A 109,352-nucleotide genomic window follows, 5' to 3' on the forward strand; every position below is an offset into this window, starting at 1 on the left:
AAAAAACTTGGACATATTGTATAGAAATTTGGGTGTTCATATAATCCAGTTGCGACCTTGCGGGGACAATTGAGACTATCCAAAATTATAGACCCTTGCGGAGCGGTCATAATGGGTTGCGACCAATTAGAAAACATTTAAGATTGATCAACACTTAATTATATATGGATCAGATTCTGTCTCAAAAATATATATATATATATTGAAGATATTGAAGATCAAGCAAATCACCAAGCAGATCCGATCCAATAAGAGGATCACTGACAATCCTCAACTTTACATATTTAACTGTGTACTTTAGGAATATATAGCTGTAGCATATTTGATTGAATTAGTGTTGTAATTAGAAGGGTAAACGGCTAATTAATTGTATGTTAGGAAATAGCAACGGCTAGCTTGTTGGCCTATATAAACAGATATATTTTACAATGTAAAAATAAAACAGAATCAATAAAGTAAATTCTTTTATCTACTGTTATTTTGAAATAATATATCTCCTCTATATTATGCATCTTAAATTGAGTAGGTTGTCCTGAAACTCCAACGATCGGGATTGATTTATGTAAAATCGCATCAGATCTGAACCCTTCAGTTAAATAATTTGCCAACTTTGATTAAATACATCATTTATATATGTAGAAGTCTACATTTAGTTCTAATTGAACCCGCTACATGGATAGCCATACGTATTACCACACTTATTTTCGCTCTGCACCATTGAATTTGAATCAAAGATCGTGCAGATTAAATTTCTTCGCTGAACGCTCAAGCGCTGCGCCTCTCTCCAGCAAATTACGTTTTTGTCCGTCTCCCTCAGTCCCTCACCCCGATCCCTTCTTCCAAAGAAAAAAAGAAAAAAAAAACTAATCGCCTCCTCAGACCCGCCGCCCGCGCCACCCCTCTCCGACACTGTCTCTCGCACCATCTCTCTCGCTCTCTCGCCTCAGAACCCGACCTACCACAGATGTGCCCCGTCGTTTCGCACAGACCCTCGCTCTCAGCCTTCTCCGCCATCTCTCTCTCGCTCTCTCGCCTCAGACCCACGACTACCTATCTCTCTCTCTCCCATCCCTAAAAGCTCTCCGCCATTTCTCTCTCGCTCTCGCCTCAGTTCCGCACCCCTCAGCATCATCTCGCTCTCGCCATTTCTAATCAAGAAGAAGAAGAAGAAGAGCCAAAATAAAATTAAGGAAAAATGATGTCGCCTAAGCCATCAATGTCTGAGGTATGTTTCACTAAGTATCTGCAGTTAGTATTATGAAATTAACTGTTGTTGGTGTTGGACAACATATCGGGACACTATGTTGGTTAGGTACAACAGTTTGCATGCATATATAAATCTTTGTTAAAAATTGACGGGATAGATAGTGCTTTTATCATGTTGTTTTAGCAAAAAGTAAAATTATGCATAAAAAGGTCAGGTCTGAAATGAAAAATCTGCATTCTGACTTAATCAACCACTAGATTAAGAAAGCCCAACAGACCCAGGACTGTGCGCGTTAATCAATCAGGTCAACCTGAAAAGGTAGAGTCAAGAACGGTCAGCCTCAATTACTGGAACTATCTATTTTTTTGGCTGTGCAATACCCACAACTTTATTGTTTTGCAATCATAATAGCACAATATGAGTGAGAAAGTATGACAACAACGTTCAAATTAGAGGAGGAATATAGCTAATGAAGGCAAGTACAATACAGTGGTGCTCAGTATTCACTTCAAAAAGTTGAAAAAAAAAGAAACTGAGTGACCAAACTTGAAAATAAATGGGCCGCTTCAATGAAGTTTTTACCTGGAAGGTGAGTATGTGTTTGCTTCCTTTATTTATGTGTCTGTGCTCATGTGGGTACGTGCATGTTTACCAATTACTAATTCGTTTATATTCTGTATTTCCTAACAGGATTGAAAATTTAATAAAATAGATAGTGGAACTGGCCTCTAAAGAAGAGAATAAATGCCCAGCAATGCGGAGAGCAGTTGGAAAAGGCAAAGCCAAGTAATTTCTATCTCTCACTCACAAGGCAAGATGGTAAATGACAGCAACAGTTTGGAGTTGGATATTGATACCTGGTTACAAGGTAATTCTGTTACTTTTTGTTTGGTTTGTGCATTTGAAATGACCTGACATGTACTGTCGGGTACCAATCCAACAATTGAGTTGCCTAGAATTATTTACTGATTTATTTATTTGTTAATTTGGCTTAATAAATCCAGATAAGCAAAATACATTGACCAGTACAAATATTAACTACCATGTGCAAGTAAGTGAAGTGGCCATGTTCATGGTATATAGTTTTTACTGGTCAACCCATTGACAATGATTATAGTATATCTTGTTTATGTTGTAGATAATCCAGATAGGGAAAATATCTCTCCAGATCTTGGAAGTGGTACCAACAGATCTTGGAAGTGGTACCAAAACCATTCCAATTAAGGAAGGAGCGATAGAGCAAAGTTTTGGCTGCTTCAAGTAGAGTAAGTAATAGCAATAGGATATCATGCACGGTTAGTGCTTTTGAACCCTGAATCCTCATTAATATTCTTTTGTACCCATTTAATTACAGTGTTATCTTTTCGTTTTGTGTTTTCGGGTTGGAGGGGAGAGGTGGGGGTCTTCCTTCTTGGCTTTGCATAGAAAATAAAAATGGTCTTCAATTGTTTTATGAAATCAACATATAGAAGGGGCAAGAAAAATAAAAAGTACTCTTGAACCATTTTCAAAAATTGGCATATTCATTGGCCACTGTTTTAAGAAAAAGTTTCAAAATTACATTTTCTGAGGAAACAGGAGGTAATTTTACCAGTGACAAGACAGTATATAAAAAAAAAACAAGAAAGTCTCAATGAAATCCTTCAACAAGTTAACTATTTGCAAAATAGCCCTTGTCAGTTTTTCTCTTATAATTTCTCCTATAGCTATTTGTTTATTTCTCGGATTTGGGATCTCTAGATGTAGATGACATAGTTTCTCCTATTGTAAGAAAGCCACTTCAGCAATCCCGTTTGGCCCCTGTCCGTGAGGAGATATTCTGTGTTGACTTTTTCTTTATTTCTTATTTGTTGCTTTATTTCAAGTTTTTCTTATGTTTTAATTAAAAAAACACAGAATTGTATCTTTGACATATCATCCGCATCTAAGCCTGATCAATTTTCAATATACTTTCGAAACTGACATATTTTCAATATGCATCCTTCACACCATGATTATACTTTGGTACCAGTATTATATCCACATAATTTTTCTCAATATATGAGCATATTTGCTACCATATTGGAGTGTTATACTTTCTGAACTCACATTTTTCTGACAAGCAATCTTTAGATTTAAGTCTGAGAGATTTATTGTACTATATTTTTGGTTCTTTTTATGAAAATGCAGAAAAAAACTATTCTAAATACCTGTCAAGTTTTAGAATTTTTGGGGTTCTGTAATTATGGCAAACAAATAATGTAATGCAGGGGTAGTATAGTAAAATAATGCAGTTATTTTTTCATGTTATAATTCTAAATACCAGCCACTTCTTGTTTCATGTTATATTTGATTTTTTTTTTAATTTGTTGTTATTTCTTTTAGTGTTATTTATTATTTGAATCTCTTTTTTTATTTTCATTTAAAATATTTTTTTAATTCCGTATGAATGTCAACAAAAAGATCTCTTCATATTCTTTTCAATCTTACAATATGTTCCTGTCGCAACGCACGGGCACGATACTAGTATATATATATATATGGATCAGATTTAACATTAGACAGGCCTTATCATGTTTTTTTTATCTAATCATGGGCCGGCCTAATAGAGCTTTCGTCTGACACCCCAAACGCAATCTCAAAATAGTTTGCAATTTTGCATCTTCTAAGACATATATAGGATTATGTTGCATTTGGTGCAGATTTAATATATATAAAGATGTACTTCGGATAGACTGACATGATATCCTTGTTACTGTTATATCAACCATTTTCTATTACATAAATGAAGACCAAAAGTAAATTTTCCAACTGAAATGACAATGTCACTTTGCCATGACTTCAAATTCTTCAAAGAATTGAAAATAATGGAGAGTGAAGAAATAAAGATAAAAATGAAAGAAAATAGCACTATTATAACACTATCATTAGCGAAAAACAGATTAAATTGAAAACCATATTGTATTACCATTTATCTCACAACCAAGACTGAAATGAATATAAGATATATAACAACTTCTATCCGGAACAATAAAATCGGAGCCGGTTGGGAATAACTTCGGATCCGGATAATTGCGGATATGGATACAGATATTCAACTTCATAAAATCATTTGTATATATATCCGTATCCGCCATTATTTCACCATATATAAAAAATATCCGTATTTGTATCCGTTTAATTCGAATTCGAATAATCTCCGAATATCCGTATCCGGAGTGAATACAGAGCGAATTATCCATATCCGTTTACACCCGTCCGCTAGCTCCTTTTTCATGTAATTTCCTGTTTTATTTTTAATTATTTTGTTGGGAACTTTTTGACTGAAAAGGTTTTGAATCCATTTTAAAATATTTGTAAAACAGATTTTATTAAAAATAATCTGAACCCTGTATTACTCTCTAGTTTTCATTTTAAAATGGTATCAAATTTCTCTTATAAACTATTATTTTATCTTTTAAAATTGTAATTTTTGCAATCTGTAATATTTAAGTATACATAAAATAAAATTACAAAACACTTATCCAATTCTTCAATCCATCTATTTCAATTTCCTACTTTCGCCTTAAACATTCGCTGACGACCCTTCATTTTTATTGGACTTTCACTCGACTGATCAAAAACCGTTACCTATGTATACCTGGCTGGACTTAGTCCTCCAGAAAATCTGGGCAGCTAGGCCGCTGACAAATGGAACCCACCATGTATTAAGTGATAATTATAACGTAATCCACTGCTATATATGCAGACATTGAAGAGTATTCGACTGCCTTACACAAAATCAATAAGAACAAAAATTAACAAAAAATTAAATCACACAAAAGCCCACAACTTAGGACACCGAAATTTACATTCGGTTCCCCTTCAGAACCAAAACAAACGCCCCGCTACATAATACATCTTGTATCATCAACAAGAAACAGCATAGACAAGACCCCTCATGATATTACGCATACATAATACATAATGCATCATCAACAAGAACAGCATAGATAGACCCCTCATGAGACTACGCATACATCATACATATATATAATACCACAGTACAAAATCTAAACTTTTGTGAAGCGGAGGTATTCCTTCTTCGACGGCAGGTCCTTGACCTCATATCCTTGCGGGAAGAGCTTCCGGGCCTCTTCATTTGACACACTTGGCGAGATGACGACCGGGTCCCCTGGCTTCCAGTTGGCTGGAGTCGCAACACGGTGCTTAGCTGCCATCTGGATTGAGTCAACCACGCGCAAGACCTCATCCATGTTACGACCCGTAGATGCCGGAAACAAGAAGCTCAATTTCACCTAAATTTTTATCAGGAATGAAAGTGTCGGTATGAATTAATTAATTGATCAAAATCAACAAGGACCAAGCAAAATTAAATAAGCACCTAAATTAACAAGGGTACCAATTTCTGCTTTTATTATGGTAATTATTTACTAACAAGGTTGATCAAAAGAAAAATAAACAGACAGCTGCATATAAACGAAAAATTGAGATATTACTATGGATGGTATCAAAGCATGAACACTATTTTAATACAGTGATACCAGTTGGTACCTAAAAATAAATTAGCTGCTTTAGACACTACCTTTTTATCAGGACCCACCAAATGGAGAGTGCGTGAGGGCAACTGCTGTCCGTCCTTGTCCTTCTCGTCAGGGTCGACCATGTTTAGCTGCTTGATCACTTCCTTGTTTGGATCGGCCGCTATCGGGAACGTGACACGGCTCCCCAGCTGCATCCAATATGATAATTAAAAACAGAGCAATATATCAATTGACTCGTAAATATATTTTTTTTGGTAAATTAAATACTAACCAAAATATGATATGTATATATGCATTAAAAAGTTGAATTAATGAAAGATTAAAAGAATTATGATGACTATATATTATTAAATGTATGAAGTGTGAAACCTTGTAAGCTTCAATGTCTTTAATCCACTCTTTATGAGAACTGACATCATCACAAGAGATGCCAAGAAGCTTCACACCTCTCTTCTCAAACTCACCAGCATAAGATGCCATGGCTGCCATTTCCGTGGTGCAAACGGGGGTGAAATCAGCTGAAATTATAAACACATCAAGATCATAATTAATTCCAGCGTCAGTCAGTATTACAGATCATTATCCTATCAGGAAAACACATTACTGAATTATGCTGCTCAGTGCACTAAATAATACCGACAATGGAGCGTATTTCTACACCGACAACAAACTAGCTATAATATCAGAAATGATTCTGAAATTAACCGTACCAGGGTGAGAGAAGACGATCGCGTAACCATTACCGACATAGTCATGGATGCGGATCTGACCATGAGTTGTGTCCAGCTCCAAATCCGGTATAGTGTCTCCAATCGTTAGGCCTGGCATCTCGATTTCTCTGTAGACAGTAAAAGAACCCTCTATAGACTGTAAGAGCAGGAAATGCTTACAAAAGAGCAGTGAAGTGGGTCGTTCCTGATTTGGGCAAGTATATATAATATATATAAAGTATTTAACAAAAGAAGTTTCGAGGATCAGTGCTCAGGAAATTTGTATCAATCTAAAGCGTGGAGAGACGCATGAATGCCACGTTTCTGGACAGGTGGCAACAAATAAACAAAATTGCCACTGGATACATCTGTCTAGAAAAGTGTAGATTCTGCTGGAAGCCGGAGGAAGATATTCTACAGTTTATAGGCTACAACAACTCTGAAAGATAGGAACCAAATTTCAAAGTGCTGCAACTTCTTCTTTGTAAGGAGGTCACTGAAATTGAATTTGATGTCAAAATCAGACAACTAAATGCTGTAACAAAACCCTTGCTTATTAAAACAAGCTAATGAAGAAATTAAATGCTGTAACTTCAGTGCGTTTTTTATTTGTTTGTTTACCTCATACAAACTAAATTTAGAAAATTATAGCGTTTTATGCGAAGAAAGAACAAAATTCACTTTCAATTCGTCTTTTAATTGTTAAAATTGTACGAACTTATATGTATCTATAATGAATTCATGACTAAAAAGAGAAATCGGATAACTCTGCAACTCTGTTTTTTTTTTATTTTTTTATTTTTTTATTATTATTATTATTATTATTATTATTATTATTATTATCAGAGATGATTATCTCGTTGTGAGACCCCAAGCATTCCTAGGCCCAAACCTTCGTAGATTGTGTCTCTCTTTCTCATTTTCCTTGTTTGTTTTATCAATTTTGGGGTTTTGTGATATCAAAGGCTACAATGTTTAGAATTGGGCTTCTAAGCCCACAATTTCATTAAAGAACAGGTCAAAGACAATTTTCTGTTACCTGCACGCAAACCTTTCTTACCAGAAAAAACCAGTTTTCGAAAGTTAATAATCGCTTTACGATTGGTGCAAGAGTAGTCTGGTTTCGTAGTAGCAGCGAAAGGCATTGTTATTTTGACTTTATGCAGCCTTTAAGAATTAAAATTAAAATTACAAATATTTAACTCTGTACGCTACATGAAATTAAAATAATATCGTTAAATTTTCATTTGTTTGTTTACCTCACTAGAATTTACAGAATTGTTAAAAATATTAAAAAAAAAAGATATACATCCGCCAAGTCTCTAAAACGCTGGAGCTACTTGAAAAATTCATCCAACGCTGGAGCTAATTGATCAAGCCTCTGCTTGAACTACTTGAAATATATGTTAGTTCATCTTTTGTTGTTTAGTTGGATTGCACATATTGTGATGTTTGAACTTAATTTGTTATATTGGCGTTTGCAAATCATTTTTTTTTCTAGTACCGATGTATATTAGGTGCATCCCTTGAATTATCCTCTTCCACACTAATTACATTTTGTGGTCGTCACCATGACGGACTAAATCTATCAAAGATCAAGAAGAAATACAAGATAGAATGCAAAAGTAAATCAAACTAAACAATATCAATTACAAATACCAAAAGATATAGATTAAAACAAGTAAGTATCAATGTTTACACCCATAAATCTAGCCTCTCGTGGACAGAGAAATAGCAATGAAGTACATGAGAAATTCCATCCCGAGTACTTTATTTTTATCTGTTTGGATCGTCAAAAATAGCATGAGGTTAGCATCGTTCTTAAGTTAGTGACTAATCTTCTTCACTATTCTACGTTTGAATCTCTCTAAGAATAGAGCTATTTCTGAAATTAGCGTTGTTCTTGCTACTCATCCAAACGATAGAATAGCATAGGAGTGTTCAAACGGTCGGTTTGATTTAAACTAAACTAAATTTGCCAAACCGAACTAAAACTGGACCGATTAAAATCCAACCGAACTGACCGAATTAAAATGTCAAACTGAACTAAAACTGAACCGATTAAACCGAACTAAACTTTGGTTTGTTCAGTTGAACCGAATAGAGGAATTCAATCTCAAAAAATCAAAATTCAATACATAAGCCAATACATTCATAATTTCATAGAAATGAAAATTAACACATATGATTCAATTTTATACAGATGTATTGATGTTCTAAAATATCTAAAGTTCTAGATCAATATTTATTCTTGATTTTTAAGTCCAAAATAAATAAAAGAATCAAAATAATACTTGAATTATTATATAACTGATCGGTTTGGTTTATTCAGTTTTGAGAAATGAAAATCAAACCGAATTACTTCATAAAATCAACCGAACCATTTGAACTGAACAACCAAATTATTTAAACTGAAATTCTCCAGTTCAGTTCAAAACCAAATAAACCAAACCATTTGAACACCCATAAAATAGCACTTCTTGTTATTTTCGGAATTGCATCCAAACGCATCCGTAAGAGCATCTACATCCCTGAAACTCTTGGAGTTTCTAATCTGATGTGGCAGTTTCTAAACCAGTTTCAGGGATGCAGATGGGTTTCTTATTTAGCAATTTTGCTCCAAAGTTTCTTAATAGGAAACTGTTTATAAACTCTGACGTGGCCAAATAATTCGCTGAAATTCTTTTCTCTTATAATTTGTTTGCTGATGTGACAATTAAGAAACTCTAATTTTAGTTTTAGGGATGTGGGGATTTAGAAACTTTCAGAGACAAAATTTCTAAAAATTAGTTAACAGTTATTTAGAAACTCCAAGAGTTTCACGAATGTAGATAGATGCTCTAACCAGGGGCGGATCCAAAGAGGTCCAGGGGTAGGCAAGTGCCTACCCCTGGATTATGAATTTTTTTAAAGATATACTATCATTATATGTTAGTGCCTATCCCTGAATAATGTTAGTGCCTACCCCTGATCCAGAAGAAAAGAAGAAACATGGTCCAGTTGAGATTTGCACCATGAATGGAGAAAAATCAGGGGGAAAAGGAAAGAATTTAGGGGAAAATGAAGAAGAATACGTTGTTTGTTCATAAAAAGAAAGAAGACAAAAGGAAAGGGAAAAATATGACATGTGGGATCAACATTTACAATTTAATTTAATGGGCCAGCTTTTTATTTTTATATTGGGCCTTATCTAATTTAGTGTTTATTTTAAGTGTTGTGTTTCAATTTTGATCTGGGGCGCAAGTCCTTATGGCTCAACAATCTAGAGGCATTGGAATTAGTTTTTATTCATTCAATATAAAATATTGTAGTTTACTTTTAATTCTATATTATTTATATTAGTAAATATTTGAGTCTTGTCCTTTGTATTATTAATTAAAATTATATAAAACATTTCTTATTTTTCTAAAACAAAACATATTTTTTTCAAAAAATTCGAGACAATCAATCAGTACAAGGGAACAACCACATGGCACTACCTCAGAAAATAGACCAATTTGTTGAGTGTAATAATTTGTCTTAACATTATTTTTGACAAATTATTTTTTTATAAATTTTTTTTATTTTTTTAGTTCAAAACAAGCTTCTACAAACCATAACCATGTCTGTAATATCTTGTGTGTTTAAAAGAAAAAAAATATAAAACTTATTTTAAATTATGAATTTTAAATAAATTTCAACATAAATAATCATGTCATGTTTTTAAAATTAAAGATAAATAACTGTATCTATTTTTTATGCATGTTTTGTATAGATAACTATTTCTTTATGTATAAATTTCAAATTTGAAAATGTGTACATTTTGTGCCTACTCCTGAGTGAAATTCTGAATCCGCCCGACTCTAACCTCTCAGGTTCCAAGATTATTCTCTCATGTTCTCTAGGGTTTAAATAGGCCTAGGCACTGTTAGAGACGTCCTCTCAATCATGTGTGCAGTTATGGAGCAGTTTCATGGTCTAGAAGCTTCAGAAAACTATCTTTGGAGTCGATTATAACCTCCCTCACGGATGTTGCCAGGCAATTCGGTCCGAATTAGGGTAATCCGGCTCAGTACTCGGTCGTTTTAGCAACCTTCAGCATTTAATTTGGTTCAGTTTAAATTGGCAGAATTAGTTCGGTCCGAAAACAAAAAGAATCTTCATTCTTCGTTTCGGCTCTATTTCTCCTGATTTTGCCTCAATTTGCTCAATTTCATCATTTCCTCAATTCTCACTAAAAAGTTTGGCAATAATCTTCTGTGAAGATTTTCAAAAAAAAAAAATTTGGCAAAAACGTTTTCCTCATTGATTTTACAAAGATAAACAAGATTTTTGACTTAATATCTAGCAAAACACTAGTCATTTTCACTATATAAAATGAGAAAAGGTTATGGTCCACAGACATTTGTTCATGGTCTGTCTACAACCTTATCTACTTTTGTCTTTAATTGTCCGCTTTCAAACTACTGTATTTAAAATTTTCACGTTCTCTCTCACCTCTCAAACTTTCTGATATCTCTCTTTACGAAAACTAAAACGAAAAACAAAAAAAAACGATATCCATCTTCTCCCTTCACCAAAACGAAACTTTTTTTTGTCAGATCCGAGCTCAAACTCATCTTGCTACAACAAAGGCAGCACCACCACACCTTCCTCCTGATCGCCTCCGTCGCCATAAGAGGCGCTGAGCAGGCCTCGTGGGAGCAGCTTCGCCTCGCTTTGTGACACGGCTTATGATATTGATCGGCTTAATCCTCAATAATAGAGCAAGAGATCGCTTCAACTGATTCAATCTCTACCTCAGAGTCCTCGCTGAATCAATATCTATTCCGGAGTTCCTTTTAAAAATAAGAATGAGAGGCTGATTTGGTGAATGGTAAAACGCTAGATCTGTTCTTCATTTTCACTCTTATTATTTCTCTTGTGAGACAGAATTGGGATATGCTTCAATCCAGGATTTAAACACACTAGCGAAGGGATTTGCTTAATTCAATTGGACCATAAACCTGCTTCAATTCATATTTTATGCATATCTTACAAAATCTAGTAATTCCGTCGATTAATGCAATCGTTTACAAAAATTTTGTTTGCAAATTTTGAAGGAAATTTATAATGAGGTTTGCATGCTCATTATAAAAAAAAGTTTCATTAACAGTGTTGATACGACAAGCTATATCGCTATCGATTCGTTGTTTCTGGCTTATCTTGATCCGATTTGGTAATACTTTGAGACAGATCTAGTTTGGTCTAATATGTCAGCTGTTGATATGGTCTGATTTTCTAATTTTTGATGGATCGACTATTCATTTTGTTGTTTTAGAATATTGACTTTGTTGTGTTACAGTATTCATCTTGCGACTTTACAATATTCATCTTGTGGCTTTACAGTATTCATCTATTTTGCTCCTCCACGCAAATCAACTTAATCCCAATGATGGCCATGATAGTCTCTCTCTCTACCGAGGTATCATGCTCAACTTCGCCGTGTGAGTAATATCGAATCTCACATTATTTCAATGTCTAATTTGAATTTTATTATTTTGAATTTGATATTTGAATTCAAAATTATATAAATTATTTTCGTAATGTCGACGATTTGAATTTTCTGATTTAAGAACTTACGAGATTCGATATTTTTTTTTACAGTATTCGATTTCACATTTGAAAGAAGAACATGATGAATCATCTATGATCTTCATCATTTGTGATTTGGATTAAAGAGCAGTGGCGAACATCATTTGCAATTCGACATATATATTTGTGTACTGAATATTATGGTTGTGTTGAATAGATGCTTTTGAACATCATTTGCAATGATGTATTATAGTTTGCAATTGTTATCTTTATAGTTAACATATGTCATTTTACAGCATTGAAGTGTTATAGTTTTTATTTTTGATGTTCTAGATGTTATATACATTCAATTGGTCTATAGTTTACGTCTACCAGGTTTACAATATTGGTATTTTGTAGTTTGTACGTTTTGTTTTTATAGTTTAAGCTGACAGTTTTACAGTATTGAAATTTTATATTTTTTACATTTTATTTTATCGTTTTTATCTGCTAATTTTACAATATTGAAATTTTATAGTTTGTACATTTTGTTTTTATAGTTTAAGTTAACAGTTTTATAGTATTGAAATTTTGTACTTTGTACATTTTGTTTTATCGTTTTCATCTGCTTATTTTACATTATTGAAATTTTATAGTTTGTACGCTTTGTTTTCACAGTTTAAGTTGACAATTTTACAATATTAAAAATTGATACTTTTTAAATTTTATCTGATAATTTTACATTGTTGGAAATTTATAGTTTTTACCTTTTATTTTTATAGTTTAACTTGATATTTCTATAGTATTGAAAATTGATAGTTTTCAACATTATATTTTATTGTTTTCATCTGTGAATTTTGCATGTATGTAATTTTATAGTTTGTACATTTTATTTTTATAGTTAAAGTGGTCAATTTTACAATATTCATTATTTTGATGATTTATTTGTGTGTTCATTAAATCAAGAAAAAAAAAATAATCGAAAAATTTAATTTTGCATTTTTATCACGTTTTTTTTCTTAAAATAACTGCTAATAACTAACACTAACTGTCAATAACTTTTTATAAGTGTAATTTTGGAAAGTACAGTTTGAAAGCACATTTCTTTTGTCATGTTGTGAAGTTGCCAACTGTTTTTAACTATCATAGGACCACTTCAAATAGTTACTGGATGTTTGTGATTAACTAATATATTTTATGTTATATATTGTATAATTATACAGCATGTAGAAGTAGTTTTACAGTATTTAAGTAAGTCAAATCTGTGGACAAAAGTCTGTGGACATTAGATGCTTCCATATAAAATGGTGTGATCATACTTAATTTTTTTAATCTCCTCTTGATTATTTTTGCTAAATATAATATAATCTACATATACTAAAACTATAGTTGTGGACCCACCATTATGTTTAATAATAAGAGTGATCGGAATTACTAATTTTAAAATTACAAGATATCAAATGGGAGCTTACTTTACCGTATCATTCTCTTAGAGATTGATTCTTATAGACTAAATTATGATCTTTATATTTTTTGTGACCGGGTGGTAGTGCATGTATATCTCTTTTTGAAGTGTTTGTTGAAGAAAGATATTTTTTTATATCTATTTGATATAAATTTCATTTTTAGTTTACCGAAATAGAAAATAAAATTTGAATGGTATTCATTTTGGTCACCAGTATAAAAGTTTTGTCGTAATCTATACCATAGATTTAAAGTATAATCTTTGGCAACCAATCATGCCTTGTACCGTTTTACGATACCATCGCTATTATACTTAATCTTGTAAATACATTTACAACCAATATGTTTTTTTTTATTTTTTTTTGTAATTATACGATTATCCAAATTTCATTTTTCTCTAGAGCTCTTAGTTCTTATTTCATGATTTTGCACCAAACCGGTATTCATCTACGTTTTCTTCTTCTTCCACAACTTGAGGAATTTCTTCTAATTCATTTTCATTTTTTTTATTGGAGATCTCTCTTCTTCCGATATATTAATGCGTGGAAAGATAAATTCACTTGATGCTTCTTGAATGTTAACTTCTTTATTCAAATTTTTAAGACTCATTTTTTAGGAAGGTTGTGGTTAATTGGATTCTAAGAAAATAACTTTAATTGAGATTTAATTCAATTTGTCTTGTTAATTTTTGTGTACATAACATGTGCACTAAAATATTTTTTAAATGGTTCGTATTAGTTTTTCTTTAATAAAGGATTTTCAATGGACTCTTATAATATAAGTTGACATTAAGTAATTTATTTATGAAATATATTCCAGTGAGGACGACATCTATTTACAAAAAAAATTGAAATATTATTTTGAAAGAGAAGTACCATTTCAAGAAGGTGTTGATTTTTAACTTTCCGATTTTTTATTTTCTATGAATCAATCCTAATTTCTGAAGGCATTCTTGTGCCATTTGACTAAATTTTAATTATTGTCTTTTATTCTTTAGGAAAGAAATGCATCTAGAGACAAATATTTTGATTTTGAAAATAAAATGAATCATAATCATTAAAATAAAGAAAGTATTGATTGCACAATCAAATAAGGCAAGCTATAGCAATAATAAAAGAGGGACAAAGTTGTCTATACAAATAAAAAATTTGAAATTATTGTGTTAATTAAAAAAATAATTGTGTTAAAATCAGCACCCGTAAAAAAGGTTGTTGTAGAGTCCTACCATTCTACTAAATAAATCATCCATCGTACCAATTTTCTAAAAGAATATTTTTGAATTACCAAAAATAAAAGAACTGCCAGATTTGAAGAATAGAGATCCAGTGCAATACCTGACCGTGTAGAATGAGATTTGAGTCGTCCGTTTTAATCTGGCACGCATCTCAAAACGGAATACCCTGTATTCCAAATTTTGACCTGGCTGGAGTATTCTATCACCTGCAGTACCGCAGGATACTCACCCAGATTTTAGTCTCCTTTAGGCTTCCTGTCCTCTTCCCTCACGACTTGCGCCTCCACCTAAACCCTTCTTCCTTCTCCGTTTCTTCTCTCCTCATCTCGCCGCCATGCCAACTGTCAGTGTGGGAAGAGATCGACTCATCGAAGCCCTTGGGAGAAATTACAGTAAGCAATCTGATCTAAATGCCCCCTCCCCCCCTCTCTCCCCTCTCAACTCGCTGAATCTTACAATCTTTAAACCCTCTCTGTTTCTCTGAATTTCAGCACAACAGGAGTTTGATGTGCTTTGTTTCGAGTTTGGCATTGAGCTAGATGATGTGGTCAGTTGCTCAATCTTCGACTCAATTATTTGTTATACATGTGTAACTCCATTCTGGTAGAAAAGTAATTCAATTCAATTCCCCTAGAACTCAATTCTCTCGAGGAACATTAAATTCCAAGACCTTCGGTACCTTTTTCACTTTTAAAGGGGTGTTTTTTTTTTATGGGTTAGTAGATTTTTTACATTAGTCATGGGTAGATAAGCTCAGACAACTCATCGTTTCTATAAACCAATCCAAACTTCTATTTGGCTCCTGTCAATTGTCACATTAAGATAGCAAATTGGAAGGAGTTTAGAGAAGTTCAGATTCTGCCATGGTACCACTTGAAGTGCTCAACTCTAATGTTGGGTTCCTACATTACCTAATCAGTTAATTTGTGTAGTTTATGTTGATTTGTTAATTAATCGAACTGTATTTTTCTTCAATTAGACAACCGAGAAAGCCATTATTAGGAAAGAAAAGCACCTAAATGATGAAACTTGCGAGGGGGATGATGAGGAAGTTATCTACAAAATTGAGGTTGCCGCTAATAGGTAAATAGAAAGGAAATGTTGTCCTATTGTAATTCAGATACATAGCATTAAGGAACATGTTTTATTTATTTCTCTAGATATGACTTGCTATGTCTGGAGGGAATAGCACGGGCACTCCGTATCTTCATAGGGAAAGAAACTACTCCTGTTTTCACTCTTTCTGATATTCCAGCAAAATCTATGCATAAGATGCATGTTAAACCTGGGGTAATATATCTTTTTCTTCTGCTCTAGTACAATTAATTACTTTTCAACTAGTTTTGAGTGCATCGAATCACACAGAAATTGTTAAGTGGTAACAATCTCGACTGCTCGGTATTAGCACTGCATTTTGTTAGGCATGCCATTACCGGTGGTGACACAGCCTACCTACTCTGTTATTTTTTCCATATCTCAATGTTTAACCCAGCTTGAAATGTATGTCATTTGCTTTTATCATATTTGACAGACTGCACAGATTAGACCATTTGTTGTGTGTGCGGTGCTACGTGGTGTTACCTTTGATGAAGCAAGATATAATAGCTTCATTGACCTTCAAGATAAGCTCCACCAAAATATTTGCAGGTATATTTATTTCCTTTTTTACTGCCTTGTACCTTGGGCATATGTTTTTGAATAATGAATGCTCATAATTATACAGGAAGAGAACTCTTGTTGCTATTGGCACTCATGATTTGGACACGCTTGAAGGTCCCTTCTCATATGAGGTTAAATTTACAGTAGAATAGCTGTGTATATAATCATAATACGATCTTGCTTTATGACATGGCCTAACTTTGTAATTTCTTCACGCAGGCCTTGACCCCTACTGAGATTACTTTTATTCCTTTAAAGCAAGTAAGCTACTTGCATCATTTTGCTAAATTTAGATTTAAGGACTTGAATTAGCCATTAGATTTTGAATTTTGTGATTCTGATCAATGCAGTGTTACTCTGCTTTGTTGTGTTTCAGGATAAGAGTTTCAGAGCTGATGAACTGATGGAGTTTTACAAGGTAATTAAATATTAGATATTTGAGCGTGATTTATTGGAAAACTCTTCTCAACTTGAGAGTATAAAAGATAATGTCCTTCCTTTCTTTGCTTTTGGCAGGGTGATTTGAAACTAAAGAAGTTTCTGCATATAATCGAAAACTCCCCTGTTTACCCAGTGATATATGACAGTAGAAGGTGACAATGGAGATCTCTTTGCATGCATTAATATTCTATGATTCTTACAAAAAAGATTTAATGATCCTACTGTGATCTTCTTGGTATATTTATTCCAGGACTGTTCTGTCACTGCCACCTATAATAAATGGTGCACATTCTGCCATTTCTCTGAAGACAAAAAATGTATTTATAGAGTGCACAGCCACGGATCTGACAAAGGCTATCATTGTGTTGAATACAATGGTATGGACTACAAAGGATACAAGATTTGTCATTTTGCAAATATTGTTGCATTTGCAATTAGAAGCAAGCCAAGTAGTACTAGTGACTGACTCAAACATTCATTGATATATCTGCCATAACCCAAAATCTGATACATTAGTGTGATATCTGCTTTGGATTGATTTTGTTGCTCCTAGCTGATACAATCTTTTTTTCAAATCCTAACCTGAAGTTAAATCAAGACCAAGGAACTTGTAGTAAAGCTCAAAAGATTGTATAAGCTACTTTTGAAAAGATATTCTTGAATGATATGATGAAGTTAAGGGATAGTTTAGTTAGTTGTGCTCCACCTGACTCTGGCCTTTTGACAGTTGATGTTATTTAAATAACATGAGAATGGTTAGTGTTGATTGCAAATATGAGAATTCTTTGGTACTATTACGCTATTAATAAATGCAGCCCATTAATGTGTTCTTGTTTGCCAAAACCAATATTACAATCATCTGATGTTAAAATATGTTTGCAACTGCTTTGGCAGGTTACAATGTTCTCAGAGTATTGTGAAAAGAAATTTGAGGTAGAACCAGTTGAGGTAATTTACCATGATGGCAAAACCATGGTTTATCCTGACCTTTCTGCAACTAAAATGGAGGTTCCTATAAAAGAGATAACAGGTCCCATTGGCATCTCATTGGACGAGACACAGGTTGTGTATCTGTACTTACAAGTGCATCTTGGCAAAATCATACTGTTTAGAATATAGTTTGAAGTGTGCTTCTTTTTTATCCTTTTTATCCTGGAAGGTTGTGTCTTTGCTGAACAAAATGCAACTGCAATCAGAAAAGGTGCTTGCTGATGGAGAGCCTACAATTGTGATCTCAGTGCCTCCAACTAGAAGTGACATTTTACATGCACGTGATGTGGTTGAGGTAAGAAGATTTATTGGTGAATTGTATATTTTTCTATCTTTTTTAAAATTACTTTATTAGAATTAAATTACAGAAATTACCCTCAATATATTCCTTATCATTAAAATCCTAAGTAAAAGGTTTTATTGTTGGTAACTTGTCATATAAAATTCCTTTTGACTGAAAGATTTATCTGGCATGATGGATCTTCATGTCTTTGTACTGACTAGGGTTTTTATCCATTTTTAAACAAAAGATAATGGGAACTTAGAAGTACTGGGAGCCAAAATGGGAACATGGAATCTTTCAGGGACCAAAATAGGAAATGAGTGATTCTCTTTACACGTTAGTGTAATTTACTCACATCTTTGTACTGACTAGTGTAATTTACTCCAGTTGGGTTTCATTTCTAGCCTACCCCAACTTGTTTGGGACTAAAGGCTTTCTTGTTGTTGTATTGTTCTTTTATTGATTTGTCTTCTATCTGAATGCTCCTAGCTAGGAAAAACTAATGTGGTTCAATTCTAAATCTTGTATAACATAAAGAAATGTATATATGGACCATGCTAATCTATTAAATTTTTTTAGAAAAAAGCTGTAAGCCGCAGATTAGTCAAACATTTTTTTTTTTTTATTGAAGAAGAAGAAAAGGCATGAATGCTTATTTCATTAAAAAAACACGAGTAACCTGACACTAGTTCAGCTTGCATTAACATCTAACCAGCAAAATATAAGTCAAAGCATGATTGATATGAAATTTTGGTTTACACTGAAGCTAAATTTTTTGTACAGAATTTAAAAGACAAGCAGCGGCTGATCTTAGTGTACTCTAAAGGGTGCTCAGCCACCCCCATAGTTTTTAAAAAAAATATATATATATATTGAAATTAATTGAATTTTCTTCTTCTTCAAGTTTTTATATACTTCAGCCCCCCTTATAAAATATCAACTGTTTGCTTGTGGCCATGGTTTTGTGACTCTGGTTGGGTTTCATTTCTAGCCTACCCCAACTTGTTTGGGACTAACAGCTTTGTTGTTGTGGTGGTGGTTGTGGGAGACTTGGTTTCAAATCCCACCTCCTGCAATATACATTCTTACATTTTATGTTTCAGCCCCCCTATCTAAATTTTCTAGTTCCGCCCCAGAAGACAAGTGTAGTAAGGTGTTGATTCAATAATTTCTGATTTTTTATCCATGAAGGATGTTGCTATTGCTTATGGCTACAACAATATACCGAAGACGAAGCCAAAATGCCACACCACTGGTGGGAGACAGCCCTTGAACCGCTTCTCTGATAAAATTCGAGCTGAGGTAATAAACCAATAGCATCAAGAAATCACGTAACTAAAAGTTGATCGTGTATTTTTTGTCTTTCTAAATAGTGCACCTTTTTATTGGGTTAGATTGCAAGGGCAGGGTACATGGAGGTTCTAACATGGATCTTAGGCTCAAAGGAGGAGAACTTCAAGAAGTTAAACAGACCTGATGATGAAAAGAAAGCTGTTATTATTGGAAATCCCCGTAGTGCCGAATTTGAGGTCTTTGCTTTGTTTTGTTTATAAATGTTTTTTTTATTTTTTTTCATATATGCCCTTCTGATGACAGTATTTGTTTATCTGTTTCTAAAATATTGTAGATTGTCAGAACAAGCCTTTTGTCAGGCTTGTTGAAAACATTGAAGCACAATATAGATCACCCAAGGCCAATCAAGGTAATTTACTATTTCTCAATTTGATTTCCGTGGGTGCTTATATTGATAAATTAGAGCTATATCTTGCCTTGCATTGATCTGACAATTTGTCGTCTTTCCTCTTCTTATATTAACCCAGAAAAGTACCCCTGTTTCTTTAGCTCCAATTGTGATAACACTCACTGAAAGTGTTTAGTGATTTTGGTTGGAATCTGAAAGCAGATATTTGAAGTTGGTGATGTGGTGACACTGGAGGAGACCCGAGATGTTGGTGCTGCTAATAATAGACGACTTGGTGTGTTATACTGCAGCGTCTCTTCAGGATTTGAGGTACCAAATGCATTTGATCAAGGATTGGCACTGAATTATAAGAACACTATTGTCATGTTAATCATAGCAGACAGAAAAGTGGAAAAAGAGGAAAATACAAATAAATTGGTAATACTATATAAATACCAAATTACTTCGTAGTCCTGTATCAGCTAATACTATATAAATACCAAATTACTTCAGGATTTTGCTACAAGAAAGCTCTGTTATAGACATTTGTTTAGTCAATTTGTTGGATTCTTGCAGGAAATTTTGGGTTTGGCTGAGAGAATCCTGAAAGTAGTGAAGAAACCTCATGTCCAAGTTGAGACAAAATTAGAGCTTTCACATGTAAGAATACTATTGTTTCTATATATGTGAGTTTCTTATAATGGGAAAATTTTGCCTTTGGATGCATGCAGTACATTTCTCATCTTGTTCTGAGGTTCCCCTGCAATTTCTCCTCGTATTACCCCCTGTTTGGAATGAGATGTTAGCAAGAATTCAATTGAATTCAATGAAATAGAGTTCGACAGAATAATTTTGGAATTGGATTTTGATGATCTGAGTGAAATTTGATAAAGAAGAAGTGTTCATTCTTATTGTTAAAAAAACACTCAAAATATTGACTCTATTTACTACAACTGCCATTCAAACCCTAACAAGCTGTTTAACGGGAGAAACCAAATTACTGCACAATAACAAAAAAAAAGATGAAGAATTCTATAGCTGAGTAGAAAAGTACCTTACTAGTTAGAGGTTTTAGACCGGACTATCTCTCAAGCTCAACACACCTTCGCGTCAGCTGGAGAAGAAGAGGAGGGTATAAAAGGCTTTTCATCATTGAAAATCATTTCTATCCAAATACCTACCCTTTGCGTGCGATTTCGTCTTGGGATTTTGAGCCTCACAAATCTCACTAATTCTTCTCTGCTCCTCCATTCCGGTCACCTTGCCAGCAAGAATTCCAATTTGTTGTTTCGTTTGGAATCTCTCTGATCAGGGGCTTAGTCTTTTTTATTAAGTTATACATAATAGTTAATATTTGATTCTGTGAAATTGCAGGAACCAGAATTCTTCCTAGACAGGCAGCGAAGGATTATGTTCAGTGGGAGATGTATTGGAAAGCTTGGTGTCATTCATCCTATGGTAATTTACTTCATATTTTTACTTTATTGGCAGATTTAGTTTTAAAGAATTTATAGAAGGATTCTAGTATCATATGCAAATAAAATAAACAGAAGAGAACTTGATTACTATACTGAAAATTTAGTTATGAAGCCCCACAAATTAACAAAAAGGGTGCCTTGCCACTATGGTCAGAGTTCTCTTATTTGTGTGTTTGTGTGTGTGAAGGCAAGTAGAAGAAGAGTCGGGAGGTTTTATTTTTTAAGGGATATTCTTGGCTGCATGTGTGTTTATGGGTTGGTGGGGGTGGCATGATGGGTTCATGTTGGACCAGATTTTTGGCATCTTGTAAATTTTAGTAAAAGAAAATCCAGACTGTTACACTTTGTTTTGATTAGGTCCTTGAAACTTCCTTTGCTTAAATTTGTTGCTGAACTTTCAGTATTGCTTTGTTGGGCTTGTCCATACTTGGTAATCCGCAGAATGACTGTAAGAATATTACAATATTTCAAATGTCCGCTTGGATTGCACACTAATAATCACTCATAAATGTCTCAGGTTTCATGGGAGGGGTTTGGCATTCCGGATCCGTGCTCGTTCCTTGAGATTGACATCGAAGCACTGTTGTAGTTCAATTTGTCCTCCAAGTGAAAAGAGCATTGTTTGGTTACACTATTTCGACAGAATTTTGTCACTATGGATTCAGGTTTTAACTCTTCTCGTCTTGTACTGCTATGGATTCAGGTTTTGATATTGGTAGAGCTGGTATTGGGATTCTTCAAACATCCTTCAAACATCTAGGATGTGTTATTTTTTACCATACTTCAAAAAAACAAAAACAAAAACAAAAAACAGGAAGTTCTCAAATGACATTGTGCGTGTTCTTATTCTTCATTTTGTGTTTTTATGCATGGGAACTAGACTAATGCTGTTGGTTAAAGTTATAAAAAAAAATTATGACATCAACCGATATAAGAACTGATTTTGCCCTCAGAATTGTGTTGTTGTTAAGAATTGGTTTGAAATTATGAAAATGCTCGGATGACATAGGAAAATCCGGTAAATATTTATCTGGGTGTTTAAGAATATTCCTAATTTCTTATTGATAATTCGAATATTTGAAAACGCCTAATTAGGATTCTAACTTGAAAAATTCAATTATGTTAACAAAATGTACAACCGGCGCATGTAAATTTTAAAATAATAAATTATGCTAATTGAGCATGGATGTAATTCAAAGTTTTACATTTATAAAACACTTAGCAGCTGCTGCCAAGTCTTTTGAAAAAAATAAATCCCTTTAAAAATAATAAAACCTCATCTGTTGTTTAATGAACCATTTTTTTTCTTATACACAGCCGTCCCATAATAACTCGAAGCAAATAAAAAAAATTCTTCTATGAACCATTTCTATCTATATATATTTCATAAAAGTAATTAGTTATTCAAGTTGAATGGAAAATATTTTGTGAAATGTAAAATACTTCGACGTTAGTTATACTTCAACCATGTCCCATTATGTCTATCTATACTTCAACATTTTTTTTTCCGTGACGCTGAACACAAATCCCACCAGCACAAACTTTTAGAACATCTGTATTCCAACAACTCAAATGAATTTCTAAATAAGTGTTAACCATCTTTTAGAAATTAAGATCTCTAAAGTTTTTAACTTTCACATCCCTGAAATTAATTTTAGAGTTTATATTAAGCTATGTCAGTAATAAATTTAAAAAAAATAATAATTTGAGCCAATTATTCAGCCAATGTGAAATTTATAAACAGTTAATTAATAAGAAACTTTTCTCAATAGTTTCTAAATAAGAAACTCTTTTACATCTCTAAAATTGAATTAAAAACTGCCACATCATATTAAAAACTCTCATAATAACATGATGTAGATGCTTTTAGTAAAAGTATTTTGTGAAATGTAAAATACCAAATCCTGCAAACTCGATGATGGTCTCCTAAACAAAAGGATTCCTAGTGTACAGCAAGAATCAATTGAATTAACCAGAAATTATATGATTCATTTATTGGATTCAATTTTTCAATAAAAAAATACGATCAACTAGGAGGTCTTCATGAACTTCCAGCGATAGTAATGATGTTTTAGTGTTCAATATGTGTGCTCTATTATTCATTTTAAATGTTTCATTGTTGGTCGAAGTTTAAACTACTTAGTTTGCGCCCTTTATTATATAAAATGCCTTACTACAGTTTGTTTGTTTTATTGTTTAGTTTAAATACTTTAGTGTTCAATATAAGCTATTTAGAATTCAATATGTTGTTTGTATTGTTCAGTTTAAATATTTAACTTTCAGTCTCTGTGCTTTATAATTTATTTTTAATATTTTAGTATTCGAGATATACGTGATTTATTGTTCAATCCAAACATTTTAGTTTTCAATTTATATATTTTGTTATTCGGTTTAAATGTTTTATTATTCAGCATGTGTATTTTTTTGTTCGATTTGAATACTTTAGTATTCATATTTTGTATGTTTTATTATTCGGATTACTTCTATGAAAACTTTGTCGCAGCCTAATGACGGTGAAATCAATCTCGAGCCTTTGAATAGAGCTAACATTGTGGTACCAAAAGAAGATGCGGTGATGAAAGATTTCAGACCAATTATTATTATCAGTTTGATTTTCAAGATAATCTCAAAGTTACTTGCTATCAGATTGTCACACTCTCTCAATTAATCTCGGTTAACCAAACGGCCTTTGTTAAAAATCGACAGATATCTGAAAACTTTGTGGCAGTACGTGAAATTTTGCATCACATTTCATATGCAAAAGAACAAACATTTTTTTTTTAAAATTGATTTCGCTAAAGCATTTGACTCGGTTAATTGAGAATTTTTATTCGGGTCATGTGGGCTAGGGGCTTCCCAGATAAATAGATGAGGTGGATCTGTGATTTGTTGTCAACTTCTTCATCCAGAATTGTACTAAATGGTAATGTGTCTGAATATTTCAGGCACAAACAGGAGCTGCGCCAAGGGGATCCCTTGTGTCTGTTGTTCATCATTGTTGTTGATGTTTTACAAAAAATAATTGATCTTACAAATAGGAGTTTGACAACACAGTCAGTAGCGGATCCAGGATTTTCGTAAGAGGGGGTCAAAAAAATATCGAATCAGGTTTAAATAACTTATTGAATTTAAACTCATTAACTAATTAGATACTCGATAAAAAAAAAAAAAACAATACTTTGACTTATATTTTCCAATGATCTGACTTATAATTTTATGATTCTTTAACTTATAATTCTAATTACCAATCATAATTCAAGAAATTTATTTTGATTTTAACACTAAATTTAACCCAAATTACAAATCAAACATCCAGAGAGGGGTAAAAAAATTTCCAAAGAAGAACAAAGTCGATCGATACTGATAGATCACCACTAAAACTCGAAATCTAAGGAGAAGAGCCCTCCCCTCTGGTTCTACTCTGAGTCCTCCCCTGAACACAGCTCTCTAGCATACTCAAGGAGCCGATCCTAACTCTGCAATATGCAGATGATACTGCAATAGTGGCCAAGGCAGATCTAAGATCTAACCATTGTGATTACACTCAAACTGCTTCTTCAGTTATTCACGGTCCACGGATGTGTCAGGTCTGCGTATTAATTTTGACAAAAGTTCTTTTATCCCTCGGAATCTGACCAGGAATGAAAGCCACAGGGTATCACTGGTTTTTGGGAATGCCTCTCTTTATTAAAAAAGCCAAGACGACAAGATTGTGTCATTGTTGGAAAAGATTAGAAGAAGAATTGGCAAGGAACAATTTTATCCAAAGGAGGTACATTGGCGTTGATTAAATCGGTGTTAGCTAGTGTCTCTATATATTTTATGACTTGTTTTTGCCTTACCTAAATGGGTGATTAACCAAATATGCGCTAATAGATCTGGGCCGTTCAATTGAGATCGGCACTAATATTAAAGAGCCTCGGACGTTATAGACGTGCCCCGAATTAACTCTGATCCTGATCAGACTGCAGAGATCCATTAAACTCGAAAGATTCTCTTCGAGTTAATGCAGAAGATGCGGTTTACGGACTTCCCGTGGTCGAAGTGAGCCAGAATTGTCTCTCTCGAATGCGTATCCTCTGCATTAACTCAAAAAGGAATCTTTTGAGTTAATGAATCTTAACCGTCTGGTTTAAAATGGAGCCAATCCGGATCTAGGGACCCTTTAATATTAGTGCGGATCTAGTTTGCACGAATCTTAAAACATATCGGATGGTCAGGATTCATTAACTCAAAAGATTCCCTTTTGTGTTAATGGAGAGGATACGAAGTCGTCTCTCAATGCCTCTTAAATTTGAAATCCACTAGATTTCCTTGGATGCTCTGGTCAAACCGAAATTTCTCCCTTGGGCGCGGACTGTCAGTAATTCACGATTTATACACCGTCTCCAAATATGATTTTATTTGTTTCCTCCTCGCTCTGCTAAAATCAGATATGAACGAGGTCTACAAAGCAACTACGAATGACAAACTGTAACGAATCATAGGGGAGGGAGTACAATGCCGGTCTATCCAACAAGTCTTTCAAATTCAAACAATAAAAATAATAAATTTGCCCCCCTCCTCCGCTCTCTCTCTCTCATACGCTCACACGCACGGATTGTCTATACACTCAGTCTCCGTCCCCTCCCATGGCCTCAGCGCGAACTCAGCGTCTAATGGAGCAGGCAAACGAAAACGAGCAGGAATCTCGAGATGCCACATCACCACTCCCGCCGCCACTCTCCCTCCCTCGATCGCCTCTCATTTCCATCCCAAACCCATCGCAAACCCCCAAATCAGCTCAAACTACCCCCAAGTCTGCGGGCTCCAGAGTTTCTTCTAGAAGATTATCGGAGTTCTCACCCTTGGAGGAGCCACGTGGCACCACAAGAGAGAGGGGATGCTCTAGAAGGCTTCTTGAAAGCTCGAAGATGTTCCATAATCCAACGAATTTAATCAATCAGCCAGATAATTTAGGTGCTACTATGAGTGAATCTCATGCTAATTCCAGTGAGAATTGTTCCAATTCCATTGTTGCAAACCTCCCAAACCAAAAGGTAGTTCCTTAAAAGTAATTTTCTTGTGTACCTCAAAGTACCTTTTTATACCTACCAAAAAGTTTGTAGAGGTAATAACAAACATTTCTCAACTTTTTTTCAGGGGTATCTAGATACTTGTTTTCCTTGTTTATGTTCATGTATTAGAGAGATCTTGTTTTATGTCGAAACATTTTTTATTTGTTAACATTAATTTCAGGTTCATGAGCTAGAAGCTGCTTTAGCGAGTAGTCTTAGGAGAGAAAGGATAACAGAGGCAGAAGTAAAGAGACTACAGGCTGAAATTAAGCACATGGACCGTTTGGTAATTTTATATCTCAATCTATTTTCAAATTAATTAACATCCCAATTTGGTGTCTTTTCCGGTAAGGTTTGTACTGTCATTTTATTTTTGTATTGAAATAAGGGCTACCTTAAACCACCACATCCCTTTTTTTTATTTAAGATGCTCTTTGCGGAAATTGAACCTGTATCTCTCCATTAAGAGATACAATATGGTAACAGTTTTTGTGGTAACCTGGATCTCTCCGTTAAGAGATACAGCATTTGTGGTAGGCCTATGGTAACAGTATGGTTTAATCATATATTTCACTGTGTTTCATTTTCTTGTGTTATTTCCTTTGGCCAATTTGGTACTGAATCGAATTGTACCTATCTGTCTTTATTCTCCTTTGCATTAACCCTTAATTCTGCACAATGTTCTATTCAAATTTCAGCTAAAAATTTGGTTTCACCCATCTTTGTTCTCAAAGTTACCTCATCTTTATAATAAATCAAAAGAAAATTAAGAAAAACAGAAAGGGCAAAAACAATGGTAAACGATGGGTACAAAAAAATCAGATTTCATAATCATATAACCTATTCTAACCTTATAACTTCCGTGTCATAGGTGCACCTTATAGAAAATGATGCACAAAGGTCACAAGAGAAGCTAAAAATGCGGGAAGAAAATATTCAACGACTGGAGTTGCTTGCTGATGACCTGATATCCTGTGATGGTTATCTCATGGAAGAGAATGTGATGCTGAGGAAAGAGGTTGATCTCTTGAAGGATCAGGCAGACATTAAACCTCAGTTGAATAAGTTTGCTTTGGAGAACATGCGGTTGCTTCAGCAGATTAAGATGTACCCCTCTCTCTCTCTCTCGACATGTTTTTTTTTTCATTGGGATAAATGGAGTTCAATTATTTATACAACCAATATCTTGCACAAATCTGAAATATCACAGTCTTGAAAACTACTACCAATTTGGAGAAAGGGAACTTCTGTTAGCAGATATATCACAGTTGCGTAATCAGGTTAGTTCTCCCCTCTTGTTCAACAATGCCCGTCACAAAATAATTAACCTTTTCTTATCCTTTTAGTATATCTGTTATTTTAAGCACTGTAGTTGATATCTTCCTTTCTGACTTGTAGTTGCTTACTGTCCTTGACTGGAAGCACTTGGTACAATCTCAGGTATTTCTCAGAATTACTGTCATGGTAATGTAGCTAGAACTAGATGCCTTATTTCCTCCAAAAAAGAAGCAAAAAATAATGGAATGTAATCAATAGAAAAGTAAGTACAAAAAAAATTAAAAAGTAAAAAACAGAAATGGTGAAGAAGGATGCCGTGAGTGCATTCACGAAATTAAATAAGGCAAAAAGTGTGAGAGGATTGTACTGATACAGTACGGTTTGGTGCCACATAATCATTCTTTCTTGAAATTAATTCTAACAAGGATTTCAAATGTTTCTTCTTTAGGATGAGAATTCATGCATTGAAATCGAGAAACTGACCTTGGCTGACACTAGCGAAAAATTTGCTCTTCTCAATGGGCTTGATGCACAGATAAAAGCATTGACCCTAGAGAATGAAAAACTTAAGGAGTCGATAGCTGATAGGGACACTGAATGGGAAACAGCAATTGTTGACCTGACGAGATTCCTCTCCAACAGTTGCGACTCTCTTGAAGACGCATCTGACAGCATAGATAGCTTAGTCAGTGCATTTCCTAAGAGGGAATCTCTCTCACTGGTTAACAGTCATGTGGAGAGGGCCATAAGAGCCAGTCTAGAGAGAGAAAGGCTGGTACATGACCTTAGAGAGAAGTTAAAAGAAACAAGGATGCTAGAGAGAGGATTGAAGGGGAAGTTAGATTGCTTGAGGGGAGCCACACTTGCCATGTCAGAGTTGCACCACAGAGAATTTTTGGAAGGGTTGCATGGTTCAGGTGCATCAGGAGCTGTGCATATGAGTCCACATGATGTGTTGTTGGATGATACTTCCTTTGACAAGGTATTCATAATCATACGGTATCTAATTTACAATTCTTTTGTTCTCTAACCCAGGACAACAGTTCCATAATTCAGTATCTTTTAGGTGCTTTTGGAACTGGTGAGTTCCAAGTTCATTTTGCATGGTGTCGTAGAAAAATGCATATCGTGTGTGCTAGTTCTAGTAAAAACCAGTCCCCGATGTAAAATTTAAGAAAAAAAATGTAAAACTTTGAATAAAGTATCCTTTTGAATTTAATAGATGGTGGAACTCCACCAGGGAGAACTCATGGATATGAGGAAGTCAGTATGTGACTTGAGTGGTATAGGTTTGTCACAATCTCTGCATGCTGGTGCGAACTTGGCATTAAACGAAAGCCCTTCTGAGGTTTGTTGGAGCATGTTTTGTAATTTTGAGGTTTTAATAACTTATTTTATTTTGTCAGATCAGAACTATGCTCCGTGTGCAAATCGGTAAGTATTACTTGCACCGCTAGAAAGCATGGAATCTATCACCAGTAGCCCTCCCAGGCTACCAGTTTCTGAAAGGGATTCCATACTAGCCCTCCTTTCTTGCCTATTCATTATTTTTTTTTAATTAAGAGCAGGCACCATGGTAGCTTGGGGAAATTTCAAGAAAAGGAAGGATTTTTTGTGTTTTGTTTGAACGGATATGGTATTTCTCATTTGCGAACAGAATTTAAGTCTTTTAGTTACCAGTTTACTCAGAATAAGTGATATGCTTATCATCCTAGCATTGTTTTTTTTCAAAATTAGGTTAACCATGCTGAGGCGACCAAAAAGCTCGAGACATGTGCGATAAGTGCTGCATCTCTTTTGTCAAAGTTCGAGAAGGCACAAGAAACAATGGCAGAGGCTGAGCTCATCCTCTCCTCCTTGCTTCAGGCAACCGAAACTGCTCGAGGCGAGAGAAATTCTTTAATGGAATCACAATTTCTCGCTATAGAGGACTTGGCCCATGCAATCTCCTCCATAGAAGAATCTTTTCATGAAATTAAACGCATTACAAGTGAGGAACTGGGTGGTGTCAGGTCTGACATTGCTTTCCTTATGAAGGAGCTGAAAGAATGGGTTGAGAAATCAAGGGCTATTTTCATGAATTTGCCTTTGAAAAGAGAGACTGAGAGAAAGGATGAGATTGTTGAAGGCTTGTTCTTTGATCTAAGACTATTGCAAGAGTCAACCTCAGGGAAAAGTAATATAAGAAAGAAATACAAGGAGACCATTGAGAAAATGCAGGAGCAGCAAGAGGTTCTAAAAATGGATATCTCCGGTTTGAGATCTCAATTGGAGAGGACACAAAATTTATGTTCGGCTTTTGAAAAGGAAAAAAATGAATTGCATCACCTCTTGGAAGAAGAGCTTATGATGAGGGCTGAAATTGAAGAGATGCTAAAAGAGAAGTCTTTGGTGATAAACGGGTTAGAGAAAGAAATCTTTTCCATGAATGGAAAGACGGTCAGAGAGCTAGACAAAGAAAAGGAAAATATAGATAGGGAGAGAGAAGAGTTAGAAAAGGAAGTGCTCCACTTGAAAGCTAGGTTTGAGATGGCTGTGGCATTAGCTGAAGAGAAAGAAGCTATTGCTGTAGAAGCGTGTCATGTATGTAATATAAGTTGTTTCCTATTATAAACCCTCAAAATATGTATAATTAGATCCAAGCCTCAATTATCAAGTCTATAAAGAACCCGCAAAAGCTTGACATTCAACCAGAACCTGCCTTCATAGGAGTTTTTGTTTGTCATATGTACCAGTATATATATACCTGACCTGTGGAGCAACCCTTGGATCTAAATTCCAACTTTCTAACCAAAAACTAACCATCAAAGCATATTTTAGGGGTTGATTTTGAAATGCATGGTTTTATGAGACTAGGCGGGATGTTTTACTCTATAATTTCTGGAAGAAAATGGTTTAACAATAAACATGAACATTTTGTAGGCAGAAAAAATGAGCAAAATGCATGCTGAAGAGAAAGAACAGGAGGTTAAGCTCTTAGAACATTCCATTGGAGAACTTGAAGCTACTATAGATGTTCTAGAAGGAAAGGTATATTAGGTTTGTAAGCGTCAGTTGCCATTACTTTAGGATTGCAGTACTGGATGGTGGTATCTAGGTAACAATGCATGACAGAGATGTAGATGTAGGGGTAATGATAAAGCCACTAACCTTCAAAAAAAGATATAGGGGTAATGATATAGTGGTGTTTGTTGCTTAGCAATGTACCTGTTCCAAGGGGTCTGAAATGTTGTAATGGCTGATTTAACTATATGTTAATTATTATTTTTTTCCATTTTCTCTAAGGAAGTTCCATGACCTGAGAGAGGAAGTAGAAAGCTATCAGCAAATAAAAATGCATTTGGAGTTGCAAGTAAAAGTACTAACTGAGAAAATCAATTTCTTGCAAAATGGTGAGCGTGATAATTGTGAGCATGATGAAATATCAAGGTTTGAACTTTTACCTTTTTTTTTTACTTTTGTATATGCAGAGATGATTTATGGTGGTGTAATTAGATTGAATTAAAGTTTGCATACTTATGTCATATTGAAAGAAAATTCCATTATGACATTGACATCGGGTATCTATTCCAGCTTATATACATGCAATATGCAGCACCCTCAATTTAGCTATGTACACATTGTTATCTTCATATATACCACAACAAATAAAGGCAAGAACTGCTAAAATATTTACAAAAAGGGAACTAGAAAGAGATTAAACAGATTCAGCCTATCACATCATTTTAAAATTCAGCATCTTAAATAAATTATAGATATGTGGAGTTTGAAGAAGCAAAAAGGTATATTGAGAATCTCGAAACAGAAGTCCAGTACAGAGATGAAGAGGTAAATTAAAAAGCAAATCATTTTTTTTCTAGTTTGTAATTTTGAATCTTTTCTTTTCTTCTTTGAAATATAACCGTTTTTACCTTTTTTATATTGAACAATAATAAAAAAACAAAGATTGAACAGTACAAAAATCATATTTCGGAACTGGTGTTGCATTCTGAAGCACAATCTTCCTTGTTTCAAGAAAAGGTTCGGCTTCAACTTTTGCTAGTTCATTCTTTTTTATTGCTGGTTTCATTAAATGCAACCAAGTTTTACTAAAAGATACAAAAGAGAGAAAAAGAAAAGGATAGACTGTCACTGGTTTGATAACTACCTAACATTCCAATACAGAGCTGATACAGAGCTATGTAGAAAAAAGACCAAAATTCAAACTACTACTACTACAACAACAACAACAACAACCACCACCACCACCAAGCCTTTAGTCCCAAACAAGTTAGGGTAGGCTAGAAATGAAACCTAACCAGAGTCACAAAACTACGGGAGGGTTTCATTTCCATAAAGAGGTTGTACTTTTTACATTGGCTCGCCACGCCTTATCACAACCCTCCTTTTTCCTGGCTTGGGACAGGCTGCGTAGAAATGACACAGGCGGAATTTAAATTCAAACTACAAATAACCATAAAGTAATAGAGGACTGGTACATACTGGTACACTACACCTGATACAAACCAAAAACCAAACATACGAATTGACGGTAAAAACTTGAGGCCTTGTGCAAAAGAAATGATCAAAGAAATCAGGTGATGGTGCTGATAACCTTCCATATTCATTAGGTACTATATTTATTAGTTGGATTATATAGTTATTTCATATATACATATTTTTATTTCAAATAAACAGTTCAAAGCTTTAGAGAACATGGTTTCATCAGCAAAGACCAGCAATCGTTCTGCCTCTGATACAAATTCAGACGGTGGAAAGACAGAAATGCCCTTTGTGCGCACAAGGGGATCAGGCTCTCCATTCAAGTGCATATCAAACATAGTAAACCAGGTGCACATGGAGAAGGAACAAGAGCTCTTTAAGGCACGTAACCGTGTTCACGAGCTGGAAGCCTTGCTTTCTGCCAAGCAACAAGAGGTATATCATTTGTATTCTGACTGGTACCAACCAGTATTGGTTAGCACATTCAGATACAAACCCCAGGGGAAGAGCCTGATATAAGTTAGAATAGGAAAATGAAGGACAGTCACTGTTGTTAGGCTCCCAGAAGTATGTTACATAGAACAAACTGCAATGGTACTGTATTATTACAACCAAGGCCGGCGATTAACATCCACCAAATTCTTCGTTTTTGGACCTTTGCTGCAACAAATTTCTGCTACGGGGATTCTAACATATGAATCCTTCACTACCAGAATTGAGCTAATCCTGTTAGAAATGATATTATTTAAACTATATGCAATTATGTGTAGGTGTGTGTTCTTAGTGCAAGGCTAGCAACAGTGGACACCATGACACATGATGTAATAAGAGATCTACTTGGGGTTAAATTAAACATCACTAATTATGCGGTATGCCTTTTCTTGTAAAATCAGTTCACAGCACCACACACACCCCCCTTGCCTCTTTTTTTTTTGGTGGACTGTTTTGTTTTTCCCGGGGTTTTGGTGAGGTCAATCTTCAACATATACTGATATAATGTGTGTGTCAGAATTGAGAGACGTGTGATTCCCACTTTCGATGTACAGTAATCGGTTTTCATTTGTTTTCCTCTCTATGATTTCAGAATTTGGTAAACCAAGAGCATTTGGAGAATTTGCTGATCAAGTCTCACCAACAAGCTAAAGAAATAAAAGTCAAGGTATAAGCACTAAAATTTATTTATATAGAAAGTCTAAATTATCTACTAGTATTTCTGTAATTGATGCTATTCAAAATTAATTCTAAGTAGCATTCAAATTTATTTTGCGATCTAGGATGTAGAGATAGTGAATTTAAGGAGGCAGATGGATCAATTGTTTCAAGAAAGAGAAAGGTACATGCTTAAAGTTCCAAAATATTATTTCCAACAATTTTGTTCGATGTGCTTCGACAATAGTCCCTAAACTTTCTTTCCTATGCCTAGGGGCACAACTAGCAATTGCAGAGCATTTGGTCACTAGTTTAAGTTCACTTCTATGCTTAACTTTATGGCATAATTGGAATCATTTTATTTTATTTGCAAGTTTGGTTGAGGATGTAAATCAACGAATAGATGCAATGCTGGCAAACCAATTGCTTGTAGAAGAACTTGAGCAGAAAGAAAATCGTCTATCTACCAGCAATAAAATGCTCAAGGTACACTTATTATTTTTTCTAAGGCTATGAATTCTGTAAAATTCTTGGTTTTATTCATGTTGTTTCTTTTATTTCATATTCTTTTAGATGGATAAGGTTAATCTCCAAAAGAGAATTCTTGAAATGGACGAGGACATTAAATTATTAGCTGCATCAAGTAGTGCTCCAAGAGAAGTACATCTTATTTCCTATCTTACAATATTTTAAATTACTACTTTTATGAGATGTATATGCAACTGGTTTAGTGTGTTTAAACTGTTTAACTTGGAGCAAAAGATGCGTGCTATTCAGACCAAGAACATTAGCAATTTCTAAATATTAGTCTTACTTCTGTTGTCGTTGCAGTTATCATCAGGAGTTGCCTTATTTGGTACAATACTAGAAGTCTAGAACAATGACAATGACTATAAGAAAATGAGTTATCATCATCACCATTATCATCATAATTATAAAGCTCTTGTTCTTATTGCCACCACCACCGCCATCATCTTTATTATATACTGTTGAAATATCCAGCTACAAACAATTACATTCAGCTGCAAATCTTTTGATATAAATATTTAATTATCATTCAATCGTTATCATTATCACCTTCATATTTGAAATGCACATGCAGGAGGGTTCCTCGAGAAATGAAGCAACAGAAGAGTTCAAGAAGAGACTGGAGCAATCAGACAGGCTTATTTCTCATGCGAGGCAAGAGATGTCTCTGACTCAGCAAAGAAAAGCATGCCAGCAATTAAAGCTTAAGCGGCCAAGTTTTTATGACCATTGCTCTCAGCAGAAGTGATTCATATTGCACATCTTTTGTTAACAGTTGTGTTAACGAAGTATTATGTATTGTACATTTTTTCTGTATAGACGAAATCCGAAATTACAATGTCACTTTGCTTTTAGCGACATGCAGTCTCAATTTCCGTACTGCTCAAATAGAAAAAAAAATTCCTGACATTCCTTGAACTACCAACATATTACTTAAGGTGTTACAATGATATATGATTTGTGCATCAGCTAGCTAGTTACTTCGTCCAAGCTTAGAGATGGAAGACTTGATTCGATGCAAAGAATTTGTTCGATCTATATTTGATTTCGTTCCAGGTTGATAGTTGATAATTTATAATTTAGAAAAGTCAAATTTAACCAAAATTTGATTCAACTCAACCTAGATGATTTGAAACTTGCAATGACTACAAACTGGATCAAATACCTGAAGTCTGACTCAGCTCAAGTCGATCCAAAACTGGTGCGGGACCAAATTGCGAATAAATCAAAATCTAGAGGATGATATAATCAACTGATCCAAAAGAGGCATAAATAAATCTATTTGGCATGGTGATTTTTAATTTTTTTTAAGGTTGTCAAAAATAAAAGAACTTGTCATGCAAGCAATCATACTTGTTTGGCAAGATGTATCTTTAAATTTGTGCAAGTATTTGTAACTAGCTAATATTTCCTTCCTTTTTTTTTATCAAGATGACGTACTGGAAGGATTTTCCATCTAGCTAGATAATTAGAAGCATGGTTAGCTTGTGAGGCAGCCAATTGATAATTAAGAAAATTGTGTGAAATAATTTGTTCTTCACTCTTGTTCATTTTTATAGTTGTTCACTAGTTGTAATTCCACCAAAATAATAATCTTCTTCCAAACTACTTTCTTGAGGGGAACGACGCAAACTTAGTAGCTGTCAACATGAATAAAATCGACAATTATCCAGAATAAAATCGATCCAAACTCGATTAAGACCTGCATGAACCCAAGCCACCCCTACTGTAGAACCTTTTCTACCAATAATCTATTTTAATGAATAGCTTTTTCAAAACGATTGAACATTCAATTGCTGTGAGCCACTTGGCCACATAGCAGATAATAAATTTTGAAATCTCATTTATTTAGTGGTACAACTTAGTCATTTTCAATTATTTATTTTTTTCTGAGTAAAGATGTACATTCAAGTAAAATCTGAATAAGCAAGCTCAAAAGGCTTTTGATTCGGGCTAAATTATAATTTCCTACGAGAAGTTCAGCCAATATTCAATATTCAGCCTACGATAAAGAGTTAACAAATTTGTTGCATACAAACCACTTGTTAACCACATTGAATACAACATTGCATTTCACAATATTAAACTCATTCAAGAAGAGCAGCAAATATAGCATTTACCTCGAGTCCATGACATTACATTAGAAACACTAAACATAACATTTATTCTGACTCGACTAGCTAAACATTACTGCAGAAACTAGTTAACCAGAGAAGTAAATGCCCCCACTTGTTACACCGGTACTTCATGCTGCATCTTAACACAAACTTATACTAGTCTCACTTCTCATCACAAAGGGCAGACGGTTATCCCCCAAAAGATAGTTTTTGGCAAAAAAGTAAGCTTCAGTTTCTTCAAATTGCTCCTCCACTTGAATTATCACCATATCTGATAATTCAAATAACAAAATTACATACCTGTAACTCCAAAATACTTTGCAGCTCCAAAGCACAGAATTTCTTAAGTCTCTGTACAAAAGTAATCGCCGCTACAACCAAGTTACTTGTATTCCCACGTCTCCATAGAAGCGTAGTTCTTAAAGATCCTTGACACCATAATACCCCCATAAAAGTAGAACAACATAAATCTTGACCAAACACAAAATTATAATTCATGGGCCGCTATACATCTTTGTTGCGGTCACTAACATATTTCATGGACAGCTTGTTAGTGGGTGTTATTGGGTTTGCCACCCATATCTGGATTCACGTCCAACCCACTTAAATTGAAAGATAAAGGCTGCCAAGATGAAGGAGGAGGCACAATCCACTTTTTAACTGTGATAACAATGTTTAAGACCTTGAGGGATTCCCCTAACACACGGTCTTTAAGACATGATTTCTTCAGTATGGTGGCTGCATGGTACCTATAAAAGTTTCAAAATATACAAAAAAAGAGAGAGAAATGTCATAATGTAGTAAAATCAGCACCTTAACAAAAGAATTTATCAGTTATGTCAGTGATGCCATGTATAACCCAAGCATCATAATAAAATCAATGTCAAGCCTGTCAGGCTGGTACTCCTATCAATTTCAAAAAGTATCAACAAAACAATAGAAATGTCCTCTTCTTCAATTATTGCAATAGTTACTTCTCCCCCAGATATAAGAAAAACCTTCCACTTCCCTTTCAACTTAAACATTTGGCACATGAAGATTTGGTAAACAAGTGAAAAAAATTGGCAGCACTACCTGGACGAAGAAGCCATTATCTCGGAACGACCACTAGGAGAAGAAAGAAACTGGTGAATTGCTTCCAACACATCCTTTGAGCGCTTCACGTTAGCATCCGACACATTCACACACTTCCACAATGACTCACCTCTCCCAACATAATAAGTGTTGTTACTATTCACACCTATCTGGTGCTTCACCACTGCGCCCTGCTCAACGGCTGCGCCCAGCGCTGACTTCACATTCATCCCAGGGATGCCTATCTCCCCATCATAGCGGATGCAATCTTCTATGTTAGTATCAGTGGGGGCCACTTTCTCCCGTTTTAGGATTGCAAGTGCCCGCAACAGTGTCTCTATATGAAACTCTTTATCTGAAAACGGCTTATCTGCTGTACCAGAACTGCTACTGGTGCTGGTTATGCTATGCTGAGGAAGAGGTCGCGGAGGTGGGAGTTGCTGTGACACTGGTGGTACCGGCGGTACCAATGGTCTGTAGTTGTAATCATAGTACGAGGGAGGTGGTGGTGGTGGTGGTTGCATTTGCATAGCTTGGTGAGGAATAGCTTGATTAGGATTTGGGTAATAATTTGGCTCTCTAGGGAAGCTTCCAGAAGTTGGTACGGGGGGATAAGGTGCCCCTCCTGGCCAATTGGAACCATAATGCATAGGTGGAGGTACAGCAGAATGTGGCTGGTACGAAGTATTGTTATGGTGAGCTGGAAAAGATGTCTGTGGTTGGTACGATATGCTATTATGGTGAGCTGGAATAGGTGCCTGTTGTTGATATGGATTGATATTATGGGAATTTGAATGATTAAAATTACCAGGCAGAGTTTTAGGGCGATGTCCATGATGCGGCTCCTGGGGCGCTGAATGATAGGCATTGTTGTGTTGGTAGTTTTGTTTGCCATAGCGAGGCTTGCCAGTATTATTCATTACCGGCTCAGTAATTTTCTGGGTCTTGTTCTTTGCTTGGTTGAATTGGTGTGCGGCACCTTTTGGTCCCGGCTCACTATTTTGGTTAGAACTGCCGGACTTAGAGGGAAATTTCTGAGCATGATTTTCTTTCCCTTTAGAATTCATGTTATCTTTTCCTTTAGAATTCACGTCTACAATTTCTTGAGCTTCACTATTTGAAGTGATACCCAGGCTTTCAGTTCCATTCACTTTACAACTTACATTTACATTCCCATTCCCATTACCATTCCCATTCCCGTCCTTGGTTGAGTTACCCGAACTCGAGTCACTACTTTGGCTAGTGGTTCTCCTTACATTTTTCCCTTTATGCCTACTATCAGCCTTTGAATTCCCAGCAACTCCACTCTTTTGACTAGTCAAGCTCACACTACTCAGGTGCAACTCAGTCTGAGCCAGCTCAGCTGCATGCACAATTTCTGATGCAGGGGCCGATACCGCTTTATCTAAGTCCTCCTTACTTTCTCTAACATTACTGATATAAGAAGGCTCTGAGAGGGGGGGTTCCCCCGCCACAAGGTTTTTCCAATGCCAAACTGTTCTAGCAGCAGCAACTAACGGTTGAGACACATTAGGGGCATGCGCCAGCAAAATATTATATCGCCTCATGCTAAGTTTGTGAAGAGCATTGCAGAAATCACGATCGCCTGAGATTAAAAGGTAGTTCGCAGGTGGGGGGTTGTCTATAGCCCAGAAGAGCATGTCAACTAGAATTTTTTTGTCACTTGCATCTTTTATTCCTGCAAGAGAGTATTAATAAGATGGCATTTCCTAAATGATATACAAACACCAAAGATTGCCCAAAGTTTCCCTATCTTTTATACAATTCATTTTGAAAGGATAAATATTGGAAGCAGAAAAGCAAGATAATTGACAGGAACGGTATAAGAATTTAATTATGTTGCCATAATTGACTCATTCACTGATATGGACACAAAGGGGGTAGGAAGGAATCTGTAGCACGATCATAGGAAGTTCAGCTTAAAAAAGGGCAGCACTATTCTCAGGGCTTGTTTTAAAATATTCAGATCACAATTCATTTTTTTTTTTTATCTTTATACAACCCTTTGCCTCTAATTAATGTTTTCCTGTTAACTTTCTCAATTTATAGCAAGGATTTAATTAGAGGTAAAGATAAGAAGGTATTTATTAAGGACAAAACCGACATTATAAATAATAGCCCTCAATATTAGAAATGATGATCTCAGAATAGCACCGCCCAAAAAAGGAGATTAAAATAGAAAAGGGTACTTTTGAAACAAAACAGTCAAATTTTGCTCTAGTTTTAAGCAGAAACTCGAATAGGAACAAAAGATGTACCACATTCTATTCACAACCAGTTTCCAATTTCAGTTACTTCCACATCATTATCTCCAAAATTTCCCCCAAATTCACCAAACTACTCGAATTATATAACTTACAAGTGTACTACGATCCAAGAGCCAAAAGATTTCATATTACCCAAAAAAACAGTCTAATTAAAGAGCCAATCCAGTGTAATTAAATTACAGTCACGAAACACTAATAAATCTCGACAATCCCGAATAGCTAGTTAACGGATCCCCCGGTTTCGTTAACAAAATCCGATCGGAAAGAAGAAAGACTACGAGGACAAAAAAAATACCAGCGGGAACATGATGGAGAGAGATGCCAGTGGAGGAGAGGGCATGCTGTACGGCAGGATTGCACTTTCCCGTGTCGCCATAAGCGGATATCGATATTGGACCCGTGAATCCGGCACGCGCGAGCGCCGTGCTGATATTCTGAGCGATCAGGTTCGCATCGCTGCCACGTGGCACCTGACAGTTTTCGATGTCCCACCACACAGACATCTTCGCTTCCGCGTACAACTTGTCCACCGCCCCGCCGCCTCCCCCTCCGCCATTCATCGGAGATTTCTTTTTCTTTTTCTATTTTTCCTCTTTCGTGCTTTCGGAGCAATAGGGTTAGAAGCACGCACAGTAATGGAGTCGGTGGGAGCGAGGAATAACTAAGAACTAAAAAGTTACGAGTTTATCATTTTTTTTTTTTTTTTTTAAAAGTACTAGTTCTTGCTTTATACTACATACTTAGTATCGAAGAAATCCTTTCTAATTTCCTTTGTTATTTATTTTTAGTTTTGGAATATTGCTTGAAAAGAATTAAGCAATCTCTCTTCTATTAATGGATCTTTGGAACTTTCCTAAAAAGTGGAAACAACTGGATGGGCCTGGCATTTGTAAACCCGTTGAGTTGTTCCATCTGTCAGTGAGTGCAACTGCTGAGTGTGCCTCGGGAAGAAAGTGAGTCCCCGTGAGAATGTCTCACAGAGATATTACAATGCTGAAGTAGTGGGAAAACTGTTGTCACAATGTCACATAGATTCTGAGAAAATTGTTTCAAAATGTCACAGAAAAAAACGATTTTTTTTTAATATCCAACGGTTAAATAAAAAATAATACAAATGTTTAAGAATTTTGAAGAATTTTAAAAGTGGTCAGACTGTCAAAATTTTCAGCGGTCGAGAAAAAAATTGGATTGTCGAAAATCTCAACAGCTGTCACATTCAGGAATAATCTGTCACGTATTTCTACGTAAAGCATTTTAGCGGACATGACTAGTAACACATACATTGCTAGACCACATGTTATCATGAAAAATGTCATCAGGTGCTATGAAGAAAAAAAAATGTAATTGAAAACATAATATAAACTTTATAAATAAACTTTGAGCACTTAGTTCCACATTATGGTATGCATGTTTAGAAGGAAATAATGTCGTCAGTATGCTTCCACCAAATTACACTCACGCTTGGTCGCTTGGATGGATTCAGTTATTATTTTTTCACAGGAGACTAATGTCGGTTAGCACTCAAAATTTTATCATAGCTTTCTTTGGTATATAGCTATCATGGATAAACCGTAAATGGTTTTTCCAAAGAGCAATGAGCATAGTTTAATTAAAATTATTCTCTATTAGAATAATTTATAAAATAATAATAATAATAATAATGTACATTTCTTAATTAGCACCCATGATTCTCATCATTACGACTGATTTTATAACTCCATGTTTATTTTTCTTGCATTTCAAAGCTGGACATCTTTCTTCTAAAAAGATGTTGAAATTAAATATGAGTAACGAGATCTTGATCACTTTCATTATAAATAATGGTTTTAAACATAATAAATGAAAATTTTGATCTCATGAAACATCTCAAGCTGGAATTTTAGGAATTTTTGCACATTTTCATGAAGCTGGAAGCCTAAACATTCAAAATGAATAATATGAACAAATTTTGACAACACGGAGATAAAGTTAAGACATGTTAGACATTGTAGGACCTTGAAGACATTAATTAGTAATTTTCCTAGCCATCCAATGTGACACGTTGTAGGTCTCTGAGGATAAAATATGAATCTTTTTAGCAAAATTTAAGCAATTGACATGTCATGTCACAAATTAAAATATACTTTTAAGTAAAATATTCTCCGTGTTACCAGGTTCTATCTTTAGAAATTAAGGTGATTAGCCTTAGAAATGTTATATCTATAACTCACGCTAGTGTACTGAGGCATGTCACTTTTCAGAAAAGAATGATCGATCATTCTTAATAAAGTTTAATTACTTAAAACACCTAAACCATATATTATCTTGTTGTTTATTAGGAATCATATAAGTCCAAAAGAAAAGAAAAAATATATAATTATAGCCATCATCAGAGTTGATTTCGGTATAGTAAGGTTATTCAGGAATGACATCAAAAATTTGAATTTATACTTCCGTTATGTATTTGAACATTTACAATTTTTCGGCATAATAAAATTATTCAAGCATGCTATCAAAAATCTGAATGTATACTTTCATTATGTATTTGCTGACAAATTGTTGAACTATGATCAAATATTTGTTAATGTTTTTGCAACCAAGATTTTTTATGCAATTTAGAAATTAAAAGACTACAAAGCATTAATTTGTTGTCCTTTTAGCAAATAAGAAATTCAATGCTTTTAAGGTTATACACATTTTGCACCACTACATCTTTAGGTACCTAATTCAATGCTCCTGTAATGGTAAAGAGAAATGAAAAAGTTAGAATTGAGTGACTAACTGCTTACAATTTATTTAAAATTTTAATTTTAGGTACACTTTACCTATTTGGAATGCACCTAGAAACACTTTATTTATGTAAAACTCTGCTTTATGCAGAGTTTATAATTTCATAAATTTGAGCTTTTCATGAAAAGTATATTATCTTTTTTGTTTTTCTCTCCTTAAAATAACAACTTTTCTCAACTTGGAAAAGCAAAAGAATCCAAGTTAAAGAAAAGGGCTGGTCCTTAGCATGATACCATGTGCCTCTAGCTTATTTTTAATTTACTTAAAAATCTTTTCTCAGTATATATAGTTTGCTTACTAGCTACATATCAGATCTGATTAGCATGGATGAAGCATTAACTTATGAAGTGATAACTTAAATTATTCTGTCTGGAATTAATAGGTGTTGAAAGTGTTTTACTGGATTATGAGAATAACAAAATCACAGCACCAGGAGAAGCAGAACCATGGAAATTAAAGGAAATCATAGAATCAAAAATGAAGAAAAATGTGGCGATAATTTCTCCGGTGAATCCCCCAAAGAAGAAAGATGACAGTGAGAAGAATCTGGCAACTACTGTTAACAGCGGCACCGATCAGAAAATGAAATGTGATAGCAAAAAACCAAAAGAGGTAATTAGTAAATGTTAAATGTAAAATATATATGCATAACAATACGTTTGCTTTGAGCTAAGAAACTTTGATCAATTAGGTACCGGTGCCGACGATTGTGCTTAAGATCCAACTCCATTGTGAAGAATGCATCAGATGATAAAACGGACAATTCACAGAATAAAAGGTAATAATTTTTTTTAAAAACTAGATATTTGATTAGATAATTAATTGGAGCTCCTAATTGAGATTTATATCATTTTTTTTTTCATTTTAACAGGAGTGAAAAATGTGACAGTAGATGAGAAAAAAGACTTAATTACTGTTACTGGCACAATGGATGTAAAATCATTGCCAAACATGCTCCAAGAAAAACCAATGCACGGTTTAATCATTTTTTATTGATTCTAAATAATCAACTGTTATGGACTCTTACAACCTGGTGCATCATTTCTTGCTTCTTTATTATTATTTCTTTTCATTTTTCAATATTTGACAGGCATTAATATAGTACACTGATGCGGCTACTACTATAGAGGCAAGAAACTTATTGTATGGAAGAAGCATACCAAGGTTGTTTGTTAAAACAAAGAAAAGAAAATGCTTACCAGAGCTGTGTACCAATGTACCAGTCAATGATCAGAACCCCCTGCATGGTTGAAATGTGATAAAACCAAAAGGAACTCAAAATTGGTAAATTATGATAGAAAGACCAGTAAATAAGAGGAAAATAAAAAAGTCAAGCTTCTATTTGGAATTGGTTCAGGAAATTCATAGATATATAAAGCATGGTTGGACAGGCATGATTGCACAATTTTTTTTTATTTTTGGGTTAACAAAATATTTTAAATGAATTATTATGAGTGGATATCAATGATGTTTAGTTTCGTTAAATATGCATTCCAGGTTTTTTTTCTTTTAATATATTTAAGCTGGTATAAGAAATTTGTATAACCAAGTATTGTTGCATTTTCTTGTTTGTTTAGGAGTTTGTTTATTTGCTTATTTACTTTTTGGAAAGAATCTGCGTGAGGTTGCCAAACCTACATCTGGTTACAAAAAGTATGGAAGGAGAACAGGTTGTATAACCAAGTGATGTATCTCATAGGTGAAAATGAGGTGTTTAACTTTTCATCATTAATATTTGAGAAATTTAGATATACGCCCATCATAACTTCATTACTTTTACTAGATAGGGGGCATGTCGCCAAAAGAATGGGTCAGTCGTTTCATTTGCAGTCTGGTTCATATGGAACCAATGCAATAGAGTACTGTTTGGAGAACAGCAGGTCAGCGCTCAGATCCTTACCGGTAGATGTATTCAAGAAATGAAAATGTGGCCTTTGTTCTGCTAAGTGAAACGGTACCAGTTGGTAAGACAAACGGAGGCAAGTTTGCTATGTTTGAGGATGAATAGACAAACGGGGCTGTGACTTCAATTATTTCTCTATTTAATTTTTTGATGTATTATTATTCTCCTTTTGAAATGTAACACTCGGCAGCTTCTGCCCAGTTATCACAAAAAAATGAATATTTTAGTGGTGTGCTATTTGCAATTTTAAAAGAGAGGGCTTATTGAATATAGTGTATTTGGAATTTACTATTTCTTAATCATCTTTGTTTCTTCTTATTAGTTGCTTATGATAATTTACTATTTTAGTGATGTACTACATTCATTGTAATTGAGTTTAATTAGATTACAAAGGGGCTGTAAATAGGCGATTTTATTTTAATTTCCTGAGATGTAAATAAATGATTGTAAAAAAATATTCTTTATTAATGAAAATGTTGGACCTTAATAAAACATACTTAAATATCAGCAAATAAAATTAATTAGTTAAAAACTTCTGAGGGGTTGGCCTTGATAGAGCATCCTGCAAATACAGTACAGTTTTTGAATAATTTGTTTCTCTTTATCTACATTTTATTTTTCTGGTCTACATTTAAATTGAAATGTAATATTTGATTACTATTGTACATTAATTAGAAACTGTTTGATTATAAATCCCCCATATTTTTTGCTTGGAGATAGGAGGGAGGATTTTCATATCTTAATAGAGGGTAAAATAGCTAATTTATAAATTTGAAATGAGTTTAATAAAAAATTCAGTAAGTTGGGTAAATTTGCGAGTTTCTAAAATTTACAAGGGTAAATATAATATTATGAATTTTAAAGAGGTAAATATATAATTTTGAGGTTTTTTAAAGGTATATATGAAATTCCCCCTTATAAAAATGATGCCAGTATTAGTTAAACTAATTAATATAAATAAAAAAGTCTTTCATATATTATTGAATCTTATAATATGTTCATGTTGCAACGCACGGGCACGATACTAGTAAATATCTAACAATGTAGATCTTAATAGTAGAGGGAGGAGAATGGAGAAGAAAGTATTACGAGAGAGAAGAGGAAATTTGAGCTCACATTGATATTTTGTCAATAATTTTAGAAAGTGGTATTTTATTTGGTGGTTTTTTTTAATAAAGATTTTAACAGAGCAATTTTGATTTCATGAGCGCACGAATCATATACAGTGTTGTTTTGATTTTATAATTTGTACCATGCATGTATGAAGCCAAAACTGTTATGTTAAAAACTTTATTCAAAATGTCTACGGACTTATATTAAAAATATATATATATATCCAAATTCCAAAAACAAGGAGAAGTTATATTTGCAAATGCGGTTGATTTTCTTAATATTAACTTTTTTTTTACCTCCAAAATAAACTTAATATAGGGTCCGGTGCTTTGTTTTAATTTGGCAAGAGGAGTGGTGTGTTGTAATAAAAACAGGCGTTGAGGGTTTTTGACCCTGAATTCACATCCTCTCCATTATTTAAAAAGGAAATTTTTACTTGGCACAAATCTCAAAGCTCAATAATATTGTCCTTGCGCTAGTTTGAATCCCAAATTGGTTGAACTATAATCTCAAACTATTAGGCCCTGTTGGGCCTCTAATTGGGAATGGGTATGGACACAATAATTGAACTGAAAGGAAAAAAAAATTCAGTTGAACTGAAATATTTTTTTTTCCCACAAAAACAATAACGCGGTCGAACATGCCTAAAATAGAGTAGAACTAGGGTGCTCTTTAAGCTTACCAAAGTTTTGGTGAGCGTAACTTTAAAACTTATCAAATCGATTTTAAATGACGAATCTGAACCGTTGAAACCCGCCTACCTTACGTGTGATGCATCTACATGTAAAATTTTTAAATATTCGAATTAATTTAGTATAAAGTCAAGCGGTCAAAATTAGAAGGTTAATAAATTAATTTTAGTGCATTCATTTTTTGAACATTTTTGACCGCTTGACTTTATAATAAATTAATTCGAATGTTTAAAAATTTCACATGTAGATGCATCACACGTAAGGTAGGCGGGTTTCAACGGTTCGGATTCGTCATTTGAAATCGATTTGATGAGTTTTAGAGTTAAACTCACCAAAATTTTGGTGAGCTTAAGAGCACCCTAGTTTTACTCCCTAAAATAACCTGGATGCTCTATGGCATGGGAGAAGTTGGATCAAAAAAAAAATTCCTCGTTGTCGTTTTCAATTTTGCTTTAAAAAATGTAGCATAGTTATAAATTTTGAAAAATCTCACTGAGTAAAAAGCTTTCATCTCCACTTTTATTCTCTCACATTGGCGAAAACAACCAATTAAAATTTGTTGTCGTGATAATAAAATACTAATAAATTGTATAGATGCAGGAGTTTGAAGTTAATTTTTCATTATTCTTTAATAGTGTTTGAAATTGCTAATCAATTTAATAAATGGAGATGCTCTTAACAACCTTATTTTTTATTTTTATTGTTTGAAAATCACTGATCTAACAGTGGCTTAACCAAACAGTAAAATCAGAAGTTACCGTTGGATTAGCGATTTTCAAAGTGGCTTAATAAATAGTAAAAAAAAATTCAAAAAATGTAAAATTTAGTCTCCTAGCACATTTTAATATGGAGATCACATCTAACGGTTTGGATCGATTATTTGGACTTTAAAAATCGAAAAACGACTTGGTTGCATGGGAGGCTAGGAACAATCGATTGTTTATTAACCTATATATATATATACATAGAGGGCCTCTATGCAATGGCTTAATATTCGACTTTTCAAAATTCTAATGGTCGATCCGAACCGTTCATCTTGTTCTCCATATTAATATGTGTTTGGAGACCAAATTTTACATTTTTTGAAATATTTTTACTATCTTTTCATATTTATTGAAAATCGCTATTTTTTATGGTCCAGATTTGCTGAAAATAGCGATTTTCAATAAATCTAAAAAATAGTAAAGAAATTCCAAAAAATGTAAAATTTGGTCTCCAAACACATATTAATATGGAGAACAAGATGAACGGTTCAGATCGACCGTTAGGATTTTGAAAAGTTGAATATTGAGCCGTTGCATGGAGGCCCTCTATGCTACGCATAGCATACTAGCATATTCCTATATATATATATATATATATAGAGTTAGGCTGGGGTGCTATGGATAGCATAGTGGCCTCCCGTGCTACGGCTCAATATTTGAGTTTTCAAAATTCAAACGGTCGATCCGAACCGTTCATCTTATTCTCCATATTAATATCTGCTTGAAGACCAAATTTTATATTTTTCTGAATTTTTTTACTATTTATTAAGTATTTTACAAAATTGTTGATCCAACGGTGGCTGCACAAAACAGTAAAACCGTTGGATTAGCGATTTTCAAAGTGGCTTAATAAATAGTAAAAAAATTCAGAAAATTATAAAATTTGGTCTCCAAGCAGATATTAATATGGAGAATAAAATGAACGGTTCGGATCGACTGTTTGGATTTTGAAAACTCGAATATTGAGCCGTAGCACGGGAGGCCACTATGCTATCCATAGCACCCCAGCCTAACTCTATATATATATATATATATGGATTTGGCTACGGTGCTATGGGTTGCATAGAGGGTTACGGTGCTACGACTCAATATTCGAGTTTTTAAAATCCTAACGATCGATCCGAACCGTTCATCTTGTTCTCCATATTAATATGTGTTTGGAGACCAAATTTTACATTTTTTGGAAAAAAATTTACTATTTTTTTAGATTTATTGAATATCATTGTTTTTTATGGTCCAGATTTGTCTGAAAAACAACGATTTTCAATCAATCTAAAAAAATAGTAAAAAATTTCAAAAAAATATAAAATTTGGTCTCCAAACACATTAATATGGAGAACAAGATGAACGGTTTGGATCGACCGTTAGGATTGGTCTCCAAATTTTACATGCACTTGTTATAGTATATAGTTTGAAGGGTAGAGCTAAGGTGTTAAAGCTCGTCAATTTTCTTGGTAAGTTTAACTTTAAAACTTGTCGAATTGGTTTTAAATAATGACAAATTCAAACTTCTGAAATTCATCTACTTCAGGAGTGATATATGTTGATACAAAATTTATATATCTTAAAATTAATTTAGTATAAAATCGATTGATAAAAAAGTAATAATAAATAAATGTGTTAAATTAATCTATAAATATTAAGAAAATTAAATAATTGCTCAATTCCTTTAAAATTTTAATTCAATCTAGAAGCTGAGTTCGAATTATAAAATATTACTTCACTTCCCCATTTGGACTATTCAACAACTTCAATGCAACAAAAGAGTATCTAAATCAGTGTTGTAAATAACGATATGCGGTCGTCAGACGTATAGGATATTCTCAAGTGATTAATTGAGAATAATTGGTCATAATTGGAAATAATTAGTCGACTAGTCAGAAAAATCTATAACAGTTTGGACATCGTTAATGACTAATCGACCGATTAATCGACTTAAACGGATGTTTTTTACAACATTGATTTAAACTTTGCATACTGACCCTGTACGCAAATTGTCATGTTGAGAAGGCAACAATAAATCAGGAAATCCGTGTCGTTTTCTTGTTGTTCCCTTGTTCTTTCATTTTCGTTCATATTTGAAGATTTTTTATCAATTAAATAAAAAAGAGCCATCCAGTAAAGTGTGAAAAGTTCAGTTCAGAATTTATGTCGTATGCTGTTTCTATGCCAGAGCATCTTCTAGCTAGTGGAAGATGATTCATTTTTTATTTTTTTATTTTTTGTATTTAGAAATGTTACTTTATAAGTTTACATAATATGATAATTATTTCTGAAGAATATATCTGCCTTTTTATTAATAAAAAAGGCGATATCCTTTTCAGTTAGGTTAGCTGTAATATTCATCTCTTCAGTGCGTCTTTTTTTTGGTAGTTTTATAAGTCTCGTTAATATAATATTTTGAAAGTTTGTGGGCCAAACATTATCAGAATTAAATCAAACATCGATTAGGTAAAACGGTTGACTGATTAGACTGCTAGATCAATTAGTTCGATTGTTGTTGTTTTTTTAAATAGTTATATATTTGTGAGATATAAGTGTTATTATGAAAATATCATATATAGTGAAAATTTCAACATAATATTAAATAATGTACCTCAAAAATAAATTTATAAATTATTAAAAATACACGAAATATATTTTTTTATCCTCAAAATATGTAAAATATATTATTATAATTATTAAAATAAGACACCGCAGGAACGCTTTCTTTTACATGAAAGAGATTTTATGAATTTATACTTCATTTAAAATGAATAATTACATAAAAAATCTTAATTTTTTTGGGATCAAACAGACTTCCGACGACCCATATCAGAATTCTAGCATTTCAAAAAATTGTAAAAAAAAAAAAAAAAAATGTTGCAGCAACTATTTAACCATGCACAAATACATAATTGTTTAAAAAAAATAGTAAATTACATAACACAAAAGATAACACATAATTATTTACATAGTAATATCTTCCACATTGTACCTTTTTCTCCTCAAAAGGTACTACCTTTTCTATCTCAAAAGAAAGAATAATGGGCTGGTTCATAAATTAAAAAAAGTTGATTTTTTTATTAGTTGGTTCACCAGTTTTCTGAAAAAATTGTCCGTCTATTTATTTACTTTTTCCGATTTACATGTTTATTTGGTTTTTTTATTTGAACCAAATCGGATGTGGTACGGGTCCCTTTTTTTTTGGGTCTAGCTGCCGGTTCAGTCCGATTTTAAAAACAGTGGCAGAGACAGATTTTTAAATTATAGGGGTCAAATACATATCAAGAGCTAATTATATAAAATTTTCACAAAAAGATTTGAAGATCGATTTTACAATATTCATAGAATTTTAGTCTAAATTATATAGCAAAATTATGTTTAATTTTTTTTTTTAAAAAAGAAAAGATAAATGGCTCATTACTTTTGAAAATAGATAATTTAGAATATTTTCTCAAAAGACACTATTGCATGATGGTAGAATATTTTTTTCGTTGAGATAATTGATCAATTAGCTTCATTACTGGATTCGCTCCTAGGGTGTACTCTAGAGATAGAAAACCTTCATTAACACCATGTTTGGATGGAGGATAGAGGAAAGAAGGGGAGGTGAAGAATAGAAGAGAATATAATGAAATAGAAAGAAAAATTAACATATTTAACCTCTTCACGTTTGGATGATTAATGAGAAAAAATAAATTTAACTTTCTTTTCCGTCTTATTTCTTATTTGATTGATTAAAATTTAAAAGGTTAATAAAAAATTTGGTGGCTGTTGTAGATTTGTGATGACAACTTTGTATGAAAATTATAATGGTAAGATATAGAGTTGGACATTTGTGTTATTTTTTCTAAAAATATTTGCAACAAAATTTATTTCCATCCGTTACCTCTCAAATTGAGAGGGAAACCGATTCTATTAATTACAATGATTCAAGGTTAAACCTTTCACCTCCTGTACCCTTCACCTCCGACATAATTTTATCAACCAAACACGATTCGATGCAAAGTTTTTTTTTTCTTTCCATTCCCTCCCTTCCTCTACTCTCCATCCAAACAAGGTGTAAAGGGAAGGAAGGGGAAAGCTCGAAAACGACGGGCTGTCCACATCATTCACCTGCTCCATAAGAAGAGAAACAGAGAAGGAGCAGAGGGGAGAAGTTATTGTTCGGAGGGAAGAAGAGAGGAGCGCAGCGTGTATTTTTGGTAAAATTTGTCACTCCCGATTCGAGATGCAAAATTTACTGTTCGGAGGGAAAAAAAATCCTCGTTTCTCTCCCTCCTGTCCCTTTCCCTTCCTCTATAAACGCCGATTCTGAAACACAGCCTAAGTCCTACTTACCAACAAGCAATAGTGTTTTTTTGCATGCAGTTTTTTATTGCCGCTTCCTAAAAGATAACCTATAACATAATTTTTTCAAATTTGTTATTTTTTTGTTGTAATTTTTTTGTTATTTAGTTACAGGGTATCTTTCGATGTTTGTAAGAAAAAATATTTATTTAATGTATGTATGTAGAACTATTTTTGTAAATATTGTTAGTAAATATGCAGATATAATTAAAAATGTCATTGGTAAGGGTTTATTTTGGAGGTGATGTGGCGGTCGATTTGGAGCTGCATCCAACGAATGTACAACCACACAAGCTATCAAAATTGAAATATACACTAAAATAAATATGCAGATAGAATAAATCCTGGACAACTCGAATGTTTCTTTTTTATAAGTAGTCGTTTTTATAAACCGGCCAGTTTTTATAACACCGACCTTCTTTAATCTCGATTTTTTTTCTTAAATAAAAAATTACGGCTCCCAGCCTTATAAATTTTTGAAAGTGCCGAAACCAGTTGGTATGATATGGTTTGATTAGAACTTATTCTGAAAATTGGAAGGCATTATTTACAATCCTTGATGTAACAATTTTAGTGAAATCTCTATATTCAGTAAAACTTGAAAGATCCGAATCAAATAACGCTATGGTGTAATATTCAGTCCGGGCTGGGCCGAGTTGGGCTGAAGAGCAGGGCCGAGTCCGGGCTTTCTACATATTAGAGCCGAGTTTAAAGTGATATTAACAGCAATGTCTTGACTTCTTACAGCGCACGAGTATTGGAGTCCAAATGAAAAATCATAAACAGCGCTGTTATTATTCTTGTTCATGCGCTGTATGAAGTCAAACCAATGCTGTTAATATAAGTTTAAAGTTAACAAGGTACAACCAAGGGTATATCCGTATATGCCACCGTCAGATTCCAATCCTTCGCAATTTGGCTCAGCAATAAAGAATCCAAGACCAAGAGGACCCCTGGAAAGGAGACAGAGAAACCACAAACCGGAGAAATAGAAATAGAGGGGGTAAGAAAAAAAAAACAAGAAGGAAAGAAATATTAATCCATGGACCACAAACCGGAGAAATAGAAATAGAGGGGGTAAGAAAAAAAAAACAAGAAGGAAAGAAATATTAATCCATGGAGATGGGGAGTTGTGTAAGGATCAATTCCAATCCCATTTCGCCATGGGGAACTAGAGCAATTCTTGTATCCAACCCTGCATCTTCTTCTTCTTCTCAGGGTCGTGCAAGGGCCAGTTTCAAGCTCTCTTCTTCTTCTCCTCCTTCAGTTTCTGATACTGGTAATAATAGTACTTGTTTTAGAGGAAGAGGAAGAAGGACAGTTGCAGTTACTGCTCTCGATACTGATACTGACAACATTAGCATCAAGCATTTCCATGGAGAAGAAGAAGAGGAAGAGGAAGAGAAAGATAAAGACAGTGACAACAGTGTACCGCCGACCGACCACCAGTTATTCTTGCAACAAGACAAGCACAATGCTGATGCAACATCGATTGCTGGTGCGAATGCGGAGAAACAGCTTCAGGCTTCTGATTCCAACTACCCTTCCAAGCCTCGCCGCATTGCGCTCTTTGTCGAGCCCTCCCCTTTTGCGTGTGTATCCCCCCTTCTCTACTCTCTTCCTCGTTATCTCAAATTCATGTTCAAGTAATACCATTAATTGATTGCTCTTTCTATCAAGTACTGAACTGATAACATTCCCCTCTTGTGCTTGGCAGGTATGTATCTGGCTACAAGAACCGCTTCCAGAATTTTATCAAATATCTCCGCGAGATGGGTGATGAGGTGCTACTTACTTCCCTCCTTTTCCTTGTCTCCTAATTTATCAATGCAAATTATGCAAGTACAACACCATAACCAATTGGTCAATTAGCTATACCATCCCATACCATACCATCTTCTTTCTCAATTGCATTTTGATGCGAGATCTTTACTGTTTTAGGTGGTACTTGCAAAACATCTTTACTTTGTTTCTAATGCAGGTGATAGTGGTGACTACCCATGAGGGAGTTCCCCAAGAGTTCTATGGGGCCAAATTAATTGGTTCTTGGAGGTATAATTACTTATTTGCCATTTGCATCTTTTATTCTCTTTTGTATAATCTGTCCTGACTAACGAGATATGATGTTTCCTTACTCAGCTTTCCTTGCCCATGGTATCAAAAGGTACCACTGTCGTTGGCCCTCAGCCCTCGAATCATAGGTGAGGTTGCTAAATTTAAGCCAGACATCATCCACGCCTCTTCCCCTGGAATTATGGTATTCTTCTCTGTCATTCTGTATACATAATAACATTTTAAAGCACTCTTACTTGGCTACCAAACGAATGAATTGAATGGAACTGAACTGAACAAAACATTTTCTCTTCTCAGGTATTCGGCGCTCTGATAATTGCAAAGTTGCTCTGTGTGCCTATTGTCATGTCTTATCACACCCATGTTCCCATGTAGGCTGCATCTCCATAAGCTTACCTTGTTCGTTCATTATATCCATGTTAAACTGTGTTTTCTTAAGGAGTACCACTGCTGATGTGCAGCTATGATGGTCTTATAATCTGATTCTAGATTGCTTATTCTTACAGATACATACCCAGGTATACTTTCAGTTGGCTGGTCACTCCGATGTGGCTTGTTATAAGTAAAACCCTCCATTCCTCTCTTTTCACACTTTGCTTGATTATTTTGTTGGAAGTAAACCATTTTTTCCTTTCCCTTATCGAGTTACAAATTAATGCTGTTTTTGTCTATTGAAGAGTTCCTGCACCGCGCGGCAGATCTGACACTGGTGCCTTCAGTGGCTATCATGAAAGATCTTCAAGCTGCCCGTGTCACTGCTGGTTAGCTTAATATCTCATAGTTTTTAAAAAAAAATTGTCCATTAGGTAATACACAATCATATCACAATTGACATAGCTTTTGTGCTCTGGTAGCTAACAAGATAAGACTGTGGAACAAAGGTGTGGACTCTGAGAGCTTTCATCCTCGTTATCGCTGCCAGGAAATGCGTTTCAGACTCTGGTTGGTTTGTAATTTCGATCTATCCCATTACAGTATTTGAATTTTTGTATTATATTAACTAAGTAGTGTCTTAAATGACATCTTTGTGATTTTTTTATCTTCCTTTAATGTATTTTTTTTCTTTTTTACAGTGACGGCGAGCCTGAAAAGCCACTGATAATATATGTAGGGCGCTTAGGAGTTGAGAAAAGTTTGGAATTTCTAAAAGGGTAATGTGCTCCCTTTGTTCTCATTCTTTTGTACTTTGATTTTTACTTTCTTCATCCCCCTCCTTCCTTTCCCTCGCTGATTATTATACATTAGATTGTCTTATCAACTAAAAGTGAAATGAAATTTTGAACAAGCAGTGTTATGGATCGGCTTCCAGGAGCTAGAATTGCATTTATCGGTGATGGACCATACAGGTAGGTAAACCCCAAAAAAATGATTACAATTTCATTTTATTTTGTTTTGAAATTTTAATTGGTGGTTACACTTGAAAATCTGTTGTATGAAATGAAATGGGCAAAAAATATCAGGGGAGACCTAGAAGAGATGTTCCGGGGCATGGCAGCAGTGTTCACAGGGACCCTCCAAGGGGAAGAACTGTCGCGGGCCTACGCAAGTGGCGATGTTTTTGTGATGCCATCCGAGTCGGAGACCCTCGGCTTTGTTGTGCTTGAGGCTATGGCCTCCGGTGTGCCCGTGGTGGCTGCACGAGCCGGAGGCATTCCTGACATCATTCCGCCCGACCAGGATGGCACCACCAGCTTCCTGTTCACTCCTGGTAACCTTGACGACTGTGTCAGCAAGGTTGAGCGGCTGCTGGCATCTCCTGATTTAAGGGAGGCCATGGGCAGGGCCGCACGCCATGAGATGGAGAAGTTCGATTGGAGAGCTGCCACCAGGAAGATCAGAAACGAGCAGTACAATGCTGCCATCTGGTTCTGGCGTAAGAAGCGCGCACACCTGCTCCGTCCATTTCAGAGGCTCTTCAGAATCTTCTTCAGGTCGCCACCTACAATCAACTACAGCTGATTAATCACTCATTCGTATTTCATTCTTATACTGTATTATACTAGTTTGGATTGGGTTATGTAGTAGTTGATATGTCTTGATAATGTTTAAATCAATTATAGTTGATTTAACTTGTGTATCGGTTATATTGGAACCACACTCATGAATTTGGGATGAGTTGATAACGATACTCCAGCCATTATACACTATATGGTACTGTTAGGATACCTGCCTGATCCATAGATTCTTTTTTTTGTAATAGTAAAAATATGCAAAATATTAATTTCACCATGATTTTTTATAGTAACGAGTTACACAGTGGCTTCGGTAGTAGCGTCAGTTCCATCTTTTTCCCTGAAAATGGTTCCAAATAACATATACGATAATGGAGAAAACAGACCAGTACTAATAATCGGTTCTCAACAAAATACCAGTAGAAGAACAATTTTAACCCTTTGCTACCTAACTGCTGTAGCAGTACTTTACAAACTAACCAGTACAGCTAACAATTACTTACCCTATCATCTAGGGCTGTACAAAATCACTCAAACTCGCAACTCGCTCGCTAACTGCTCGTTTTAACTCGTTCATTTACAAGTCGAGTGGACTAACTCGTTTAATAAATGAGCTGAGTTTAAGTATACTCCAATTCGCTCATTAACAACTTGAGTTATACAAAAGTCGTGACAATAAATCCCATGCCTTTCTAAATAACTCTTAAGATGTTGTTTGAATTTTTTATTTTATTAGTTGTTTTGTTAATTATGTTTGAATTGTTTGTATTTAGATAAACTCTTACTAAATCATTTGAATTGTTTTTGTTTAGATAAACGCTTACTAGTATGTAACTATAACTAAGAAAACTGACTAGTCAAACAAGTTATAAATGAGTTGTGAGCCAACTCGAGTTGGTAATGAGTTGAACTCGAGTTGACTTTACTGTTCGTTATTGACATTCTAACTTGAATTGACTCGCTCATTTATTAAATGAGCTGAGCATGAGTTGGAGGTAACTCGCTCAAACTCAGTTCATTTGCAGCCCTAATATCATCCTTAGAAATAATGTTTTACATGAAACACTTAGAGACTTGAATTTAAAAAACAAGCGCTAAAATAAAGTCCTCGTGTTCTATGACACCCCTGGAACTATTACAATGGCTAAAATGAATTATGTGAAAGGAAGCTGATAATTGTATCACAAATAAAGTACTCGCGCGCGTTCCCTAACTTTCTAGAATGTCGGCGACAAAAAGATCAAGTTTTACTTTATACAGTGCAATAATAGTATCAATCTTTATTTATTATACAGAATTTTGCTGCATGAAGAGAAAAACGCTCTGTTAAAAAAAATTAACAAAAGCACCGCCAAATGCAGCGAAACAATCATATAATTTAAACATATAAAGGAAAACGTTTAAACAACTGCGTTCAAGTGTTTAACTTTCATTGTAAATGAGTTAATTTTTCATTTTTTAAAACAAAAACGAATTCCCGAATTCGTCCCCGAGCAAAAATTTACAGCTCTAAATTTGAACCAATCCCCAAGCGCGTTCCCGAGCACGAAATTAATTACAACTCTAAATTTGTACTAATCCCCGAGGGCATCCCCAAGCACAATTTTTTTTTTCATTTGTGCAGAATGTACCAGGAACAACACATGTGAACAAGTAAAGCATGTAAACTAATATGTACTGGCAAGCAAACAACATAAACAAAACATTGAAAATTTGTGCATATAAACCTGTGTTTACAAACACATTTTAAAGCATATAAACATGTATTTACAAATATTGAAAAATCTGTGTTTACAAACATAGGGTGGTTAAAGATTTTTTTCATATATCCATGGTTCATAGGGTGGTTAAAGATTTTTTTCATTTATCCAGGTTGTGCATAATATTTTTTTATTTATTTATTTAGGCTTTAAAGGAGCTGGAAGATGACGGATAGCTTCATATAATTTATTTATTGGAGATGGAGCACTTGAAATTCCAGAAACATTAATTATTTATGAGGATCTCATCTTTTTGTCAGAAATGGTATGTTCTACCACAATCAATTTTTTTTTCCCTAAAAGCACTTCATTTTCCATTAAAAATTGCTCCTTCCTGTGCCCAACTATTTTTGTGTATATATAATTTAGTAATGCAACCAAACCCCCACCCCTCCCCCGTTTCCTTAGGTACCAGCTATTCGAGTTGATCATCTGCAATTATTGTTTTTATTCCTTTCTTTCTCAGTTTCACTGCTATTGAAATTTTATCCATGAAACTAATGCACATGCATTTGGTATTAAGGAGTTGTTGTGTTAGTGGGAGTAGCTTAGATATGATGAGCAGATCCTTTGCCAAACAGGATGATGATAAATGTACTGGCAAGCAAATAACATAAAGCATTGAAAATTTGTGCATATAAACATGTGTTTACAAACATTGAAAAATCTGTGGTTACAAACATGTAAACGTTTACAAACATTGAAAGCTTATTCTTCAAACATATTTTAAAGCATATAAACATGTGTGTAAAGCAAGTAAACCAATATATACTGGCAAGAAAACAACATAAACAAAGCAATGAAAATTTGTGCATATAAACCTGTATTTACAAACACATTTTAAAGCATATAAACTTGTGTTTACAAACATTAAAAAATTTGTTACAAACATATAAACCTGTGTTTACAAACATTGAAAAATTTGTTACAAATATATAAACCTGTGTTTACAAACACATTTTAAAACTTATTCTTTAAGCACATTTTAAAGCATATAAACCTGTGTTTACAAACATTGAAAAATCTTCATTTAATGGAATTTGATCAAAATGGAGACTGTATTTTTAGTTATTAAATATCAAAACCTGTTAATTTGCATAATTAAAATTAGAACCAATCCCCCATCGCGTCCCCGAGCTAACTGTGTTTAAATTGTACTTTAAAGTACGTTCAAATAAGTAGTTAATTAATGATTAGAGGACCGTTAACAATTTGGGGGACTAATTCGAGGATTGGTGATTACAACTGTTCCTAATAGTCTGTCTACGAAATTAAAGCGCAAGACAAAAGCATGCAAAGCTAATGTTTAAAGCAATCAATGTAAAACTGCAATGCGTTAAAACAACAATTCGTTAATTAATGGCAAATTAATAAATTACCGTTATTAGCGGACGGTTAAACCCAGTTAAACCAGTTCGGGGACGGGCTCGAATTTGATGGCTCGGGGTACAGAAACATTTCACTATGTGAAAATATTGCACGTGTTGTCTTCGAGCGCTGTTGGAAACGGGTATCACATATAAGAAGGGAAGTTGATTTTTCAGTTTATCAATTATAAAACTTTCCATCTTTTTGTTAATGTATCTCCTATTCATTGACTTTCATTCGTCTGGTTCCTCAGTTCCTCTTGATAGAGATTATCATTAACTCGTTCGCTAGAAAAACCACAAAGATATAGAAAATTAAGAAGTGAAATTATTCTTGTATTGTCCGTGTGAAGTTTAGACAAGTCAGGTAACTCAACAAAACACAAGAAATAGAAAAGCATAATCACATTGACAAGTGACAACTACCTCGTTATAAAAAAAAAATTATAACAGGAATTCTGAAACTAAAAACCACGTTCAACTTTTAAAAAGCTTACACAATAATTTTAAATTTTGTTCCAACCGAAATGAACCTACTTCATTGACTTACGAAGTGAACTTATTTTTCAAATCCTACAACAAGATGCCAAATCCGTAATGCAAAGCTCAACCTGATCTGTTCAGTAATGGATGTATATTAAGAATAGATAACTCAAGTAATTTCTCTTTTGTGGAACTAATCTTTTTCATGCCAATAATGTCCAAATAATTTTTCCGCCGTAGGACTCACCTTCAGCTATAGGATGTAAATGAATGGTCAGAGGTGATGAGCTCGGTAGTTGAATTGCCTAGCCATAGCATAACCAAATCAGAAAGAAAATACAACGACTATAAAGAATTTGTCTAGCCCGGTAGTCGAATTGTGATAGCCCAAGCATTTATTTGTAAGCACCAATGTCATGTTGTTAAGTTTTGATTAGAACAAGATAATAGAAAGACTATAAACATGCATATGAAGCTTACACAATAGGGGAAACTGAAAAGAGCACAAAACAAGCAAAATTTCAGCAAACTAGATTAATTTATAACAATTTTTCGGGAATTCCCTATAACCATGATCACATCTTGTGTACATGATATGAGATGTATGACTATATTAAATCTAGAAGGAAAAAAAAGAAAAAGAATAAAAAACTATTCTTTTTGGCTGGTTGCTTATCTGTCCTCATAATCTGGCAAAAAGGACTGCTCAAACTCAGCGTCCATGAGCACCCCACTGATGATGTGAACAATCACATCCCCTTTCCTGATATTAATACATTCTGACCTGATACCATTGACAACAACCATCCCATCAAGATCCCTCCATATGACCAATTTGAGCCCTGAGACAGCATCAACTGATACCTCAGTCCTTACCGGCAGCGCCCCAGCAGACAGATGCTGAGGAACTGCAGAAAATCCCAGCACACGGGATATGATGGCATATGTGTTGTTGAGATTTTGAGGTGTTAAGCTCTGGACTGGATTGAGCTTGAGGAATTTATCAAAAGCTGGAGGGGAAGGGACGAAGAGTGTGAAGGGGAGATCCACTGGCAGCATCGAGACCATCATATCCCCAAATTCACCAATGAGTCCACTTCCTGAATCCCCTGATGGGAGGCTGCTGCTGCTGCTACAAAATGAGGAATCATTATGGATCAACGACAACTTTAGCTTAGGGAGGGGGAGGAGAGGGAGGCTCCAACTGAAGAGCAGTTGCAAGCCCACTAGAGCCAGCAGCAGCAATAAAACCCACAAGTAAAAAACACTACTGCTGCACACCCTTCCTCCTCTCTTGGCCGAGTTTTTGACATTGACGTTCATTAATTGACGGATCTGATCTGCCTTGCACGTCTGATTTATTTGCTCTTTCGTCTGAAAGACTGATTATATATTTCACTGCTGTGCAGATGTCGCTCTGATGATTCCGGTCCAGTACCAGTTGGCAGTTGTGAAGAGACGCGAGATGATTCTACGAATATATGGTGATTCAAAACTCGCCAGAGGCTTTCCCGAGGACAAGATCATCTGAAATGAGGCAGATCTAGCCTCTGGAAGAAAGAAGTAGGAGCCATTATTCTATGAAATATCTGCTTGAAAAAGAAACGGAAGAGAACACTTTATCAAATTGTATCACACAAATCAATACTTACCTATCTTCCTCTTTAAAAATGGGATTCCTTTTCGTTTTTTTAGGGTTGATATTTAGAGTATCCATCAAAACTTTTGAGACTGCCAATTTTCCCATCGAAGCATCATAATATCTTACATCCCCATAAATTTTTTAATATATTCTCTTCATGGATCCACCTCCTGCCAATTTCTTTTTTCTGATATGATAAGTTTATTATTATAAAATTTCCAGAGGTTAACATATTTTTGCAAGATCAGATTTGACTTAATATGATACTGTTAAAAAATATGACTCGCTGGAACCGATACTAGGTGGTGTAAGCACCATTCCTTTCCATTGAAAGGAAGCAATAATATAGAATAAAATCAACACCCCACTTGCATATAACATATTGTGCTTTCATTAGACATATCAGAAATACAGAAATTGCAGTATCATATAGAAGGAATAGACAAATCTCAGAACTTCATTTTAGTCAAAATTTCAACAAGTGTATTCAGGAATAAGATAATTTACCCGAGTATCGATTGTTCTTTTTATGGTGGGGGCACAGTCAGTGGCGAAGCTAGGAATTCAATCAAGGGTAGGCCAGCATAACTATATAAATAGTTGTAAAAAAAAAATTTAACATAAATGAATGTCAAAAGAGTCTAAGCAAGTACAGAGGCAATTCTAATGGTAAGTAGACCCAATAAGTAGACCGAATCAGACTGAATTAACAAGAAATTCAAGTCATTTAATTGTAATCAGATTCTAATCAATTCCCACTTGTTCAAGTCATTTCGGAACTGAATCAGATTAAAAATCAATTCTAATCATTTAATTGATTCTGACAATTTGCCAAACTCTGAAAATAGCATTAATTTCAATTTTTTTCTCTGGTTATTACCATTGCACCTTGTCAGTTCTAGGAAAGGGCAGGTATCGGTCTGACATGAGAAAATGATGATCTAATTCGAACTCAGTGACTTCACACTATATTGAAGGACCTATGGATAGTTGAATTGATGAATGAAATCAAATTTCGTATTGATATCTAAAGAAATAAATTTGGTACCAGTACCAGTTCCGGTACCCGACTTAGATTAATTTTTTCTGAAAATATTAAATCAATGACTCGGGTATATGTTGAACATATAAACCACGTTACATTCATAGGAAACAAGAAAGAAATTGCTCCAAATTAGCAAGAAATTTCGGAATTTTATTTACCGAACCGCAGTAGAGGCGGGCGGCTAGGGTTAGCGGCAGCGGCTGGAGGAGCGGAGGCGGGGCTTCTTCTCTTCGCACAGCGCAGCGCGGACCGGAGGCGGGGCTGGCGGAGCGGAGGCGCTTCTTTTTCCTTTTCTTTTCCTTCGCGCAGGAGTTCTCGGAGCAGAATAGCAGATACGTTGGTTGTTTTTCTTTTTTTTCCTCTGGACTCCAGTAACAGATTATTGGGTTTGGGCTTTGGGTAGGCAAAATTAAATATTTAGAGAAGATAAGTCCAGTGAAAAAGCCCGGTCTAAAAAAAAAAAAATTCAGGGGTAGGCAGTAGGCACACTTGCCTACCCCTAGCCCCTGCCCACACTCTCGTGACTACTAAAACATTTCAGTTCTACAAAAATATTGCTCTTTTTTTCTTTTTAATTATATCATTGCTAGTAATAACACAATAAGGATCAACAAGAAAGATCATAGACAATGTGTAACGAGAACACAACCAACCAATTATACAATTTCGATCCATCAATATCAGTACTGGTTCAATCAAAAGAATAATACCATGTTTAGAAGTCAACAAGGTATACCACATCATAACAGTGGTCACGACATGGAATGGTACCCACTATGAAAAAACCAAAATTAGAATTCCAATTGTCACTATTAAACTAACTCAACATCAATATTCAATACAGATCAGATCAACCAAAACCGAGTACATGATTAATATTAATTGTCACAAAATCACAGAAGGAAAACAAAGAAAACCCGGAACCAGAAGTGTACAGAATACATAAATGTTTTGCATTTACCCTTTTGATGATTTGCAAGTTCTACATACACATTTCTATATTATATTCAAATACCATGACAAAGTACAAAAGATATAAGGCCATAAGTAACATAAAACAGGTTTTAATACCTCAAATTTCACCGCTGGTCTGTGCGTGACGAAGTAAATCGGAAAGGGAGAGGGAGACGAAGACGGCGAGGGAGAGGATTGCAGGGACCCTGAAATTCCCTTTGGAATTTCAGCAGATTTGAATTCGCGAGGGAGAGATTATGGGGGCAAGGAAGCAGAGTCACGACGAAGGAAAGCGGAGAGAAAGAGCGAGAGAGATGGAGGATTGGGGCAACCGAGATGGAAAGCCCACGTGGCAGCATCTGCCAAGGTTTTTCAGAAAAAAACTGAGATCAGAAAAAATGTCCATATGACGTCAAGTCTGACGATGATTTTGTTAACTTATTTAATCACTTTATTTATATTTTATAACAACATTATTAAAAAAATATTGGTCTCAATTAGACGATATCTTCATAGATATTAACTAAAGTTGGATAAATAATATTTAAAATTATGAAATTAAAAAAATTATATCAAATAGCGTCCTCTACAGATATGTGGACTGTAGTGGAAGAAAAGAAACAATATATTTAATTTACACAATAAAGGTGTACATATTATATTTTTTAACAGTTCATTCTCAATTTTTAAGAATTAAGAATATAACTCTTAAAAAAAAAAGAGTATAGAATTGTTATCCTTTTTTATCCGTGCGTCTAATTTTAGATATTCCGCCAAATAGTTTAATAATTTAATCTACAATATCAATGGTTACATAGAGTACGCCACATCTGATCACGTAGATGAGGAATTGAGGATGCAAACTCCGGAAGTAAGTGCGTATCTTCTGAGATATCTCAACTTTTGCGTGACCACTGACCAACATGTACGTTGCTTATTCGGGAATAGCGCATCGGGCCAAGGGGAATATTATTTTATTCAAAAATAAGGGGGGAATCTTATTTGTGCTCTGAGATTCGTGCAGTAGGTATTTGAACGGTTGAGATTTTCCAAAAACACTCGAAGTTTGAGATATTCGCATTCTCTTGGTCCGTGCCACGAATCCGTATCACCCCAGGTTGAGGTGCAAGTTATAAATACGAACTTGGCACGAATCTCAAAGCAGACTCCTGTAATTTCAGTAGGCACCTGGAAACATGACAGCAAGATGCATTCAAAAGTGAATTGATTAATTTACCTGTGCTAGAGACATTAAATCTTGAGCACATAAATCAATTGTTGTATATGAATTAAGAATATGTTGCTGTGATCAATTCTATACCCTCTATAAGATGTTCACATTGTTACATATCTATTTGACGGATTCGAATTTACAATGTCACATGACATGTACCCATTAGATGCTCCAAACATTAATCAAGGCCTCCAGATATGGCTCGCTCTACATTAAAATGGATATCTTCATTTTATCAATTCAATTTTTAATATAAAAGTGTATCATAGGTTGAACAAATAAAGGAGATAGAAGAAATAATATTTAAGATTTCAAAGCAGATTAACTCAGATGGAGGAAATAGAATACAGACCAGGACATGAAAATGCCAGTTAGTTAGAAGTGTAGGTCACATGAGAATCTGTTTTGTTATTTGTTCGCTGTGATGTAAACTAAACTGCAGTTTAATATAATCCTTGACAGCCGTCAAGTTTTTCAAAAAAAAAAAAAGGTTTTGAAAGGGAACTAAAATAATAAAATGTTTTGATATAAAAATTGACAATTTAAAACATTTTAGGGAAAATTGGTTATTTGCCACTCCAAAACCTTAAAATTTGAAAAATGTCACTCCAAAATTAGAAATCATCCTAATGCCACTCTAAACTTATTAGTTAACTTTTAATTTTGTCACTCTAAATAATTAATGACTAAAATACCCTCCTCATCTCTTTTCCCTCTATCTTTCTTTGAATTTTGTTTGAAACCCAACATAATCCCGTACCAGTAGGGTTCAGAAATTGAGGTCGGTGAGGTTTCATGTTTGTCACCAGTTGGGGATTTTATAGAGTTTGATTCAGATTTGCATCAATCAGGTGGCGTTGGGACACTGATTTTTAATTTTCTTCGAGCATCCAACTATAGATATTATCTAGTTTTAAAGCTTTATTGTATATAATTATTGAAAGAATTTCGTTCTATCAAATATATACAAAGAATTTTCCTATAAGTTGTATTTCGTAATTTCGTTCTAATCCAGTTGCTCTGAATTTTAGTACTGTAGCGTTCTGTGTTTTGTTTCCTTTTCCACTTACCATAATCTTCCTCTCCTTGGCGGACTTAATTAAAATATTCAACCTAGAAGTGTGAGCTTTTATTCTTGTCCTAACATATGATTTTATGACTCTGATTCAATTGATATCCTAATCCCCATTTGACGCATCAAACAGTGGGTATGAATCTATGGTAAAAAGTCCAGCTTGGACTAAATTTGACATCTTCTTATGTTTTTGATTTTTTGTGATAGTTTCTCTTGGCTTCTCATATATGATTATAATATTTGTAATATAACAGCAGTTCATATATCGTGAACTTCTTTGAACAATTTTGTTGCGGTAGTTAACATCAAGCTACGAGGTCTACTTGCTGGAAGCTCCTTACAAGGACACAGTGGTTAGCTATTCATTTACCAGTATACTGGTAAATGAAACCTTTTCTGGTAAAACATTTTCTGATAAAATTAATGCTGGTACGGGATTATGTTGGGTTTCAAACAAAATTCAAAGAAAGATAGAGAGAAAAGAGATGATGAGGATATTTTAGTCATTAATTATTTGGAGCGACAAAATTAAAAATTAACTAAGTTTAAAGTGACATTAAAATGATTTCTAATTTCGGGGTGGCATTTTTCAAATTTTAAGGTTTTGGAGTGGCAAATAACCAATTTCCTCAAAATTTTAATGGGTGCACTAAAAATGGACTCTTTTTATTTAACTGACTTTCAAAATATTAATTTATCATCAGCCTACTATACAATTGGAAATGACCATTATACCTCTTTTAAAATCGCACGTTTTTAATCCTAGAGATGGCTAAATGAAAGAAAGGGGCTTTTTGGCGCTTGTTCATCCCTCTTAAACGAAATTCACAATATTTTTTCCAACTACTTTTACTTTTTCGCTAATTTAGATTGTTGCAAGGAGCGGGTTTGCAAGAATTTGAGAAACTTATGAGGTAGTTTCTGCAATTTACTGTGCAATATTTTTATTATGCCTTTCGCCCTCTATTTTCCACTAAATTTAGCAAAATGGTACAAAACAAACTAAAGAACACATTTTGGAATCATGGCAAGGGTTCTTCTGAGTCTCCAAGTCGAGACAAATGTAGGTAAGCATCTGTACCTACAAAGAATTGAACAAAAGGCAAGAAAAAAAAAAGTCAATTTAATTAAAATAAAGTACATTTTGACAACATTGGAGGTATAATAAAGAAATTAAGAGAAGATCAATACTGCAACTTTATTTTGGTGCAATAAGTATTATAACATCATGGCTGTCTTGTTTTGGTTTTCGTCTTCTCATTTCTCTCTTCGTTTTATTTTGGTGGTTGTATGCCTTTTTCTTTTTCTTTTCTTCTTGTAAACTTCTTATTGTTTGTTTAATAATATTTGAACATAGGTATTTTACCTACTACAAAAAAAAAGGGTACAATTTTCTTTGCCAAATGAAGAAGGCTCATTATCGCACATTTATGGCTCAATCGGGATTTTAAACTCTTGAAACAAAATTGATTTCAGGTTTTGAAAAAATAGAAACTTTCCCCCCATTTAAACCCACTAAACACGAAATAGGGCGTGTTCGCTTGCGTTACTGTTCGCGTGGGAAGAATAAAAAAAAATTCCCCACATGAACAGTAAAAAGCACTTCAAATTTTCACTTTTCCTATGCCCACACCCATTCCCATCAGTGGGCCGAACAGGGCAAAGTTCCCCTAGTTAAAGTTCATTAAACATGAAATATACTATATAAGTTTTCCCAGTCAAATCCCACCAATTTTCAATTAGGCCTTCACAGAGACCCAAGTTTGCATTGGTTTGACCTAAATTTTTTAATTAAGCACACAAAAACTTATAAAAATGGGAAACAGAGAACCCATAGCCAAGTACACCTGGTACATATGCACAACTCAGTTGACTCGAGCAGTTTGTATGTAATACCAGTTCAACCATAAAAAATAAAAAGTTGAGTTTGAAATACCATATCCTTCCATAGATATAATTTGGAGATCACCACCGAAGTATCTCGCATAAAGTCGGCTTATAGGAAGGCCATAACCATACCCAGCCATATTTACTGCACCTTCGGGATCTGCAACTAGGTAATCTTCGTCAAGTGGGTTTTTTGCAGTGCTGTACAGGTAAGTGAACATCTTCGTAAGTCCACTTCTCGGAATTCCACCTCCTTCATCTGATATCTGGAGATGCAGGCATTCCATAATGGTATTAGTTCACAATTGTGAAATTCTTTCCCTATTTTTCTTAAAAGGAAAATTAAGTTTCCGATTGTGAGACTAAATTAAAGATCAATCACGGCCAATTTAGCCTAGTTGTAATCACAATCTACTTCCCTACACTTGACCAAAATTAACCTCAATTTACCCATAAATGTGAAACTAATTCCAACAAGACAAAATAAAAAAAAAATTAAACAATACAGGGTCATGCTAAAACAGCATGAGTAGCACAAGGGGAGTTGGTATACATGTATACTACTTCGTACCAACACTTGGGGATGTGTGTAAGTGGGTGGGTTGTTAATTGGGGTGTGTGTATTTTGAATGAGTGCATATTGGAGAGTGGAAGGAGGACACACCTTGATAGTGACATCCTCAAGTCCATCTGCAACAATGATTCTGATAGGTGGGGCATCTTTGTCAGAGTCCATGCACCTCTCTTGAACTGCCCTAAGGGAGTTCTTTACCAACTCAAATATCATTAGATGCAAATGTGATGCCACATACCTGCATCACACCAATTGGAAACTTTATTTATCAACAGTCCATCAAATTAAAGAAAAAAAAAAGGAGGTTCGTGCTTTCTCTATTCAGCCAGCACTATAAATTAACAATGTTTCTTTCATAAAACGATATTGAACTTCTTTATATTTTTTTAATCTGTAAATATATATGAGGTATGTTCATGAATTTCCAAGAGCCATCCTTGCTGGTATTAACAAGCGAGTCAGCCAACATATTACCATTTTAATCTCAGATATCTTAAATATAGTTGACCTGCCATGCCTTTCATATTGCTTTTTTCAGCAGGATTGGGTACTTAGTCATTGTCACCTTTTTCTCTACCCATATTGTATTTCATGGGCCTTTTGGCATATGCAATTCCAAATAATTCTACGACTAAAATTAAGTACCTATAGACTGGTAAATATTCATAGGTCTAAGGGATTCAAGTCAAAATAAATAAATAAATAACAAAGAAAAGAGCAATAAAATTGTTGGACTTGAAATACTTTGAATTTTTTTTTCTGATTACCAATTAAGGTCAAGAGTCGAGCAGCTCTCCTGGTTATAAATTTCCAGACCATTTGATTAATAGGTGGCAAAATTGCAATTGTCTTTGTACTATTGTTGCGGAAGTCTGAGTTATACTACATAAAGAGATGCTCACGGGAAAGTGAAGCCGGGGTCACCATATATGTTAACTTCAGGTGCAGATCCATACTCGCGCATGCAAATACTGCGAGCATCCTCACTAGCTACTCGTGCTACTTGCACTGGAGATAGTTTTGTATTTATCAGACCAATGCAGCCCGGTTCTGGGTCTGAATCGTGCAATGCCACATGTTGCCCTAAATTTTGAAATTTGAATGTTTATTAGTCAATTAAGTATACAAAAGCATTACTCTCTGAAATCTGGCACACCAATTTAGAAATTAAATTAGATCAAAAAGTGAATGATAATCTCTCTTCTCTGACACCCTCTTTTGGTTAGTTAGTGCCTATGTGAAGAGCAAATTGGTCAAGGTAATCTAGGTTTAAGAAAAAGCTGGTTGAAGTTTAGTATAATTGTGGTTGATTTGGATTAAACTTAAATGAAATGAATTGCACAACCACCTCTTCAAAGGGATTGATGGCATAATATTTTAGTTTTGCAAAGCCAATTGTACTCGAGAGAAAATTTATGCCTAGTTTGTACTTGTCCTTTCTGATAAAAAAAAAGAAAGGGTTTGGCACTTCCTACATGCACTTGACCAAAATAAGATATATGAAAAAATAATTGCAAACTCAGCTCTTTCCTACAAAGGTGCCAATAAGAATTTGTTTACATGGTAACAAGTTGTAATACTACAGGGCAATTAAATATCACAAAGGACAAATAAATCTATAGGCTCTTTTAGCATTATGCTTACATATTGCCAACTCAGAAAGGCCAATATTTTTAAACAAAATTATTGGATACTCATATCAGATAGGGCATTTTTAAAAGTACCCATGTAAAATCCTGAAATAAGCGATACAGCCCAAAAAGGAATATGATAATTAATGATAAGCCCAAGAATGGTTATGCGTTGTGACGTAGGTACACGTTTATGTTTTATTTTGAAATTGAGAAAAAAATTATTATAAAAATTCAAAATGAGTTGCCTATATTCCAAAATTTTCCAAGGTTCCAAGGAAAACTTTACTGTAGTATAAACCTTGTTTTTGCCATTCTTACACCTCAATCATTTAAAACTGTATTAACAATAGAAAGATGCGCAAAAGACTGAAATAATATAAGGCTGAGTACCTACATAAAAAGCATGCAACCTATTATTCTACTGATTCCCAGATCTAAAATACAATGGAAAATAATGCTTTGCATCAGAAACAATAACAATGAATTTCATTATCAGTGAAACTTCGCATATTAGCACATACTTCCAGAAGATGAGATTGAATTATGAATAACCAACCAGACCTTAGGTTAAAGATTATAAATAATTTAAAAGTTCCAATTAATATACTCATATACTCAAAGAAGGGTAATTTTATTTTTCAAATTTTAAGTATATATGGCAGGAGAATTTCTTCTATTCGCAAAAATAAAAAAAATAAAAAATAAAAAAGATACCAAACTGACTTACTGAGCCTGAACCTTTTTCCCATGCCATTTTAAACCAAGAATATAAAATAAGGCATGAAAATATCCATATTTATGAGATTCAATTTAGGTGCACTGGTATAAATCCATGAACTGACCTATTAACATTCGGATGCCAATGCGCGAGAGGTAGAACCGGTCGAGGAACTGGTTTATTTCCTCCAAGTCAGAAGAAAAAAACTTGGGGTCCAATTCCTTCTTCAGTTGCTGAACACCGAGTGCCAAGGTGGGGACCACATTGTTGTGCCTCCTCTTAATGGCTTTTATTTGTTGCATAAATGCCACCTCATCCTCCACAGTTTTTATTTCTTTGAAGGATCTCAGGTCCCGAAACGATTCAAGGTACCAATCCCTCACCTACCATATCAAAGCATTAAAGAGAAATAGCCCCTAAGTATCAGAAATTCCAGGCTTTAACCCAGAAATTCTGATTTTGTGCAGAATTTTGACCATAACATTCTGTTTTTTACCAATTTGACTATACCATCATAGTCAAATAAATAAACAATGTATATTAGCTACTGTTAAAATGGAATAAAACAACTCTATGAGATATTCTGCACTCAAAAGAATCAGCCTTGCTAGAATCCAATTTATTACATGAACAATTCCCTCTCTCTCCCTCCCCGCTACCAGTACAAAAAAATAAATAAAAGAAGAATAAGGTACCTTAAGAACGGGATGCTTCTGAGACAAGCCAAAGGGTAATCTCTCTAATTCTATGACTCTTCTGGCAAGCCTGATCGGCAACTGTTTGTGTAGAAACTGCGCTGAGATCAATAGGTTTTTCTGCTTGCACCTGGAACCAAACTCCGTCATGTACCTCAGGGTCACTCCCACACGTTTCATCGCTGCCCACCGCTGTACCTCGTCCCCCAATCCTCTTCTCAAAGCTTCACCGGTCGCCATCTCTTTTTTTTTCTCAGTCTCTGGTACCTTTATGTGCTCGTCGCCCCTCTCTCTTTTCGGCTGTTGGTGTTTTTTTCAAGCATTGTGTGTTCCAAATAGTAACGGACAAGGAGGTTAGCGAGCCTTGGAGTAGGGGTGAAAACGTGTTGGATATTATCCGATCGAATTCGGTTCCGTATTCCGGTATTCGTATCTATTAGATGAGTTAGGCTGGGGTGCTATGGATAGCATAGTGGCCTCTATGCTACGGCTCAATATTTGAGTTTTCAAAATTTAAACGGTCGATCCGAACCGTTCATCTTATTCTCCATATTAATATCTGCTTGGAGACCAAATTTTATAATTTTCTGAATTTTTTTACTATTTATTAAGCCACTTTGAAAATCGCTAATCCAACGGTTTTACTGTTTTATGCAGCCACCGTTGAATCAACAATTTTGTAAAATACTTAATAAATAGTAAAAAAATTCAGAAAAATGTAAAATTTGGTCTCCAAGCAGATATTAATATGGAGAATAAGATGAACAGTTCAGATCGACCATTTGGATTTTGAAAACTCGAATATTGAGCCATAGCATAGAGGTCACTATGCTATCCATAGCACCCCAGCCTAACTCCTATTAGATATCGGATATCCCATATCCGAATATCCGGACAGATATAATTTTAAATTTTAATTATCCGTATTCGAATAATATAAATACAACATATAGTTTAATATAAATTATGATAATATTTATGTATATATTTATGGATATCCGATATTCGATCCGTATGTATCCGTCTAATATCTGATCCGTATCTGTATCCGAAAAATAAAACGTATACGGATATGGTTTTACCACTATCCGATCCGTATCCGATCCGTTTTCACCCCTACCTTGCAGGCAAAATGTTTTATTTTTTAGAAATTAAAAAATTAATTTGTCAGAAAAGATATATTGATTTTTTTTTTTTTAAACTGAAACAATGGTACAAATCCACTGATTTTCACAGTTATCATACCAACGACACACAATGTGTAAAATCAAATGAGACTAAATTATTTATGAGACAACTAATCATTTGATCTTATTGGTCTCTCTTTAATGAATTCAAGAAAGAAAAAGCAGGGGAGGAGGGGGCCAAACATCATATATGAAAAAGGGTGCTGAGCACCTCCCATAAATTAATTTTTTATATTATTATTCTTTAAAGTATTTAATTTTTTGCAAAATTTATTACTAGCAGCTCTTCTCATAAATTAAAATTACATAACACTTATTATTACAGCTCCTCAATCTCAATTTTCTAGTTACGCTCGTCAATAGTTATGTTACATTAGTCTTTTGAATTTTTTGTGACAAAGACACTGCAAATTAATGTACCCAATATTTATCTCTATTGATTGAAATATTAGTTTGGTCTTATCTATTTAATTAAAAAATAATTCATCTCTTTTCCGATAATTTAATTTTAAATTTCTAAAAATAAAAATTTATCCTGGAGGCGTCCGTAGCCTCTATTATAGCATTACAATTAAATTAATGTGAAATCTAAAGGAATCATTTAAATTTTACATCTTGTAAATATACATTATAAATGAATAATGGAAGCTGTTTAGTTATAAAGTTATAATATTGTAAAGGGAAATACTCGACAGCCGTGACACCGATTTTTTTAAAAATACCCATTAAAAAAATTAATTTAATAAAAATAATCAGATCTGAACAGAAATTTTAAAAATACCCAAACCGCGGATTTTTTCCACGCTCCGGAATTTTTATTCCGGGCCGCGGAAAAAATTCGCACCCCGAAAAAAAAAAATAAATAAATAATTTTTGAGCCCGAGCGCGGATATTATCCGCGGGCCAGATTTAAATTTTTTTTTTTTTTTTTTTTAGTTTGGAGAAAAAAAATTATTTTTTTGGTCCAACTTTACACTTCTGGTTAACATATCAAAACACCTTCAAAAATCATGAAAATTTACCGACATGCATTCTTGACTTCATAGAATAAGACTGTAAAGTTTCATACAAAATCTCAAAACAGATTGTGAGATATCGGCTCTCAAAAATTGCCCAAACTGCTGAAGGAGTGCTTCTGACCCCAACTTTGCACATCTGATTAACATACCAAAACAACTTCAAAAATCATGAAAATTTGTCGACATGCATTCTTGACTTCATAAAATAAGACTGTGAAGTTTTATACAAAAACTCAAAACAGATCGTGAGATATCGGCTCTCAAAAATTGCCCGAACTGCTGAAGGAGTGCTTCCGAGCCCAACTTTTTTTTAGAGCAGTTCGGGCAATTTTTGAGAGCCGATATCTCACGATCTGTTTTTAGTTTTTGTATGAAACTTCACAGTCTTATTTTATGAAGTCAAGAATGCATGTCGGCAAATTTTCATGATTTTTGAAGTTGTTTTGGTATGTTAATCAGATGTGCAAAGTTGGGGTCAGAAGCACTCCTTCAGCAGTTCGGGCAATTTTTGAGATCTGATATCTCACAATCTGTTTTGAGTTTTTGTATGAAACTTCACAGTCTTATTTTATGAAGTCAAGAATGTATGTCGGAAAATTTTCATGATTTTTGAAGTTGTTTTGGTATGTTAATCAGATGTGCAAAGTTGGGGTCAGAAGCACTCCTTCAGCAGTTCGGGCAATTTTTGAGAGCCGATATCTCACAATCTGTTTTGAGATTTTGTATGAAACTTTACAGTCTTATTCTATGAAGTCAAGAATGCATGTCGGTAAATTTTTATAATTTTTGAAGGTGTTTTGATATGTTAACCAGAGGTGTAAAGTTGGACCAAAAAAATATTTTTTTTTTCTCCAAACTAAAAAAAAAAAAAAAAAATTATTTTTAAATCCGGCCCGCAGATAATATCCACGCTCGGGCTCAAAAATTAAATTTTTTTTTTTTTCGGGGCGCGAATTTTTTCCGCGGCCCGGAATAAAAATTCCGGAGCGCGGAAAAAATCCGCGGTTTGGGTATTTTTAAAATTTCTGTTCAGATCTGGTTATTTTTATTAAATTAATTTTTTTAATGGGTATTTTTAAAAAAATCGGGCCGTGACAGATGGATCAAGAAATATAAATAAAAAATTATAATTATATACATATGTTCTACAATTTTGATACGTGGCGCATAAATTTTAATGCAATTTAAAATCATTCGGTCACTCATTAAAAGATTTTAATTGTGTCCAAAATCAATGCATATTAATATTTTATTACTGTAATGGAATTAAAAAGCGGGGGCCAATTTAAATTTGTAGGTAATAAAAGAAATATAAAACTATTATTAATAATTTATTATTTAAAATGTTATTACTTTTTTATGATATTTTTCATTATTTAATAATTTAATATAGAAATGTAAAATCGACTCGCTTTGATTAAATATGTCATGGTGCAACACTGAACTGTCGTAGCACAATACAACATGTTTATCATAATTCACGTGTCACATACTGTGTTCATTCATATGTTAAGATTATTCTATACAAATTAACATAACACAATCAACACGTGAATCAGTTCTATCACACTATGAAATAATGCGCACGGCATGTAGCAATTTGTATCTCTAACTGGATTGCTCCTTTAATATTCAGTAAAGAAAGTAGAAAAAATTCAAAGAGAAGGAATTTCATGTATACTCCTTAAAAACATCAAAATTGCATATTTCTTCCTCAAAAATTCATAATATTATATTTACTTTTCTAAATTTTAAAAACTCTCAAATTTATCCATTTTAATGTATATTCTACTGAAACTCTTGTTACATTTATGAAAGGAAGCAGCTAACAGTCCCCCAACTCCAGTTTCCCAAAAATCCCCGAATATTTTTCAACTAATTCTATAAACATCAATACTAAATCATGTAAACATCAATACTAAATCCTGTAAACTAATTCAACAAATCCTGTAAACATAAAAATGCGTGAAAGCTGTTAAAAACGCGTGACAGCTGTTGGGGACCACCTTATGTGAACATGCACATAATATCCTGTAAACATACACATATTATCCTGTAAACATACACATATTATCCTATAAACATACACATATAATTCTGTAAACATACATATTGTACTTGAAATTATAGCAATTGAAATTATGGCAGTTGTGGCAGTTAAAAACGCGTCAGAACTAAGCTAAAAAGAGAAGACTTTTATACACAGGGATTTTTGGAGGACTGTAGCCCGGGAGACATTATCTTTTCTCTTTATGAAATACTCATTTTATCCTTTATTAACAAAAGAAAAAATATATAAAATGTTTTAAAAAATGTGTAATTTCTCTACTTGTCACACTTAAATAAGTATATATCTAGATTGTTACTGTTTAAAAAATAAGACATAATTTTTAAAACAATAGCATATTGTCCTTGATTTTAATCGTTTCACCTTTTTTTCTCTTAGACAAAATTGGTTGAATTTAAACGGACACGCGCCTCAAAAAAAGTCTATGATTCAATTCCTTTCGATATTTTCCAATAAATAGAGGAGATAAACCGTCCTTAATTTTCTTTTAATTAAATATTAATTAAATAGTCTATCATTTTTTATTATATACATTGCTTCTCTATTTGTGATAATTGTTAGTATGTTTCATATGATCATATCTCAAAATCTGTTGTTATTCTTGTGTATAAACAGTGTTCCTGCCATCTCTGTTTTTTTAAATTCAATCATTGAATTATTTCGAAATGCGTGCACAGAAAAGTTTTGAAAAAAGTTGCTTTGAGATTCGTTTCCGAAAAAAATTAAACGGTTGGATTCAGAAAAACAGAGATAGCAGAGTTATTGTTCATGGAAAAATAATAGCAGCGGATTTCATCGTATGTCATAAGCCTCGATGAATAATAAAGTACTAAGGTCGCATCATATTCGATACATTTTGATCCCTATTCCAAAAATAGTAATTAGTGGTTGAGCCCATATTCACGTTTTTTTTTTCAAAATCGTAAATCATTTTTTTTTTCTGAATATTTGCAACCAAAATTTTCAAAAAAAAATATTATTATTAAAAGGAAAAAAAAAGGTGATATCATGGTAGAAAAGAGAAAATGTTTACCGTAATATATAGATTATGTTTTCTCTCTTCTATATCTAAACTTTAAAAAAAATAATCCTACTATTACATTACAATGATCATTGTAAGTGTTAAGAGCATCTACATCTCTGATATTATTAGAGTTTTTAATTTGATATGGCAGTTTCTAATTCAATTTCAAAGATGTAGAAGAGTTTCTTATTTAGAAACTATACAGTAAAGGTTTTTATTAAGAAATTATTTATAAACTCTATGCTGATTAAATAATTGGCTCAAATTATTTCTCATTTTTAATTTGTTGCTGATATGGTTTAATGGAACCTCTAAAATTAATTTCAGAGATGAGAGAGTTAGAAATTTAGAGATCTAAATTTTTTTAAAATAATTAATAATTATTTTAAGTTGCTGAGATGTGATGCTCTTAATATACTAGCTAGCGATAATTAGAAAACAAATAAATTTCATTTGATAATCACAGAGACGGATAAACATGTGTTCAAATAAAACCAATTAAATGGTCCACCTATTGAATTAGAATTTGAATATCTTATGATAATGTACAGTGACCGTTTAATTCAGACCATTACAATGCACATGATAGATCAGAAGGCAGTAAATATCATATTTTAATTGAATTGCAAATTTAAATTTATTTATAGACAAGTAAATATTCGTCTTTTGTTAATAGAATTACCTAAATTTTTTTTTTCAAATTTTATTCGTTCTAATATTACACTGCACTCGTGCTCAATGAAATCAGAAGCGGTCTGATGGGTATCAAACCAAATTTGATCGAATATCCGATCATATACGTTTGATCAGTATTAAGATTTGTAAAAAGAACTTTTAACATACATGTGGACGATATTGCCTTCTTCAAAAGTAACTATATATATTACAAAAATTTATAAGAAAAATGATGAATATAAATACAAATCAAGCATAAAAAAATTGGTTATCAGCAAGCACGGGTACGATATTGCCCAATTTACCAGAATCAGCTTCTGGTAATGGGCATTTGGTTCATTCAGTGTAATAAAATGCGGTCTATGCAGCTGCATATGCATATTCGGTTGTAATCCGTCTAGAAATATGTATGCGGTTAATATATGCGATTCTGCATATGCGGCCTAATATATTACTACCGCATATTTGATCGTATATAACCTCATATTACCGCATACTGCATATGGCCACATATGACTGCATATTACTACATACTTGTTTTTATATATATAAATTATCATTTTAAAATCTACATATATATGTCCGCATATGCGGGGCGTTCCGCATACCGCATAGGAACCGCATTTAATAACATTGAATTCATTGCCTTTCCCATGACTCATGGAGCACTCAATCCTTGATCGGTTCCTCTGTGATTTGCGATCGGCTCCTCTGTGAGTAGGGCTGCAAACGAACCGAACTAAATCGAATCCGCCCTAGTTTGAATTCAAAATCGAAATTATTTCGAACCAAACCCAGTTCGAAATTGAAATATATTTCAAACCTAAAAGGCCAGTTCGAATTTGGTTCGGTATAATTCGAACTAGTTCGATTTGATTCGAAATTAGTTCGAAATTGAGAGCAATTTAGTTAAATGAATACAGCAGTTCGAAATTGAGGCAGAGTCTAACCCTGTGATACATAGCGGAGGAGATCGGTCGGAGAGAGGAGACGGAACGAAGGAGAGACGACGGCTAAAAAGAATACTGGTTTAGGAGACAGCGGACGGAGCGGACAGAGCGAGAGGAAGAAAGGATCCTGGCGAGAGGGAGAACGAGAGCGAGAGCGAGAGGAGAGAGGAGACAAAAACAATTCTTTTTTTTGTAAGGAGAATCCCGTAGGCTTTTGATATTAATAAAAGATCTAAATATTACATGGGCCTAAGCGACTGGCCCAAAAAACAATACATTTAAATGCAAGCAATTTGCAAAGCTTGGAAGCAAAAACAATTCGCGAACCAAAAACAATCTCGAATCAAAAACAATTCGCTAACCTATCGAATCGAACTTGTTCTGGTTCGAATTCGAAATTAAATTAATTTCAAATCGAACTGATTTGAATTAATTTCGAACCAAATTATTTTGGAATAGAATTTTTTTCAAACTTTTTCGAATCAAACTCAAATTGAATCATGAATCTCGAATTTTTTGTGCACCCCTATATGTGAGTAATGGAGCGCTCTAATAGTGTTTTTAATTCTTTCAATTTCAATTTCATTTTTTTTACTTTTCTTTTATGATTTATTTCATCTTTCTTTTTTTCTTTCTTTTTTCTTTCTTTTATACTATCTTTATAAATATATGAAAGAGTGCGTTACGGCACCTATTTACCTGAGAACTTATGATACAAATGTACAATGTATTCAAGAACCAAAAGATTGAAAAAAATAGAGAAAAAGGAAACAACACTGAACTCATGGAGTCCGTATCCCCCCGGTATCTAAGGTGAAATTAATAAAAATGGACGGCTCAGATTAATTTCATTTAGGCTAAACTCAATCCGGTAGCTGTTGAGGCTATAGGAGACCTGCTTTGAGATTCGTACCAAGTGAAATGAATGATCCAGATTCACCACTTGCACCTCAGGTACCTGGGGTGATGCAGATTCGAATTCATGAGCATTGAATTTAGCTGTACGAGAACAAAAAAATTAACTAGTGTACTGTAGTGCAACTTGGGTCCAATGCTCATCATAGCAAATTTGGATCTGATAGGCATGAAAACTGTCCAATACGTTTTAAAATATGTACGTATGAATCCTAGAACAGAGCGCGCGTGAATCTTACAATGAACTAGACAGCTCTGATGCCCATCAAACCCTAATTTGCTTTTGATGTGCTTCGGACCCAAACTTTTCTCGTGTAATTACTTCTACATATATTCTGCTGTACAGCTGTAGTGTACTCATTCCAAACTTTTATCAACTTCTCATGATGTTTGTTATTATTTTGTGGAAGTAAGAGTGTGCTCTGCAATTGAGGGTGAAATCCTTCATTAATGGAAGGGGAAGGAAGACGTTCACCCCAAACAGTAATTCTTACACCCCGATTTGGGGGTGAAGATTGTCGCTAAAAATTACTACGCGTTCACCTCCGCACAGTACGCGTTCACCTCCACTTCCTCTCCGCTTCTTCAGTTCTGGAGCATGTGAAACCTTCGGGCAGCTGCGGTCTGAGGCACCGTTCACCTCCGCACAGTGTATTTTCCTTCCTCTCCCTCCGCGTAACCTCAATTGGAGCACACCCTAAGGATCTCATTTTGCGATGCTCTTGTTAGGGGCCCCGCTTAAAAAAGTTTCTTTTTATCTTATTAAGCTCTTTAAATATCCATTCTGGCAACTTAAATATCGACATAAAATATATCACAAAATCATTTGAGAGTGTTGCATTGACGAGAACGAACCTTCTTGTATCTGAGAGAAGTTTTGACTGCTACTCGGGGTGGGTGGGTCCAATGCAGGTAGGCCTGCTAAACGAGTCGGGCCGACTCATGGATTTTGACTCGGGCTTTTGAATGAGACAAATTGAGCTGAGTTCAATTCAAGTTGAGTCCAAACTCGGCTCGTACTCAACATAATTCATTCCTAACTGAATCAATCTGATCTGATCCGAGTCGTCCATCGAGTTTCGCTGATTCTATCTCACCTCTCCGACCCTTTCGCACTCAGTCTCACCTCGCTAAAGCTTCCCTCACTCTCAGTCTCACCTCTCACCTTTCTATCTTATAGTCTCACCTCTCCTTTCCGAGACAAGAAGAGAGCAATGGTGGGTCCCATCGCCATTTTTTTTTCAAATGGAAACAGAGAGAGAAAAATGGTGAGTCCCATTGCCACACTGAAATCTAATCAACATCGGAGAGAGAGATGGTGGTCTACTCCTGGATTTTGAAAATTACATATATATTTGTATAAAATTAGGTTATTGTTTACCCCTATTTCGGTCCATTGCCTATTCCTGTCGCGATTTACTTTTAGTTGTGGCTTGATTCGGTTTATTTTGTGTCAATTTTGAATTTAACAAAACTGTTAATTTGGAAAGAAAATAATCGGAGACTCTTTAGAGAAAAAAGATAATTGAATACTTTTTTTTTAAATTGACTTAGTGTATTGATTCATTACGTATAAAAATAGAAAAAAATATTAGTTCACAGAGAATCAAGAGCATCTAGAAATTATTTGAGTCTTAACATTCAATTTTAGAGTTTCAGATCATTATATCTCGCTATTTGACAATTTTAACGTATAGTAAATTCATTTATTTTTAAATTATCACAAAAATCACCTTAAACAAAGTATAGTAAAAATAATTAATTTTTCACCTGATTTTTTTTATCAAATTGTTTAGAAAAAAAATCATTTTTAATAGTTGCATTCACAATTTTAAATTTTTATTAAAGAAAATAATAACTATTTTTTAATAATTTATTTTGCCTATCTCTATCTCTGATAAAACTGACTACGTCACTGATGGTGGGTCCCTCTTCTTTTTTTCAATCAACATCGGAGAGAAAAAAAATGGTGGGCCCCTCTTCTTTTTCAAGATAACTCTGAAGATTACTTCAAATTATTTTGACTAACTCGTAGAAAAGTTTGACTATACAATCTTGCTCTTATTTTCTCTATGTGAGGAGCAAACTGAACCGCGAGTTTAGCACAAGAATCAAAATTGCAGAACTATAAATCTTGATAGGAGCCTGAAATTTAAAATGCAAAATATTTAATAAATGAAATTTAAAATGCAAAATATTTAATAAATGAAATTTAAACGCAACTTTTCACGTCACAAAATAAAACTCTAATCACTAAACTACAATTTAATTAGAAGACTGAACTATATAAAATATTTTAAAAAATTAAATTTCAATTAAATTTGTATTAAATTTCAATATACATGATTAAAATTTTAAAATCTTAAAATGGCTAAACACCCTACCTACCTTTAGATCCACCTCTGATACAATAAGCAGTCAACATCTAATTTAGTGTGTACTTAATCTTCACAAATCTTACAATTGTATTCGACAACAAATGATTAAGAGTGAAGGATTAAGAGTTTAAGGAGCGCTAAGGAACCGATGTTCGGTTGTCTTAATCCGTGAATTTTGCTAAGGAAGTTAAAGGAAGGAGTATGGGTGCCTTAAAGTCCGGACAGATAATTAAGATCTAGGCATAAGAAAGTTAAAAGAGGTGTTTCTTAATTCACACTAAAGAACCAGTATTCAGTAGAATTAAGCGGCTAAAGAAGCTAAAGAAAGCGGATTAAGCTTGTTTCCGAACGCCCCCTTCATCAGACCGCTCTAATTCTCAACTCCTCGGCCTGTTTGAAAGTTTGTCTGTTATAGTTTGATAGCGAGTTCTGACGAGGAATCTATAAGAAAGCGGAAGGCCCAATAGGTGATAGGGAAGTCTGCCGTTTTGCAGCCCAAAAAAAGAGCACAAAATTTGGGTAAAGATTTTAACAGAGTACTTTTGACTTTATGCAGCTCTTTCACTATATGCAGTCCTGTTTTGGTTCTACAGTTTTTGAGTTGCATGAAGCCAAAACTGCTCTGTTAAAATATTTACCCAAATTTAGTCCGAACAGGGTCCAGAGTCGAGAGCTGTCGTTGCCAGCTCTCTGCTTTTGACGTAAAATTAACGCTGATTGGAGGCGAGCTGATTTACCAGTTTGGGTTCTGGCATTTAATGATTGGAGAGATTGCATCTGATAATGTTTCCTTTTCTCCTTGGTTTTTACCAAACCAAACAAAACATTCCAACTCAAATCCCGCTGTCAGTAGGCACCAACCAAACGCCAATTATCCTTGTGGAACAATTATAAATGGCCTATTGTGTGTTTAATTGTTTTGGGGACTTTTTGTCTTCTTTTTTAGAATAAGTTATACTTTAACAATTCTGATTTTCGTTTCTTTACAGCATCTTGTATTCTTGTTATTATACTTTGTATTTATTACCCAATTTACAAAACTATGAATGAAGCTTTTCTATTAAATCTAATTTACACAAAATAGTTCCGCATTGTTCTAAACAACACATTATCTTATTTATATTCTTCGAGAGAATAATGAAAATCTAACTTTTTTTAATTTTCAATATATAAGAATTCCATTTGAATTTTAGATCCACAATGTCTCACACATAGATTAAATGCTGATTGATAACAACACATTATTATAATAACTTGTCTTTGGTCTAGTGGCAAAGGCACATGACTCTCATGTGGGAGGTCATGGGTTCGAAACCCACAAGTAGAGAAATCTTTTATAATATACATAAGAGTTTAAAAATGTGTTGGGTGGCTTGACCTCCAACCCATGATTTCAAAAAAAAATAAAACAGCTCATTATTATGTTTATGGTAAAAGACAAAATCAGGTTCAGTTCGACGAGATAAAAAATTCGTTATTCGGATATAATTCGGTACAACAAGGAAGCTAACCCCCCCCCCCCCTCCCCCCCCCAAAATAAAAACAAAAGTCGCAATTTTTTCGTGAATAATTCGTGATTCGCGTTTTATTCGCAAATAAAAGATATTTGAATAATTATAATCATCTCCACACTTCTATCCCCCCATTTATCCCGCACTTCCATTAAAGGAAAATTGTACTATATATGGCCCCCACTAATTATATGGTTCCTCTTTTCTAGTTGTCACACTCGTCATGTGTTAACCTTCATAAGTATAAATACTAAAATATAAGATATTAATACTTGCAAAATAAGATATTAATATTTACATGTGTAACTTGATATGACCACCTCTTTTCCAGCCCTCAATGGTCCTGCGTCAACCTTCATCAAATAAAGTAGTGGGACCCCATATTAACCTTCCATAATTGTCCATGCATTAACTTTTCTCTGACAAAAATAGTTGACCACATAGGTGTAAATATTCAGTGTCATATGTAAAAAGTACTTATAAGTACATGTATAAATATTTGTGTAACGACGAGCCCGAAAGTATGTCATCATTGATCTCATTTGAAATATAAAATTGCGTAGAAGACGTTCGTGGTTTTAGATTCACAAAATTCCTCATAGATCGTCAGAAATGTGGACGAGATTGAATGAAGAAAAAAAAATTCACCTCTAAAAACGTGTATAATCCCCCATTTAGTTTGAGATTTGGTTGGAAAGAATTTTTTATGTAAAAAATATTTACCTTATAGGTATAAATACTTCCATACATGGTGATTAATACTTTAGAAAAAAAAACCAGTGCTGAGTTTTTGTAATTCCCAAGACAGTTATGGAAATTAAATGCGGGGATAAATGAGAGGATAGAGGTGCAAAGACAATTATTAGGATTCAACATATTATACATTTTTTGCGTTTTATTCAGAATTCGGTTCGAAAACATAAAAAAAAAACAACTAAAATACGAATTATTTATGAATTTATCACGTATATCGTTACTATGTACACATTGCACAATGACGGAGGCAAACTCCCAAGGCCACAAAATGCGGACATATTGTTGATCACATGAGATCTCGTTCTCAACTGCTCAACAGCAGCGTCGGAAATATATAATAACCGAGGATAATATTTCTTTCTACTAACGGCTAATTATCGACCGTCGGATCATAAAAAATGGGGCATGTTTCAAAACAAAAGGCTAAAGTTCAGAGCACATCAGCACATGCGTACCAATGAGATTATTGATGATTAAACAGTGTGGTGTCTCGTGTTATTAATTCTTATCCGGACCATTCAATCTAAAATGTATGATCCAGAATCCAGATAGTATGCCTATTTATAATTCAATAAAAAATTCATTATAAAATTGTTTATACAAAATCACAGTTCTAATTGTTTTGATCAAATTCTAATAGGTTATAATGTAGCAGAATTATAATTTGTAATAGTAAAAATATGTACACTTGTTCTCATAAATACATCATATTTATATTCTTTGGAACTCTCGTTGCTTTACATCACTAAAGTAATTAATGATAAAGTTCGCTGCAATGTATATACGAAGTTAAACTATCTTACAATAATATTGTGTGTCTATATATATATATATATGAGAAGGGATTCACTTACACCGTTTTTGTCTTATTAGAATAGCCAAATCTAACTTTTTGAGCAAATGCTATTCTAATAAGACAAAAAAGTTAAATTCACTATTATAACTATTCAATCATATTCAAACAAAGAACAAGCTATTCTGAATAGCCTTGTTCTAAGAATAGCATATTCTTACTCCAATCAAACATACCCTAAGTATTTTGCAAAATCGTTATTTTCAGGCCATTGAATTTTTGCACCCAACTTAATAAATAGTAAAAAAAAAAAATTAGGAAAAAAAATGTAAAATATGATCTGCAAGCATATTATAATATATCTATCATGTTAAACGGTTTGGATCGATTGTTTAGACTTTGAAAATATAGGATGTAATCCGGTATCACCAAAAAACGGTGTTAGTGGATCCCTCCTCTGTATATATACATGTATCAGAAATAACTTAGGTACTTAAATAAATCAGCATAATTTTGGTAAAAATGTTGCACTTAGCAATGCTGAATATTTTAGCATGATTATAACTCTCATTATACTAAATGATTACTTTTTAATGTTTTATATTTCGTAAATTGCCACGAGATAAATATGCTTTCACAGGAGTAATTTAAAGGTATGTTATATATTGGCAACTTGCTTAAATGACAATGTAAAAGCCGTGAAAATTATTTATATATAATATATTTTCTAGCATTCATATAGTTATGTATTCAAGTTTCAAGTTTAATGTAATCTATACATAATTTGGTCATATGACAAAGTCAACAAATTAAATTTAAATTTCCAAATCACTCAATGGAGGAGTAATAAGTTTTTAAAACTAGTCAAGTGCCCGTGCGTTGCAACGGGAATTGAAATATTATGTTGATCACTTTTTTTAAATAATTTCTTCATTATGTGTTCATCAATAATAAAAGCAAATGATAACTTTAGAGCTTAATACTATATTAAAACATCCCAATTTATGCAATTGATTTGCAATTGCAAACAGCTGACATGGAGTAATTGAAATTTATTTCATTTCTTAATTGCAAAACTCCGGCATTAATGCAATTGCAAATCAATTTTTTTCAAAGAATATTTTTCTTTGATCCGAATTGACCCCTTCCTTTCTCCGCGACCCGAATTTCAAAAACTATCCATGTTTTCTCTCTCTCTGCGATGTCCATCTTCACAAAAATGATCCCAAAAAAAAAAAAAAATTGCTTTGAAAAGCCCTTAACGAAAAGTAAAAGACCAGTTTTAATCCAAACAAGTTATAAAGAATGAAGGCTAAAATTTATCAACCAACAAATTGAAGAATGACTAAAAGTAGATAAGCTTCAAAAAGGTTCAAATAAGTCACAGTTTGAAGCTGATGTAATACTAAAGTAAAAAGAATCAAAAGAAATTGATGATGAGTTCTCTTATTGCCTCCCAATCGTATTATTACAATGCTGAATAGGAGCTCCCTAGCTACTACCACAAGGAAACAAGACAACAGCTACTTGATGTTAATAAGCATCTTATCAAAGAGGGGGCCATGCTCAGGAAAATACTCGAGCAATTCTACAGTGACATAAAAATATCCAATCCTATTGTCATTTGGTGTTAAACCTCACTTAGTTCCCCAGGTCACTTGCAAGCACAATCTTATTTATAAACTTGTGAGAACTAAATATCTATACTCCCCCCAAAAAGAAAAAGTTATTGCGGCAACTGAAATACATCCATTAATTATTTAGTTTAAATAAGATCTTTGCAGTTTCCTCTTTAGTGACAGGACCCACGGCACCATACACTATGATAGGAATATAAATATTTCTTTATTTTATCCTTGACGATATCTTAAACTAAGCTTACAATGCAAATGAGCCTATTTTGTAGCACCTTGAACATTGGTGGTTATATTTTGCAGGATTTTCTTGATACTTGTCAGTTATCAGGGGCATAAATTAAATCTTTCATATCAGTTTGTTGATACTTTTTCCCTCTTCCTTTGCTTCTCTTTCTTCACATTAAACATAGTAATAGCCTAAACAACAAAACAAAAATAAATTAAAAAATTGTCAAAAACATGTAACAGATAATATATTTTCCATTTTACAAGATAAAAATATACAAGGGGTTAATTTAATAATTTCATACCTTGTTGACATCAAGAATTTCATGCGAGCTCTTAGAGAGCAACTTGTTAAGTATCTTGTCTGTTTGTTGCTTCTCTTTAGATCCCATTCCTTTACCCTCCACATTTGGTAGAAACTGCACTCAGATAATAATATTTTGTTATTCGTTCAGTCAAAAAATAGATAAAAAGAATAATTCAGCGGAAAAAATACTGGCAGAGATTAAAATAGGAAATGTGCCTATTATACCAAATGACAAGTGTACCACTCAAAATATCGCAATATTGACTAATACAAACTGGTACCAAACAGATTAAACCGCAATATTGCTGTTTATGGGAATTTCATGTATACCCTTCAAAAACCTATAAATTACATACTTCCCCTCTACAATTCATAATATCATATTTGCCCTTCTAAATTTCGAAAACACATTTACCCAAATACACAGCATAGATTAAAGAGGGAAATGTGCCTATTATACCAAAAAAATAAGTGTACCAGTCAAGTTGTTGCAGTATTGACTAATACATACCAGTACCAATCAGATTAAACCACAATAATGTTGTTCTCCTTTAGGTGAATAAAAATTTGGGGAAATTCCATGCATGAATTTCATGTATACTCTTCAAAAACCTCAAAATTAAGTATTTTCACCTCTGACATTCGTAATATCAAATTTACCCTTGTAAATTTCGAAACTCAGAAAATTAAACAATTTTTTGCCTTTTCTATTAAAATTCAATTTAAATTTAAAAAATACATAAAATTGTAGTCTGTGAATTAAAAAATTCATTTCAGTTTGACAGGTACAAATTAGATTTCCCATGGCAAGACCAAACTGAGATATACCAAAATTTAATTTGAATCAGTTTCTAACACAATGAACATATAAAAAAAATTAATATCCACCTTTCTATGTTTCCCAGAGTGCTTTGGAGGCTTCTCTCCTGGTAATTTTTTGTCAAATTTACCACCACTTGCAGTAGAAGTTGCAACCATACCGGCCACACTTTCCAACTCAATCTTGCTTGCTTTCTTTGGCACCTCCTTTTTCGTACCCGTAATTGGCAGTGATGTAGCCGCTAGTTGTATATGGCTGTCATGAAAAGAAAACCAGGATATGTAAAATCCCCAACTCAATCTAAATCCCATATGAGTTGTAGAATAACCTTGTACCAGGATATGTAAATCCCTTGTAGCCGGATATGTACCAAGTCACAACCAGAATTTGTAGTATTGCTGCAAATAAATGAGAAAATGCAAATACATTTCTGCAAATAATGCTGCAAACACATGAGAAAATGCAGAAATGAGCAGATCAATAGAACCAAAATCACAACCAGAATACATGAAAATACATGAACCAAATTCACATAACAAGTACCAACAAAAGACGGGCACATACATACTAACAAAAGAGGGGAACATACCATACCACCAAAAGACATCAAACTCCAAAAACTAAAGCCCTAACATAACCATTACTCTTAATTATAATATATAAAGTTGTTCCTTCAGCTATTATCCTTGACCACCTTCTTGACCACCTTTCTTCTTTTATAGTGAGCTGCCCTATGCATACGGGTCCTTAAGAGCAACACGCTGTCTTCTATTGGTTCTGAAGGATTTGCTTCAAAGCTTCTCTTCTTATCTGCTATTTCTCTCATGGTGAAGGACGATCCTTTCTCTTTCAAGAAGCCATCCATTCCACATTCCTACAACACAATATAAAGACACGCTAATAGTAAAATAGAGACAAAGTCTTAGTATTATAGGTATCCAGTTATGAACCTTGGTTTGAGTTTCAAATGTTGCATATAGATTTGCTTGAGAATGCAGCCCTGAATAATACAAAAAAATAATGAATGAGACTATGGTACCATGCATAGCACGGATTGGTCTGTACTATGGATCAACATCTCTTTTGAAGTTTTTGCAGAAATGGAATCCAGGACATCAAATAGTACGGTCTGTCTGTTTTTTTTGGATTAAATTTGTACAAATCTTTTGGTTTACTCAAATTTGTTTACATGCTGAAAACAAATTAATAGGTTGAAGCAGAAGTAAAGAACACAATTTTTCAGATCTCATTCTACACATGACAAAGCATACGTATATTTATATCAGGCTCCTAAAGAGACACAATTTTTCAGATCTCTGTTCTTATACTAATCACATCATTATTGGGCCTTTGCAACAGTAAATACAATGCTTTTTCACAAAAAAAAATGCACAACAAAGTACCAGAATAATTTTCAAAAGATAAATTAACATCATTTTTTTAAACTAAAGATTTAAATCATGCTTCAACAATTCAAATCAAGCTCTAGTAATTATTAGCTAGATTAAGATCAAATTGACGAAAATAATTAATTCCATTAAAATCAAGGTCAGCACCCTCTAATACTGTTTTACAAATTAATTCATTTTATCAAATAATAATTATTCCTATAAAATCAAATAATAATTATTCTTATAGAAATAAGGGAGTGCGGATAGTTTCATAAATAGGATTATTCATAAAAAGAAGTACTATAACCTTGTCTAGTACTATAATTTGCTTTCAGTCTTACAAGAAATACATGCATGTTGGTACAGTACTAATATAGTTAGCAAAGGGAAGTAATTAGTAATTAGTCTATAAATCTATAAAATCAATAAATGAAATCAAAATATGAACCATATTAAAGGAATCTAACCCTTTTTTTTTCTAGCTTCCTTCCAATAAACAGTATTGGCTCCACTTCTGACCAGCACTGGAAACAAAAAAAAAATTACAAATTAACATTACTCAAAATAAATTTAGAGTAAAAACATTGCTTCGAATAGAAGATGGGATAATTTAGAGGAAAAACATTGGTACAAATACAAGGGTTATAAAACAATTATAAACTGAAACTAACCAGAGAAAATTAATCTAAATTCAAACTTGGGCAAAATTAATGGTCCTTTTTCAGTTAAGATTGCTAAAATTTGTTAAAGCTAACCCTTTTCAGTTCTAAATAGGGTTAATTGCCAAAATTAAAGAAGTGACACTCTAGTGAAGATAAGGTACTGTTACACTTGTGACTTGTGAGGTATACTGGTGTCAAAGTAAGTTAACTCAAATGGTGCGTTATTGCAAAGGATACAGACTCATTTGCATATTGACCGGCCCTAGGTGAGTCTGAATCATTTAGGCTTGTGCGCTGCATGAAGCCAAAACATATACTTTTGAAAAGTAAGTTAACACAGCACCAATAATACTATTGATAAAGTAAATGAGTTTTGGGTTTAGGGTTTACATTTGTCATATTAAAACCTAAGTTCAATTGTAGGCAATGTAGAGAACATAAGGACACTTGCTCTATATGAAATAGAAATAGAGAACATAATTGACCTATACTAAAAGATAAGAAATAGAGAACATAATTGACATGTAGACCCTCAGTAGATTAATTAATCCTATTTCAACACTTGCTCTATATAATTGACCTATGTATAATAATTAGAATTCTGTGAGGAGCAAAGGGTAGTTATTAGTGAATCACACGGATGATAGGGGGGCAGCATTTCAGATTCAGTGAAGAGTTTGATAAGGACATGCCAGATCGAATTTTACAACTTATGTCTTTGTCTATGGACGATTGAACGAAGAACATTCATGAAGGACGCAACTGTAAAAAGGTAGACAGACCAACTCTTTGTGGCTATATCTTATTACACAAGCAGTACTAAACTTCAAAGGAAGGAGGCACTTGCTCTGAATCAAAGCAGTTCATTCAAGACAATGAAAAGCTTCTCGGTGAGCATTGAATCTATAGTACATAATCATCAATGAACTCTTTCTGGTAGAAAATGGATCATTCGATTGCCAATTTGTGGGAAGAAGTTAAAATGTTTTGTCAGATTATTTGGCAAAGAATGGTCGGTCAAATGGGTGGAGTTATACAGGGAACACTTTCCCCATGTTCATAATTCATAAGGTATAACAATTTTGTTTTAAGGGGGTAACAATTAAATGGGTAGTTTAGACTATGAAGAGTACTGGTACGCACAAATATTTTGTACTTCTTATTTGTTCAATGGCAGGCTGCAAAGCAATAAAATAAAAGGATCGATGTATGACTGAAGAAGAAAGATAACAAGAGGGTATAATTGGAAATTACTGGAATAGAGGAGTCAACACACCATAGCACAGACCCATCTGTGCTATGCGCCAACACCAGCCAGTAAAATAGATTCTAGTTAAATTAGTGGCATTCAATGTAATTAGTGATGTGTGACTTAACAGAATCAGTTAGTGGTTAGGATTAGAAGAGAGATTAGTGAATGCTCTATAAATAGAGATTGTATTCCTCAATTGTAAGATTGACAAATCAAGAATGAAATCATGATTTCTGGCTTCAAATGGTATCAAATGGTAAGATTTACTAAAATGATGATTGTATTCCTCAATTGTAAGATTTACTAAAATCATGATTTTTGGCTTCAAATGGTATCAAATAACTGCAGCTGTACCAAAAGAGCTAAATAATGGTTCGCCCCATTTTAACACAGCCAAGTTCTTAATTGTGCAATCACGGTTCAAATTGACCATTCAATTACTGGTATTCTCATATTAAACTCTAAAAAAATCATACCGGTAGAACTGAAGCTAGCAGAGGCGGACTACCGACAACTCGCGGGTATTGAATTGCCCAAGCTCAAGCTCAAAAATATTGAATTGTCCAATCTGCATCAAACAAAAGACAAAATCAATACAAAAATTAAACCCCAATAACAATATTATATTCATCTTTGTTTCAATAAAAAAAAATTGGGATCAATACTGTCTTTTTCCTAGCGAGACAACAAATAAAAGAGAGAGTGAAGGAGGGAATGGTACCATGCATCGGTCATAGGCTGCGCATTATCTTTAGCAGTGAGGGTTATTCTACCATGTGTGCACTTGTCACGGAATATGTCTCCACAGTTTCTACAATACTGCTATAGATATAAGAATTAAAAAGTTAGAAAAAACAATCAAGTTAAAAAATGCACAGAATGATCTAGACAGGTGCCAACAAAAGAAAACCAACCCAGCGAACAAAAGCTCCAGAATCAGCTCCACATGCAGTGCACTTGCTGACTGCCAGGCACCTGAGGAGTTCCAAACTATATAGATCAGGTAACATATGGATAAAAAAATGAAACAAAATACTAATTAATTTTATGCCAGTACTATCATTCTTTGTACCAAGAGTAGTTGACATGATACATGGATATATGTTCATTAAAAGCAGAAACATTATTGCTGCAATTCATTTAGAAAAATAAAAGGGCTTCGGTTTCTTAATTTAAGATGACTTGTATGTGATAGCTAAATATATCAGATATATATGTGCTATCCAATATGGAAACATGGAAATTAAAAGTTGCCTCAAGTAGCATATATATTTGTCTGGATATGTTGAGTTCAGTGAAATAATTAAAACTTTGGCAATTTTTCAATTCCATTATTGATAATTTTACTTTGAAGCTCAACATGCTAGCTAGAGGTCAAGAACCACACAATATACATATATCATGGGTTAAAGATTCCTAATAGATGTCAAGAACACTGAGCAAACCTAACTTAGATAGCCAATTTAAAGAATTTAAGATCAAAATGTTATTTACAACGCCAGAAATGAACAAGCATTTCACTCAAAACTGAAAAATAAAAATAAAAAATTAACACATATATTTACAGTTGCAAGTAAACCCATAACATTATTGCTTTTTTTTTTTAAAACCCGACAGAAGCTATTAGGGTATATACAACTGACAACTGGTACCGGTACCATACCAGTCCGCCTTTACCAGTACCTATACAGCATCAAAATTAGAACTGCAACAATTGCAACCCATAACATTATTTCAAAGAACAACATCATAAACAAGGAAGCATCTGATCTTTTATCAGGTCAAAAGTACAAATCACCTCACCACTCATTCAAAGCAAAATTCGAGTAGTAAAAAATGATGTGATAATATTTCTGGACATTTACAAGTTGCACAAATTTCATAATACCTCTTTATCAAATCCTGTAAGAAAGGCACACAAAGAGGAAGAGGGTTTGAGTGAAGAAAGGAAGAGGGTTTGAGTGAAGAGGGCGATTCTGCAACTGCAAATCGACAGATGAAAAATCAGGTTTGCAATTTAAAATTTCAGCGAATTTGATTGATATATATAGATAGAAGAGTCGGTTGAATTTGAACTTGCAATGGCGGGATAATTACCTGTCAAATCCATTGAGAGATCGAAGAACCGATGTCGTCCCAATTTGAATTTGCGCGGAATCTTTCTTCTTTTCAATTTGAATTTGCGCGGCTCAGAACTTCTTTTCAGGGGAGAGATCGAAGAACCAGCGAGGATATTTTGTTCGTTTCTGAGCGGAGATCGAAGAACCAGAAGAAAATTAAGGTTTAGGGTTCGGCGATGTATCTCTTTTGTGGCGTCGTGGGAAAGGAGAAAGGGGAAACGCGTGGCGTCGTGGGAAAGGAGAAAGGGGCAACGGGAAAACGCGTGGCTTCGTAGAAATGAGAAAACGCGTGGAAAAAAAAGAGAGAAAAAGGGGATTCCGTGATACATTTTATGTGTGGCATTGTATGTAGCATGCGTAGAACTCACTAAATTTAGATTTCTACACGTTTGACAATAAGAAAAAGATGCATAAAATCGAGATTAGTAATTAAAGGCTGAGATTGAGATCTGTTTTAATGAGTGGCTGAGATTTATACGATCAACGGCTCAGATGTTCTCTGGACAAATAGAGGATTGGGTTCTAAAAAAATTAGCATGCTATTTAGTTGGGAGGATTGTATCCAATTGATATACAGTCTAAATAACGAAAAATTATCTAGAATTTTATTTCAACAAATTTTTCACTATTAAAAAGTAAGATCATTTAGTATATCCCATCTTCTTTTGAGTACGTTTTTTTAGGATACATTTAATTGGATTGAGAATAAGCTATTTTTGAGATTAGACGAATAAGCTATTTTTGAGATTAGACTATTCATAATAGCCTATTCGGTGTTTAGTTGGATTAAAATAACTAGAATAGTGAATTAAATTTTTTTGTCTTATTAGAATAAATTATTCATAAGGATTTTGAGATTTGACTATTCTAATAAGACAAACGATAGCTATTTTTGATTTGACTATTCTTATTTTGCAACTAGACATACTCGATTTTATGTCATACTCAGGGTCTGTTCAGCTGCACAGTGAGAATGGAAATAAGAATAAGAAATTTTTGAACTGAAATTTACTGTTCACTTGAAAAAAAAATACAGGCCCTTAAAGAAAATATTATCCGTAATCTCTTCTACGGCAAATTTAAGCTGAAAATTAATAATGTTGGGTGTGCTACCAATAAAGGGTCAATTTGGGTTCGTTGATTATAACACGGGACACCTCAGGTGGGGGCGGAAAAAGTGCTTGCACGTAGCACACAAACATGGCACACCGAGTAGGTTTCTGAAAATGGGGCCCGCTTTTTGTTCCCTGGATTACTCTTACTGACCGGGATAGCGATTCCCCCGTGTTGTGTATATTTCCTTTTCCATGTTCCGAGAAGAATGAATAAATTCGACAAAAACTACATCTGCTATTACAAGATATAAATCTACTAAAGCACACTAGATTTCGCCTCTTTCATCTCCATTTTTCAACAAAATTTGGGTTAGGGTTGGTTAAGAGTTTCTAATTCTTGCAACCCTAGCACCCGTTCCAATCCCCCCTTTTTCGTCTGATCGATATGTTATTGTGAAGAAAAAAATCGCCTTTTAGTGAACGATTTGAGGAATAAGAAGCGGGAAATGGCGAGCGATTACCCAATGAGCCCAGAGCTGGAGCAGATCGATGGCGAGATCCAAGACATTTTTCGTGCTCTCCAGTAAGATCTCTCCGTTTTTGTTAGATTTATTATAAGAAATTTGTTCCTGATCCTGATCAACATTTTCATTAAAACTTTGAAGTTCTGTCAGGTTAATCTTGTTCATTGATTTTAAAAAAAGATTAAAACAAATCCTTGTAGGAATTGTTCCTTTCATTTCGAATTTATAGGGTTGCTATTGGAAATGTTGCCACCATTTGATTTATTTTGGTTACCTGATGGGAATTTAAAACCACCTGGAACTTTAGTGAGCTCTTGGTCAAGAAACGGACCTCCTTTTTGCAACTAGCTGTGAACTAATACTTTTTTTTTCCGTTAGTTTCCAGATTGTAGAATGACGTCAGTAATTAACGTTGAATTAGAATTCTGGATTAGAAGATTTCATAGTTCTCTACTGCCTTCATTAGCATTTTCTTTGTTATTTTCTCTAATCATTTCAGCACCACTTAGGTTAGGTTAGGTCCAGCCAGTATGGTATTGTTACTATTTTTACCAAAGTTCACTCGTTTTTATTCATTTCTATTTTATCCTGGCTATTTGGGTTAACTTGAGCAAAATCATATTGAGGAAGTAGGACTATTTTTGGCATCATCTGATGGCAGTGACTGAGGGTCTGCATCACCTTTTTTATGTTTTGTAGGGGTATATATCATTTATTTGTTTTCATGTCAACACAAACCATTTTGAATTTTGCAAAGCAGTTGATCAAAATTTGTCTGTTTGATTTTCACCTTCTTTGGTCTTCTATTGTATAGGCATGGATTTCAAAAGCTGGACAAGATCAGAGATACTAACAGACAGGCTCGGGAACTTGAGGAGCTAACTGGCAAAATGAGAGAGTGCAAGCGGTGGGGCCCACTTCCAAAACTCATATACATTTCACAATTCCAAGTTTTTTTTTTTTTCAATGCAAAAAGCAGATAGTTCCATGATTTATTTATGTTGAAGTATTCCCTCTTGCGGTGGATCTGATACTCAACAAGTAGGGATTATTGGGACATTCTAAATAAATGCAAATACCAGGGGCAGTTCCATCGTGCTCTTTTGTTTTGTGTTTCTGTGTGTTGGGAGGGGGGAGGGGATTGGATTGTAATATCAGTTGGATTTAATTTTTCTTACAAAATTGTATTTTTCTTTTCCTTTTCCTAGTCTGATAAAAGAATTTGATCGCGTGCTTAAAGAAGAGGAAGGGAAGGTTTCAACGGATGCCCATAAGCAGCTTAATGATAAGAAGCAATTTATGGTATTGATTGTTAAATGCTTTTGTTTTAACATTTGGCCATCTGATGTGCATGTTATTATTACTGTGTTCTGATCTATTCTCTCCTAAAAATGACAGATCAAAGAGCTGAATTCATATGTTACATTGAGGAAAACGTGGGTATTCTCTTTTATCTTTTCAACAATGCTTGTTAAATCTGTTGCAGCTGATGCCATTCTCATCTGATTTTCATTTTAAGATTGTTTTCAAAATTTTCAATGCAATCAAGCTTTTGTTTGATGATCTATTGTGGTGATATTAATTTGTATTATATTTATATGCTGATTAAATGGTATGTAGGTATCAAAGTAGCCTCGGTAATAAAAGAGTGGAATTGTTTGAGGGTGCGGGACCCAGTGAACCTGCCGCTGAAGACCATGCTCAGCTTGCTTCTGGTGCTTACTTTTCCCTTCGATATAAGCAAATTCTCAATTGTACAATTATTGTAAACCAATTAAAGACCAAATGTTGCAAGAAATAAGGTTAGCTAAATGTCCATGCAACCTTGGTATGGATGTGGCTTGGGATTGTAGTTAGTATCTTCTGAAAAGAGTGACTGAACTTATTTTCAAACAAGAAAAGTAGCTTAATGCATTTTCACAATATAGACATAATTTTTGATATCATCACAACAACTATTGTATTTATTTCCTTTATATCTTGTAACTTAGAAATGAGTAATCAGGAGCTAGTTGATACGGGAAGAAAAAAGATGGATGAAACTGATCAAGCTATAGAGCGTTCCAAGCAGGTTTAAATCAATTTTATGTTTTATAATGAGCAGTTCATGTTAACGCATACAGAATCTCAAACTGTCATGCATGCAAAAATGAGGAATATCTTGTATACTATCCAGAAAATAAATATTATTACATATGACCTTAATTTCCTTTAGAAGTGCCCAGTTTGCCCCTCCTTTGTATAGAGAAAAACAAAAGAAACCCACCTTTTGTATAGAGAAAAGCAAGGAAAACCCCCAGGTAAAGTGGGCTTGGGCATTATCTCCTGAAGGGAAAATGAGTGAAGTGCATAGGTATAGAGGTTCTCTTTTTTCATATGATTTAGGTAGACCATGAAGATTCCTTTGATTTGCAGGGGCATATATATTTATTTTGAAAACTTTTTATAGGTCATTAGGTTGTAAGCAAATTTAATTCTTTTTAAATGCTGGGTTTGTATAGGTTGTGGTACAAACTCTTGAAGTGGGTACTCAAACTGCTTCTAATCTTAAAGGCCAAGTAATGCTCTCTCTCTCTCTGTAAAAATAAATATTTGCATGCCTGTCTTATTATTCTCTGCTACTTGCTGATGTTTGCATGACTTCTTTTACAAGATAGATCCTGTAATCCACACTAGTGAAGGTTGATTTCTATGGAGATTGAGACTTTTGAATTCCAGTTCAATCTGGTATAAATAATACCTGAGCTGTCAAGCATGGACAGTGTAAACTTAGTGTGCCACCTGTGTATTAATTTCGTTTCCTCTGCCGCACTGGAAAATTCCAGTGTATTTCCGACCCGTTAGTATGTTTTGAGATCTGTGTTAGAGCACATCTCAAAGTACACCTGCACATAATCAAGTGCACTGATCCATGCTGAAAAAGTCCAGCTCAGCAGAGGATAACCATATGGCAAGATATTGCGTTCATTATTTAATATATGGCAATCTAATATATTTTTTGGTAATTAAAACCGTGGCAGACTGAGCAAATGGGGCGAATTGTGAATGAATTGGATACTATAAACTTCTCGATCAAGAAGGCTACTCAAATGGTCAAAGAGATTGGTCGTCAGGTCTCTCTCTCTCTCTCTATACCATGTTGTTATTTCCTTTTAACACCATTGCTGTTATAGCTAATGGTGCCTGGTAGAATGAGAATCTTAATTATTAATCTAATGATAATTTAATTTCAAATAAGGACTAAGGTAATGTTGATGATGACGCAGTTCAGTTATTGCCCTGACCTGGTTTGCTACTATTGTAAATTAATTGTTGTTAATACTATTTCTTAGGTGGCAACGGATAAATGCATAATGGCGCTACTGTTTCTGATTGTAGTGGGTGTAATTGCCATTATTGTTGTCAAGGTAATGATCCGTCCATTTGAAAAAAAATATTAGTCTAGTTCTAACAAATTTGAATCAGTCACTCTAAACCAGCACTTCAATGGAAATTTAAAAAGAATGAAATATTGGTAGCTTCTTTTCAATTACATGAAATACTGGTAGGGTCAAGATATGTAACATACTTATTCCTTCTTAATGCTAAGAAAATATAATTAAATGAACTTACTTTGTTTTCTAATTTACATAGATTGTGAGCCCAAGCAACAAGAGCATAAGAGATATTCCTGGATTGGCACCACCTGCTCAAACTAACCGAAGATTGCTCTCCACGGATCCTTTCATGGGCTTCTGATAAAAATTCTCAGGAAAAAAAGGAAAACCCACGTCTCAACGTCATGGGCATTTTGGTGTTGCTTGTATGACCATTGTCTCTATCTAATGATTCTTTATGCTTGTAAATTTCTGTCTTGCTCATATGATATTTCTCTTCTTGTTCTTTTTTCTCTTTTGCCTGATTTGTGGTTTGTTTACGGCTCTAGTATCAACCCTTGAGTTTGAGACATTAGTTCTCATCAGAAAAAAAAAAAAAAAATTGAGTTTGAAATTTAGTTACATCTTAGGAGGGTGCTTGTTATCATTTATTTTCTTCTTTTATTGTGTATATTAAAGAGAGATTGCGAGTCGCTACAATTCACGGTGTTATTTGTTAACGTTCTATTTCATTGTGCAAGATGTGTCTAATTTTATTTTTAATATTCTGCTTGCCTTTTTGGCTACCAACGGAGTGCTGTGGGACCGACCCTCTGAGGCAAACCTATGAAGTCTTTTTAGGTTAAAGGCAATTGATTGGTACTACGAAAGGTTAAAGTCTTTTTATGTAGCATGGATGCCTCGAAAAGCATGTTACGTGGAATTATTATTACTTCATATATGTCTGTTATTATTTGATTATTATTACTGACTTGATTTGAGAAGTACTCTAAAAATATAGCAAATGGGACTGTGGGAGTTGCTACCGAAGTGTTGTCTCAAAATCGAACAATTTCTTCTTTTCGTATGCATGTGTTGGGTTCACAACTAGGGCCGTGGCCTTGACTTAATAATTAAATGTTCTTTCTTCTACTAGTATTGACTTAATAATTAAATGTTCTTTGTTTTACTAGTATTATCTTTGGTAGCCAAACATGTTCGTTGTTTATCAAGTCAATTCGGTCGTTTCAGTCCAACATTATCCGAGCAATTTCCTCTGTGGAATGAGACTAATTGGCACATAATAATAATTATTCAGTAATGATATATCAAATGATTATATAATCGTGTACAAGCTAATAGTGTTTCAAAAATACGACTTGACCCAAACAAATAACAACAAAAAGGTGGTGTACAAAACACTATTAAACCATTTTTTAAATTTGGAAGGAGAAAATTTTTGCTTCCTGCTGCTTAGAAATTGTTTGAAAAAGAGCTAAACTAAGAATGTACACCCATTAAAAATTAAGCCCATTAAAGATAAAACGTAATAGGGTCACGGATGACCCATGTAATATCAATAACCTAGAAATTTACATCATGAGGTTTTTCTATATTATAATGATTTACTGATAGGCTATAGCATTTACCAGTAGCAAATTTATTTGATCAGAATAAATATTCTTTTGGAAAAAGGAAATTGAACCACAATTGGAAATTTCATGGACTAGAATGGAAGTTGAGTAGAAACTCAGTAGTCAGTAATATACGCACTTGCTTGAAATTTGCTCGTGTAACATGTTTGAGAAAGTCAAACATTGGTGATGTAATCTTTAAGTCAACTTATGCAATTTTCAATTTTTAATACGACTTGAAGTCAGTTTATGCAATTTCATTTTTATATGGCACCTACTCTTTCTTTGCTTATATATATATTGTCCAAAACAAAGAGAAATCTGTGTACACTGTATAATTCCAATCACATTTTAGTAGCTTTAGTTCCTTGTTCCAGTTCCAGTTCCAAAGTAATAATTTGTTATTGCTAGCTAATTAATCGTCTAAAATTCTTACGTGCAAGAAAAAGACATTTGTTGCACAAAATCTCCAGGCATCTTCTTCTATTTTTTTTTCCTCTCTGGAAATGGATTCATTGCTGAGAGATGCTTATGAGAAAAGGCTGAACATTAGAAGACACATTTCTTGCTTAATGGCTGAATTAAAAGATACCCAGACTCATCTCGCTTTGCAAGAGGAACGCTTTGCACTGGAGATGCGAAACAAAGAGGTCAATTTCAGATTTTTTTTTTGCCACTAGAAAATATAAGCAAGCTGACTGGGGTAAAATCTACATTAATAAATCATGAAAATTGTGAACTCTATTTCTGATAATAAGATAATTTACCAACAGGAGGCTGAGAAAAAGGCAAAGAGTTTAGAAGAAGAGGTAAAGGCACTATATTCACTTCTACAAGAGAAGGATAAACAGCTACAAACAGTTGCATCTAGTAATGCTCAGGTGGAGGCTTTATTCTTTCTTTTTCTTCTCTTTTTTTTTGGTCATATATCAAGTTTTACCATTGAATAGTGAAAACTGAAATCATTTGAACTTCTTAATAGCATTATTTAAGGCATAATTACAAACACAGGCAAAACCTTGCCAATTAGGACACCCATGCACTACAAAGAAGGAAAACAAAAAAATATGAGATATTTCTTACTGAATTATGATAAAAAAAATCAGGACCTGTACATATTTAGTGTCATTTAGAAGGTTCAAAACACTTTGTATTATCACATATTTATTTCCAACAACAATTTTACAAATTCTACCTAATTTTATGCAGTTCGATAAGTTAAGACAGAGGTCTTCACCCGCACAAGCGACCACAGAGGATCCCGGATTCATCAAGTGCATTGAAAAAGATCTTTTTAGATTTCTATTAGAAAAAATTGAGAATATTCATTACACTCTCAAAGCCAAGGAAAGAGAGGTTGTCACTCTGAGGAAAAAATTTAGAATGCTATCTGCTTACTGGAGATGTAAGATTAAAGATGTGGAAACAAAGGCAAGTAGTAGTAAATAATATACATTCCAGTCTTAACACTTTTTAATTCTATCAATTATTAGTGCACCTGCAATCCTGAAAATTCTGGATTATAACCGCTTCAAACTGTAAATATTTTTCTGAAGAATATCTTGGAGCTATTAAACCCATTTAGCATATTGCCCAATGAATAAATGCAATTTGAGATTTTATAGTTTAGGTGGCTGGATTTAATGATTTAAATAAAAATTTCTGCACAATGTACACTTAGATTTTCAAAAATACTAAATATTCAAATATTTTTGGAGCAGTTGGAAACGAATAGAAATGTAGATGAGGGACTAAAGAAAAAAGTTCTCAAACTTGAGGTCTTTGTACACCAATCACAATCTCAACTACTAGCTCTTCAAAAGGTACAAATTACTTGCCTCTCTCCATATTTTTTTTTTTTCATTGCACATAACATAAATAGTTGGTTTACACATTTCAAGGCTTAGAACTTCTCCAAGGTATTCATAGTTTTCGCTGTGATAATTTAAAATTGACAAATGATTATAAAAATGGTCAGATGAACTGTAATTTAATTGTTCAAAAAAATTAGCAAGATGTCCAACTCAAGGTAAGCTATATTATGTTACCTTGATCAAGAATCCGACAAATTATGTTAAAGAGATTTATCTATGTTTAACATGCCCAGATACATGCGTAGGATCATATTTTGATCACCTTTTTAGAAATTGTCTGCATGTCTTCAGTACTTTCCAAAATAAGTTTTACATGCCTATAACATTTTGAATCTCCTTTTCTTTTATAAACTATCTTCTAGATAGTATTTGTATGTATCTCCTTTTGTTATTGTCTTAACTATCTTATAGATTGTATGTATGTGTACTTATAGATCGAGGCGAAACGGGACAAAACAGTAAAAGAGTTGGCACAGACAATATCTGGTATGCAACACAACAGAGACTCCAATTTCATATCTGTTAATGATATTTGGAATGCGGCTTGTACTAAATATGCCATTTCTGTATCGGTGACTGTGATCCTATATTTTGTACTCTCGAGAAAATAAAATGGATCCAAATAGTAAACCTCTGAGAAGTGGGCATCAGTTAAACTATTCAAACAAAATGATGAGAGGTAGCTTTTCCCCTTTAATCACGGAAGGTTCTATTGAATAAAGATAATCTACTGACAAAGAGCAAAACATTTCGTATAGGAGATCGCTTGGTCGATTACTACTCTGCAAAACAAGAATACAAATCTGATCCTACCAAACATAAGCCATATAAAAATTGAAAACGCTCCATGCCTATTTTTCCCCATTTACTCGAAAGATGGCCAAAATACCCTTTTTACTCGACAACACAGATGAGGGAAAGAAAAGCTAGACCTTAATCTCTCTCTCAATAAAAAAAAGTCATAAGCTACTGAAAAATAACTGATGTTAGACATACCACGGTAAATAATAAGTTGGTTTCACAATTGATAATTTTTTTTTGAGTGGAATCACAATTGATAATTAGCAGTCACTTGGGTGTATGATTTCTTGCAATGATTTATGGATGAAAAGGTTAAGCTTAGGCAATTTTTTTGTTACTCGCTCGAAGCATGTACAATTAAGGAAAAGCTCGATAGAAGTAGTTAATTTCACTGTAGTTGGTTACGTTTTAACAGAAGTTTTAACCAAAAAAGGTGCACGCTCAATACAACATTTTCAGAAAAGCCACATCACAATATTCACTTTTATATACAATCAAAAGCAGAAACAAACAGCCACCCCAAATCTACTGTAAGTCCTAACATTAAACCTAAGCTGAGACCAAGGGCAAATGACAGGCCAGGTCAGTTGTCTTGTACCAACAATTCATGGTGATTTCATGTATACCCTGGAAAATACCACAAAAAACAAATCTCACTCTACCCTGCAAAACGAGAATGCAAATCTGACCCTACCAAACATAAGCCAAACATGTCCTTAAAAAAGTTGAAAACTCTCCATGCCTATTTGTCCCCATTTCCTTGAAAGATGACCAAAACACCCTTTTGGCTCCACACAAATGAGGGAAAGAAAAGCAAGGTGAGTTTAATACCCTTAATTAATATAAAGAGGAAGGGCGCATGCAATACTAATATATTTTAGTAGGGAGATGAATGTTTTAAAGTTGTATCGAGTGTGTATGTAATTGTCCGAGTAGTAATTACATTATGCTGCAACTAATAGGCCACTAAAGAACGAATCCATGAGGCACTCTCTGGCTGACTGGTACAAGCTCATCTGTTTTTTCAAAGATCGAAGATCTCTTTCATCCTTTACCGATCTTTTCTGTAAAAATATGTTAACAAGAATACTAATGTTATAATTTAATCAATTTGAAGTTTTATTAGTATTGACTTAACTTTTTTTTTTTTTAAAAAAACCTCCAATTCTGCAATAACCGGACAGGATTACCCAATACGGGCTAATTCTGAATGTCCTTTCAGTATCATGCCAATCCAAATGTCATCACATGAAGCTTCAGTTTTTAAGATTTGTTTAAGTATTTAGAAAGTTTGAGAGAGAGAGAGGAGAAAACAAAAGAAAGAGAACTGTGACTTACAAAGGGTTTCTTGAGCAATAAAATGTCTACAAGATAGATCAACCATAGAACATTTGTCTTTGGAAAACTGCAGCACATACGAAAAGTTAGGAAAAAAGAAAAAACTTAAATGTTAGGGTAAAAGCTAATTCATTTCAACGGTGCTAAAAGAGGGTAGACATAAACAGGAATATACTGACGGTAAATTATTTACTACTGAAGTTGTAGTACCAAGAAATTATAGGTTGTATGGAGCATTTGAAGATCTATAAAATAAAGGGAAATGTATATGCCTTGTTGAAATATTTGAACTAGTAAACCCAAATAAATACAAAGTAACGCATGGAAATAAAATGCCACACATGAAAATCAAGTAACACAACCCAGGACCTGTACCCAATTTATAAGTAAAATAACACCTTCTCAATTATATTTAAGTTCATTTGTAGGAGGTAAAAAGAAATTTACCTTCCACCCCAGCAATTTTTTGTGACCTTTTTCATTGCCCGGTATGTCTCACACTATGTAAAAGAAACAAAGGGAACAAACTAAGTACGATCAGTGCATAAGACATGTTTACAAATAATAAATAGATCATCAGATATTTGCAAGCAGGCCTACTAAAATCTCCACTGACCTGTTTGTTTCCTTTTTCTCCCATGAATAATTCCGGGTCAGCTGATAGGTCCAGAAAGAGTATAGCATCTCCTGTTTATGAAGTAATACATAATGTACCATAAATCGATTGGCGGATATTTTTTTCAACTATCCAAGTTGTTAAATTGCATAAATGAGGTTGTTTGAGCTTAATTTGGAGATGATTGTTTGAATATGTGACACTTTTCGGGCACTATTAAGTTAACAAGCCAGTAAATGTCTGTTAAGTAAAAGCAAGTATTCACAGTATCAGTATGCGACCACATAGGAACGGCAGTACAGTGGGCTACTTAAGATATTTTGACCTATTATACAAAAATCCATTTAATAAAAAATAAAAATAATTGACGCAAATTTAAGATAAAAAAATCTGTACCTGTATTGATCCGAGAGAGAGTAAAGTCAATAATAGAGACTCTTAACCCAAAGGTAGTAGCATTCGTTCTTTCTCCTCCAAGGGTAAAACTAATGTCTTCAGTATTGTCACGAGACAATAGAATATTACCCCTGAAATAGTAAAGGGTACTTTAAATAAAGAACTTAAAGAAAAATGAATTGAAGAAATGAGCACATGTTTTGGGCATATTCTGAGAAGAACACTTGCTCTTGAGTCTTGAATATGCATGTACATATCTCTATGAGATATTTTGCATATTGACATTGCCTTTTCCTTTGAAAGGGATATCTTTGACTCGGCAATTTTAGGTTTTGCATGCAAACATCAACCACCAGGTATTAGAAGGCTAGGCCTGAAAAAGAAAAGAAAATTACCAATGTAGATCCCGGTGTTCAAATTCGCAAGCAGTCTCTGCAACAGCCAAGGATGCAGTGACCTGCCAAGCAACCAAAACATCATTCATATTTCCTTGTAGGGAAGTTTCACAATACCTCAAAAAAATCTCAAAACAATGTGGAAGACAAAAAGAAAACATCCTTCATTCTTGACAAAGCACAGAAAATACCCAAACAAAGAAAAAACGACTTTTCATATAGAGAAAAGAGAGGTGGTTTGGTACTGTCAACAAATCAATAGAAACTTCTCTATTCACAGGGTTCTGCACCATGTCTTGTGTTTTTCAGAGAAGCAAAAATTATCTTGCATTTAGAAAATTTTATATGTGCTTATTAAAGGAAAAAAAGGGACAAAGGCGTACTTGCAAAAGCAGACTCTGGACTTCCTTGTAGTCGAGAAGAACAAAGCTTTCTAGATCACTCCCCCCATCGGCTAACACAAACACGATATAGCACTGGACCAAAAATAAGTATATAATATACAAGTAAAAGGGTAGTGCCTTGCGAGGCTCTTTTACAAATTATACCCTAGAAGCAACAGATCAAAGATGAGAAGCCAACATTAAAACTGGTAGAGATTGTGTACGACCAAGTACATATTCTTTTTTATGGACATGACCACCATTTTACCAATAAAACAAACTCTCTAATGACTATTTTGGACAACACTTAACCCAACTGGCAAGCTTCTGGGAATGGCACCTGTATCTGACCTGACTGGATGGTATCAGCATCCAGCAGTTTAATGCAAAGCAAGTGGAAGAAAGCAGAAAGGGAAAAAAAAATGATAGATAGTACACTATCATAACTAAGTACCATACCTGTTCATCTGAAAATATCTTAGGATGATCATTTTCTGAACTATTCTTGGCATCCCAATCTTCCCATGCTCTAATTAGCTCTGCATCGTATGCTCCTCTGCATACTCGAAAACTAAAACAAAAAATCAATTTGATGATGCAGTTACATAACTAATAGTAATCGTTCTTTCACAAAATTAAGAAATGTGGGATTGTATCTGTGAATACGGACCAGCACAAGATTGGATTTTTACAAATAATAACCAGCCATTAGATCAGTGCATTGTTGCTTTTGAAGTTTGTTTGGATAGGTCATGAGGTGATTTCAACAAGACACTATGAAAAAGTAGGGGCATTTGATCAATTTCTGGTTGACTAGCCTTAAAAGTTGGTGCTAGTCTGTTTCCTAGTCTAAGCATACATTATCCATAGAGAAACAAGAAGAGTTATTGTTAATTGTATAGGAAACAAAGAAATTCTCCGTACTCGATAGTTTCAATAAATCCAGTGCAGGAGTTCTCCCCCTCTTTTCTTAAATTGTTGAGAGTCAAAGAAAGTAAAGCCTCCTCAAGTACTTCTTTTGATTTCTGTACAACGAAACAAAGGCAAGTAAACAAACAAGACTAATTGATGGAATATCTCTCTATTACTGCTCTAAACTACAGAACTACACAAGTGTGTTGTATATGTGCGTGCATTTTTTTTTTGTGTGTGTGTGTGGTGGTGGTGGGGGGGGGGGGGGGGGGGTTGCATCTTTTATAGAAGGCAATACCACAAGTATTTTCCTGAATTGTAATATCATTGCACTAGCATAGAACAAACCTTCTGAACTTCATTATTGACGAGGATCTCCCCATTGATTGGAACAATTTTGCATACAGTGGGACCCACCCGAAAAGCCTCTCCATATGTTCCTTCTCCCAACTTTCTGATGCTAACTGGATCACTGTTTTTCAAAGCATGAAACCAGGGTAGTTCACAAGAGTGTGTGAGGTTGAGCACGTGCTCACATACTAAGCCTGGATGATTGAACTTCCCAGGAGAAAGCAAAATGGGATGAAACCTCTTAACTCTACTTCCAGATGTAATAAGAACTATAATTAGTTGGTGCCCTCGATTTAATTGAGGTATACTTCAGCCATGGTTAGATTAACACATGGGAAGGCACAAAAAGGAAAGGGTAAATACAGTTTGTAGCTACTATAAGATAAATTTACTAATATATACCTGCACCAGATCAAGCTGTAACATGGACTAATGCAATACAGAAAACATTGAAATACAATCTACTCAAACAGAACAAAGGTGTACCAATATGCAGAAAGAACTTCACGGAGGCTAACTGGTGCAGTCTGTTTGCAAACCATCAAAAGTTGTGTGAAGGCACTCACGCATTCATCTTCACCAACTGGCAACCCATGTTGCACCACATGGGGCTCGACAGTCTCAGTACCTGCTACTTCCCCTTCCCCTTCCTTCTCCTCTATAGCAAGCTTATCGAAAAAAGGAAGCAAAGACTTCTCAACCGACTTATCCAAAGATGTATTAGTAACATCAGACAGGCCCCACCGAGCCAGGATAGCTGTCAAATTATGTGGGACTGCTTGCTGTTGTCCCCCCGTGACCCATGTGGTGCCTTTACTAGCAGAAGGTGTTTCCTCTAAGAGCTCAAATGCATCCACCTCTTCAAAGTATTCTTTCTCTTTTCGCAAGTCTGGTGAGGGATCCTGTTTCTTCTGTAAAAGCAAAAGCACAATTAAAGTAGCATGCAGAAGATGAGACACATTATGTACCATTAGGGAACTAAGAGTTACCAGGTTCTTCTGCTGGAAAAGTCAAATGTCCAAGCAATCAAAATTCCAGTGAAAGATTATCTTAAGCTTAATTACAAGTTTTGAGGTAACACAGAGGCAGGGTATATCTCACCCAAACACAGATACATACTTTTGGAATTATAAGTAGAGTATGGCTAATTTGCTGCTGGCAACACTTCAATCTAAGTGCTTACAGGGCCATATTATAGTATTTGATGTTCAAACAATAAATCCAAACCGTTAAATGTTCAATCTATATTAAAATCTGCTTGGAGACCAAATTTTACATTTTTTCGAATTTTTTTGCTATTTATTAAGCTGGTTTGAAAACTGCTGTTTCCAATGCTGGAATCGTTTAATAAAAACAGCGGTTTTCAAACCAGCTTAATAAATAGCAAAAAAATTCCAAAAAATGTAAAATCTGGTCTCCCAGCAGATTTTAATATAGATTGAACATCTAACGGTTTGGATTTATTGTTTGAACATCAAATATTAAAATATGATCCCCGTAAGCACTTCGTCGAAGTGCTGCCGGCAGCAAATTAGCCATACTCATTATAAGTAATTCAGCGCAAGTACTTTTTTCTTTTTCTTTTTTTTAAGTTTTCTGACTTCACTGGAGAAAAATGTTGATTGTTTCACCTCTCTGTCTCTCCTGCTAACCCTCATGACAAATGCAAATAATTAAGTATTTCTTCTTCCCGGATAAAGTTTTTAACTTAATTTTTAAAGAATAAAAGATTAAATTGCCTTTGAAGTGTGTTTAGGTGGTCTCTTAGATGGGCCTTTCGGCTTCCGTTGGGGTTGCAAATTCACTCCAGACTCTATAACAATGCTTTCTCTCCCTCTGTCAAAGGAATAGAAACAAACAAGGAACAAAATCCAATAAAATGAGAACAGCAGGAAGAGGTAAGTAAATGTAAGGAGAAAAAATTATTATTAGATATTAATACAATCTCTTTCTATTCGCCAATGGAAAAGAGTGAACCAAAAATATATGTTTTATTTGTGATGTACAATTACCAAACATGATATATCACGTAATGTTAACAATGAACTATATAAAACTATCAAATCAACTATACACTTCTGAATAAAAAGGCATCTAGCTCGACCAGACATATTAATACAGGATTCTACCAAAGCCATGCCAAAAATTAGAAAAATAAATCCAAAATACTTTATAAAATCAGAACCTGATAGAGAGGGAGTGGCTCCAGCTACTACTATTGCCCATTATGAAGCTTCCTCTATTCTGTATCCTTGGCAGGCTTCTATTAAATTTTTCCAAAAACAAGAAGCATTAGGAGCTCAATAAAATGTACTTCCTTATCAGAATAAACATTTTCTTATGTGTCAGAATTAGCTTTCAAATCAACATACCAACATATTGTGCAATTCAATCTTAACGTGAGTTATCTGTAGCTTAATTGGGCAAAATTTAGACTGAAATGGGGTTGATCTGGGCTGAGAAACCTAATATTTTGACCATGCAAATGATTTCCAACTTCTATAAAGCTAATATACAAAACACGGAAAGGAAAAAAAAAAATAGACAGTATACAAGAAATAAAATCACTCCGATATAATTAAAACAAGTCCACATCCCTTATTCACTCAGTGTGAGATATTGAAGGGTTATTTCGGAGGCGTATCCCAAATTGTAACTAATGGGAAAAAAAATATTTAATACGAGTTACTTTTCTGTGCCAGATTGCGCCTTCGCTTGTGCTCTCCTTCGACCGTACACCACTCCTACTTGGGGATTCTCAGGGTTGTTGTCTCCTTCTTCTAAAATCATCTCCATCCATGGATCTACACCTTTACCAAAGACGCATTGAAAATTTCAGGGTTAACAGCACAAATTCAAGTTATAGAATGTGGACAATTTGATAGCTAATGGTTCCAGATTTGGTACCTTGTCGGGAAGCCATGAGAGGGTTTGAGTCTACTTTGATGAGAGGAGAAATGAGGTGCACACTCAGCGAGACTGGAGACGGATTTTTCAAAACACCACTAATAGGCCGAGAGCGGGACTTTGAAAGACTCCCGATCATCTGAAGTAACTCAAATTTTGAGTTTGGATCCGAACCGTCCGATCAATGCGGTCTGACTGGAGGGCCAAGCCTCGATCGGACGTCCTGATTCAAACTCAAAATTTGAGGTACCTTAGGTGACATGAATTAAAAGACCGGAGGGTATGAGAAAGTAAGTTTGAGTTCAGATTTGGACCCGAAATTTTTAAAAATACCATTTTTGTAAAATTATTAAACCAAAACACCAATTTTAGTCGGAAATTATATTTTTCGCATGGCCGCTTTCCGGGGAAGCGGGCACATGGAACCGGGCCGCTTCGGAGGGAAGCGGGCACTTATTTGGGCCGCTTCCGGGCTCAGCGGGCTGGCCGCTTTGGAGGGTAGCGGCCACACCGGCAGGGGGCCAAGCGGCCATGGTAATTATAAATAGTGGTCGTTGTCTCGTTTTTTTTATAAGATTCATTCGAGAGCCATCCCTTCAAATCAAGTAATTTTCTTCTTCTTTCTAAATTTAAATTTAGTTTAAAGTAGGAGTAAGGTAAATATTTAGGGTTTAGGATCATGTAATTATTTAGTACCCAAAATAATTATGGAATTGTACCAAAATAATTATGAAATGGTATGAAAATTGATTATTGACCAAAATAATTATCTTATTGTACCAAAATTGATTATTCACCAAAATAATTGTAAAATTGTACCAAAATTGATTATTTGACCAAAATAATTATCGTATTGTACCAAAATTGATTATTCACCAAAATAAATATGAAAATTAGTTATTGACCAAAATAATTAATACCCAAACTATAATTATTTTTTGAAATTTAATTTCAAATCCTAATAAGACCAAAATATAAAATACAGCATGGCATCTATGGGATCTGGACCTTCTAGTAGGGATGTACCTTCTTCCAGTGGAGGTGCACCAGTTATACCCACTCCATATGAGATGTCATAGTATGTCGATGCGGCATTGACATCTGTGGTCCCCGGTATCCGGCACCGCACTGATCCGGTATCAGACTTTCTCTGGTACCCGAACGCAGAGCACCGTATCTTAGAGGCTGCCACTGGAGTAAGTTTTATATTATTAATAAAATTATAATTTTATTTCAAATTTTATTAATAATAATATTTTTTAATTTAGGGACTAGATAC

The 109,352-nt window shown here is 34.1% G+C and overlaps 11 protein-coding genes and 2 long non-coding RNA genes across 17 annotated transcripts; 6 read left to right on the forward strand and 7 right to left on the reverse strand.

Annotated features, from left to right (window-relative positions):
* Positions 1-5,176: 5,176 nt before the first annotated feature.
* On the reverse strand, positions 5,177-6,615 carry PER1 (1-cysteine peroxiredoxin 1). Its single transcript, XM_078315006.1, has 4 exons — positions 6,441-6,615; positions 6,100-6,248; positions 5,772-5,918; positions 5,177-5,484 (listed from the first exon to the last, which is right to left on the reverse strand). Exons 1-4 carry the CDS (start codon positions 6,556-6,558, stop codon positions 5,239-5,241), a joined length of 660 nt encoding a protein of 219 aa, XP_078171132.1. The 5' UTR covers positions 6,559-6,615; the 3' UTR covers positions 5,177-5,238.
* Positions 6,616-14,904: 8,289 nt separating this feature from the next.
* LOC144565716 (tRNA synthetase beta subunit family protein) lies at positions 14,905-22,121 on the forward strand. Its single transcript, XM_078315536.1, has 19 exons — positions 14,905-15,062; positions 15,162-15,217; positions 15,650-15,753; positions 15,831-15,960; positions 16,202-16,317; positions 16,394-16,460; positions 16,549-16,590; positions 16,706-16,747; positions 16,846-16,922; positions 17,021-17,147; positions 17,665-17,832; positions 17,930-18,055; positions 19,235-19,345; positions 19,438-19,572; positions 19,671-19,745; positions 19,947-20,054; positions 20,301-20,384; positions 21,099-21,182; positions 21,720-22,121. The coding sequence occupies exons 1-19, from the start codon at positions 15,005-15,007 to the stop codon at positions 21,789-21,791; spliced, it is 1,782 nt and encodes a 593-aa protein (XP_078171662.1). The 5' UTR covers positions 14,905-15,004; the 3' UTR covers positions 21,792-22,121.
* Positions 22,122-25,687: 3,566 nt separating this feature from the next.
* On the forward strand, positions 25,688-34,631 carry LOC144565736 (kinesin-like protein KIN-12E). Of its 2 annotated transcripts, XM_078315558.1 has the most exons (19): positions 25,688-26,241; positions 26,441-26,545; positions 27,131-27,366; positions 27,470-27,539; positions 27,658-27,699; positions 27,986-28,519; positions 28,760-28,885; positions 29,275-30,120; positions 30,460-30,567; positions 30,827-30,966; positions 31,293-31,365; positions 31,483-31,557; positions 32,215-32,454; positions 32,790-32,888; positions 33,104-33,178; positions 33,294-33,352; positions 33,543-33,654; positions 33,742-33,828; positions 34,271-34,631. In XM_078315558.1, the coding sequence occupies exons 1-19, from the start codon at positions 25,834-25,836 to the stop codon at positions 34,442-34,444; spliced, it is 3,609 nt and encodes a 1,202-aa protein (XP_078171684.1). In that variant the 5' UTR covers positions 25,688-25,833; the 3' UTR covers positions 34,445-34,631. The 2 variants fall into 2 exon arrangements, with proteins under 2 accessions (XP_078171684.1, XP_078171685.1); XM_078315559.1 differs by lacking the exon at positions 28,760-28,885.
* Positions 34,632-35,741: 1,110 nt separating this feature from the next.
* Positions 35,742-39,854, reverse strand: LOC144565715 (uncharacterized). The gene is made up of 3 exons (XM_078315535.1): positions 39,471-39,854; positions 36,888-38,586; positions 35,742-36,562 (listed from the first exon to the last, which is right to left on the reverse strand). Exons 1-3 carry the CDS (start codon positions 39,733-39,735, stop codon positions 36,364-36,366), a joined length of 2,163 nt encoding a protein of 720 aa, XP_078171661.1. The 5' UTR covers positions 39,736-39,854; the 3' UTR covers positions 35,742-36,363.
* A 2,476-nt stretch (positions 39,855-42,330) lies between these two features.
* Positions 42,331-44,075, forward strand: LOC144565663 (uncharacterized). The gene is made up of 3 exons (XR_013514932.1): positions 42,331-42,556; positions 42,636-42,722; positions 42,816-44,075. It is a non-coding gene; the product is annotated as an uncharacterized LOC144565663 (long non-coding RNA).
* Positions 44,076-51,783: 7,708 nt separating this feature from the next.
* LOC144565718 (sulfoquinovosyl transferase SQD2-like) lies at positions 51,784-55,051 on the forward strand. Its single transcript, XM_078315537.1, has 11 exons — positions 51,784-52,340; positions 52,466-52,532; positions 52,730-52,800; positions 52,888-53,005; positions 53,119-53,192; positions 53,328-53,383; positions 53,499-53,582; positions 53,676-53,763; positions 53,895-53,972; positions 54,111-54,167; positions 54,282-55,051. The coding sequence occupies exons 1-11, from the start codon at positions 51,865-51,867 to the stop codon at positions 54,778-54,780; spliced, it is 1,668 nt and encodes a 555-aa protein (XP_078171663.1). The 5' UTR covers positions 51,784-51,864; the 3' UTR covers positions 54,781-55,051.
* A 3,833-nt stretch (positions 55,052-58,884) lies between these two features.
* Positions 58,885-62,288, reverse strand: LOC144565695 (Fasciclin-like arabinogalactan family protein). 2 transcript variants are annotated; one of them, XM_078315518.1, is made up of 3 exons: positions 61,229-61,369; positions 60,533-60,613; positions 58,885-59,972 (listed from the first exon to the last, which is right to left on the reverse strand). In XM_078315518.1, exon 3 carries the CDS (start codon positions 59,704-59,706, stop codon positions 59,056-59,058), a length of 651 nt encoding a protein of 216 aa, XP_078171644.1. In that variant the 5' UTR covers positions 59,707-59,972; positions 60,533-60,613; positions 61,229-61,369; the 3' UTR covers positions 58,885-59,055. The 2 variants fall into 2 exon arrangements, with proteins under 2 accessions (XP_078171644.1, XP_078171645.1); XM_078315519.1 differs by lacking the exons at positions 60,533-60,613; positions 61,229-61,369 and adding an exon at positions 62,142-62,288.
* A 2,898-nt stretch (positions 62,289-65,186) lies between these two features.
* On the reverse strand, positions 65,187-70,165 carry LOC144565719 (pyruvate dehydrogenase (acetyl-transferring) kinase, mitochondrial-like). Its single transcript, XM_078315538.1, has 6 exons — positions 69,842-70,165; positions 69,271-69,529; positions 67,697-67,877; positions 66,885-67,032; positions 66,270-66,486; positions 65,187-65,414 (listed from the first exon to the last, which is right to left on the reverse strand). The coding sequence occupies exons 1-6, from the start codon at positions 70,079-70,081 to the stop codon at positions 65,356-65,358; spliced, it is 1,104 nt and encodes a 367-aa protein (XP_078171664.1). The 5' UTR covers positions 70,082-70,165; the 3' UTR covers positions 65,187-65,355.
* Positions 70,166-84,971: 14,806 nt separating this feature from the next.
* LOC144565872 (ribosome biogenesis regulatory protein homolog) lies at positions 84,972-86,432 on the reverse strand. The gene is made up of 3 exons (XM_078315720.1): positions 86,175-86,432; positions 85,285-85,398; positions 84,972-85,171 (listed from the first exon to the last, which is right to left on the reverse strand). Exons 1-3 carry the CDS (start codon positions 86,415-86,417, stop codon positions 85,106-85,108), a joined length of 423 nt encoding a protein of 140 aa, XP_078171846.1. The 5' UTR covers positions 86,418-86,432; the 3' UTR covers positions 84,972-85,105.
* Positions 86,433-86,581: 149 nt separating this feature from the next.
* Positions 86,582-91,749, reverse strand: LOC144565873 (protein FREE1-like). Of its 2 annotated transcripts, none has more exons than XM_078315722.1 (7): positions 91,509-91,749; positions 91,300-91,393; positions 90,326-90,386; positions 90,133-90,230; positions 89,888-89,979; positions 87,965-88,021; positions 86,582-86,980 (listed from the first exon to the last, which is right to left on the reverse strand). In XM_078315722.1, coding segments are annotated over exons 1-5 (267 nt in total). In that variant the 5' UTR covers positions 91,522-91,749; the 3' UTR covers positions 86,582-86,980; positions 87,965-88,021; positions 89,888-89,978. The 2 variants fall into 2 exon arrangements, with proteins under 2 accessions (XP_078171848.1, XP_078171847.1); XM_078315721.1 differs by having other exon boundaries at positions 90,133-90,233.
* A 1,070-nt stretch (positions 91,750-92,819) lies between these two features.
* LOC144565782 (putative plant SNARE 13) lies at positions 92,820-97,237 on the forward strand. Its single transcript, XM_078315619.1, has 10 exons — positions 92,820-93,169; positions 93,925-94,017; positions 94,319-94,412; positions 94,509-94,546; positions 94,731-94,825; positions 95,102-95,181; positions 95,612-95,668; positions 96,131-96,223; positions 96,443-96,517; positions 96,744-97,237. The coding sequence occupies exons 1-10, from the start codon at positions 93,093-93,095 to the stop codon at positions 96,846-96,848; spliced, it is 807 nt and encodes a 268-aa protein (XP_078171745.1). The 5' UTR covers positions 92,820-93,092; the 3' UTR covers positions 96,849-97,237.
* A 2,553-nt stretch (positions 97,238-99,790) lies between these two features.
* Positions 99,791-100,644, forward strand: LOC144565769 (uncharacterized). The gene is made up of 2 exons (XR_013514954.1): positions 99,791-99,923; positions 100,409-100,644. It is a non-coding gene; the product is annotated as an uncharacterized LOC144565769 (long non-coding RNA).
* Positions 100,645-101,462: 818 nt separating this feature from the next.
* On the reverse strand, positions 101,463-108,160 carry HASPIN (Protein kinase superfamily protein). Of its 2 annotated transcripts, XM_078315618.1 has the most exons (15): positions 108,074-108,160; positions 107,856-107,970; positions 107,352-107,429; positions 106,906-107,002; positions 105,653-106,077; positions 105,164-105,287; positions 104,828-104,928; positions 104,363-104,474; positions 103,904-103,996; positions 103,521-103,582; positions 103,126-103,256; positions 102,730-102,800; positions 102,561-102,613; positions 102,114-102,180; positions 101,463-101,839 (listed from the first exon to the last, which is right to left on the reverse strand). In XM_078315618.1, exons 1-15 carry the CDS (start codon positions 108,087-108,089, stop codon positions 101,720-101,722), a joined length of 1,665 nt encoding a protein of 554 aa, XP_078171744.1. In that variant the 5' UTR covers positions 108,090-108,160; the 3' UTR covers positions 101,463-101,719. The 2 variants fall into 2 exon arrangements, 1 of the variants encoding a protein (XP_078171744.1); XR_013514964.1 differs by lacking the exon at positions 101,463-101,839 and having other exon boundaries at positions 102,163-102,180; positions 102,561-102,640.
* Positions 108,161-109,352: the final 1,192 nt, after the last annotated feature.

The sequence above is a fragment of the Carex rostrata genome, chromosome 14 (genome assembly GCF_964058835.1).
Source record: "Carex rostrata chromosome 14, lpCarRost1.2, whole genome shotgun sequence".
Lineage (NCBI taxonomy): Eukaryota > Viridiplantae > Streptophyta > Magnoliopsida > Poales > Cyperaceae > Carex > Carex rostrata.

Coding starts and splice junctions, on each gene's coding strand:
- PER1 (XM_078315006.1), bottom strand. CDS start 6,558: ATGCCAGGCCTAACGATTGGAGACACTATACCGGATTTGGAGCTGGAC. Junction 6,249..6,440: donor GATCGTCTTCTCTCACCCTG/GTACGGTTAATT, acceptor TTATAATTTCAG/CTGATTTCACCCCCGTTTGC. Junction 5,485..5,771: donor TGGTGGGTCCTGATAAAAAG/GTAGTGTCTAAA, acceptor ATAAAAATTTAG/GTGAAATTGAGCTTCTTGTT.
- LOC144565716 (XM_078315536.1), top strand. CDS start 15,005: ATGCCAACTGTCAGTGTGGGAAGAGATCGACTCATCGAAGCCCTTGGG. Junction 15,063..15,161: donor AGCCCTTGGGAGAAATTACA/GTAAGCAATCTG, acceptor TCTGAATTTCAG/CACAACAGGAGTTTGATGTG. Junction 17,833..17,929: donor TCTCATTGGACGAGACACAG/GTTGTGTATCTG, acceptor TTATCCTGGAAG/GTTGTGTCTTTGCTGAACAA.
- LOC144565736 (XM_078315558.1), top strand. CDS start 25,834: ATGGCCTCAGCGCGAACTCAGCGTCTAATGGAGCAGGCAAACGAAAAC. Junction 27,540..27,657: donor TATCACAGTTGCGTAATCAG/GTTAGTTCTCCC, acceptor TCTGACTTGTAG/TTGCTTACTGTCCTTGACTG. Junction 28,886..29,274: donor TAAACGAAAGCCCTTCTGAG/GTTTGTTGGAGC, acceptor TTTCAAAATTAG/GTTAACCATGCTGAGGCGAC.
- LOC144565715 (XM_078315535.1), bottom strand. CDS start 39,735: ATGAATGGCGGAGGGGGAGGCGGCGGGGCGGTGGACAAGTTGTACGCG. Junction 38,587..39,470: donor TCTCCATCATGTTCCCGCTG/GTATTTTTTTTG, acceptor ACTCTCTTGCAG/GAATAAAAGATGCAAGTGAC. Junction 36,563..36,887: donor ATAATGGCTTCTTCGTCCAG/GTAGTGCTGCCA, acceptor AAACTTTTATAG/GTACCATGCAGCCACCATAC.
- LOC144565718 (XM_078315537.1), top strand. CDS start 51,865: ATGGAGATGGGGAGTTGTGTAAGGATCAATTCCAATCCCATTTCGCCA. Junction 53,006..53,118: donor CCTCTTCCCCTGGAATTATG/GTATTCTTCTCT, acceptor TTCTCTTCTCAG/GTATTCGGCGCTCTGATAAT. Junction 53,973..54,110: donor AGTTTGGAATTTCTAAAAGG/GTAATGTGCTCC, acceptor TTGAACAAGCAG/TGTTATGGATCGGCTTCCAG.
- LOC144565695 (XM_078315519.1), bottom strand. CDS start 59,706: ATGAACGTCAATGTCAAAAACTCGGCCAAGAGAGGAGGAAGGGTGTGC.
- LOC144565719 (XM_078315538.1), bottom strand. CDS start 70,081: ATGGCGACCGGTGAAGCTTTGAGAAGAGGATTGGGGGACGAGGTACAG. Junction 69,530..69,841: donor AGAAGCATCCCGTTCTTAAG/GTACCTTATTCT, acceptor TTGATATGGTAG/GTGAGGGATTGGTACCTTGA. Junction 66,487..66,884: donor TTGAGGATGTCACTATCAAG/GTGTGTCCTCCT, acceptor CTGCATCTCCAG/ATATCAGATGAAGGAGGTGG.
- LOC144565872 (XM_078315720.1), bottom strand. CDS start 86,417: ATGGGATTTAGATTGAGTTGGGGATTTTACATATCCTGGTTTTCTTTT. Junction 85,399..86,174: donor ACTCTGGGAAACATAGAAAG/GTGGATATTAAT, acceptor ATCTGAGTGCAG/TTTCTACCAAATGTGGAGGG. Junction 85,172..85,284: donor AAATTCTTGATGTCAACAAG/GTATGAAATTAT, acceptor TTTGTTGTTTAG/GCTATTACTATGTTTAATGT.
- LOC144565873 (XM_078315721.1), bottom strand. Junction 90,387..91,299: donor TTACAGGATTTGATAAAGAG/GTATTATGAAAT, acceptor GGAACTCCTCAG/GTGCCTGGCAGTCAGCAAGT. Junction 90,234..90,325: donor CTGGAGCTTTTGTTCGCTGG/GTTGGTTTTCTT, acceptor TTATATCTATAG/CAGTATTGTAGAAACTGTGG.
- LOC144565782 (XM_078315619.1), top strand. CDS start 93,093: ATGGCGAGCGATTACCCAATGAGCCCAGAGCTGGAGCAGATCGATGGC. Junction 94,413..94,508: donor ATGATAAGAAGCAATTTATG/GTATTGATTGTT, acceptor TAAAAATGACAG/ATCAAAGAGCTGAATTCATA. Junction 95,669..96,130: donor CTTCTAATCTTAAAGGCCAA/GTAATGCTCTCT, acceptor AAACCGTGGCAG/ACTGAGCAAATGGGGCGAAT.
- HASPIN (XM_078315618.1), bottom strand. Junction 107,430..107,855: donor GCGCAATCTGGCACAGAAAA/GTAACTCGTATT, acceptor AAAATTTAATAG/AAGCCTGCCAAGGATACAGA. Junction 101,840..102,113: donor TATTGCTCAAGAAACCCTTT/GTAAGTCACAGT, acceptor ATATTTTTACAG/AAAAGATCGGTAAAGGATGA.